Consider the following 136,784-nt stretch of genomic DNA (forward strand, 5'->3'; position numbering starts at 1 on the left):
GGAGTAACGCGCAGCAGAAGGTAAGTGGGGAAAGCCCCCTTGTGAGATAGGTGGGGCTGAGATGGTTCTGAGAGAACTGTGACTAGCCCAAGGTAACCCAACAGGAATGTAGGAGTGTGGAAATACATCTGGTTCACCAGATAAGCCTCAGCCACTCAGGTGGAGGAGTGGGGAATCAAACTCATTCCTTCAGGTTAGAATCCACTTCCTCTTAAACACTACACCATGCTGGGTCTCAGAGTTTATTTTATTTATTTACACTTTAGACTTTTATACCGCCATATCCCCGAAGGGCTCCGGGCGGTGGACAGCATACAATAAAAATACAGTCATAAGACAATCATAAAATAGCTAAAACCTATAAAAGCAGCGAGAGACTAACTATAATACTAATAATTATAAGTGTAAGTGGCGTCCGACGACCTATTATTAAATCCTCTCCCAAAGGGTTGGGCAACATCTGTTAGGTAAGTCTGGGCTGGCTTCTCTATTTACCTCCCTCCTTCCCCAGATCTGCTGCCTCTGCTAGGGAAACAGGAGCAAGGGAAATACCAACAATACTGGTCCTGAATTTCTGGGACCTGAAAAGAATTCCCCCCAAATCCTAAATTGGTAGCAACACTCCTGAAAGAACGAGGGAACACCAACCGTGGTTTGCCTGAAACCTGAATTCAAAATTAATGTGACAGTGTTTGAACTATATACCCTTATGCAATGGACTTCTGAGGCTGATGGCAACCAGGTTTGGCCCCATGTGATGGGGAAAATGCGGAGTATAAATGAATCACACAAACAAACAAAACATGTCAGTGCACATTTTCCTTAAAGGAAAAGACTGTTTCGCAATAGCCTAGTTGTCATGACCAAATAGGGAAGATTTAATTAATTTATTTAAATATTTATACTCTGCCTTTTTCTCTTGGCTTATGGAGGAGAATTTGAACTCTCTCCTTCCTGGTTCCCTTGGGTACAGACTGCATCTGTCCATCATCTAGGGAAAAGGGAGAGAGACCCTAGGAATCATAGGGGGGCTGATTCACATGTTCCAAAGACCTCTTCAGGGGGTTTCTGTTTCAAAGGTGCAGAGCCTTTACGGCCCTGGCCCCTGCCTGGTGGAACACTCTCCCCCCAGCTGTCCGGGCCCTGTGGGACCTTGGTGAGTTCCGCAGGGCCTGTAAGGCTGAGCTGTTCCACCGGGCCTTTGGTGAGGCTGGCGGTGGATCTACCGTCCCCCACTGAGGCTGCCAGTTTTCCATCTTGGCAGGGCCTTGATTCCATCTTGGGCCCTGCCTTTCCCCCTCCCAGCCTTTTTGATCGGGGACCTGTCTTTAATCTTGCTTGCTTTTAACTTTGTCATTTTAATTTTAAGAAACTGCTGCTGAGGAAATTTGTTTTAATGGGATTAGTTTTAGTTAAGTATTTTATGTGCTGTTATTGGAACAGCTGTACTGTGAGCCGCCTCGAGCCCTTTGGGGATGAGGCGGCCTATAAATCTAAATCTAAATCTAAATCTAACTCTAATAATAATAATAATAATAATAATAATAATAATAATAATAATAATAATAATAATAATAATAATAAATGCCAGATTAAATTTAGAACCACTGCAGGTAGATAGAAGGGGCTTTTTCCTGGGCCATTTTCAGAACCTGGCAGCCTTTTATGTGCTACATTGAGAAACTTATATGTAGAGAGAACTATGCTTACGTTTGCCCATCAAGGCAAATAGTGGTTTTTCCACCTGTAGACTGTGTGATACCCTATTCCCCCTCCATCTTATTTGCTATGATTATATTTTCTCACTTTTTTGTTACCCAAATTGGTAGGAAGTCTCTCCCTTTTAGTGAGGGGAATTATCAGGAGCAGACTCTTGGCTTTGCAAAAGGTCGGGCAAGCTCGGGATCTTGATTGCCTATGGATACGAGAGTCAGCCTTTTGCAAGAAACCCGCAGGAGAGCGAATAAAGTTTAACAGTTTTCATTTTAAGGATAATGGGGCCACACAAGCACACATGGGCCTGAGCCTAGGAGGCAGAAAACTCCAGAACATGTCTTTATAACATGTGAATCTGCCCCGTTTGTTGTGGGCTCGTGTACTCTCTGAGTAAGTCATGGGACAAATCTCTTGCTTTATGCTCTTGACTCAATGCTCTTGTTCATTCCTTCCCTTTCTCCCCTCATTCTGGAAAATTCAGCATCATCTCTTCAGTTCCCGTGGAAACATTTTGCGCTAGATATTGGCTCCATTGGAGTCACAAGATCCCCGGGACGCAATCTTTCCTATCCAGAAGTCCTAATGTCAGCTAAAATATTGACTTTGGAAGATGCCCGTGTGAGTTCATTTCACACCCGAATGGTTATCAGGGCTCTGAATTGGTCCTTTCATTCATGGGGCTGGTATATAACACCTGGCTCTTCCCTACCATCACAGGAAGATTAGCAGTTGAAGCACCGACGGCACCTGGGATCTCTCCGGCTGGACACGTAAGTGAGCTGCATAATTGTCCAGAGACAACGCTGGCACTATTAGACCCCTTGTTTGGTTCAAACCTGACCCCTGCCTCCCAGACTGGAGCATCTCCTCCACAGTTTACTGTAGTTTATTCAACTTGATATAGATCTTTCTGGGCTACTAATTCCGCTTCTCAAATGTAAGTATGCGAGTTGCTGTTAAGTCCTTGTGCTTTATAATGCTTTACTCAGTGTTGTGAGCTAAAAGCAGGACATAGGCCAGTGACGGTGAACCTTTTTGAGACCGAGTGCCCAAATTCAACCCAAACCCCACTTATTTATCACAAAGTGCCAACCCGGCAATTTAACCTGAATGCTGAGGTTTTAGTTTAGAATAACCGGTTGGCTTCCTCTTCCTCCGCCCCACCTGCTCGAGCAGGGGCCAGCCTGCTCAAGCCTCCTGCAAGTCCCACGCACACTGCTTTGTGCCTCTCTAGCATCTCTGCCTCCTCTGCACGCCCCCCCTCAGTCAGCAGCCACCCGGAGCACAGGCACCAGGCCCGCCAGCCAAGTCCTCCCTGCTCACCGCGGTGCACGCATGTCATGCTCGGTGGCCCAGGCCAGCCTTGGTGTGTGTGTGTGGGGATGATTTTCTGCCCCCCACATGACAAACTCTGTGTGCGCGTGCCCACAGAGAGGACTCTGAGTGCCACCTCTGGCACCCATTCCATAGGTTCGCCATCACTGACATAGGCAAATTCTGCACAGCATAAATATAACATGTTTGGGACGTTATAGAAAGATCTGTTTTGGGATTTTGTGTTCCCACAACACAAGCGTTGCCAGTCAAAACAAATATTTTCCCCCCACCTGCTGCACAGAGCTCTTGTCTGTTTAACAGTGGCGACTGCCATTTTGTGTGCGGCAGCAGATACTTTATGGAGATTCCTCACAGAGGTTTTATCTGCTTGAAGCTCATATCCATGCAATTTTGCTGTAAAAAGTAGATGAACAAAGTTCGTCTTGCCTAGTGACCCATGCATGGGCCATTTTTTCCTTTTTGTTTTGTTTTGTTTTGAGGGGGATGTCTGAAAAGCTATGGCGACACAAATATGCGCAACTCCAGCTTCATGAATCGTGTTTCCAGAGTTTCACAGACATCCCCTCAAAACAAAAATGGAAAAAAACGACATGTGCACCACCACCCCTTACTACAGCCCATTTTAGTGTATATTAAAATGGGCTTTAGTGATAGTAACCAATAATTAGCTAAGAAGAATGAATCAAACAGCCCATATTATTAATACAGTCCACATAATACAACACATTAATACAACCAAAACATGAACAAAAAAAGGGGGAAAGCAGGGGAAAAGGGAGGAACGTTGTGGAAAAGAAGGGGAGGGAGGAAAGGGATGGGAAAGAAAGAAGAGAAAGAAAGGAAGGAAGGGGAAAGAAGGTCAGCCATGTTGGACACTGTTGCTACCCTCAACTGTGGAGATTCCCCACAGAGGTTTTCTCTACTTGCAACTCATCCGTTTGCTATTTCCCTGTAAAAAGCAGTTGAATAAAGTTTGTCCTGCCTAGAAATTCTGTGCACATGTTGTTTTCCCTTTTTGTTTTGAGGGGAATGTCTGCAAAGCTACGGCAACACAAATATGCACATCCTGCACATCCTGCAGCTTCTTTAATTATGTTCCCAGAGTTCCAGACATTCGAACCCTTAGCCAGTTCGAACCCTTAGAAGTCAATGCATGGCAGCTGTGAAAAAGGCAAACTCTATGCTGGGGATCATTAGGAAAGGAATTGAGAATAAAACTGCAAGGATTGTCATGCCCTTATATAAAGCAGTGGTGCGACCGCACTTGGAGTACTGGGTTCAGTTCTGGTCGCCACATCTCAAAAATGATATTGAAGAGATAGAAAAAGTGCAGAGAAGGGCAAAGAGGATGATTGAGGGACTGGAGCACCTTCCTTATGAGGAGAGGCTGCAGCGTTTGGGACTCTTTAGTTTGGAGGAAGGCGTCTGAGGGGGGGATAGGATTGGAAGTCCTATAAGAAAAATTATGCCTGGGGTAGAAAATGTTGACAGAGAGAAATTTTCCTCTCTTTCTCACAATACTAGATCCAGGGGGCATCCATTGAAAATGCTGGGGGGAAGAATTAGGACTAATAAAAGGAAACACTTCTTCACGCAACGTGTGATTGGTGTTTGGAATATGCTGCCACAGGAGGTGGTGATGGCTACTAACCTGGATAGCTTTAAAAGGGGCTTGGACAGATTTATGGAGGAGAAGTCGATCTATGGCTACCAATCTTGATCCTCCTTGATCTCAGATTGCAAATGCTTTAGCAGACCAGGTGCTCGGGAGCAGCAGCAGCAGAAGGCCATTGCTTTCACATCCTGCATGTGAGCTCCCAAAGGTATCTGGGGGGCCACTGCAAGTAGCAGAGTGCTGGACTAGATGGACTTTGGTCTGATCCAGCAGGCTCGTTCTTATGTCCTTATGTAAATAAACACCCTCGTTGATTGTCCACCGCTCCAGAAAGTTGAAGGCCACATCCCAGCGACCATCATGCACCCCACCCTGCATGCTTTTGTTTCTTCCTGTTCAGATCCCTGTTTCGAATCTTCGCTCAGCGTGGTGAACTCGGCAAAGCATCATGGGGCTGGATCTCAAGACCCTACAGATGTGCTTCCTCTTCCTCTTCTGGGGCTGGGCGACCCTTTCACAGGGGACAAAACTTCCTGGGCCATGTGTGAGAATTTCGACTTGCACAGTCCTGGATGGTAAGTGGCTGGTGAAGGCCTGAGAAACACGTTCTCCGGTGGATTTGGGCCGCTACTAACAGGCTCAAACTCTGAATCTCCACTGACAACGAAGATTGCATTTATCCGGGTCGAATACAGGCGCATAGAGTAGACAGGGCTGGGAAATCCCCAAAGATGAGAGCGTGATGCCTGGGGCCGGAAGAGTTTTGAGAGCGGTGGAGCTCATTGGGAAGGTGATCTGTCCTGGCATGTCACATCCAGGGCAAAGGTCAGCTCCCCTATCTCTTCCTCTTGCTGTGAGGTCAAGGTCTCCCGCCAATGTTCACATTTTATGTTTATATTTCCCTCTTCACATCACTCTCCCCCACCTTTTCCTCCAATGGAGCAGCAGTGGCGTAGGAGGTTAAGAGCTCGTGTATCTAATCTGGAGGAACCGGGTTTGATTCCCAGCTCTGCCGCCTGAGCTGTGGAGGCTTATCTGGGGGATTCAGATTAGCCTGTGCACTCCCACACACGCCAGCTGGGTGACCTTGGGCTAGTCACAGCTTCTCGGAGCTCTCTCAGCCCCACCTACCTCACAGAGTGTTTGTTGTGAGGGGGGAAGGGCAAGGAGGTTGTCAGCCCCTTTGAGTCTCCTGCAGGAGAGAAAGGGGGGATATAAATCCAAACTCTTCTTCTTCTTCTTCCTTTGTCGGTTTCTTTTCGCATGTTTTCTGTATGTCACACTGACTCTTCAGTTCTAAATATTTGCAGTTATGACTTCCTGAGAGCCCTTCACAGTGGATTTTTAACCCAGAAGAAGAAGCAGGAGGAGGAGTTTGGATTTATACTCCACCTTTCTCTTCTGTAAGGAGACTCAAGGTGGCTTACAAGCTCCTTTCCCTTCCTCTCCTCACAACGGACACCTCATGAGGCAGGTGGGGCTGAGAGAGTTCAGAGAGAACTGGGACTAGCCCAAGGTTACTCAGCAGGAATGTAGGAGGGCGGAAACACATCTGGTTTATGCCTAATAAAGGTTCACTGTACTGTACTGTACACATCTGGTTCACCAGATAAGCCTCTGCCTCTCAGGTGGAGGAGGGGGGAATCAAACCCTGGGACACCAGAGTCATGATGCAGAGGCAGTCAATGGCAAACCACTTCTGAAAGTCTCTTGCCTTGAACCCTCAACAAAAGGTGTCAACATAAATCACACGTGACTTGATGGCAAAAAAAGAAAGAAGAGGTAACAGACCTCAGAGGGGTCTAATTCAGTGGTGGGATCCAAAAATTTTAGCAACAGGTTCCCATGGTGGTGGGATTCAAACTGTGGTGTAGCGCCAATGGGCTGGGTGGGGCATTCCGGGGGCGTGGCTGGGCATTCTGGGGCGGGGCATTCCTGGGCGGGGCTGTGGCAAGGATGCAGCCGCTGCGCTCCTTGGGCGGGAAACGAATGCACGCAGGCGCAGGCTGCCACGCACGCCGGTGCACCTCCTGCTAGACGGCTTCAAGTTCTGCGCGCTACTGCTGAGAGGAGGGGCGTAACTAAGGCAAAAATCATGTGGCAAAATCACCCATTAGTAACCCCTTCTCGGCAAACACAAATAATGAGTCACCTACTCTCGGGAACCTGTGAGAACCTGCCGGATCCCACCTCTGGTCCAATTCCGTAAATGCAACCTGTCAACGCAGCCGTTTTCTCCTGGGGAACTGATCCCGATATCTGGAGATCCGTTGTAATTTTAGGAGATCTCCAGGCCCCAACTGGGCACTGGCAACCGTATCTCAAGATGGCGCCAGCCAACAGCAGTCTCACGCCTCTCTCAACCCCCAGCCGGCTTCGGGCCTCCAGTGTCTTTTCAGCTACCTTGCTATGCAGTCCCTTTCTCAGTTCCCTACTCCTGCTCACGTGGGGACCCCAATCAAAAAGGGCACTGATGGGGATGCTCTAGGAATTTTTCTGCAAGGTCAGGACGTTTTTTCAGGTTTGCAGTTCAGAAAGCTCTGGTTCATTGGTTCAGACTCGGGATTTAAATATCCACAGATGAGCTCTTGTTAATAATTACCGATGCTGATCATGCAGATATAACTTTTCACTAAGAGATAAGGGCAGAGGTGGGATCCAGCAGGTTCTCACAGGTTCCCGAGAGTAGGTTACTCATTCTTTGTGTGTGCCGAGAGGGGGTTACTAATGGGTGATTTTGCCCCGTGATTTTGGCCTTAGTTACTCCCCTCCTCTCCGCAGTAGCGCACAGAACTTGAAGCAGTCTAGCAGGAGGTGCACCGGCGTGCGTGGCAGCCTGCGCCTGTGTGCATTCGTTTCCCGCCCAAGGAACGGTGCAGCAGCTGCATCCTTGTCACAGCCCTGCCCAGCAATGCCTCGCCCCCAGAATACCCGGCCATGACCCTGTCGTGCCTCGCCCAGCCCCATTGGCGCTACGCCACAGTTTGAATCCCACCACCATGGGAACCTGTTACTAAAAATTTTGGACCCCACCACTGGATAAGAGACAGACTATAAGCTCTCGACCGCTCTTTCCCCACAGCTGAAGCAAACTCTGCTACAGCCTTAAGCAACAGCTGAGAGATACGTAGACAATTCACTTTCCCAGTTTGAACAGGATTTAATGCCTGGATTTCTTTATGGTTAGCAAACGACACCCCGTGGGGCTTAGCAAGGCAGGCTGCCTCTGTATCTCTTCCTTGCCAAGGGGATCCAGAGGTTGGGTAAGATTTAGTTGGGTCGCGTAACATTGATGCTATTTAGGTCCTTCCTCTCTTGGGCTGTTCCACATAACAAGCTGCAATTGGTTACAACTCTATGGCACCAGGGGGATCATTTAAACTGATGGGATCTTACTGATGAATGGCATTTCATCGTATAAGCTGCTCTGAGCCTGTCTTTGAATGGGAAAGAACAGGTAACACATATCATTCTTCTTGCCCTGTTCACTGGTTGTACACCTGACCATCTGCCAGCCCTCTCCCAGAATTTGACCACTCCCAGGTTTTGACCACTGGGGTGTGATGCCAGACGCCCCTATTATTAATTATTAACTATTTATTGTAGGATGCTGCTGCTATAGTTTTAAGGTTTTGTATTTTTAACTGGGGTTATTCGGTTTGTTTTATTATGGTTGTTGTTGTTTTGTTGTACTCCGCCCTGAGCCCTTTGGGGGTAGGGCGGTTTATCAAATCGAATTAATAATAATAATAATAATAACAACAACCACAACAACCACAACAACCACAACAACCACAACAACCACAACAACCACAACAACCACAACAACCACAACAACCACAACCACAACCACAACAATAAATAAATAAATGAATAGATCAGATCAGATCAGAAGAGCCCTCCTGGACCAGCCTTCTGTCTCACATAGTGGCCAGTCAGTTTCCCTGGAGGGCCAACAATCAACGCTTTGATTCTATAATGCTATGATCTAACACCTTTGGGGAATGTCTTTCCAGTTGCCAAACAATCCATGTCGGAAAGCAACATCCTCGAACAATTGGCCGAGGCTGCCACAAAGAACCAAGGAGGTAACAAAGCGATCAAAGGCATCAAAGGGTGAGATGATTTTCTGGGGCAAGAGGGCTTGCAGGACCTCGATGGGAGTGGCCCTGTTGACCTTAAGAGCTGTAGATCCCACATAGAATGAAGAGGCCCCAAAGGTATTGAGAGAGTTGTCTTGGTTCATTCACCCAGTCTTTTCCAATCAACTGGAGGAGCAGGAGAGTGACCAGTCTCCAGATGGGGACTGGAGATCTCCCAGAACTTCAACTAATCTCCAGGCTATAGAAGTCAGTCCCTCTGGATAAAATGGTGACTTGAGCGGTGGAGCATTGTGCCCTCCTGAAGTCTCCTCCCTCCCCTTCTGAGGCTCCAGGAATTTCCTGGCCTGGAGTCGGCTGGCATCTTCCGGAAGCTGAGAGAGGGACTTCTAGAGTTGAGAGATTACCTCGCCTCCCTTCCCAAAGATCCTGACTAGTGGGTTCTGTGCTTTCTTGTAATATAAAGACCTGTCCTGATGGGGGCAAGACCTGGATTGAACTAGTTGGGGGTGAACAGGCTCTTCAAAGTTTTTTTTTGGGGGGGGGGGCAGCAGAGACCAGGTCAAGAACTAAGCAGCTTTGCATTTCCGGCAGTGAGGCCTGCAAAGATTGTCATGCCCTTATATAAAGCCGTGGTGCGACCGCACTCGGAGTACTGTGTTCAGTTCTGGTCGCCACATCTCAAAAAAGATATCGAAGAGATAGAAAAAGTGCAGAGAAGGGCAACGAGGATGATTGAGGGACTGGAGCACCTTCCTTATGAGGAGAGGCTGCAGCGTTTGGGGCTCTTTAGTTTGGAGAGGAGACGTCTGAGGGGGGATATGATTGAAGTCTATAAAATTATGCCTGGGGTAGAAAATGTTGACAGGGAGAAATTTTTCTCTCTTTCTCACAATACTAGAACCAGGGGGCATCCATCGAAAATGCTGGGGGGAAGAATTAGGACTAATAAAAGGAAACACTTCTTCATGCAACGTGTGATTGGTGTTTGGAATATGCTGCCACAGGAGGTGGTGATGGCCACTAACCTGGATAGCTTTAAAAGGGGCTTGGACAGATTTATGGAGGAGAAGTCGATTTATGGCTACCAATCTTGATCCTCTTTGATCTGAGATCGCAAATGCCTTAACAGACCAGGTGCTCAGGAGCAGCAGCCGCAGAAGGCCATTGCGTTCACCTCCTGCATGTGAGCTCCCAAAGGCACCTGGTGGGCCACTGTGAGTAGCAGAGTGTTGGACTAGATGGACTCTGGTCTGATCCAGCTGGCTTGTTCTTATGTTCTTATGTTCTTATGAGGCTGGTTCTCAGACCTGGGCGGCATCAATATAGGGCAACCCTACGTCTGGGGGAGCCATTGCTGCTGCCTGAGCCAAGCAGAATTTGTGCAAGGGTTGCCTGGCAACCAGCAGGAGTGTGAGGGTGGGGCAAGGATATGGGAAATGGCCAGCTGTGACAGCATGACATCACTGCCAAGAAAAAAAAATGGCAGTGATGTCCTGGCTGTCTAGGAATTGCCAAAAACCAGTGGCGTACCGCCCACTGGGCAAAGTGGGCAGTTGCCCAAGGTGCAGAAATTTTTCGTCATGTAGGGGCGCCTGATTTCTAAGCCCCGCCCACTCTGGCTAAGCCCTGCCCACTCTGTACAGTGGCCCACAAGCCACCAGAGGCAGAGCAGGAGGATGGGGAGCTCTGCCTCCAGTTAACTTGGGCTGCTGGGGCCGTCCGGGAAGGGTGAGTGCCGCAACCAAGCTGCTCCGCCCATGGGGGACATCAAAGTCAGGTTTTGCCCAGGGCTCCAGTTTGCCTAGGTACGCCACTGCCAATAACTCTGTGATTTTACCATTAAGTTTCTGGTAATTCCTAGAGAGGCACCATGTAACTTCTAGGTTTTTCCTGGAAGTGACCTTATGCTGTCAGCCTGCTGCTTCAAGTGGTGGGGTGGGGTAGATAGATAGACAGCTCTTATCTCATCTTCAGTAACTGAGTTATCTCATCTTCAGTAACATGGCAGCTGTGAAAAAGGCAAACTCTATGCTGGGGATCATTAGGAAAGGAGTTGATAATAAAAGCACAAGGATTGTCATGCCCTTATATAAAGCCGTGGTGCGACCGCACTTGGAGTACTGTGTCCAGTTCTGGTCGCCACATCTCAAAAAGGATATCGAAGAGATAGAAAAAGTGCAGAGAAGGGCAACAAGGTTGATTGAGGGACTGGAGCTTTAAAAGGGGCTTGGACAGATTGATGGAGGAGAAGTCGATTTATGGCTACCAACTTTGATCCTCTTTGATCTGAGATTGCAAATGCCTTAACAGTCCAGGTGCTCGGGAGCAACAGCCACAGAAGGCCATTGCTTTCACATCCTGCACATGAGCTCCCAAAGGCACCTGGTGGGCCACTGCGAGTAGCAGAGAGCTGGACTAGATGGACTCTGGTCTGATCCAGCAGGCTAGTTCTTGTGTTCTTATGTTCTTAGACTAGTGATCCAGCTGGCTTGTTCTTATGTTCTTATGTTCTTATGAGTGCATTGTCAGTTGTATTCAGTGAGAGGATTCAAAAAATTAACAACTGGTTGTTTACAAGCACCATTTTAACAACCAGTTCTGACGAAGTGGTGCGAACCTGCTGAATCCCACCACTGGTTGTACTAAATCATTTTGTCCAAATCCATGCACAAAGGCCTGAGGAAGTGGCGCTGCGCTCGTTGTGTTTTGGGATTCTGAAGGTTTAGTTTCCCTTTCTTGTGGTTGCTCAGTTCCTAGCCCTTCCCGTTTCTCCATGGGCAGGATGCGTTCCTTCCTTCAGCGTCAAATGTTTTTGTCTCACAGGCTGAAAGTGAAAGATATTCAACCTCCCAACATCACTATTGGATATATAGAAAAGAAGGGAATGTGCTTGTCAGTCGTTTCACAGATTACAATTGCTGGGAAAAGGTGAGTGACAATCTGCCTTTCAGTCAGGTGACGAGGGGGATGGGTAAACAGAGGAGTCCAAAGGATGCACTGGGCTCTTGGGCTTGCCAAGCTGCAGATATTGCACAGAGGCCTTCCGGAATGGCAACTGAGCTCCAGACTAGAAAGTTTCCCTGGAGAAAACAGCAGCTTCAAAGGGCAGTTTCCCTGGAGAAAACAGCAGCTTCAAAGGGCAGTTTCCCTGGAGAAAACAGCAGCTTCAAAGAGCAATTTCCCTGGAGAAAACAGCAGCTTCAAAGGGCAGACGGTACTGTACACTTCATCGTCCAGGTGAAATATCTCCTGAAGTTTCCCCCTCCTCAGACACGGCCCCCAAATGTCCTGGAACAGCAGAAAAGTTGGGGAAGTATTGCAGTTGCATCGACCACATGACAATGTTTCTGTGTGGATCTGATAGAGATGTCACAGCATTCTAGGATTCTGCAAAAACTCTGTGGTCAAATCATAGAGCTTCCACTAAATCCTAGAGTGGCGTGACATTGCTTCCGAATTCAGCCCAGAAATGCCATCACGGTGTTGATGTGCCAGCTGCCCTGATCAACTCCCTTTCAAAATCCTCCATCTTGCTTCACCATAGAGCCAAGTTGGAGAAGGGATGCCAGTCTCCAGGTGGGATTTGGGGGGGGGGGTCCCCCAGAATTCCAGCTCCTCTCCAGACAGCAGAGATCAATTCCCCGGGAGAAAATGGATGCTTTGGGTAGACAGATCGCCTCTATGGAATTGTTCCGCATTGAGTTCCCTGCCCTCCCCAGGCCCCACCCCCAAATCTCCCAACCTGGGGGCACCTGGTGTGAGTTACAGAATGCAAGTTGAGATATGAGTCCATTGCAGGGATTAAGGAACAGTGGGAGATAAAAGCTTTTTTTGACCCAGGACTTAATCTGAGCAATACATTCCGAGAATAGAGCGTGCCAGAAACTTGTTTCAGTTGAACAAGCCCCAGAAGAGGGGCTGGGGGACAGAGGCATATCTGATGAAAATGGTGCCCAGGGCCACCCGGCACTACAGCTCAACACGTTCCACCCACAGGGGCGTTCAGGGGCGGCCAGGGCTGGGCTCAAATGAACCAAGCTTTACACTGTCGGCTTTGTGCCTTTGAGCTGCGCTGTTCAGGGTTCATGCCGTTGAACATTGAATCCACCCAGTTTTCCACTGGGCGAAACCCACTCTAAACTCCACGGGGAGTTTGAGGGTGGTGCGTGAAGCTGTTCCCAGAGGCTGCAGGCGTGGGCTGGTGCCCTTGAGGAGGGGCACTTGTGGCACATGGCCTGCCTTGTCCCCCTTCAGATACGCCTCTGCTGGCCAACTGCATCTCCTTGTGGTCTAGATTTTCTGGAGGGGTGTCTGCATTTCCAGTGGCAAATTTCCCCATCTGTCTTCTCGTCTAATGCCGCACCAGTCTCTGACGGCTCCCTTGTCCTGAATTTATGCAGTTGCCTCATTACGGAGTGGCATCACTGTGGGGGCCACTGGAAGTCACCTTGAGCCAAGATAAATGGGACCCTCGTACCTTCGGGACCGCATTACCCCATATGTCCCAGCTCGGCCTCTGTGCTCAGCAGAGGCAAATCTACTGGAGGTCCCTGGCCCCTCGATGACGCGGCTGGCCTCCACTCAGACCAGGGCCTTTACGGCTCTGGTGCCGGCCTGGTGGAACACTCTCCCACCAGCTGACCAGGCCCTGCGGGACCTTGGGGAATTCCGCGGGGCCTGTAAGACCGAGTTGTTCCACTGGGCCTTTGGAGAGACCAGCCCCAGTGCACTCCCCTTGCTTTCTATGGGTCCCTAACATCGTCGGGACCCATTGTTCTCTCTTTATTTCTTTTTAGGAGGGTCATGTAAGGGTTTCGCGGGGTGCTGTTTTAGCTTAAAATTGCTGTTTATATTGTATTTATGTTTTTATATATGATGTTTGTATATATGATGTCTTTTTGTGCACCGCCCTGAGCCCTTCGGGGATAGGGCGGTATATTAAATCTAATCATAAATAAAATAAAATAAAATATATTAATTGATAAAATTCAGGTTTTTTTAAAAAATAATAATCTGGCTGCTACATCCAACTATCTTTTGTTTTGCGCAGCTTTATAGGTGGCACGATGGAAATCACTGTGCGTTCCAACATGACAACAGAAAACAAAATGATCATTGAGAATAAGAAATTGATGTTTAAAGTGGAACGTTGTACCGTACAACTGATTAGCTGTAAAACCAACCTTCCCAGCAGGTAAGCGCTGGATGGGGGCTGCCAATTCAAAGGAGCTTTGTATTAACTCTGGCTGCCAACAGGAACAGCTTCCTGCCCTCTGCTAAGTGGCAGCTCTTCAAATACTTCGAAAGAGCAATCATGCCCCCCCCACAACCTCCCCTTCTCACAGAATCATAGAGTTGGACCACCAGACCACCAGGGCCATCAAGTCCAACCCCCTGCAATGCAGGAACACACAATCAAAGCACTCCTGACAGATGGCCAACCAGCCTCTGGATTTCCTGAACCAAACATCACCAATCTTGAATTCTCATATCCGGAGAGTCTGCTGAAGCCGCCCTGCAAGTTTGGTGCCTCTACCTTGAAAGTTGCATCATCTAGAGACAGAAAACTTTTTTTTAAATTCCCTGTAGGTTCAATGGAGTCTATTTTGTCCCGCCACCCCCTCTCGGAAACCTGCCTATTTTGGGATTTCCTGAATTAGATATTTGAGTTTTTCAACTTTTTCAATACTTTGAAAGCCAGAAAATCTCGGAACCTAAATTTTACCATTTTTTGATATGCTGAATTTTCATTCCAGTCAAGAGCTACCCAGACACCACTGGTTCCAAAATCCAGCTTTAGTAACTGCTTGTGACGCTTAGATCTCCTGATCTTTGTATTGTTTGTCTTTCTTTTCTCCAGCATGCTTCCCAAGATAGTGAATAAATTTCTGAACTCTACCCTTCAGAAAGTGATGCCTGGCATGGTAAGTCTCATGGACTCGTCGGGGTGGGGTTTCCGGGCTGTGTGGCCGTGGTCTGGTGGATCTTGTTCCTAACATTGCACCTGCATCAGTGGCTGGCATCTTCAGAGGTGTATCACAGAGGGAAGTCATAAGAACATAAGAACAAGCCAGCTGGATCAGACCAAAGTCCATCTAGTCCAGCTCTCTGCTACTCGCAGTGGCCCACCAGGTGCCTTTGGGAGCTCACATGTAGGATGTGACATGGCCAATTGTGGCCTTCTCGCGGCTGTTGCTCCGATCACCCTGGTCTGTTAAGCCATTTGCAATCTCAGATCAAGGACGATCAAGATTGGTAGCCATAAATCGACTTCTCCTCCATAAATCTGTCCAAGCCCCTTTTAAAAGCTATCCAGGTTAGTGGCCATCACCACCTCCTGTGGCAGCATATTCCAAACACCAATCACACGTTGCGTGAAGAAGTGTTTCCTTTTATTAGTTCTAATTCTTCCCCCCAGCATTTTCAATGAATGCCCCCTGGTTCTAGTATTGTGAGAAAGAGAGGAAAATTTCTACCCCATGCATAATTTTGTAGACTTCAATCATATTCCCCCTCAGCCGCCTCCTCTCCAAACTAAAGAGTCCCAAACGCTGCAGCCTCTCCTCATCAGGAAGGTGCTCCAGTCCCTCAATCATCATCGTTGCCCTTCTCTGCACTTTTTCTATCTCCTCAATATCCTTTTTGAGATGCAGCGACCAGAACTGAACACAGTCCTCCAAGTGCGGTCGCACCACGGCTTTATATAAGGGCATGACAATCTTTGTAGTTTTATTATCAATTCCTTTTCTAATGATCCCCAGCATAGAGTTTGCCTTTTTCACAGCTGCCAGGCACTGAGTTGACATTCCCATGGAACTATCCACTAAGACGCCCAAATCCCTTTCCTGGTCTGTGACTGATAGCACTGACCCTTGTAGCGTGTATGTGAACGTCTGTTGCGCACATGGACTTGTTTGCACACCGGCAAAGGAAAGCCTGGGGGCTTACCAGCCCTCCTGATCTGGCCTTGTATTGCAACTAGTGGCATAGCTTTCACGGGGATGGGTGGGGACAAATGCCCCAGGCAGGCCACGTTCAGTCACATGGGGGGAATCAACCCCCCTTTTTTCTTGGCTGGGCCCGTCCCTGCTCACCAGGTGGAGGCGGCCGAGCAGGGCTGCTGCAGAGTGCCCCTTGGCCCAGCTCGGCCTGGTGGAGGTCGCAGCTGAGCATCCCTCGGCCCCGCCCCTTGGCTCCGCCTCAGGCTCCATTTTCCCCCTGCTATGCCTCTGATTGCAACCATGGGAAATCCAGCAATTGCAAACCCTGCCTTACAAGGGCCCCAGCCCCCGACCCCTTTCTGAAAAGTTGGGGGGGTGGGGATGGAAAGGAAGTACCAGCAGGCATCATGTTGGGGCAACTTGCATGAGCAGAATATGCTTCAAGACAGTGATGGGATCCAAAAATTTTAGTAACAGGTTTCCATGGTGGTGGGATTCAAACTGTGGCGTAGCGCCAATGGGGATGGGGCCCGAGGGAGAACTTGACGAGCCAGGCGTGGCCAACAGCAGCGGGCATTCGAGGAGAAGCAGGGGAACATTCCTGGGCGGGGCGCTGTGGCAGGAGACGCAGCTGCTCACAGGCTGGTCCTTAGGCGGGGAAGCGAGATACCGCGCCAGGCGCGGAATGGGCTGCCACGCACGCCGGTGCACCTCCTGCTAGACTGCTTCAAGTTCTGCGCGCTACTGCTGAGAGGAGGAGCGTAACTAGGGCAAAAATCACATGGCAAAATCACCCATTAGTAACCCCCTCTCGGCACACACAAATAATTAGTAACCTGCTCTCGGGAACCTGTGAGAACCTGCTGGATCCCACTTCTGCTTCAACACCCTCTTGGCCCTGAGAGCTTTGCTGTTCCGCTTCAGTTTCATTTTTTCTCCTTCCTCTTCCAGATGTGCCCGGCAGCTGAAAAAGTGGGTGATGCCATGAAGCAAAGAACAGATGAAATGTGGGGTATGTTGTGCCATTGTAATCCATTGTGTTCTGGTCCTTTGAGTTCATGTAAACAGGAGGAGGAATGCACTCTTTCCTGCAAAGAGTCTTGGCTGCAGATCTTGGGAAAAGCCTCAGATCCTGAGCATCTAATACAGTGGTGGTGAACCTTTTCAAGACCGAGTGCCCAAATTGCAACCCAAAACCCACTTATGTATCGCAAAGGGCCAACACGGCAATTTAACCTGAATACTGAGGTTTTAGTTTAGAAAAAAATTGGTTGGCTCCGAGGCGTGTGTTACTCGGGAGTAAGCTTGGTGGTAGTCGGTGGCTTGGCTTTGAAGCAACCGTGCAACTCTTCCAACGGATGAATCAAGACCCTAGGAGGGTTTGCTCAAAAGCAAGCCCCATTGCCAGCAACCGAGCTTACTCCCAGGTAAAGGATCGCGCTTTAGTTCTTTGCATGGAAATCAGTGGGGTTTAACAGCGTTTAGCAGGGTTACCTTCGGGGGTGGGCGGTTAATAATAATAATAATAATAATAATAATAATAATAATAATAATAAATACCTACACTGCTTCCCCAAAATGAGGTCTTAGGTTTAATGCTAATAATCAAGCCCAGTGGCCCAGGCCAGCCTGGATATGTGTGTGTGTGTGGGGGGGACTCTGTTTTCACGTGCCCACAGGGAGGGGCTCTGAGTGCCACCTCTGGCACTCGTGCCATAGGTTCACCACCACTGATCTAATAGATTAAAGGGAAGCTGAAAGTTCAGAGGCAGGACATGGCTGAATTTTGGTGCCAGGAGGCAGCATCAAGGGAGGCCTCAGCTCTACATTCAATTATTGGACCCAGGGACGTAGGTATAGATTTTTTATGGGGGGGTTCGGGGTGGGGCCACACCCCCACCCACCCCTAGCGCATGGCCACGCCTCCCCAAGCCCGCCCCTGGCCTAGCGCTTATAAAAGCAGCTCTCCGAGGTCGGGATGGCAGACTCCCCTGCCCTGCCCTGCCCTGCCCCTCCCCTCTGGGCAGAGGCATAGAGGGAAAATGGAGCCTGGTGCAAAATCTGAGTTTTGCGCCCCCCCCCCCCCGGCAGCTGCTGTGATGCTGGAATCCACCCCCAAACAGCATCACTTGCAATGGCAGTTCAACTAGAGAGCCCAAATGCTCCTTTTAAAGCCACCTTAAAGGGAGAATCTGGGGCCCCTAGTTAAACAACATTAGAAAGTGATGCTGTTTTGAAATGGATATCCACCCTGAAACAGCATCACTTTCAATGTAGGCGTAGTGGTTAAGAGCAGGTGCATTCTAATCTCACGGAGGAACCGGGTTTCCCTGCTCTGCCACTTGAACTGTGAACTTATCTGGGGAATTCAAGATTAGCCTGTGCACTCCCACACATGCCAGCTGGGTGACCTTGGGCTTCAGTCACAGCTTTTAGAGACTCTCTCAGCCCCACCCACCTCCCTACAGGGTGTTTGTTGTGAGGAGCAAGGGCAAGGGGTGTAAGCCCTTTGAGGAGTCTCCTACGGGAGAGAAAGGGAGGATATAAATCCAAATTCTTCTTCTTCTTCTAAACTGAGGACCTCAGATTCTCCCTTTGGAAATCCATGCCAAAGAGGGTGGATTTAAAGCGAGAATCTGGAAAAAATTTAGGGGTTGCCTGCTGTCAGGGAGTGCGAATTGTTAAGTTAGAAGCACCAAACATTCAGGGTATCTTTAGGAGACTCTCCTGATAATACATCCCAGGTTTGGTGAAGTTTGGTTCAGGGGGTCCAAAGTTATGGACCCTCAAAGGTGTAGCCCCCATCTTCTATTAGCTCCCATTGGAAACAATGGAAGATGGGGAACACCCCCTTTAAGTCCATAGCTTTGGACCCCCCTGAACAAAACCTCACCAAACCAGGGTAGTATCATCAGGAGAGTTCTAAGCACTAATCCCTGCTAGCCTAAACAATATTTCGCCCCCTGCGGGCTACAAAACCAAAAAGCACTAAAATGTTTTTAAAACCACTGTAAAACGGGTGGGTGGAGCTTCGGACATGAATGGGGGGGTTCAAACCCGAGAACCCCCCCCTTACCTACGTGCATGATTGGACCACCATAGAAACTGGTTGGCCACTGAGTGAGACAGGACGCTGGAGTAGGATCTAGTAGGGTTTTCCTTAGGCTCTTATGAAGGCCTCAGCCTTTATGCCCTGTTGCTGGACCTTCAGAAGAACTGGTTGGCCACTGAGAGAGACAGGACGCTGGAGTAGGATCCAGTAGGGTTTTTCTTAGGCTCTTATGAAGGCCTCAGCCTTTATGCCCTGTTGCTGGACCTTCAGAAGAACTGGTTGGCACTGAGAGAGACAGGACGCTGGAGTGGGATCTAGTAGAAGGGGTTTCTTGGGGGAAACCTTATAAAGACTCAGCATGCCCCCTGTTGCTGGACCTTCAGAAGAACTGATTGGCCACTGAGTGAGACAGGGCCTTTGGATCAGATGGAATCCTCTGTGGTCTGATCCGTTGAGGGTTCTTGAATTTTGAAGGCCTCAGGCTCCAAGGCCCTGTTGCTGGACCTTCAGAAGAACTGGTTGGCCACTGAGAGAGACAGGACGCTGGATCAGATGGAATCACTCTGGTCTGATCCGGTAGGGTTCTTCAATTTTTATGAAGGCCTCAGGCTCCAAGCCCTGTTGCTGGATCTTCAGAAGAACTGGTTGGCCACTGAGTGACACAGGATGCTGGACTAGATGGGCCCTCACTGGTTGTCAGTTTCAATGTTCAGACAATAACTCAGTTGATGGGTTCAAGGATTTTATTGAAGTCAGGAGAAAACAGTTCTGGCGAAAAGGCACCGAAGTAGTTGATAATATGTTGTAGCAAATCCCCACCCCCCACATGTGAGCTCCAAGCCCAGAAAAACAGATAGAGCAGTCCCTGCAAATGCAAAAGCTCTTCCCAGCAATCCCGCCCCCCTCCCAGCAACGGCATCCTGACATGGTCTGATCCAGCAGGGCTCTTCTGATGTTCTTATGAAGGCCCCGGTTTCTATGTACTGTTGTAGGACTTGCAGAGGAACTGGCTGGCCACTGAGTGAGAGACAGGATGCTGGACAAACTGACCACCGGTTGGGTCCAGCAGGACTCTTCAGATGTTCTTAAACTGCTTGTCTATTGGTCAGCAGCTACTAACATCTGAGCCAGTGGTGGGATTCATCAGGTTCGCACCACTTTGGCAGAACTGGTTGTTAAAATAGTGCTTGTAAACAAACCAGTGGTTAAATTATTTGAATCCCACCACCGGAACCGGTTGTTAAATTATTTGAATCGCACCACTTATCTGAGCACCTTGTAATAGAAAGCAGACCCAGCGCTGAGTGCTCTCGGCGCTGTAGCGCGTCTAAAGCAGACGTCTTAGGACAGACCACAGAGTGAATGTGGCACTCCAACCAGATTCCTTCAGGAAACCCAGAAGCTAAACATGAAAGCTATTGGGGGTTTTCCGGGCTGGGTGGCTGTGGTACGGTAGCTTTTGCTTCTAACTTTTCATCTGTGGTTAGCATCTTCCGAGGAATGTTGCAGTTATTGAATAAGATAAAACGAAACAAATGTCTATCTCACAACCGTCCGTTGATTCGAACTGTGAAAGTCTTCAACGATATGCGGAACGTGACGGAATTGCCTGATGTCTACAGCACTGATCACCTGCTCTGTGAAATGGCGAAAATAATGTCCTCTATCATTTTATAGCGGAACGCCAGTGTGGCAGTCTAGGAACGGTCCAATATTCCATTAATAGCAACCCCAAAATAACTTCAAATCACGCAATTATATGTTTTGAGGTAAGCTCCACTCTCTGGCTCTGTTTGGCTATGTGTGTGTGGTGGTAGTGACGAGATGCTTCTTAGAAGACTTTGTACCCTTTAGGCCCCAACTTTATTGAAGCTGCGGATACCCTTGGAGTTTTGACAACCGGGAGTAGACGACCTGGGGTATTTTTTTTAAGTTACAATCCTCAGGCAGGAAAATAAAAATAAAAATGGTGACCTGTCTTCAGATAAGCCTCTACAGAACGTTTCCGAACATCTAAAAATATGTGCATGCACAACTGTCATCTACATGTCAACATTCAAATCTCCCCATGAGTGACGGACTTTTTTCTAGTGAACCATTCCTACATTTCTATTGTGTGACCTTGAGCTGGTCCCAGTTCTCTCAGAGCTCTCTCAGCCCCACCTGCCTCACAAGGTGTCTGTTGTGGGGAGGGGAAGGGAAAGGAGCTTGTAAGCCCCCTTGAGACTCCTTGCAGGAGACGACAGCGGGGAATAAATCCAAACTTCTTCCTCTGATGAAGCTGTGAGACTGGCCCTTTCCCAACTTACCTTTATCTGAAGGTTTGATTGCGCTTTCAATTCCCAAAGCGCTGCTGAATTCACTGGCGTGCGCCCGGCTTCCGACCCAGCACGGCTCTGAGTAGAGGGTAATCAAAAGGCGCCATTTCAAAAGGCGCCAGGAATTCTACAGCAGCTGAGAGCGCGAGAGACGCAGCTTTGCTCGGAAATGCGTTCTGCGCTTACGCCCCTGAAGTGGGGAGTGCAGCTGGACCCCGCGCTACTTGAGGAGAGTAGCGCGGGGCTTAAGGTAAGTGGGGAAAGGGCTGTTGTCAGTCCACTGGATTAACAGAGATGGGCATTTATCTCTCTAATAGACCACAATCAACCACAAAATGTCTCAAAATATATTTAAGGCCTCGTGGTTATTTTTGGTAGATTTTGAGATACTTGACGTGTTTTTTTTAAGATAATGATGTATATTTCCTATTGAGATTTTTATGTACTGGTCTTTTAATTGATAAGAATTTATGTATGTATGTATGTATGTATGTATGTATGTATGTATGGATTGATTGATTGATTGATTGATTGATTGATTGATTGATTGATTGATTGATTGATTGATTGTTTGGACTTTTATACCGCCCCATCCCCAAAGGGCTCTGGGCGGTGTACAGTACAAATATAATATTAATATAGGTAAAACTATTAAAAACAGCGATAGCAACGATAACAATAATAGGGGCGTCCGACTAACCCCATTTAGCCCTTCTTCTTTTCTCTACATCTGAAACTGATAGATGAGGATTTTCTTCTTTGTCATCTTGGCCGAGAAGGGAGAGGCCATTTGCTTCCTCTCCTCCCTCAACCCCCAAACAGAGAACTTTCATATGTTCAAGCGGAGACGAAAGAACCTCAGGAGCAGAGAATGGGAGCGGACGGCTGCGGTTCTGTGCAGTTCATTTTGTGCCATACTACCCCAAAAACCCACAACACCCCAATACTATGTTGGCTGCAGAGGAAAGGAGCAATCTGTGCCCATGGCTGGCGTGGGTCGAGGCGACACTCCACACAGGAGCAGGAAATTAGCAGACCGGCTTCTTTCTCTTCCAGTGCAGGAAAAGTATAGGTAGCTCCCCAAAACTTTGGAGTCAGAGGGTCCCTGTGGAATTCTGCCACAGCACGGTGGGCACAGGCACAAAAGGACCGGCACAAAATGGCCGCTGTGGCTTATCTTCAGTCATGCAGTGACTGTGCTGTGGTTGGCCGCTGTTTTAGATATCTGCCCAGCCAGCTGTCCTGGGCAAAATCTCTTATTTGGCCCTCCTGGGATTCAAATTATGAATAAATAGCGTGCGCCCTTTAAGAGCCAGGTCGACTCAGACCAACTCTGTCCGTCATTTGTGCAAATGTGATACAATAAGGCAAGATGATGCAAAAATATGAGTTGATGGAGCACCGAGGAAGGCATACGAAAAGCTATATTTACGCGTGTAGCTTCTGCTGTAAAAAACTCTCCGATTTGGAGACAAGGCTCCTTTAATAGACTCCAGAGGGAGATTACATACAGACTCAGCTACGGATAAGAAGCATTAATATACATCTTAAGAAAGGAACTTTGGAAATACATCCATATTTAGAACTAATTGATTGGATGGTTATACACAAGGAGTAAAGAACAACATTGGAAATTGTATCCTTATATGACGGACAGAGTCGGTCTGAGTCGACCCGGCGCAAAGGAAGTTATCGCTGCGGCTCTTCAATCCTTAATAGAAGACAATATGTTACACGTTGGACCAGGATTTTGCATCAGTCAACTGTTGCACTCAGAGCTGGACTCTGGAATGTCTTCTGAAATCATGAGACACTTGCTTATATCTCCTCTTTCAGGCTGAGGTTAAGAAAGCCGACGGAGAAGAAATCGAAAGCCCCACTGGGTTAGTACCTTTGGCTCATTCAGATATGCCAGAACTGGGAGACAGGAACTCTGATTTCCTCCTTCCGGTAGGGTTCCTGGATTTGTTTATGGAGTTGTACAAAGCCTCTCTGAACCAAGATATTTCCAGTGACACGGTGAGTGACTGAAAGATTTTCCTACCAATGGCTGACTGTATATCAGCTTCCTTTTGTTGGGTAAATTCTATATGTAAATTAGCAGAGTAAGACAGAAGAGACAGATTCTCAGTTGATTTTATATAAACTAACTATAAGGGAGGGCTACATGGATAAAAATAAGAAATCCTTTCTTTCCTGTTACGTATATACATTGCTATACACCTGGTTAAATCTTGTCTATCTATTTTCTCCTCCTGTCCGCCTTCTGCTCAAACAAAGAAACATATGTCCTTTCCGCACCACAATGGTGTGGGGGTGCGTCAGCATAAACAATGCCGACACCCCCCCCGGGACTGTTTGCATGGACGGTTCCAGGAGGGCGGCAGGCGGCGGCACAGCCTTCGCACAGGCTGCGCCGTCGCCGATTGCCTACCTTGTCTTCTGGCTTCCAGCTTGTTGCAGAAGCCAGGGGACACGCCCCGGCAGCCTGGAACAATGGCTCTGGAGTCGCAGGCCAGGGGGGCATACTACTTCCAAGACAAGCCCCCCCATCCTATAATTAAGCATTTGATTTTCCCTACCACAATGTAGATCTTTACACATTTTCTCCAGTGAGATTTATTTTGTTAGTTTTAACTTAGTTTTCTAGCTTGTCAAAATCAACTTGTGTCCTGATTTTGTCTTCTACCATATTTTGCTACCCCTCCCAACTTAGTATCATCTGCAAATTCGATGAGCATCCCATTGGTTCCCTCATCCAAATAGTTTATAAAGACGTTGAATAATACAGGGCCCAGGAGAGATACCCAAGGCACTCCACTAGTCACTCCTCTCCTAGAGGAGAGTATAATAAAAGGAATAAATAATAAAAGGAAACACTAATAAATGGAAACACTTTTTCACACAACGTGTGATTGGTGTTTGGAATATGCTGCCACAGGAGGGGGTGATGGCCACTAACCTGGATAGCTTTAAAAGGGCTTGGACAGATTGATGGAGGAGAAGTCGATCTATGGCTACCAATCTTGATCCTCCTTGATTTGAGATTGCAAATGCCTTAGCAGACCAGGTGCTCAGGAGCAGCAGCAGCAGCAGAAGGCCATTGCTTTCACATCCTGCAGGTGAGCTCCCAAAGTCACCTGGTGGGCCACTGCGAGTAGCAGAATGCTGGACTAGATGGACTCTGGTCTGATCCAGCAGGCTAGTTCTTATGTTCTTATGTTCTTAAATTCTTAGGATAAGGGACCATTATCAGGCACTCTTTGACCATGTATAGATCCCCCCTAACACTAGTAGGATCCAAACCACATTTTACTAAAGTGTCAACAAGAATATCCTATGGAACCTTAATTCTTTCTTGTAACAGTCCTTCAGATAAAGCTTTATCCTAGTCACGGGACACCTCCCTTTAAATTTCTGGCAGAAAGTGGGGGAAGTCACCTGTGGCTCACTGGTAGAGCACCCACTTAGCATGCAGAGAGTTCTGGGTTCAGTCCTCGGCATCTCCAGTTAAAATGACCATTTAGTGGGTGATGTGAAAGACCTTTCTATTCCTGAGACCCTGAGGAGACCGATCTTGACGGGCTAATGCAGGGGTCTTCCAACTATGGCCCTCCAGATGTTCGTAGACTACAATTCCCATGAGCCCTACCACTTGGCCATGCTGGCAGGTGCTGATGGGAATTGTAGTCCATGAACATCTGGAGGGCCATGGTTTGAAGACCCCTGGGCTAATGTTTTGATTCGGTAGACATGGCAGCTTCGTGAGTGTCCACGTGTGGTTGGAGGTTCTCTAGGTATGCCACCTATCATGGAAGCAGATAGGATCTTTGCTGAAGGAACACGCAGAAGGCGTTGCAGCAGCTTAACCTGATGATTCAAAAGGCAGCTTTGGGCTTCTCATAGTGAGCTACACTTGGCCAGTGGAATATCTGGTCTTGTCCCACCACCCTGGCATGCTCCAGGTGATCTACGGGTTTAACTCAAAGATGATCTAAGAAGCTACATTTGGCCATCGAAATATCGAATATTGTCCTATCACCCTGCTCCAGTTCCAGATGAACTGAAGGGTAAATTTTAAATGTTTTCAATAAATGAATGTAGTTTGGAAAGGCAGCTCCATCTGCAGATGTTTCACGTGCACATTTCGACAGCATGATTCAATGAACAAGTTCATCTCCCCTCCGGTAACCAACCGGGGATGTTTCTTCTTCAACGTCTCTTTGTTGCTGAATTGATTCCAGATTGATTCTGAGCGAATCTGCAGAGAGGTAACAAAAAATCCTGAAGCTTTTTCATTTTTTTTCCCTGCAATTTTTTTAATTTTAACACATGATGTATTACATCATACCTTCGTGACTGTCTCACCCCATATGTCCCGAGTAGGCCTCTGCGGTCGGCAGAGGCAAATTTACTGGTGGCCCCTGGCCCCTCCATGATGCGGCTGGCCTCTACCCGGGCCAGGGCTTTTACGGCCCTGGCCCCTGCCTGGTGGAACACTCTTCCATCAGAGGTGCGGGCCCTCTTAGGGATCTTGGTGAATTCCGCAGGGCCTGTAAACCAGTTCTGTTCCACCGGGCCTTTGGTGAGGCCAGCCGCGGATTCCCCCTCTAGGATGCCCTTGTGTTGCGTGCCATCATTGGCACGCCTGATATACTATTTAATCAGTACTGTTCCCTCCCGGCCTTGGGATCGGGCGCCATATATTATTGCTGCTGCTGTGTTTTATGGTTATAAATTTGTAAATTGTTTTAAATTACCTTTGTTTTTATGTGTACAATGTTGTTTTTAGCCTGCTGTATTTAATGCTATTATGTATTGTTGTTGCAGGCCTGCTGTATACCGCCCAGAGCCCTTCGGGGATGGGCAGTTTAAAATCTAATAAACAAACAAACAAACAAACAAAAAGAAAGAAATGTCAGGGAAATAAACAATCCGTACATCAGACATCTTCCTTCTTAACATGAATTTTTCTTGCTGTCTTATTGGCAGATGGGCGGTGGTCCCGTGTTAAGTAGTGCTGCGATGAAAGAAAAAGTACCTTCGGTGAGTCCTTGGCTGTTATATCTCTGTTGGTCTTTGAGGGGCAGGAACTCAAGAAAAAGCAGTTTGCTGTCAGAGGCATGGTGAAGGGGGAGAAGGGGGCTCTTGCCCTGGGAACCAGGTGCCTGGGGACACCCTGGCCATGCCCCCCCTCACCTCCACAAAACCCTCATATACAGTGGTGGGATCCAAAAATTTTAATAACAGGTTCCCACGGTGGTGGGATTCAAACTGTGGCGTAGTGCCAATGGGGGCATGACGTGGGCGGGGCTGGGCATTCTGGCGGCGTGGCATTCCTGGGCGGGGCTGTGGCAAGGACACAGCCACTGCGCCGGTCCTTGGGTGGGAAATGAATACACACAGGCGCAGGCTGCCACGCATGCTGGTGCACCTCCTGCTAGACTGCTTCATGTTCTGCACGCTACTGCTGAGAAGAGGGGCGTAACTAAGGCAAAAACCACGTGGCAAAATCACCAATTAGTAACCCCTTCTCGGCACACACAAATAACTAGTAACCTACTCTCGGGAACCTGTGAGAACCTCCTGGATCCCACCTCTGCCCATATGGTGTCTTTAAAATGTGCCTAGCTTTTCTCCATCCAAGGTGTGCTGAGACCAGCAAGATACTGGGAGTGGGGACAAGATCAGCGAAGGAACGCTCATGTCTTGCCAGCTTCAGCTCACCTCAGATAGAAGGAGAGGAAGGCACATGTTGTTATTATTATTATTATTATTATTTTATTAGATTTTTAGACCGCCCCATCCCCGGAGGGCTCTGGGCGGTGTACAACATGTAGGCAATACAGTTGAATAACAATTAAAATAACATATAAAAACAGCAATAAAATCTCCTAGTATATTTATCAAATACAGACCTAAGTCAAAATTAAATTAAAATTCAAGATATAAATTAGTTAGTTGGCGTCTAGCGTCTCGATCAAATAAAATCCCTCCCTCCCTACGATAAAGGGAGGCATGGTGAGTCACAGTGATGGATTTGCGGCCCGGATGTTAGGGGCCGATATCGGGGGGCACTATTGGCGGCTGGATCCTCCGAAGGCCCGGCGGAACAGCTCCGTCTTGCAGGCCCCGCGGAACTCTGCAAGGTCCCGCAGGGCCCGGACAGCTGGAGGAAGAGCGTTCCACCAGGCCGGGGCCAGGGCTGTGAAGGACCTGGCCCGTGTGGAGGCCAGCCGCATTGTCGAGGGGCCAGGGACCACCAGTAAATTGGCCTCCGCCGATCGGAGAGGCCGCCTAGGGACATATGGGGTGACGCGGTCTCGAAGATACGATGGCCCCAGGCCGCGAATGGCCTTAAAGGTCAACACCAACACCTTGAAAATGATCCGGAACTCTACTGGAAGCCAATGCAGCTGCCGCATGTTAAAGGCATCATAGGGTTTTTTTGCGGGGGCAGAGGGGTAGGGGTCAACTGTGGGGGAATTCAGCTATTAACCAGCCATGGGAGGGGGCACAGCTGGGTGGGGGAGTGTGGTACCTGGGGCAAGCCCTGGGCACCGTCATTTAAAGTGACACCCCTGCTTGCAGTATAGAACAGCAACCTCTTCATCAGTGTGATAATTAAGTTTGAGCAAAACCCACAAAAATTCAGGACAAATCGGATTCAGTTTGGTTCGGCTGCCAAGTGGTTGGTATACTATAGTCGAATCAGCCAAATCCTCGATTCGGGTTTGTTTCAATTTTTTTTGCATTTTTAAAGGGGTTTTCCAGTTTTCAGCCTAAAGGAGGCGCATATTTTAAGCTAGTACCGCCAAAATTTCAGGGTATCTTGAGGAGACCATTCTGATGACACTACCCATGTTTAGTGAAGTTTGGTTCAGGGGGTCCACAGTTATGGACCCCCAAAGAGGGTGCCTCATTCTCCATTGTTTCCAATCGGAGCTAAAAGGAGATGGGGGCTGCCCGCTGCACCAAACTTCACCAAACCTTGGTGGCATCATCAGAAGGATCTTCTGAAAAAAGGAGGGTCTTCTAAAGGTACCCTGACATTTTGGTGCTGCTAGTTTAAAAATGCACCCCCTACAGGCACCCCCAGAATTTCCCAAGATTCTCTGCTCTGAACTAAATCTCCTTCCAATCCACGCCGATTCAGACAAACAAATCAAGGCTGCATTTCAACATTGTTTAAGGGGAGCCCGTGAGGCTCCCAACCCTCCCAAATCCATTTGAATGCCCGAATGCCCGGGCTGCAAACCTGGCAGCTGACCTACCTCGCAGGGCTGCTCGAGGATAAAATGGTGGACAGGAGATTGAAGTTACAGAATACATTAATTAAAAAATGATAAATGATGCTGAAGATTCAGGGGGCAGGGAAGTTTGGGGGAAAGCCTGACTTGTTGGGAAAAGTGGGTTATGAATGAATGAATGAATGAATGAATGAATGAATGAATGAATGGGGGGGGGGGGCAGGGGCCCGATCCTTCAAGGCGCTAAGGGCTTTGCTTCCCAAAGAGGTGTTGCCCTCACACTGCATTGATTTTATGTACATCAAATATTTCGGTCTTTCTGCTCTAAAATGCAAACAGAAGATTGACTTGGCTTGCTAAAGACCATTATTATTATTATTATTATTATTATTATTATTATTATTATTATTATTATTATTATTATTATACATAACAACGCAGCACAAGTGTCTGGAATTCATCTCTGAATATCGAGTCCTTCCCAAGGACCTAGGATATTAGAGGTCTTTGCGTAGAATGTGTGCAGTTCCTAGAAGTGCTGCTTTCTGCAGCAGGTGGACTGATGTTCTGTCCAAGTTTAGGCTTTCCAGATGTTTTTCAAGATTTCTTGGGATTCCTCCTAGAGCACCGACGACTAGTGGGATTACTGTTGTTCTTTTCTGCCACAATCGTTCAACTTCAATTTGTAGGTCCTTGTATTTTGTGATCTTTTCCAGCTCTTTGTCCTCTACCCTGCTGTCAACTGGCACAGCAACATCTATGATCCAAACATGTTTTTTCTCTACCACTGTTATGTCTGGGGTGTTGTGTGCCAGGTGTCTGTCTGTCTGTATTCTAAAGTCCCAGAGTATTTTTGCTTCTTCATTTTCTGTGGTCTTCTCTGGCTTGTGCTCGTACCAGGTCTTGCTACAGGGCAGGCCATACTTTTTGCAAAGGTTCCAGTGCACCATTGCTGCTAGCCTATTGTGACGTTCGAGATAGTCAGTTTGGGCTATTTTCTTACAACAGCAGATGATGATGTTGTTGTTGTTGTTGTTATTATTATTATTATTATTATTATTATTATTATTATTATTATTATTATTATTATTATTATTATTATTATTATTATTATTATTTATTTATTTATTTATTTATTTATTCGATTTGATAAATCGCCCTACCCCCGAAGGGCTCAGAAGAAGCTCCCAGCACTCAAGTTCTCAGTAAAATAAAAGCCATCATAGATACAATCAGCAACCTAAAGGAATCCTGAAAAGGCGTTTTGTAAAAGGAAGCCAAGAGGAGGGGATCATGGGAGGGCGAAGGAAGTCGATACACACCCATGGGTGGCCTTGGTAGTGAACTCTTTGTCCTCCTTCTTTTGCAGTGTGGAAGGCGTAGAACTGAAATATTCGGAAGTTGGCACCTTTGATGTAAGTTTGAGGTGGTCTCGAGGGATAAAATATAGCAAAAAGCGGAGGGTGGGGTCAAACTGATCCTCCTGGGGACCGGATGACCCATCTGGTGAGTATGGGCCCAGTCCTCCAGGATGTTTATTTATTATTTATTTATTTATCATATTTATATACCGCCCTCCCCTAAAGGCCCAGGGCGGTGTCCATCAGTCATAAAACAATTTAAAAACATATCATAATAATACATAAAATACTAAAACTTGCAGATGGCTTCAACCCCTCCCTCCCCCCTTTGTGTACCCACGGGAGGCCAGATGTTCTTTATGGCGAAGTTGACATCATCCCGGCTGGCCAAACGCTTGGCAGAACAGGTCCGTTTTACAGGCCCTGCGGAAACTCTGTAAGTCCTGCAGGGCCCTGATCTCACCTGGAAGCCTGTTCCACCAGGTAGGGGCCAGAGCCGTAAAAGCCCTGGCCCTAGTAGAGGCCAGCCGGATCGCCTTGGGGCCAGGGATCACCAGTAGGTCCACCTCCGATGAGTGGAGGGGCCTAGAAGGGCGATATAGGGAGAGACGGTCTTGTATTCAAGTTGAATATATGTTCCAAAAATAATGGTCCAAAGTACAATTCATGTGACTCGTTTAGATCTTCAGCTGCCAGTCGTGATGCCTTCTCCCTCTCCTCTCTTGCAGCCAGAGCGTCTGAACGACTTCCTCCTAGGTCTCTTGAAGGTGACTTCCGTCCCAGCCCTTCAAGGTAAGAAGCCTGAATGTGTAAGAGTTCTTGGTTTGCAAGCCCAGCCCAGGTGCTCCCTGTTTCCAAGAGCCACACTCAGTGAGAGCCCCCAAAGAAAGCATTGGAAGGGGGGGGAAAGCTTTCGACTGTGGCAAACCTTTTGGTCACCCATCCTGGTTTCAGCTCAGCCGTAAGCCCAGACCACACCTATGCATGCTTGGGCCAAGTTTAAAGATCTTGGTTCAGCCATTACACATCTGGATACCTCGGTCCAAAGTTCTGTGACTGGCCTTCCTAGCATAATTTTTGTGCCATTGTGAGGTTTGCAGTTTGGATCGGGACCACAGTGGAAGGAATGTTCAGGCTCCTGTTTATACTGTTTTTCTGTCTGGAGACATTCCAAATTTGCTGCGGTTACTCATAAGAACATAAGAACATAAGAACTTCTATTTTTAGTGCCTTCAAGTTGTTACAGTCCCTTAAATTCTCCACAAACAAAGGACCCTCTTCAGTAGGTCCTCAGTTTTCTGTTTGGCTCTCTTGTTAACATGCTAACAAAAACTTAATTTCTATTCTCTACTCTCTCTAAACAGTTCTTCAAACACTAAGTCTCTGACCTTGGCACAGGACCTTCCCTATTTTAAACCTGTCCTTCCTGGTTTAACTAGAGTAGCTTAGAAATGGTCCTCAGCCTGCAGAGAATGGAGCTACAACAGAACACCTGTTCCCTGGTTTGATTAGAGTAGCTTAGAAATGGCCCTCAGCCTGCAGAGAATGGAGCTACAACAGAACACCCATTCCCTCTGGCATTCAATTCCATTCGCTCCTCAAAACTTGCAGTGTTCTGGCTAAGGATGCTCTGCAGATCTCTCTAGCCAATCATGTGGAGTTCCTCGTTAACCCTTTGGGCTCTCAACATTCTGTTACCTAAAGGTGCCTAAGTGTCTCCATATGTCAAACCCACCTTCCACAGCAGCCATTTTTTTCAAATGGAGGAATCAATTCCAATAGTGGGAGGTCTCTAAGCACCACCTGAGAGCTCGCAACCCTAGCCTGAGGTGACACTAAGCAGGAACAGTTCTTACCGTGTCCAGTTTTCCATGTGTTTGCCGCCTGATGAGGATGAGGGCAGGTTGGGCTGTGACGGGTGGGAGGAAGCTATTAAGAACCCTTCCCCAGAGGAGGAAATTCAGAATAATGAAGAGGATAGACTCGGCAGCTGCCTGTTGTAGCAGCTGATACCTATGGACCACTTTCAAGTCAATGACAACGCTTTTCTTTTTGCCTGTTCCAGAGGCCATGAAAGATGGGATGCCTCTTCCAAGCATGATGGGCTCCAGCTATGCAGCACCTGCCATTGAAATTCTTCCGGTCAGTTGATGGAATCAAGCAAGCTTCCTTGCACTGGTGATCCACTGGGTGGGGATCAGAGAATGCTGGCCAAAGAGCAACAGGCTAGAGCCGGCCAGTTTACTTTCTCCCTGCCCCTGATGCTGAACGGTGTGGTCTAGTAGGACGTAAGTCCAAACAAAGAGCCTCAAAGTCAGGAGGACACAACAGTCCAAAGTGTGTAGTCCTAGAGAAATCCAGAATGAGTTCCCAGGTATATATTTGTTTTTATGGAATCACTGTCCACTTCTTCAGCATATACATTGCACTATGCCCTTCTTGTTTCTGGAACTATCACATGCATTTAGTAATGTGTTCCATATCAGCTGGGCCAAAATGCAGTCTCAGTGCTTGGGTACGGCTGTGAGTTTTCTCTTCCCATGTACGCTCCTGAGCTTTCAGTCTTGGGAAATACCTGGCTATTTGGGGGGTGGATCCTCAGGAGGACCAGGTTTGGGAAGGGGAGGGATTTCAGTGGTATATAATGCCACAGAATCCACCTTCCAAAGAAACCATTTTCTCCAGATGAACTGTTCTCTTTCTCCCGGAAATCACCGTAATTGCGGGAGAGCTCCAGCCACCCCCTGGAGGTTGGCACCCCAAGTTTGATGTAACAAGGCAAAGGGATCGTGAAGACATGATGGTGCACAGCACTCTTGGCTTGTTTGCAAGAGTCTCTGTATAGATATTTGTGCCTGATTCTCTAGGGCAGCTCCTGTGTCTCCAAATGTGAGGATCATCTTTGTAATGTCTCGTTCTCCCCAGAATGCTGTGCGAGCCATTGTGCACTGTGAAAGCGAGTGACCCTGCGGTGCAGTCCATTCTCCACCCCACTCTGCAGAAGCCGGAGGACCGTGCAAGGAAACAACAAGGCTAGAAACATGCCCTTCCCGTGCACCACCAGCTTCCTGGCTGAGGCCAGACCACCTGATCGAAACATCTGGACTCCTTGAGAAAAAAAAATGTGTACCAATGCAAATGCACCCCAGTTCCTGCTTCCGGGGGTGGGGGTGGGCATTGCTTGAAGGATCCTCCTTCTCTGTCACTCTCAGCTTTATACCTTTCCTCCAGACAAGCCTAGAATAGAGTTGCATGAGCTTCTTCAATAAAAGATTTTCATTTCCTTCCTTGCAACTTTTGGTTTACTTATTTTAAAACACATTTTTTATTTTTGTTACGACTTTTTAAACGCCACATAAAACCAAGATCTAAAATTTGACAATGCAATACGAATAGCAAAAAGGAGAAAAAGAAATAAAAAGAGACTTCCAGTTTCAAGTATAGTTATCTATAAAGTTCGCCACTTGCTCCTCTCTGTTAACAACCAAATAAAACATTACATTTTAAATGTTGTCCATCAAGAGATTCACACCTTCCTCCAATATAATTAATCCCTAATCATCTATTCATCAAAACCACAAATTATCAATTCATTTTCTTTCTGTCTTGCATAAAAAGTCCATCAAAGGATTCCAGTTATTGGTGAATTTAGATTATTTTCTCCCATCAACAAATTGATAATACAAAGTATGTTTTGCTATTTCTGCCAATTTTAACAGCTTCCCTATCTTCTGTAGTGCATATAGGTTAATTTTTCCACTTTTGCCCATAACCCTCTGCTGATGTCATATATAAAAACAAATATTTATTTCAAATTGTCCATAAATTCTAAAAAGTATACCTGGGTTTCATTTGAATTGCCATAATATGAATATTAGTCTTCACAATTCAGAAGATTGTATGGATAGTATGGATTTGCGTCCAAAAATCTTTTAGATGACAGACAGACAGACAGACAGACAGACAGACAGACAGACAGACAGACAGATATAGACAGACAGACAGACAGACAGACAGATATAGACAGACAGACAGACAGACAGATATAGACAGACAGACAGACAGACAGATATAGATAGATAGACAGACAGACAGACAGACAGATATAGATAGATAGACAGACAGACAGACAGATAGAGATAGATAGACAGACAGACAGACAGACAGACAGATAGATATAGACAGACAGACAGACAGACAGATATAGACAGACAGACAGACAGACAGATATAGACAGACAGACAGACAGATATAGACAGACAGACAGATATAGACAGACAGACAGACAGACAGACAGACAGACAGATATAGATAGATAGACAGACAGACAGACAGAGAGAGAGAGAGAGAGAGAGAGAGAGAGAGAGACAGAGAGAGAGAGAGAGAGAGAGAGAGAGAGAGAGAGAGAGAGAGAGAGAGAGAGAGATCTCTATCTGAGGGAAGAGGTGCCCAATGGGGGCGGGAACGGACGTGTCCCTTTGTCCTGAGTCACTGTCCCAATACCTGCCAAGTTGGCAGCATTTGTAAGACACCCCATGACCTTTTCCACAGGCTCACTTACGCTGGCTTCTTCTCACTCATTATGTGGCTGTGGATCTGTGCCTGGTGTGGATTAAAGGTCCTGATAACATGATACCCCTGGTTATCTCAGCGACTCCTGTCCCATTGTGTGCCTGGCACTTATTCCCCTGCTGGCACAGCAACCCGGCTGAGCTTTGGAGACTTCGTTACAGAGGCCGGGGTCAAGACAATGGGCATTTGAGTAAGCGCCTCGTCACCCAGGTGGATCTTGTGGCTAGCAGTGTTTGCCTGGGGGATCAGCTGTCCTTAAGTCCGACAGTCATCCGGGGCAATCTAATCCCCCAGGAACCGGCCTCCCCCTCAGAAGGAAGAGCCAAGTGTTCAGGAAGAAATTTCTCTCCAGGAATGTGCTGCATGGATGGGGCCTGCTGGGATTGGCAACCCTTTGAGCCAGAGTGGCAAATTAAATGCAATCCCAGTGAGTTAGGTTTGCCATCCTCCTTGGGTTGCCAAACTCCAGCTGGGACCTGGAGATCTTTCGTAATTACAACTGAACTCCGGATGACAGAGGTCGGCTCCGCTACAGGAAATTGATTCTTTGGGGTGGACTTTAGGACACTGTGCTCTATTGAAGCCCCTGTCCGCCCCAGACTCAATTCCCCCAACCTGCTGCTCTGGAGAATAGGACAAAAGGATATTGAAGAGATGGGAAAAGTGCAGAGAAGGGCAACGAGGATGATTGAGGGACTGGAGCACCTTCCCTATGAGGAGAGGCTGCAGCGTTTGGGACTCTTTAGTTTGGAGAGGAGGCGGCTGAGGGGGGATATGATTGAAGTCTACAAAATTATGCCTGGGGTAGAAAATGTTGACAGAGAGACATTTTTCTCTCTTTCTTACAATACTAGAACCAGGGGGCATTCATTGAAAATGCTGGGGGGGAAGAATTAGGACTGGTAAAAGGAAACACTTCTTCACGCAACGTGTGATTGGTGTTTGGAATATGCTGCCACTGGAGGTGGTGATGGCCATTCACCTGGATAGCTTTCAAAGGGGCTTGGACAGATTGATGGAGGAGAAGTCGATCTATGGCTACCAATCTTGATCCTCCTTGATCTCAGATTGCAAATGCCTTAGCAGACCAGATGCTCAGGAGCAGCAGCCGCAGAAGGCCATTGGTTTCACATCCTGCAGGTGAACTCCCAAAGGCACCTGGTGGGCCACTGCGAGTAGCAGAGTGCTGGACTAGATGGACTCTGGTCTGATCCAGCTGGCTTGTTCTTATGTTCTTATGACAAAAAGTAATGGGTTCAAGGTGCAGGAAAAGAGATTCTGCCTAAACGTTAGGATGAACTTCTTGCCCTTCAGGGCTGTTCAACAGTAGAATTCACTGCTTCAGAGAGTGGTGGAGTCTCCTTCTTTGGAAGTTTTTAAGCAGAGGCTGGATGACCATATGTCAGGAGTGCTTTGATTGTGCCTTCCTGCATGGCAGGTGGATTGGACTTGATGGCCCTTGGGGTCTCCTCCAATTTTATGATTCTGTGTCAAGAAGTGAGATCATTTCGCCAGCGATTTTGAGGTCTGGGTCTCATTTTAAGCCTGGATTCAGCCTGCAAGCTGGATGGCACCAGGAGAGGGGCCCTACAGTGGAGAATCCCCTGCCCCCCCCCCCAGCGAATGTCTGGCACCCCATCTCAAAGGGTACTACCTGAGCCCTGAAATGTGATAAATCAAAGAAGAAGAAGAAGAAGAAGAAGAAGAAGAAGAAGAAGAAGAAGAAGAAGAAGAGGAGGAGGAGGAGGAGGAGGAGGAGGAGGAGGAGGAGGAGTTTGGATTTATATCCCCCCTTTCTCTCCTGCAGCCTGCAGGAGACTCAAAGGGGCTTACAATCTCCTTGCCCTTCCCCCCTCACAACAAACACCCTGTGAGGTAGGTGGGGCTGAGAGAGCTCCGAGAAGCTGTGACTAGCCCCAGGTCACCCAGCTGGCATGTGTGGGAGTGTACAGGCTAATCTGAATTCCCCAGATAAGCTTCCACAGCTCAGGCGGCAGAGCGGGGAATCAAACTCGGTTCCTCCAGATTAGATACACGAGCTCTTAACCTCCTACGCCACTGCTGCTCCTGGATGAGAAGAGGATGCATGTTCTTCATGGTCTTCCAGAAAAGCTTACACAGTATTAGGAAGTCACTAGAAAGTTGAAATTTGGTACACCTGTAGCTCAAAATACCCCGATGAGTAGAACACTGGATAACACTCTCTCTAGTATCTGTGGGGTTGGGGTGGGGGTGGGGGTAGAATGGTCGAATGAAACTATTTAGGCACTTCGAGGTGATTTGGAGAGTTAGCATATGGCAGAATGTCAGGTCTTAAGACATTAAGTCAATAATCGGACTCTGGATGCTTGATCAGAAGTCTTCATTGAACACAGCTAGTGCCTGGCTTTTGCAAAGAGTTCCCGCCATAAAACTCCCTCCTTGTTTCCCATGGAATGTGAGAATACCACGACGGAAAAAAATATGTTTGGGAGTCGAGCATCTCAAGGACAGCACAGTGATAGTGTCCAGCCACCTGCTGCCTAGTTTAGCTACAGTTACAAGCATGGAGACTGGTGCAGAGGTGGGATCCAGCAGGTTCTCACAGGTTCCCGAGAGTAGGTTACTAATTATTTGTGTGTGCCGAGAGGGGGTGACTAATTGGTGATTTTGCCACGTGATTTTTGCCTGAGTTACGCCTTTCCTCTCAGCAGTAGCACGCAGAACTTGAAGCAGTCTAGCAGGAGGTGCACCGGCGTGCGTGGCAGCCTGCGCCTGCGTGCATTCGTTTCCCGCCCAAGGACCGGCGCAGCGGCTGTGTCCTTGCCACAGCCCTGCCCAGCAATGCCCTGCCCCCAAAATGCCCGGCTACTCCCCCGTCGTGCCCAGCCCCATTGGCGCTACACCACTGTTTGAATCGCACCACCATGGGAACCTGTTACTAATATTTTTGGATCCCACCACTGGACTGGTGGTGTTGGGGACTGATGGCCCTGTTTTCAAAGCAAGAGAGATTTGTGGGGTGGAGCCAGGCATTTCCCAACCCTGAGATGTGGGGGGAGTGCAACCTCAGGAGAGCAGGGTTTGGGGAGAGAAAGGACTTCAATGGGGCACAATGCCAATACACTCCACCTTCTAACGTGGCCGTTTTCTCCAGGTGAACTGATCTTTGTCTTGTCGAAGGCTTTCACGGCCAGATTCAACTGGTTCTGGTGGGTTTTCCGGGCTGTGTGGCAATGGTCTGGTGGATCTTGTTCCTAACGTTTCACCTGCATCTGTGGCTGGCATCTTCAGAGGTGTATCAGAGAGAAAAGACAGATACACCTCTGAAGATGCCAGCCACAGATTCAGGCGAAACGTTAGGAACAAGATCCACCAGACCACGGCCACACAGCCTGGAAAACCCACCAGAACTAGTTGATCTTTGACTCTTGGAGATCAGTGGTAATCCCGGATCTCCAGCCACTATCAGGAGGCTGGCAAGCATAGCTGGTGGAGGAGATTCAGCAGAATATAATATGATATACATCACCTTCCAAAACTGCCATTTCCTCCAGAGGAATTGCTTTCTGTAGTCTGGAGATCAGTTTAAAGGTTCACCTAGAGACTGGAAACCCTAGAATCATGGGTCCTGAATGCCAGATTGATGAAGAGCGAAGATTGAGGTGGAGCGAGGAAAGTGACTGGCCAACCCAGCATGTTCACTGAGAGAAAATCCCCTGCAACTATTTCTCAGTCTTGAGGAGAATCAGTTCTGGGTTTGTTAGACAGCTCCTGGAGTCCATGTACTGTGAGCACATAAGAACATCAGACCAGAGTCTATCTAGTCCAGCTCTCTGCTACTTGCAGTGACCCACCAGGTGCCTTTGGGGGCTCACATACAGGACGTGAACAGGATGTGAAAGCAATGGCCTTCTGCGGCTGCTGCTCCCGATCACCTGGTCTGTTAAGGCCTTTGCAATCTGAGATCAAGGAGGATCAAGATGGGTAGCCATAAATCAACTTCTCCTCCATAAATCTATCCAAGCCCCTTTGAAAGCTATCCAGGTGAGTGGCCATCACCACCTCCTGTGGCAGCATATTCCAAACACCAATCACGCGTGAAGAAATGCCTTGAGCTGTGCTTGCTGGCTTCATGGATCAGTTCCTGTAGTTTTTAAATTCCACTGACCTTTTCCAACCCCAAGTATGCTACCCACCCTGATAAGGATGACTGAGTTATTTCTTCAGAAGAATTAAAATAAGGGGGGGGGGGGAAGTATGTTGAAAGAAAGGGCTACCTGATTAGATATATCTCCATTTCTAATGTTATCTGGGATACATTTTTCAGTTGCCAAAGCTATCAAAGGGGATATCCAGTTACCAAGTCACTCATCAATGCAACTGAAGTGGCCTCATAAGAACATAAGAACATAAGAACAAGCCAGCTGGATCAGACCAGAGTCCATCTAGTCCAGCACTCTGCTACTCGCAGTGGCCCACCAGGTGCCTTTGGGAGCTCACAGGCAGGAGGTGAAAGCAATGGCCTTAAGAACATAAGAACTAGCCAGCTGGATCAGACCAGAGTCCATCTAGTCCAGCTCTCTGCTACTCGCAGTGGCCCACCAGGTGCCTTTGGGAGCTCACAGGCAGGAGGTGAAAGCAATGGCCTTCTGCGGCTGTTGCTCCCGATCAACTGGTCTGCTGAGGCATTTGCAATCTCAGATCCAGCAGTCTAGCAAAGGCAGTATTGGGCCATGGTGCACAGCACAAATAAGAGGTGTCATGGAAGATGCTATCGCTACTATAAAGGGAAGTCACATATGACTGTGAAAAGAGCCCCTAGAGGATGGGGCGGTATAAAAGTTTAATAAATAAATAAAATAAAATAAATAAATAAAAGCATCTTTGCCTTTTGATCTCCTGAAGGGAGGACAGGAAGCCATACAAAGGTGCCAGGATGAAACTTTGAAGGCCTAAGTTACCTCGTGGCCTGAACAGAGTTTTCCTGAGAAGGGGAAAACAAAGGGTTTTGAATTCCATCTTGAGACGTGGTCAGAGAAGCATCTCTGGGCCGTGGGTTCCCGGAATGGGGGCAAAGAACCAAAAGGAATGTAACCAGCTGAGCTATCTCTAAACGCATTTATGTTTTATTTCTTTGTTTTGAATTTTTACAAGAAATCCTTGAACAATCAGCTGGTCTGGAGTCATTAGGTGGGAAAAGGGACCCGAGACCGAGGTGGGATAAGAGTGGCTCTCCCAAGCTTAATCTCAGCCTCAGTCGTCATGTGGTGGCAGCGGTGGGATAAGAGTGGCTCTCCCAAGCTTAATCTCAGCCTCAGTCGTCATGTGGTGGCAGCGGTGGGATAAGAGTGGCTCTCCCAAGCTTAATCTCAGCCTCAGTCGTCATGTGGTGGCAGCGGTGGGATAAGAGTGGCTCTCCCAAGCTTAATCTCAGCCTCAGTCGTCATGTGGTGGCAGCGGTGGGATAAGAGTGGCTCTCCCAAGCTTAATCTCAGCCTCAGTCGTCATAGGAGGCCCTGGGAATGTCTTTTAAAAAGCCACCTCCTGATTTTTTGTTTGGACAGCATGGACAAAAAAGGCATCAGAGGAGAAAGATGCTCCCCACAGAGGCATATCAAGGGAAAATGTAGCCCGGTGCAAAATCTGAGTCCACCTCCCCCTGCATATGGGTGGCCACTCTCCCCCAGCACGACCAAACAACAAGTCAGTGTATGGACCCAGGGAGAAAGAGGAAGGGTGTGGGGGTGATTTTTCTGTCCCCATGTTACTAAATTGCTGCAACCCAAAGACATTTGACCCCATATGTACCCCTGGGTGGTACGCCCCTGGCTTCCCTCGATCACTTAAGCCTCTTGTTTGTTTCTTCCACCCCTGTTGCCCGACATGTTCTACTGCGGAGATTTTCCATGCGCACAGCTTTTTGACCCCAGACCAGTGGTGGCGAACCTATGGCACTCCAGATGTTCATGGACTCTCCATGAACCTATGGCACTCCAGCATGGCCAATTGGCAGGGACTGATGGGAATTGTAGTCCATGAACATCTGGAGTGCCATAGGTTCACCACCACTGCCCCAGACATTTGCTCTACAGGTTCTAATCTTGGGTGTCTTTCCAGCCCCAAAAGTACATGGTTGCACTCTGTTCATCCTACTGATTCCAGCAATATAGTGTTTCCCTTTTTTTAAAAAAATAATAAATTAAATGAGTTGTCTTTGAAGCTACACAGACATGTTGGTTAAGATTGATGGGGGGATGCTGCCAATTCAGGTGTAAAGGATTCAATAGTGTTGATGGTGAAGTAACCTTGAGTGCATTCCACAGCCCGGGCGATGGGCCAGATGCTTCGGCGGAGACTTTATCTCTGCGCGGGAGATGAAGCCTCTGTTCCCATGGGAAGCAGGAAGGGGGGATGGGGTGACTGGTATTATAACCTGTGCTTCTGGCGGGAAGTGTCATTCCTGCCACTGCGTGTACTTGAGCTTTCTAAGATGTCTTAATAAATGGACTTTTACTCCCAGAGCCTTTTATTTCTGCGTCTATGGAATTCCTTACATTGTGGCAGGAATCCTAATTCATCTATACTCCTGTGTAGTGGACCTCTTGTCTTGCGATGGAGAGGTTGAATTTTACTGCGGAAGGTGCGGTAGCCCCCAAAGAGGGCTCCGACCTTTCCCTTCTGGATCTGGAGGAACCAGCAGGAGAACGGGCCTCGCTGGTGGCTTCCTTTCCTCGTCCTCGTGATCAGCACGAGTCTTCCTTTTACTCCGCCATTGGAACAAAGGGACGTGTGACGACCTTGAAATTCGTTTGGGGCGCTGCTCTATGGATCGAGCGCCTGTGGATCGGATCTCTCACCCGTTTTCATGTGGATTACAACCTCCAGATGCAACCTGTCATGGAGGAGACGTGGCTTGACCACCTTTCATGCTTTGGCAACCCAGGAGTCCATTGAACGATTCCTGGACTTCGTCAGATTTTTTGGTGATGCTCCCAAAGAACCACACCGTGGCACAGCACTGGGGCCCGTCCAAAGGACGCACCGGGACTAAACCTGGAATTGGGAGGGTATCCGCGACCGGCCTTCCCAATCCGGACCCTGATCCTGGGCCATGCAACCGCATCTTCCTGAGGGTGCCTCGGGGAGCCACCGGTGGCTTTCGCGGTGGCTACGGTGTCTCCGATGCCTACCAGCCTTCCAGACGACGAGGGAGTCCGAAGAAAGCCTGCGTTCCCAGCCAGACCGGTTTCCTCTCCCATCGAGGGAGGGACTGGGATGAGGAAGTGGGACGCATCATGCGCGAAGCCCAAGCGACATGGAACCGTGCGAAACGCCAGTTATGGGAGGAGGAGCGAACTTTACATTTGCAGCAAGAGCGCGAAAACCTGCAGCGAGGGACCGGGAACAGCAGCGCCAAAGAAGTCCAGCTTCGAGGTTGGACCGTGCCAAAGACAGCCGCTCCAACGACAATATGCCCAGAATCGATCAGTTCCATGATAAAGTCCTGGAACAGTCCAGACTGGATTTACAACGGCAACGCTGAAGCTGCTTCAGGCTCTAAGCTTACGAAAGTGAGCTCACTGAAGCCCTTAAACGGGACCCGAACTGGCTAAATTGGAACGAGAAAAGGCTGCTTTGCATGCGCACCAGGATGCATTGGCTCGCAAGGAGAGGGATCTGGCTGCGTTGGAAAGGGAGCTAAGGAGGCAGCAGACCGGGAAGCCCCCAAGTTGGAGTCTATGCTGTTACTGATCATGTACGGCGCCAGGGGGGCCACGTACCTGGGTCCTGCCACCCAAAGCGCCAGCGTACCGCCAGCGCTGATTCCGACATCTCAGATACAACAGCTGCCTGCCCAACTCCACTCAACCCGCGCAACCACCTCCTCAGGCAGGCACCAAGAGCCGTCGAACGGGAATACTATCAAGCCCCTCGATACCAGCCTCGCTTTGATGGGACCGCTTCAAAACTTCCCTACTTCATCTTTACAACTCAATGCCCACTTGGAAGCACTATGATGATCTATATACCGGTCTGAACGCCGAAAAAATCACGGGACATCGGCTCGGAGAGTCCTGGATAAAGGGGCAGCAACCGACTGGTTCGTGACTGTTTTGGATTTACAAGGATGAGGGACTCTGCGCATGGCAGTGCCCGCATTCCTCCAGAAGCTTTAAGAGCGGCGCTTTCAAGATCCGGGCGCCGAGGAGATGAAGCTTTTCATCCGCACCATCAGAAACCATCCAGCAAGGCAACAGCCCGTTTGCAGAATTTGTCCGTGAATTTGCGTGCGCGCTGACTGCTTTCGACTTCCTCACTGAGTGGCCTGAACGCATGAAATGCGAATACTTCTCGGATGCTGTGGACAGCAAGCCACGTGAAAGCGGCAGGTTTCTAATTCGAGTTCCTCACTTACCATTGCGGATTGGATCCAGTTGGGGTCTTCAAGTGGCGTCTGCAGCTTGGAATACGCCGTCAAGGAGGTCACGCCCTAAAACCACTACTGTGTCCACCAAAGGTCAAGCCCAGCCAGCTCCTACCGAAACCACCTCCGACCGCCGCCGCCGGCTTTGCCAGGGTTGTGTGTCTTAATATAGCGGAGGGCCTGGTCATCTAGCATGTAACTGTCCCAAGAAGCAAAACCAAGCGACCCACAGCTCCGCGACTCCGTCTGCCAAACCACCACGCCCAAGGTCAGGGGCTGCCTCCCACTGGCTCATCCAAAGCGGTGGACCGGTGACCCAGAGGAGGGAAGCAGCTGTTTGCCTAATGCTTCAGCCCCCATGGACATGGGCCCGACTTCCTGACGCGGTGAAGGTGAAGGCAGCTCCCATTACTGTTCAAGCATTTCTGGCCAACCCCGCTAAACACACTCGCATTATAGCCTCGGCCCTGGCAGGATTCCGGCTTGCTCCCATCAAGCTTAATCGCGGCCCCAGGTGGCAGAGGAGCTGGAGTCTGGACCGAATTCCACTGGCTAAGCTTCCATACCATTATTCACCCAAATGGACCCGGGTAGCCCCCTGGCGGAAACGAAGGACCGGCCCAGATTCAAAACACAGCCGGTTCTCCTCCGTTGCGCCGACCATTGGGAGCAGAAAAATTAGATTTCATTTTGGCTTTCAGTAATGGCCAAACACTCCCATAGTTCTTTGGGCATGCCTTGGTTGTTGTTACATGAACCAAAATTCATTTGGAAAGACAAGGATCCTAGGAATTCGTGACCCTCCCTGCGGTGAACACACATGAATTGGGAAGAAAACCCAACGTCTCCTGACACACACCCCTCTCTGGCTTCCCTCAGTGATTGCTCCCGATTCTATTGGCATCCCACCTGCATTATTATCAAGATCTAGCCAGAGTTTTTCAGGAGCAGGAATGTGATCAGTTGCCACCCCACAGAGACACTGACTGTAAAATTGTCATACAACCAGGGGCGCTTAACTACCCAAGGGTAGAATCTTACCGCGATGAGTCCCAATGAGGAGAAGGAACTGCGTGCGGCTTCTTAGACAAGAACCTCGCTCATGAGTTTTATCACGGTATGGCTACCAAACACACCGCACGCTGCTCTCCGTTTTGTTTGTCAAAAGAAAGATGGGTCTTTAAGGCTTTGCACTTTTAGATTATCGAGGAGTCTCCAATCGCGGTTTCCCTGTCCAATAAATATCCTCTTTGCCTTTGATCAAGGACCTTTTTTAGGATGCACTCGGCAAAGGACGCATCTATTTTACTAAATTGGACTCTTGAGAGAAGCTTACTACAGAGTCAGGATTGCTGAAGGATATGAACACCTGACTGCGTTTAACACAAAAGTTTGGACAGTTTGAATACTTAATAATGCCATTCGGGTTAAAGTGGGGCCCCCGGAGCTTTCATGGCTCTTATTAATGAAGTTACCTCCTTATGATTTACTGTACAAAGGAGTTGTTGTATACTTAGATGACGTTTAATTTACTACTTAAACAATAGAAAGAGAGCATGAAATATTGGTTCGAGAGGTGGCTGACAACGCTTTGCTTCTGACAACTCTCTCTTTGCCAAACTCTCCAAATGCTGTTTTCATCAGACCTCCATTGACTATTTGGGTTACCGGATCTCGCCCGAGGGCTTAAAAAATGGATCCTGCTAAAATTGACGCAGTCCTCCAATGGCCTGCCCCCACCAACCGCAAAGAACTCCAGTCGTTTCTTGGTTTTGCTAATTTCTATCGTGATTTTATACCCCAATTTGCTGAACTGACTCTCCCTCTCACAGACCTCTCTACGCATCTTTAAGGGTAAGGGATCCACTGTCCGCCAAACCCGGGGCCCCCCTTTTCTGGTCTGAAAAAATGTCAAACAGCAACTTTGAACTACTACAAATCTGGCGTTTACCACCGAACCTATCTATCTAAAAGCACCCTGACCCGGATCTCCCGCGTTTGTGAAAGTTCACGTGGACTTACCGGACAAAGCACTTGGGGCAGCCCTGTTGCAGAAAAAAAATAAAGATGGTAGACTGGTTCCGTGTGCTTTATTTGTCAAAAAAAATTCTTCTGATTGCCGAGAGCTCAAGCTGGACTGTGGGTGACAAGGAGACTGCGGCCATCAAAGCAGCAGCATCCTCTCACTTGGCGCCACTGGCTGGAGGGGCTAAACATCCCTTTCAAGTTTGAATTCGGATCATAAAAAAACCTGGCAGCTCTTTCCACCCCCCCTCAAGATGTCCGCAAAAACAACTTCGTTGGGCCGACTTCTTTTCTCGCAATTTCTCTTTACAGTCCATTTTTTCCCTGGGAAAACCAACAAACTGGCTGACGCGCTCGGCGCCCTACCCGGGGAGGGTGCTGGAGCTGCCCCTCACGAGGACATTCCACGCACTGTTCTTTCCCCTCCCAGTTGGGGGGTTGGCTGTCACTCGATCTCAAACATCCACTATCTCCTCCGCCCCCCATTCCCAGTCTAGATCTCTCTCCTTTCCTCTCGCGAGAATTGGAGGAGAATGCACGAGCCTCCAGCGGCCGAAGGGGACTCCCAATTGCGTTTGGAGGGTAAGGTTTGGTAGAATGTTGATGCGATGCCTCCCCCCCCCTCCGCCAAAAGCAGGTTCTTGAAGCTTGCCACGATGCCCGTTCGGCTGGGCATTTCACCGGCTTTATGAAAACTCTACACTTGGCCCGCCCGTGGTTCTGGTGGCGGCGCAATGCGCAAAGACATTGAGGCATACATTAAAGGCTGCTTTCGGTTTGTGCAGAAGCCAAAACCATTCCGGGAAAGCTCCCATGGACTATTGCAAAGCCTCTCCCGGTAGCTTCCCGGCCTTGGGAAGTCATCTCCACGGATTTCATTACAGATTTGCCCCGAAAAGTCATGGCTAATACGGTTTTTTATGGGTGGTGGTGTAGACTTATTCTCTAAAAGCAAGCCCTCCATTTTATTCCATGTGCTTCCATCCCCTCCGGCTCCTAAGTTATAACGACTTGTTCATTCAACATGTTTACCGTCTCCATTCCGCCCCCGTTCATAGGAAATGGTCTCCAGACCGCGGCCCCCAGTTCATACTCCAGAAGTTCTGGAAAGCGCTTTTGGAAGGTTGTTGGGGTCCGCCCCGACAGTCAGCCGGCCTCTACCACACGCCTTCAAAGTGACGGCGAGACGGAGAGAACGAACAGAACCTTAAGAGGCAGTATTTCACGCTTGTTACACCAACTACCACCAAGACAATGGTGGTAGCGAGCTTTATTCCGTCATTCATGGAGTCTGCGCCTACAACAATCGCCGGTTCATAGTAGGGTACAAAGAAAACCCCCCCCTTTGAAATTGTGTCTGCAGTGCGCTCCTTCCCGGCCAAGTTGCCACAACGCTACCCGCAGCGGCCTTGGACCCACCACAATTTCAACGATGGATTTGATCCCTAGCTGAGTGATGGAAGTCGGTCCAGACCGCCTTTACAACAAGCAAAGGACTCCCAAAACTGCACTAGCCGGATAAACACCGCTCGGATTTCCCTCTGCGTGTGGGCTCCTGGGTGTATTTATCTACAAAAAACCTCAGAGACGCGTGCATAAATTTTCTAAACTTAAGTGCAAGAGATTTGTGGGATCCTTTCAACATTGACTAAAAGTGATTAATGATGTCACTGCCCGCTTCTTTAGGATTTTGCCTTAACTCTCTTAGTAACATCCATCCTGTCTTCCATTCCAGCTTTGCTCAAGGAGGCCTCACCGCTTCCGATGCCTGGCACGATAGCCAGCCGGAGAGGCCCCCCCACCGACTATTATTGATGGCCACAAGCACTACGGTAAATTGACGCTATCCTGGACTCTCGCTTTAATCGCAAACGCTGGCAATATTTAGATTTCTTGGGTGGGGATATTCCCTCTGGGTATAATCAATGGGTCTATTCCGAAAACATTGAAGCCCCCCACCCTTATTGCTGCTTTCCACCGCTTCTTTCCAAGACAAACCTGGGGAAGGGGTCTTCTTTAGGGGAGGCAGAGTGTAAAGGATTCAATAGTGTTGATGGTGAAGTAACCTTTGAGTGCATTCCACAGCCCGGCGATAATAGATGCTTCAAGCGGAGACTTTATCTCTGCGCTGGAGATGAAGCCTCTGTTCCCCATGTAAGCAGGAAGGGGGGGATGGGGTGATCGGTATTATAACCTGTGCTTCATGGCGGGAAGTGTCATTCCTGCTACCGGCGTGTACTTGAGCTTTCTAAGATGTCTTAATAAATGGACTTTTACTCCCAGAGCCTTTTATTTCTGCGTCTATGGAATTCCTTACATCAGGGCTGATATGGTATAGAGCACAGGTGTCAAACTCGCGGCCCTCCAGATGTTATGGACTTCAGTTCCCATCATCCCCTGCCAGCATGATGCAGGCAGGGATGATGGGAACTGTAGTCCATAACATCTGGAGGGCTGCGAAGCCTGACACCAGTATGGTGGGTAGTGAGGGCGGACCTTTGGCACTTCCAGCAGGACTTGGGCTACAATTCCTTATCAGCTCCTACCAGCATGGCCACTGGCCTTTGCTGGCAGAGGCTGGTGGGAATTGTAGTCCATAACATCTGGAGTGCCAAAGGTTCACCACCACGGGTATAGGGTTTTCAAGGCTAGAAATGAACAGAGGTGGTTTGCCATTGCCAACTTTCATGTCACATCCCTGGTATTTCTTGGTGGTCTCCCCTCCAAATACTAATCAGGACTGACCCGTCTTAGCTACCAAGATCTAACACCAGATAATAGTGTACCGGCGATCCAGGTCAGGGCAGGTGATGAACAGAGGTGGTTTGCCATTGCTTCCCTTGCATAGCAACCCTGGACTTCCTTGGTGGTCTCCCATTCAAGTACTAGCTACTACCAACCCTGCCTAGCTTCCAAGATCTGATGAGACTGGACTAGCCTGGGCTCTCCTGATCACATCCATCTAAACTTGGGTCCTGGAAGATCAGGAGTGATTGTCAAATGACAACAACATGACCATGAAATACATACAACTGCCAGGAACATGATCACCAATGACTACTTGAGGTTTCAAGAAGATATGTTTTTGATGACATCACTGGCCGACTTCCATGGGCCTGAAGCCAATGCCTGGTTCCCACCATCAGAAAAACCTGGGGCCAATATGGCCATGCTCTCTATCAGCATGCAATGGTCAAAGCAAATCCTTTCCCATCCTTCTGTCACTCATGATGAAGGATCCTGGCTTCTCCTGGGTGGGTAAGGTGATTGGTTGGCTCTGCTCTTTGGGAAATGGAACCCCAGTTGAAAGCTGGGTCAAGGACACCTGGCCAGTGATTAAGAAACCATTGCTCAACAATCAACCTGGCTTTTCAAATTCATGATTAAATATTTGCACTGGAAATAATCACAAACCTCTTGCTACTTTACACCCAAGCAAATATTCTGAGTTTTCTGCAAACAGACCATTTTCCTCATTCCTGACACAGATTTTAGATATATAAGGAACATCTGTGGAGAGGCAGAACCATCTTCCTTGGAGGACCGCCGGGGAAGTTCAGTACCTGAGAAAGGTAAGCAGAGTTTTAACTCCCCTGCGACTGAGACGGTGAAGTTATTCCCTCCAAATGAAGATTCAGGTTTGATCTGACATCTTGAGTCTGAAATTGCAAGCACTGAAATCTCAGTTCAGTTTTGTTCTATTTTTTTAATGAAAATATAATTTGCATTTATTTGGCTGTTGAGTGGTTAACCAATTCAGGTGGGCATGAACATTTAATTGTCTGGTCAGTTGGTTAGTCGCTGCTTACCTGGGGAGGGGATACAGTCCAGTCCAGCAGTCCAGCTGAGTAACTTAAGTGGCTTCTGAGCACTGGCTTGGATTGCAGACCATCCCAGGTTCAATTCCTGGCACCTGCAGTTAAAAGGATCAGGTAGTCAGTGATGTGAAAGGTCTCTCCCTGAGACTCTAAGAACATAAGAACATAAGAACAAGCCAGCTGGATCAGACCAGAGTCTATCTAGTCCAGCTCTCTGCTACTTGCAGTGGCCCACCAGGTGCCATTGGGAGCTCACATGCAGGATGTGAAAGCAATGGCCTTCTGCGGCTGTTGCTCCCAAGCACCTGGAATGTTAAGGCATTTGCAATCTCAGATCAAAGAGGATCAAGATTGGTAGCCATAAATCGACCTGGACAGCAGCTGCCAGTAAGAGCAGGAAATATTAACCTTGGACTTCCTTGGTGGTCTTCCATCCAAATTCTTGCCAGGGTCAACCCTACTTAGCTTCAGAGAACTGATGAGATGGGGCCAGATCAGATCACGTATGTGGCCTTTAAAAATTCATCTAGAAGGTTTACATTGCATTTCCAAAACTGAAGTTCTATACCTGACTTTAAAAATGGGGCATAAAACATGGTAAGATAAATAATGTTGACAAATGTTGGAGGCATATACTGTGAAGTATGAGGGTCATTGGTGCATCCCCCTATGTCAATTGCATTCCTTTCAATATTTTCCCACCTGAGCTGCCCTGATAGTTAGCTCTGGGTTGGGAAATTCCTTGAGATATGAGGCTGGAGTCTGAGGAAGACGGGGTTTGGGGAATGAAAACAAGCTCATCTGGGTACAATGACCTCCGAAGCAAATACGTTCTCCAGGGGAAACTGTCTCTGTCGTTCGGGGACTAGTTGTAATTCCTGATCTTTAGGCCACACTGGAAGGTCAGTAGCCCTAATGTGGATCCATAAGTGGATCCACTTGCCATAATATCAGAGCTGCTCTTGGTTGGGGACAATAGCATGAAAACTGGGCTCCAGACGTCAGTGTAGCTTTCCTTGTAATCTGCCAAACTGTATTTTGTTTCTCTCTGAGCATCCTTCAAGGTGAGGATGTGGCTTCCATATTGTTTCAGGTACAAGAATCGAAGATGCTAAGAGCTTGGATCCTCCTTCTCCTCTGGGGCCTCCTGCCTTTCTCTCAGGGCATTGTGGAAAATGTCCTTTCACTAGCCCAACTGGATAAGTCCGTCTTGGAAAATGGTGAGTTCCCTATTGTCTTCTAGATGCCAATTCAGAGAAGCTGGAAAGGGGAAGTCCACAGTGATTTTCCAAACCACAGATTATTCTGGAACATATGGAGCAGCAGGAACTGACAACTTGATGCTAGTAACAGATGTGACGTGGCGTCAGGGGTCACATTCTCATGGGCTGTGAACGCCCTCCCATGAGGAAACAGCACAGCCCCAAAATCCTCAGATGTTCATAGAGTCAGCCAAGAAAACGTGCTCCCCCCTGTATTTATCTCTCCCATTTCTCTCCCACTTGGCACGCTACCTGTATTGCTTAATAAACCCTGCTCAAAGGAGAGCCATAATGCTCGCCAGGTTTAATGTTATGCCTTCTGCCTTGTTACATGGCAGATTTAATAAGCAAGAAAAGGCTAAAAGATTGTGCCCATGTAACGATGTCATTTATTTCCTGTATTGTATATGCTTTTAAAAGATGTTCATAGATATCCCAGGATAGTGCCTGCAATTAGTGGCTGATTCCTGGATATTTGTGGGTGGAACCTAGCAAGGGCAGGGTTTGGGTGCAGCAAACAGCTCAGCAGGGATCCAAATGCTGTGGAGTCCATCTTCCAAGCAGTCATTTTCTCCAGGGGAACTGATTTCTGTGTCTGGAGTTGTAAATCTGGGAGAATGTTGGGTCCAAACCTGGAGGTGGGTACCCCTATCTTCAGTGGTTTATACCTGGCGTTTCTCAGATTTTTCATGGATTACAATCCTCATTCACCTTCGCCACCATGGCCAATTGGCCATGCTGACAGGGGCTGATGGGAATTGTAGTTCATGAGCATCTGGAGAGCCGCAGGTTGCAGACCCCTGGATGAACATATGTCTGGAGTCCTTTGACTGTGTGTTCCTGCATGGCAGGAGGTTGGACTTGATGGCCCTGCTGGTCTCTTCCAACTCTATGATCCTATGATTTTAAGCAGGGAGTGGAAGGGGTGCCTAACAAACTGACAGGGATGCACATTTGGATACTAACCAATAAAAATTAAAATGTCAGGGACATAATATTGGGTTTTAGCTCTGGCAGAACATCTGCTGGGCATGAAGAACCTCCCAGGTTCAAGCCCCGGCATCCTCAGTGAAATGCGTTCAGGTAGTAAGTGACGTGGAAGACTTCTGCCTGAGACCTTGGCCCCTTCCGCACACACAGAATAATGCACTTTCAATACCCTTTCAATGCGGAACGGCAAAATCCACTTGCAAACAATTGTGAAAGTGGATTGAAAGTGCATTATTCTGTGTGCGGAAGGGGCCCCTGGAGAGCTCCAATGGCCTGATGCAGTTGCTTCATAAATCTGTACATTCACATTATTGTTGGCAACAGACATAATAATGACATTAACCAATATTATTAAATCTAATGCAAATTAATCTGGTATTGTCGAAGGCTTTCACAGTTGGAATCATTAGGGTGCTGTAGAGCCTTCGGGTTGTATAGGCCGTGTTCTAGCAACATTCTCTCCACAGCGTTTGATACCATTTAGTGGTTGCCTAGAAAGAGAGCTCCAAGAGAGATCTGATAGTAGGAATGGAAAGCAAGTGGAGGTAGAGAGACTGTGAGGTCAAAGCAGAGGCCATCTGAATAGAGTAGCCTGGCATGTGAGTCACAGAGAAGTCTGTAGCACGGGAGTAACAATGAAAATAGCAAGATCCATTCACCTATTGACCTTCTATCTTCATTGTTACTCCCATGCTACAGACTTCTCTGTGACTCACATGCCAGGCTACTCTATTCAGAGGGCCTCACCTTTTGACCTCACAGTATATATACTCCACTTGCTTTCCACTCCTGCCATCAGATCCTCTGAAGATGCCAGCCACAGATGCAGGCGAAACGTCAGGAGAGAATGCTGCTAGAACACGGCCAGACAGCCCGGAAACCACACAGCAACCCAAATTAATCTTAATAACTTCATTGAAATCAAATGGAAATCAACAGAAAAAGGAGCCCAAAAATGAAACTGCTAGCACAAAATTGTGCACATTCCTACAAATTAGGAAGGAGTTGAGCCAATCACACTTATGGTATAAAGACCTGATAAGAAAGAAGAAGAGCGAGGCATGAAAGATAAGATTGCATTGAAATGCAACAGGTTTCTGTTTGCTGTGCTAAATGCTCCATCTCCTCTCTTTTCAGTTGCCTCAGACACGTTGGCCAAAGGAGACTTGCTTGGCGGAGGACTTGGGGGACTGCTTGGCGGAGGAGGTGGAGACCTTCTAGGAGGTCTAGTTGGAGGTGTTCTAGGAGGCCAAGGAGGACTGCTTGGTGGTGTCCTGGGAGGCCAAGGGGGAGGTCTGGTTGGAAGTGTTCTAGGAGGCCAAGGAGGACCACTTGATGGTGTCCTGGGAGGCCAAGGGGGAAATCTGGTTGGAGGTGTTCTAGGAGGCCAAGGAGGACCACTTGATGGTGTCCTGGGAGGCCAAGGGGGAGGTCTGGTTGGAGGTGTTCTTGGAGGCCAAGGAGGACCACTTGATGGTGTCCTGGGAGGCCAAGGGGGAGGTCTGGTTGGAGGTGTTCTTGGAGGCCAAGGAGGACCACTTGGTGGTGTCCTGGGAGGCCAAGGGGGAGATCTGGTTGGAGGTGTTCTTGGAGGCCAGGGAGGACCACTTGATGGTGTCCTAGGAGGCCAAGGGGGAGGTCTGGTTGGAGGTCTTGCAGGAGGCCAAGGAGGACTCCTTGATGGTGTCCTGGGAGGCCAAGGGGGAGGTCTGGTTGGAGGTGTCCTGGGAGGCCAAGGAGGCCTTCTAGGAGGCCAAGGAGGTCTGCTTGGTGGTCTCTTGGGAGGTTCAAGCGGTCTGGTTGGAGGCCTTCTTGGCGGACAAGGACCTGTAGGAGGCTTGACTGGAGGACACAACGGGGGACTGCTTGGAGGTCTTCTTGGGTGAGTTACCATTACTCGGAAAATCCATTTGCATGTTTATGCCCATAGCATAGAGGGTACATCTGCAGAAGTGGTGTTCCTGGGGGATGCTGGAATTCTTTGGATGTTGATCAGGAATTCTTCAATAAAATCAAAAGTGAGGCGGACAAGGTTCATTAGAAGGCAACTTGGCCTCTATTTCTGATTGGCCCCTGCAAGGTCCAACCTCAAGAGAGTTTGGTATGGGTTCCAGAAACACATGTTCTTAAGAACATGCTCTCCTGCACCTTCTACATGATGCAGATTGCAGAACTTCTGTAGCAGATTCTCAAAAGTTCCCGGAGAGGCAACTAAAAGTGGAAAATGTCCCAAAGGCCGCTCCTTTGAAATATATTCATCTTTAGTGGATGATAGCTTGATGTAGCTCTGACCTTCTCTCTGTCTGGCAGCGTGCTCAGATCCATGCACACTGAAAATTCCCCTTCCTGCATCTCCTGATACATCTCTTGTTATTTTATTTAAAACATTTACGTCTGTCCTCATCTCCTCAGACTGCTCTGACATGCAGAGAACAGTGAAAGAGAGGGATGGGGTGAATTTCTCAGGGAGACTGTTTGGTAGTTTGATGCACCTTGCTTGACACGCACATTCAGACTGCGAGCAGATTGTGTTCAAATTGCACCAAACAAAGCAAGCAACTGCCAAACAGGTTTGCAAACTGCCAGTTGCTTAGCAGATGACTCACAGCTGATTGGAGAATCAGCTGGGTGTTGGGTTTTGATCCACCCTTCCCAGCCTTGCCTGCCCCCAAATCCCTGGGAGCTTTTGAAGGTGAAGAATTGTGATGCCATGACACACAACACTTCCTGCTCCTCCTGCTTCTGTGCTGGGGAGCAGTCGGAGCCTCTTCTGCCAGGTATTTGGCCAGCCGGGATAACATTGGAAATCTGCTACAATAAACATCTGGCCTCCTGTGGGCGCAAGAGAGCGGGTGAGGGAGTATTTTTAATGCCATCTGAAAGTATGGAAATTATATATTTATGGTTCCTTTTTAGTGGGGATTGACTGTTTTAATTTAAATGTTATATATGATTGTTTTAAATGGTTTTATATTATTGTTGGACACCACCCTGAGCCCTCCAGGGGAGGGCGGTACACAAATCAAATTAAATTAAATTAAATTGAACTGAACTGAACTGAACCGAACCGAACCGAACTGAACCGAATCGCATAAATTAAATTAAATCAAATCAAATCAAATCAAATCAAATCAAATCAAATCAAATCAAATTCAAATCAAATCAAATCAAATCAAATCAAATCAAATCAAATCAAATCAAATCGGATCGGATCGGATCAGATTAGATTAGATTAAATCTAGTTAAATTTGATTGCATTAAATTACATTGGTAGCGAACAAACGAATGAATAAATGAATGAATAAATAAGTAAATAAATAAATAAATAAAATCTCAGGGGCAGGAGATCTGTGCCATAGCACCAGACGTAACCAATCCTTCCCTTCCTCCTCAGCAAAATATTTGCATGAATTGATGCAAAAGCACTTATTCCCCTTTCTCGCCCTGCCAGTTGGGTGGGGAGGGGGAACAGATGGATCGCATTTAATTTTTGCACTGCAAAAGGAGAGAAGAAAGAATTTATTCCTGCCCACAAGCCGGGTAGAGACAAATGCAACATTTTTAATCACAGCATTGGAAAAGGGGGAGGAAAAACAATCCCTTGTTCTCATTCTATTTCAGCCCCGGGTGACATTTCGTGAGGATAGGATGGTGGAGAAGGGAAGGGAAATCAGTTGACCATAATAATATTTTTCCTAAAGGGAAAAGTCCAAGACTCTCCTGCCTTTTCTCATAGGAATGTGTTGCCGATTTAATATACAGTGGAACCTCGGTTTTCATTGGTAATCCGTCTGAAAAGAATCGATGAAAACCGAAACCGATGAAAACCGAGGCAAATTTTTCCATAGGAATCAATGTAAATCGAATTGATCCGTTCTAGGCACTCCATAAAACATACCAAAAACACATTTTTGGGTGAACAAACATAGTGTTTAATGCTGAAAACAGGAACAAACAATAACACTAGGACCAGCTTCAGAGCCAGTGGACCAATATCGCACCAGAAAGCTGTCCAAAGAAGTCTGTTTCTGACGCCTCTTTAAGATTTGTCTGAAATGGGGCAAGACATTGTCATTAAACAAGTTGTAGACACGGCCTGCAACAGCTTTGTCCGGGTGATTTTTCTCCACAAGCCCCTGCCCCTTACTGCAAATCGATGAAAACCGAGGCAAATCGATGAAAACCGAGACAAATTTTTCATTGAAAAAATGGATGAAAACCGAAGGCAATGAAAACCGAGGTTCCACTGTATATTAGCAGAGCAGAATAGAAGAGACTGATTTACAGTTGCTTTTTATATAAGTGAGTTTGCTATCAGGGAAGGTTACATGGTATACTTTCCTATGTCGCTACACTTGGGCTGATTCCGCATGGGCCAAAAACAGTGGTGTGAAAACAGTATAAATCCTTTTACACCGTTTTAAAACCTTTTACCCCATTTTCACAGCGTTTTCACACTGCTGTTTTTGGCCCATGCGGAATCAGCCTTGGTTACATACAGCTACCTTGTGTGGTCACATCACGGCTTCTTGAATGGCCTCTGCTCAAACAAAGAAAACAGAGCTAACTTTATAACCTCTGACTAGATAACCACTGGCATGTCAGCAATGCTTAACCAGCTGACCAATAGCTAATCAATAAAACAGGTCATAAAACATTTGGGTGCTGTGTGGTTTCCGGGCTGTATGATCCTCTGAAGATGCCAGCCACAGATGCAGGCGAAACGTCAGGAGAGAATGCTGCTAGAACACGGCCATACAGCCCGGAAACCACACAGCACCCAAGTGATTCCGGCCGTGAAAGCCTTCGACAATAGGTCATAAAACAGTTTCCTCAGTGGTTTCCTCAGTGGTTTCCTCAGTGGTTTACATCCACACGGTTAACCTTTCAAGACTGAAGCGTGACAGACGCTTGCAAAAATACCAACAGAATGGTCCTCTTACCTGGAACCACCTTGCTTGCCCTCTTGAGTCCTTTTCCCAATTCTGTAATATGGGATACGTGCCCAATAAAGCAGTTATTAAAACAGGGAGGGAACATATCCCTTGAACAAAGAAATTTACAAAGGAAGACAAGAACAGCAGCAACAAAAACCCTTGTATTAAAAAAAAACTTTTTAACCAGGCGAGGCCAAAAATCACAAACATACCAAGTGATGACTGTGCAAATGAGAATCACAGTGCTTAGCATCTATATAGCATGACATTCTGCAGTTTTTGCAATACAATGTAGGTCAGCATGTGTGGACAGAAAAGTCGAGATCTGTCTGGCGTGGCCCACACAGTATCAAATGTGCAATGTAAATGTTTTCTGAGTAGCTTCTTGTCTGAAACTCCATTCCTGAAATGGTTTTCATGTCTGCCTTGGACGATCTTCTTCTTTCTCTCCCTGGCTCCAGCTTGAAGTTAGTTGACATCAGACTTCCTCAAATCTCTCTGAAACTCCGGAAAGGTGTCGGGATCGACCTGAACGTCTATACCAAAGTGGAGGTCAATATGTGAGTCGGCTTTCACAGGAGGAAGTCAAAGTGACTAGGCACTTCCTGTCTTGCCTCTTTCTTAAGCTTCTCAAATGTTATTAGAAGTGGGGTCTCCTCAGTGGTGGGATCCAAAAATTTTAGTAACAGGTTCCCATGGTGGTGGGATTCAAACTGTGGCGTAGCGCCAATGGGGCTGGGCGGGGCACGATGGGGGTGGGGGCGGGCATTCCGGGGGTGGGGCATTCCTGGGCGGGGCTGCGGCAAGGACGCAGCCGCTGCGCCGGTCCTTGGGCAGGAAACGAATGCATGCAGGCGCAGGCTGCCATGCACGCCGGTGCCCCTCCTGCTAGACTGCTTCAAGTTCTGCGCGCTACTGCTAAGGAGCGGAGGAGGGGCGTAACTAAGGCAAAAATCACGTGGCAAAGTCACCAATTAGTAAACCCCCCCCCCTCGGCACAGACAAATAATTAGTAACCTACTCTCGGGAACCTGTAAGAACCTGCTGGATCCCACCTCTGGGTTGACTCCCATCCTGGCTTGTGAAAACTTGCCGGGCGGAGCTACGACCCCATCTGTTGAGTATCATCAATGGTTCTCTTGAGCAAGGAACCTTCCCGGATGGGTTGAAGGAGGCAGTGGTCTACCCACTCTTAAAAAGACCATCGTTAGATCCAGGAGATCTGGCCAATTACCGCCCCGTTTCGAATCTTTCGTTTCTGGGGAAAGTAATTGAGAGAGTGGTGTTGGAGCAGCTTCAAGGTTTTCTGGATGACGCATCGGCTTTCGACCCCTTCCAGTCCGGCTTCCGTGCTGGGCATGGGACGGAGACTGTTCTCATCGCCGTCACAGATACACTCCGTATTCAGCTTGACCAAGGCAGATCGGAGCTGCTGGTGCTGTTAGATCTCACCGCAGCGTTTGATGTGGTCGACCACGATCTTTTGGCCCACCGCCTGGCCGCCTCCGGAGTGCGGGGCACTGTCCTTCAGTGGATAACCTCGTTTCTCCGGGGCCGGAATCAGCAAGTGAGGTGCGGGGACCAAGCCTCCCGGAAGTGCCCGCTTCAATGCGGTGTACCCCAGGGGGCACTACTGTCCCCGCTGTTATTTAACATCTACATGCGACCCCTTGCTCAGTTGGTACGGAGTTTTGGACTGATTTGCCATCAGTACGCTGATGACACACAGCTCATTCTGTTGATGGAGGGGGGAGCAGCCGCCGCCCCTGCAGCTCTACAGTACTGCTTGGAGGCGGTTGCTGGTTGGTTGCGACAGAGCAGGTTAAAACTGAACCCTTCGAAGACGGAGATCCTCTGGCTTGGCCGTGAGGGGGGGAGGTAACCCCAGTCAGCTGGTGTGTGGAGGGGGCCACATTGGCACCGGACCCTCCTGCGTTCTCAGAGCCTGGGGGTCCACCTGGATTTGTCTCTCTCTCTCTCACTGGAGCACCCAGGTGGGCTCCATACAAACTGGGCTGCTTTTTTTCCACCTCCGCCAGGTCCGTCGGCTGCCTGCCTGCCTCTCCAGAGCTATCTAGCCTCTGTGATCTATGCAACGGTCATCTCCAGACTAGACTATTGTAACTCGCTTCCACGCTTGGCCTTCCTTTTATGCGTTTGATCTGGTTCTACCAAGTAGCAGTACTGCCTTGCTTACAGGCAGTGCCTCCTGGGAAGTATCCAGCCTGTGCAGCTGCAGCTGTAATTGGCTTCCCAGTAGAGTTCCGGATCATCTTCAAGGTGTTGTTGTTGACCTTTAAGGCTACTCAAGTGCCTCAGGCCATATCAGATCTTCTCGGTGACCAGATCACCCCATACGCCCCTAGGCGGCCTCTCTGATCATGAGGCCAATTTACTGGTGGTCCTTGGCCCCTCGGCTGGGTCATGGGGTTGGTTTCTACTCGGGCCAGGGCCTTTACAGCCCTGGGCTCCCTGCCTGGTGGTCTTCTCCTCCCTCCAGCTGTCCGGTCTCCAAGTGGACCTTGGGGAGTTCCAGAGGGCCTGTGGGCAGACGGAGCTGTTCCTGGCCTTTGGAGGATCCAGAAGCCACCACAGTGCCCCGCTATTGGCCCTTAACATCTGGGCCGCTAATCCATCACTGAGACTCGCCATGCCTCCCTTCATCGTAGGGAGGGAGGGATTTTATATGAGTGGAACGCTGGACGGCAACCAACCTACATCTTGAATCTTAAATTAAATTTAAATCTGGGCTTATATTTGGTAAATGTATTAGGAGATTTTATTGCTGCTTTTAAATGTTATTTTAAATGTTATTTAATTGTATTTTACATGTTGTACACCGCCCAGAGCCCTTCGGGGATGGGGCGGTATAAAAATCTAATAATAATAATAATAATAATAATAATAATAATAATAATAATAATAATAATAATAATAATAATAATAATAATAATAATAATAATACAGACACCTGGCACACAACACCCCAGACATAACAGTGGTAGAGAAAAAACATGTTTGGATCATAGATGTTGCTGTGCCAGTTGACAGCAGGGTAGAGGACAAAGAGCTGGAAAAGATAACAAAATACAAGGACCTACAAATTGAAGTCGAACGACTGTGGCAAAAAAGAACAACAGTAATCCCACTAGTAGTCGGTGCTCTAGGAGGAATCCCAAGAAATCTTGAAAAACATCTGGAAAGCCTAAACTTAGACAGAACATCAGTCCACATGCTGCAGAAAGCAGCACTTCTAGGAACTGCACATATTCTACGCAAATACCTCTAATATCCTAGGTCCTTGGGAAGGACTCGATATTCAGAGATGAATTCCAGACACTTGTGCTGTGGTGTAATGTGTATAATAATAATAATAATAATAATAATAATAATAATAATAATAATAATAATAATAATCCCTATCACAATGGGGGGGAGGCAGTTTCCTTTGTCATTGGTCAAAAGATAATTTGAACAAGATTTAGTAGAGGCCCTTCATAAGTAAGAGTTTTCTTTATCCAAGGCACGAGGCAGACTGACACATCGGCAAGTCCCTTGGGCAGGCTAAAGATATTATTGTGGGCAAGTTACCTGCTTGTGTACATACAGAAGAAGAGGAGTTTGGATTTATATTCTGCCTTTCTTTCCTGAAGGAGAATCAAGGCAGCTTACAAACTTCTTTCCCTTCCTCTTCCCACAACAGACACCTTGTGAGGCAGGTGGGGCTGAAAGAGTTCGGAGAGAACTGTGATTGGCCCAAGGTCACTTAGCAGGCTTCACGTGGAGAAGCAGGGGGGATGAACACGGTTCTCCATGCCACATGAATATGTCACCACCTATTTATCAGCCACAAACCTGCTTTTGACCAATGGTGGATTCCACTTAGCATAAATAGAACATCTTTAAGATGTCATTAAAAAGATCCATTTGGGGACTGTGTGTTCCCATAGCACGGGAGAACACAAGCACTGCCAGCCAGAATGGATCTTTTCCCCACCGGCTGCATGGAGCTCTTGTCAGTTTTACAATGACGCTCACCATTCGGTGTCCGTCAGGAGATTCTCTGTGAAGATTCCCCATGGAGGTTTCCTCTTCTTGCAGTTCATCTGTGCATGGTTTCACTGTGAAAAGTAGATGAATAAAAGTTGTTTAGCTGAGTGATTCTGTGCATGTGTTGTTTTCCCTTTTTTATTTTGTTTTGAGGGGGCTGTCTGCGAAGCTATGGCAACACAAATATGTGCATATTGTAGCTTCACTAGTTGTGTCACCGTAAATTAGCAGACAGCTCCCTCAAAAAAACACACACAGGAAAAGCAACATGTGTGTGGGATTGCTAGGCTAAACAAACCATATTAAGAACATAAGAACAAGCCTGCTGGATCAGACCAGAGTGCATCTAGTCCAGCACTCTGCTACTCGCAGTAGCCCACCAGGTGCCTTTGGGAGCTCACATACAGGAGGTGAAAGCAATGGCCTTAAGAACATAAGAACTAGCCTGCTGGATCAGACCAGGGTCCATCTAGTCCAGCACTCTGCTACTCACAGCGGCCCACCAGGTGCCTTTGGGAGCTCACATGCAAGATGTGAAAGCAATGGCCTGCTGCTGCTGCTGCTCCTGAGCACCTGGTCTGCTAAGGCATTTGCAATCTGAGATCAAGGAGGATCAAGACTGGTAGCCATAGATTGACTGCTCCTCCATAAATCTGTCCAAGCCCCTTTTAAAGCTATCCAGGTGAGTGGCCATCACCACCTCCTGTGGCAGCACATTCCAAACACCAATCACACGTTGCATGAAGAAGTGTTTCCTTTGATTAGTCCTAATTCTTCCCCCCAGCATTTTCAATGGATGCCCCCTGGTTCTAGTATTGTGAGAAAGAGAGAAAAATTTCTCTCTGTCCACATTTTCTACCCCTTGCATAATTTTATAGACTTCAGTCCTATCCCCCCTCAGGCTACTCCTCTCCAAACTGAAGAGTCCCAAACGCTGCAGCCTCTCCTCATAGGGAAGGTGCTCCAGACCCTCAATCATCCTCGTTGCCCTTCTCGGCACTTTGTCTATCTCTTCGATATCCTTTTTGAAAATGGCGACCAGAACTTACCACAGGACTCCAAGTGCTGGGTTACAATTCATAAGTTCACTTTTTTCTCCCTAATTCTTTGTTCCAGGTCAGCTAAGCTCACATTGTTTGAATCTCTTGGTGGGGCGTGTAGTGAACATCACAGCCCAGACTCGGATGGTGCGAGACGCGTCAGGTGCCCCCAGGTTGGTCGTTCAGAACTGCAAGACCTTAATGAGCGGCGTAAAGCTCAAGTCTGAGTAAGTACCTCTACGTGCCAATGAAAGGGAATTCTTTGGGCACCGCTTCTTTCCCTCTGCTTCGTTGCCATCTCGCTAAAATTGACATCCTAAATCAGTGGGGGCGAACCTTTGGCACTCCAGATGTTATGGACTACAATTCCCATCAGCCCCTGCCAGCACGGCCAATTGGCATGGCCAATTATTAACAAAAATGGGTTCAAGGTAAACAAAGCGTAAGGCGCAGCACAGGGGGCTGATCTGTGTGCTGGGCAGCACGAGTGCTGTCCCCCAAACACCTAATTTTCTCTCAGCACGCCTGCCGATGAAAAATTATCACACGCTGGAGCAGCAGTGAGATTCCAGATGGGCGGTCGCCACTTCCTGAAGACTCTTAGCTGACAGGGGCGCAAGCCACGGAAGCCCACGTCTGGGCAGGTGACCCCTTGGCTTGCTCCACCCCAAACTTCATGAGGAGGTTCCAATAAAGCGGGTATTTTACCCGCTGACCCCAAGCTAGAGATCAGTCCTTTATGCTGAGTGCTCATAGGGCCCCTGCTGCTGTGTTTGGAGACATATTCTGCTGTGGTTCAAAGATATCCACCTGCGCTGGATAAATGCCTAGTGGTCCATTTTGCCCAGCACCCTGCTTCACGGGGATCAAAAAGATGGATCTGGAAGGCTTATAACAGTGATGGCGAACCTTTTTGAGACCGAGTGCCCAAATTGCAATCCAAACCCCACTTATTTATCACAAAGTGCCAGCCCGGCAATTTAACCTGAATGCTGAGGTTTTAGTTTAGAAAAAAACTGGTTGGCTCCCTCTTCCTCCACCCCACCCGCTCGAGCAGGGGCCAGCCTGCTCTAGCCTCCAGCAAGTCCCGCATCTAATGCAGCCTCTCTAGCATCTTTGCCTCCCAAGCGCCCCCCCCTCTGGAGGCAGCCACCCGGAGCACAGGCACCAGGCCCACCAGCGGAGTCCTCCCTGCTCACTGCGGTGTACGCATGTTGTGCTCAGTGACCCAGGTCAGTCTAGATGTGTGTGTGTGTGTGGGGGGTGATTTTCCACCCCCCCACATGATGAACTCTGTGTGTGCGTGCCCACAGAGAGGGCTCCAAGTGCCACCTCTGGCACCCGTGCCATAGGTTCGCCATCACTGGCCTATAAACAGGACAAAGAGGCCAAATGCGCTGTCCCCCAATGCCGTTGTAGGCGGGACCCCAGGAGAATGAGAGGCATGGACTTCAATTCCCATCAGCCCCTGCCAGCAATTGGCCATGCGGGCAAGGGCTGATGGGAATTGTAGTCCATAACATCTGGAGTGCCAAAGGTTCGTCATTACTGCAAATGGTTTCTCTGCAGCAACTGGGGCTGAGAGGGTTACTGCCCCGAAACACAAGGGGACATATCAAGCTGCTTTCTGCCACCATTCTAAGCATCATGCCCAACAACCAACTGTTAACCCTACTAGCACACTGAATCAAATTCAAAGACCTTTATTAGGCATCAAGAGAAAATACAGATAAAACTGTGCCGTAATATGATCCTGAGTTTGATGGCGTAAAACAACTGCTCATAGTTCATACAGTACAAACTTCAAGTGCCAGTAAATAAAAGGAGAATGAAACCGAGTTCAAAGAATATATAGCAGGAACTTGGCCACCATTTTCAGCTCACTGGAATCCTCATTGTTCAAGATAAGGTCTGACCTAAGGGCCATGGAGGGCACAAGTAAGTCGGTGTTGAAAAAAACAAGCTAGGTCTGAGATCTATAAATTTCGGGCAGACTAATAGAACATGCTCCAAAGATTCCTCAGAGGTTGAGCAATATGGACATGTACGCTTTTCCTGTGAGTGTGCCATGAATCTCTCCAGGGAGAAGGTAAGAGGGACCAAACTGAATCATTGCTGGGTGTCATGGCCATTTCTTTTCCTCTTTAGGTTATTAAAACCGCTGGATGGGGTTGTAGGCAATCTTTTGAACAATCTCCTCCCTGGAGTGGTGAGTACCTGACGAATATAATTAATCAGAAGGATTATAATTTCAACGGCCCCACCGTATCCATTGGTTAGGCTTGTCGGTTTTGGATTAGGAAATATTTGGAGATTTGGGGGCTGGAACCTGGAAAGAACAGGGGCTGGGGAGGAGCCTCAGCAGGGTATGATGCCATAGACCTCACCACCCAAAGCCAGGAGAACCAATTTTGGTCATCTGAAGATCACTTGTTACAGTTGGAGGGGTGGGGGGAGAATCTCCAGGCACAACCTGGAGCTTGGCAACCCGACCATTGCTCTCTGCCTGTGAATCAGACAATATTTTAGAGGGTCCCAAGGAGAGAGAATGTTAGAAGAGGTCAGATGCCATTAACATCAGCACATAAGAAAGAGCCTGCTGGATTAGACCAGAGTCCATCTAGTCCAGCTCTCTGCTACTCGCAGTGGCCCACCAGGTGCCTTTGGGAGCTCACATAAGAACATAAGAAAGAGCCTGCTGGATCAGACCAGAGTCCATCTAGTCCAGCTCTCTGCTACTCGCAGTGGCCCACCAGGTGCCTTTGGGAGCTCACCTGCAGGAGGTGAAAGCAATGGCCTTCTGCTGCTGCTGCTCCTGAGCTCCTGGTCTGCTAAGGCATTTGCACTAGGATACTTCTTCTGTGGAGGCATCCATCCAATGCTAGATATAGTCCTGTTGGTGGACTTTGGCAGCTATTCCACATAAGGAGGTCGATCTGAACAAAGGGCAAGCAGGAGGCAAAAATGGCCCTAGATAAGGATCTTACCCCCAATCGGCCCCATCTCTGTCCCAGGGTCACCATCTCCAGCATGGGAAATCCCTGGAAATGTATGGGTGGATCCCGAGGCTTCCAGATCTGGCTTGTGAAATACCTGGAGATTTGGGGGTAGAATCACAGAATCACAGAGTTGGAAGAGACCCCCCCAACGGCCATCAAGTCCAACCCCCCTGCCAGGCAGGAACACATAATCAAAGCACTCCTGACAGATGGCCACCCAGCCTCTCTTTCAAAACCTCCAAAGAAGGAGACTCCTCCACACATTATATTTGTGCTGTGCAGCCTCCACCAATGAGGATTTGAATGTAGCATCATCCCTTTTTAGAAAACGGACTTGAGTAAATGCACATTAGTAGAGACGGCTCAGGAGGTTCTAATCTTGTCAGGTCTCCAAAGCTAAGCAGAGTCAGGTCTGGTTAGCACTTGGATGGGAGACCACCAAAGAATAACAGAATCATAGTTGGAAGAGATCACCAGGGCCATCAAGCCCAGCCCCCTGCAATTCAGGAACACTAAGTCAAAGCACTCCCGACAGATGGCCATCCAGCCATCTTTTTAAACACCTCCAAAGAAGGAGACTCCACCACACTCCAAGGTAGAGCATTCCACTGTCGAACAGCCCTGACGGTCAGGAAGTTTTTCCTGATGTTTAAGTGGAATCTCTTTTCCTGCACCTTGAACCCATGACTCCTGGTCCTCGTCTCTGGAGCCGCAGAAAACAAGCTTGCTCCCTCACCAACCTGACATCCCTTCAAATATCTAAACATGACTATCTATCACCTCTTAACCTTCTCTTCACCAGACTAAGCATCCCCAGCTCCCTAAGTCTCTCCTCGTAGGGCATGGATTCCAGACCTTTGACCATTTGGGTCGCACTCCTCTGCACCTGTTCCAGCTGGTCAATATCCTTCTTGAATTGTGGTGCACAGAACTGCACACAATATTCTAAATGAAGTCCAACCTGAGGTACACTTTGAACCCATGACTCCTGGTCCTTGTCTCTGGAGCAGCAGAAAACAAGCTCGCTCCCTCACCAACCTGACATCCCTTCAGATATCTAAACATGGTAATCATGTCCCTCTTAACCTTCTCTTCACCAAACTAAACATACCCAGTTCTTTAAGACTCTCCTTGTAGGGCACAGTAGAATCTGGGGAGGCGGGGTTTGGGGAGGGGAGGAGCTTCCGGAGTTCACTGTCCAAAGAGGCCATTTTCTGCAACAGAACTAATCTTGGTCACCCAGCAGGAAGGTAGGAGTGGGGAAACAAACCTGGTTCACCAGATAAGACTCTGCTGCTCATGTGGAGAAGTAGGGAATCAAATCTGGTCCTGCAGATTAGAGTCCACGTTTGGGACTCTTTAGTTTGGAGAGGAGACGGCTGAGGGGGGATATGATTGAAGTCTATCAAATTATGCCTGGGGTAGAAAATGTGGACAGAGAGAAATTTTTCTCTCTTTCTCACAATACTAGAACCAGGGGGCATCCATTGAAAACGCTGGGGGGAATAATTAGGACTAATAAAAGGAAACACTTCTTCACGCAACATGTGATTGGTGTTTGGAATATGCTGCCACAGGAGGTGGTGATGGCCACTCACCTGGATAGCTTTAAAAGTGGCTTGGACAGATTTATGGAGGAGAAGTCGATCTCTGGCTACCAGTCTTGATCCTCCTTGATCTCAGATTGCAAATGCCTTAACAGACCAGGTGCTCGGGAGCAACAGCCGCAGAAGGCCATTGCTTTCACATCCTGCCTGTGAGCTCCCAAAGGCACCTGGTGGGCCACTGCGAGTAGCAGAGAGCTGGACTAGATGGGCTCTGGTCTGATCCAGCTGGCTTGTTCTTATGTTCTTACTATACCACCTTTACTCTTCTCCTGCCTCGAAAGCCCTTTGGTGTCACCATTCACTGGATGCGACTTGACAGCACACAATTATTGTCTATTAGAGCAACAGTAATGACATTTTCAAAAAGGCAAAGCTCACCTGGTATGATGTCTTCCACTGTTGATAGTTTTTCCTTTTTGGCATCATATGTAGATGAGCCCTGAGATGGGGGGCGGGGAGCTTATTTTACGCTTATGTATATCTCAGGCCCCTTCCGCGCACGCAAAATAATGCGTTTTCAAACCACTTTCACAACTGTTTGCAAGTGGATTTTGCCATTCCGCACAGCTTCAAAAAGCACTAAAAGCAGTTTGAAAGTGCATTATTCTGCATGTGCGGAAGGAGCCTTACCCCTCAGCCTCTGGCACACAGACCGCAGGGACTCTCATGGCACCAAGCAGCTCTTACTCCAGGGGCTTGGTCTAAACTTTCCCGTTTGCTTTGCAGCTCTGTCCAGTCATCGAACTTGTGGTGAATGTCTTGAACACGCTTTTGGGGACAATCAACAGTAAGTTTGAACCCGTGTGGGTTCTGAATAGGTTTAAGAGGTTTCCTGTGTGGTGTAGTGGTTAAGAGTGGTGGACTCTGATCTGGAGAACTGGGTTTGATTCCCCACTCCTCCACATGAGCAGCAGACTTGAATCTGGAGAGCTGGAGTTGTTTCCCTCCTCCTACACATGGAGTCGGCAGGTTGACCTTGGCCTAATCACAGTTCTCCACAAACACACACCCTACCTATCTGCATCCTACGAAGAACATCGGAAGAGCCCTGCTTGATCACTCCAGCAGTCCATGTAGTTAGAGCATCTTGCCAAACATAGTGGGCAACCAACAGAGCACAGAGGACAAGACCTTTATAAGAACATCAGAAACCCGCTGCTGGACCAGATCAGAGGTGGGATCCAGCAGGTTCTCACAGGTTCCCGAGAGTAGGTTACTCATTATGTGTGTGTGCCAAGAGGGGCTTACTAATGGGTGATTTTGCCCCGTGATTTTTGCCTTAGTTACTCCCCTCCTCTCAGCAGTAGCGCGCAGAACTGGGCCAGCCTGTGTGGAGGTGCACTGGAAGGGCATGTGGCAGCCTGGCGCCTGCGTGCATTCAAGCTCTCTGCTTCAAGGATCGCAGCGGCTGCGTCCTTGCCACAGCCCCACCCCCGGAATGCCCGGCCACGCCCCCGTTGTTTCCCGCCCAGCCCCATTGGCGCTACGCCACAGTTTGAATCCCACCACCACTGGATCCTGTTACTAAAATTTTTGGATCCCACCACTGGACCAGATCTGTGGTCCATCTAACCCAGCATCCTACCTCACACAATGGACAACCCCTTCTATCTGAAGGTCCCACCACAGGGCATAGAGGCTGAGGCCTTCCTCCAGTGTTGCCTCCTGGCACCAGGATTCAGAGGTTGACCTTTCCTGAATTTTAAGGTTTCCTTCAAAAGAACAGGGAGAGAAAGGAGAAGGATATCGCTGCGTGCCTTTGCTGCCAATTTTTAGTCCATGGCTTGGTTTCCTCTTATTCCCCGGCAGGCATTTGTCCGTTTGGAGTGCTAGGACAATTGCATTATACTCTGGCTGGCCTGCCTGTGTTCCAGGATCAACACATCCTTTTGAATCTGAACGTAAGTGACCAACTAATTTTCCTTGAAATCTTTAACTCTTAGGCCCTTTCCCCACTTACCTTAAGCCCCGCGCTACTCTCCTGAAGTAGCGGCCAGCGTCCATGTACTCCCCACCTCTAGGGTACGGTGAACGCAGTCAGCCTGGATCACAGCCTCTCTCGCGCTACCCCTCGGCGCTACAAGGTAATTCCTGGCATGCTAACAGCGCCTTTTGATGACCTCGCGCAGAGCGTGGGGTTGTGGGGAAGCCAGGGCGCATGCCAGGAATTGCGTGCGCTGTGAATTGCACGCAGCAACCCTCTGACAAGGGTAAATGGGGAAAGGGCCTTAGAGTTCCTCTACTCAATGAACTCATGTTTGAATCATTGATGAGCCAAGTTCCCTTCTTTTCCTCAGCTTCCTACTTGCCCACTGTCTCGCAAATGTGGGTAGGGCTACTAGACTTGGTGAGAGGTGACCGAGGGAAAATTTGGTATGCCACCAGAAATAATATCTTGGAGACCGTTCAGGTGGAGAATGGATACCAACAGTAGAAGAGTAGCACGGTTGGCTGGGAGAAGGGTCACACCACTCCCTGAAAAAGGCTACAGCTAGGGGTACCATCTCCAGGTTGGGAAATTCTGGGGGTTTGAAGGGTGGGCCCTAAGGAGGGCAGGGTTAGGGTAGAACTTCAGTGGGCCAGAATGCCATAAAGTCCACCAGAGCAGCCATTTTCTGCAGGGAAATTGATTTCTGTGGTCTCCATCTCAGTCTCTGCCTCTGCCCTTTGAATGTGTCTTCCAGCTAATGATCACCGATCTTGAAGGCAAGAAGACCATCAACCTTCCTCCAGTCCGGCTGCCCGTCCTGCCCGAGCCTGCAGCCGGGGACCACGTCTCCCAGTTGGTTCTGCCTGGTGAACTCATCTCCACTCTGATAGGGTCCCTGGGGTCGAAAGGGCTGCTCAACGCGGACATCACTCAACAAACGGTGAGTCCTGCTTCCGTCCCTGGACACCCCAGTCTTGCCAACCCCAGAAGGACTGAAGGTGAGAAGAACCAGCCCAGTAGAAGAGCATTTTGGTATTATTATTATTATTATTATTATTATTATTATTATTATTATTATTATTATTATTATTATTATTATTATTATTACTATTACTATTACTATTACTATTACTATTACTATTATTTATTTATTTATTTATTTATTTATTTATTTATTTATTTATTTAATTTGATATACTGCCCCATCCCCAAAGGGCTCTGGGCGGTGTCCAGCATAAAACCACATGAAATCATCGTAACCAAACATCCATAATTATAATAAAAACAGCAGTTGTTGTATCCTAAGATGGCATCCCACCTAAACCTAATCCTCCTAGAAGGAGGAGGGAGAGGTAGTGGGTCCTGATGGTATTAAGGACCCATAAATCCCAATAATGGGTCCCACTGATATTGGGGACCCCTAAACTGGGGGGGGGGGCACACTCAGCGGTACTACAACAGGACTAGAGAGAAGGCCAGTGAGAAAGGAGGAGATTCAGATTTCTTGACGAGTGAGTGACTGGTTCCACCCCTGATCGATTGGTTAAGTTCACTTTCCCGTGTGTGTTGTTTTTTCTAGCTCCGTGGAAATGTCCCAATGACGACGTCTGCTCTGCAGTCCTTGATTCCAGCGGTAAGGTGCTTTTATGGGGCATCACGCTTCTGGGGAACGCAAACTTTTTGTTATATAATTTTTCTGTGAGGATACTCCATGGTATCCATTAAGTCTTCTGCAACGAAAGAGGGTGAATTCTTCTCTTGCCATTTGGCAAAGGCAAAAATGGGGCCCTCTCAGTTTTTTAGGACTGGGAATGGGAACTCACAGTTTAGGGGAAGGGAACAGAACTGTCTCCCCGCCCCCCTTCAAAGGGGGATAGATGCACGAGTAGCCTCCTAGCTTCCAGGTCATTTTGGACTACTTGCCATAAAAGAGTGCTTCCTAACCTTCTTTTGCTTGTATACCCCTTAGCAACTGATTTCCCTAAAGCTGTATCCCCATTTTAGCAAACTCATTACATAGTTTTTTTTTCACATATTCCCAAATGCTTTGGGGAACACATTAAGTAATGCATACCCCAGGTTGGGAACCACTGCCATAAAATATGCTGATTGGTTGCCTGGATCTGTAGCTCAATTTTGATTGGCTGAAAAGTCCAAGTTGTCATAGTTGCTTTTGATAAAAAAGTACAGCGGAACCTCAGTGTTCGCCGGTAATCTGTCCGGCAACGGCCAGCAAACACTGAAAACAGCGTACTCCGAGGTACGCCATTTGTGCATGCGCAACGCTGTTTGCACATGCACAATGCAAACGGCACACTGGAGATAATTCAAAAGTTGCCTCAGAAGCCGATGGAAGCTGAGGCGACTGCCGATCTCCAAGGCAACGAAACGGCCGGGGGCGACCGGCAAAGACCGAAACCCACGATCTCCAAGGGCAACGTTCACCAAGGTACCACTGTCGTTTCCATTCAAGGCACTGAACTCTGGGTGGGAGGGAGGGGAGGCGGAGCTCCCCAGTCCTGCTTCTGGGAGCACAGTGGTATTTCTTCCCTGCCCTCTGGACACTCAGGGCCACCGTCCGGAGTGGGTGGGGCTATGACAGGCTTTCTTAATTCTGGAAGCAGTTGGCTGCCTCAGTGCTGGGCTTGCTGGGGCTTGCAAAATCAGTCTGTGTGGGGGGACATTTTGGCGCCCCCACGTGACTGCAATGGATGCGCCCAGGAACATGGGGTACCCTATGTCCCTAGGCAAATACACCACTGCCATTAAATACTCAGAACTTCAGCAGAGAGAGAGAGAGAGAGCACTCACAAACAATAATAGTCAATAGCAATTTTTGTTTGAACATTGGAAGGGGTTAGGGTGGGGTTGCATTTTTTTATTTTTTACAGATAGAAACTGATATAACAGAAAAAAAGAAAACAGAATCGAATCCTAGTTCCAGTTAATTCTAAAGACTGAAACAAAATTCTAAATATAACATTCTATGGAAACCAACAAATCATCAATATTAATGGCTATTCTTGCTGCACATCCTAATAATCCAAAAAATCGGTGAAAACATTGATTACTCTTAGAACTTGCACAGAAGGGCAACGAGGATGATTGAGGGACTGGAGCACCTTCCTTATGAGGAGAGGCTGCAGCGTTTGGGACTCTTTAGTTTGGAGAGGAGACGTCTGACGGGGGATATGATTGAAGTCTATAAAATTATGCATGGGGTAGAAAATGTCGACAGAGAGAAATGTTTCTCTCTTTCTCACAATACTAGAACCAGGGGGCATTCGTTGAAAATGCTGGGGGGAAATATTAGGACTAATAAAAGGAAACACTTCTTCACGCAACGTGTGATTGGTGTTTGGAATATGCTGCCACAGGAGGGGGTGATGGCCACTAACCTGGATAGCTTTAAAGGGGCTTGGACAGATTTATGGAGGAGAAGTCGATCTATGGTTCCCAATCTTGATCCTCCTTGATCTCAGATTGCAAATGCCTTAACAGTCCAGGTGATCGGGAGCAACAGCAGCAGGAGGCCCTTGCTTTCACATTCTGCCTGTGAGCTCCCAAAGGCACCTGGTGGGCCACTGCGAGTAGCAGAGTGCTGGACTAGATGGACTCTGGTCTGATCCAGCAGGCTCGTTCTTATGTTCTTATGTGAGCTCCCAAAGGCACCTGGTGGGCCACTGCGAGTAGCAGAGAGCTGGACTAGATGGACTCTGGTCTGATCCAGCAGGCTTGTTCTGATGTTCTTATGTTCTTAACTTTACTCACAAAATAAAAATTGTATTGGCAAATTATTAAGAACACTGAACAAGGTGAATGAGGCCGGGTTGGCCTTTTTCTGTTTCTACAAGCAATGTTCAAAAGCGTTCGTAAGCCCTTTTCCAGCTCTACCACTAAAGGTTGGCAGTTCTGGGTTGGGCAATACCAGATTTTGGTGGTGGATCCTGGGGTGAGAGGCTTTCAGGAAGGGAGGGAGATTTACTGGGTATACCACCATAGGCTCCAAAGGAGCCATTTTCTCAAGGGAAACAGATCTTGGTCACCTGGAGATCAATTGTAACCGTGAGAGACCCCCAGTTGCCTCCTGGAAGGTGGCAGCACTAGAAGTTCTTCACCAAGAAGCCGGTTCGTGGCCGTGTCTGGCACAAAGCCCAGTCCAGTTGAGGGGTGAGGTCGGTTAGAACTCGCATCAGGGCTGTTTGGGCGATGGCTTTGAAACATCAGCTGCCCTTAGGTATGCCAGTATAACCTCTATCTGTGGATTCTGTGGGGCAGAACTTGGAATGAGTTTGCAACAACAATTTTTTTTAAAAAACATGGTTTACTTTCTTAACATCAAACATCAACATTTAACATCACACTTCAAGGTCCTGTTCAGGTTGCATTTTCAAGTCCTTCTAGTTACAGTCTACTGATACTGCCAAGTCCAATTCTTCTTTGCAAGTGGGTTGGCTCCTGAAGACTCCAAGGGCTTGGTGAACAGGATTCAACATGATGAAGGTTTCCAGGAGAACTCTCACCCATTACAACCACAAAAAGAAACCCTTAACAAGGTGTTAAGGGCTTATACAAATCAAGGTCCAAGTCTGGTAGCCTTGTCTCCTCCAAAGAGCTCTGCAGCCTTCTGCTGCTTTGACTCTCCACCCCTTTCTGGGTCAACCCATTCTGAACATAGGGGTTACACCAGCCTTTAGGTAGGATTTGGGGAGCCCCAAAATGGCAGCTCATTTCCAGACTACAGAATTCAGTTCTCCTGGAGACAATGGATGCTCTGGAAGGTGGAAGGAGTGGCATTTTTATAACCCACCGAGACCCCCGACCTCCCCGAGCTGTAAGAGTCTTTGATGTGAGCCTCCTTGGAAGTGCAGACTGTGTAATTCACACTGCTCGTAAAGCCCTTATGGAATTGTCATGGCGTAGCAGAGGCGTAGGAGGTTAAGAGCTCGTGTATCTAATCTGGAGGAACCCGGTTTGATTCCCAGCTCTGCCGCTTGAGCTGTGGAGGCTTATCTGGGGAATTCAGATTAGCCTGTGCACTCCCACACACGCCAGCTGGGTGACCTTGGGCTAGTCACAGCTTCTCGGAGCTCTCTCAGCCCCACCCACCTCACAGGGTGTTTGTTGTGAGGGGGGAAGGGCAAGGAGATTGTAAACCCCTTTTGAGTTTCCTGCAGGAGAGAAAGGGGAGATAGAAATCCAAAGTCCTCCTCCTCCTCCTCCTCCTCCTCCTCCTCTTCTACTTCTTCTTCTTCTTCTTCTTCTTCTTCTTCTTCTTCTTCTTCTTCTTCTTCTTCTTCTTCTTCTTCTTCTTCTTCTTCTTCTTCTTCTTCTTGTCACTCTGGAAAAAGGGACTGTGCCATTGGAGGAGGAGCTAAGGACTTGTGAGCGGGTTGCTGGAAAAAACCTTGAATCAAAATGGGGACCTTTTGGTGACCAAAGTCTGAGAATCGGTGTGTTTTTGCTTCCCCCCCCCCTACAGATTTCTCTCTTAGGAGTCCCTTCGTTGCCTCTGGTGGTCCGAATTAGACTCAACGAACTCCCACGTGTGTCTCTGCAAAACGGAGAGGTGTTTGTGTCTCTCGCAACCTCGATCGAAGTGCTGGCTCACACGAGATTTGGATCCAAACAGCTTTTTGAGTTGGCTGCTGTAAGTAACATGATGAGGAAAGCAAGGCTGTGACCCAAAGTTCATTCAATGCATTTGTTTGTTACCTTCATTTGCAGCCCACCTTTTCACTGAGACCCGAGGCTGGTTGCAGAATACGAAAATCTGTTCTGCCAGGCAGCAAAAACTTTCAGTAAAGAAGGCAGAACGGGAAAACAATGGGGGAAAAACAGTGTGTGGCAAGGACCGTCAGCATTGGGCTGATAGGCATCAAGGCACCTGTGTGATATTTTTCCTGGTACCTGCCCAATGCTTTTAGAAAGTCGATGGGTTTGGGTCAGAGGTGGGATCCAGCAGGTTCTCACCAGTTCCCGAGAGTGGGTTACTGATTATTTGTGTGTGCCGAGAGGGGGTTCCTAATTGGGTCTGCTTTTTCGTTAGAAATTCCATTAGGTCCAACATTCATAAAGTCCTGTTGTTTCCTATGTGGCTGGTTAGCAAAGGTAGAAAACGGAATAATTCTCCCTGTTGGGCTGTTTTAAAAACATGTTTTAGAAATATGGTAAAGTGCCTTGTTTAAGGAAAGTCTCCTTCTTTTGATTTCTAGAAACAAAATTAAGTATTTGAAAGTATTAAGTATTTGACAGGCAGTCAATTAGAGGAGAAGTAGTTGTTTCTGTTGGCAGTAGACAATAGGACTTGCTATAATGAGTTTAAATTATGGACAGAAAGATTAGGAACTGGAAATTAGGAACTTTTTTACAGTAAGAGTTTTTTACAGTAACAGAGAAATTATTAATGCCCCGCCCCCGGAATGCCCGGCCACACCCCCATCGTCCCCCGCCTAGCCCCATTGGCGTTACGCCACTGTTTGAAGCCCACCACCATGGGAACCTGTTACTAAAATTTTTGGATCCCACCACTGGTTTGGGTGGGACTTTTATCCAGCAAGGCTTCTGGTGGGCCACACTTCAACGTAATAAATAATTGGTAATGGGTTTTTTTTAATCGTAATGTGGTTTGTATTTCACACTGTGGTCCCTTGCTTTTTTTCTTTGAAAGTAAGCTGTGGTAGTCATTTATGAGTGGCTCCATTTTCTCCGGCTGCCATTCTGCGGCAGCCATTTTGTTTCTGTGCTCACCAGGCCAAGTCAGAATGTGTCCACAGGCTCAAAAGGGTTGGAGATCCCTGGCCTCTGGCGATCAAAACTGCCAGAGCCATGCTATCCCATCATGAAGAAAGGGGGGTAAAAAGGTGGAGGACGTTGTAAAAGCAAGAGAGGTGACCTGTGCAAATCCTGCCCGTCACAGAAGACACCTCCTAAATTGTTTCATTATTTTACTTGATCATAATCGTTAATTGATCCTAAGGTTAGATAGGTTCACGTTGGCTGGAGCTCCAAGTTGGCCTTTCTTGACCAGCCCCAGCAAAATCATTGAACCATAGAGTTGGAAAGAACATCAGATTTGCAGAGGGCTGAATCTTCATCACAACTTCAATATCTGATGTGCCAGGAAGCTGTCTCTCTGTGCAAGATTTTGGAGAGCTCCAGCCAATCAGAGTAGAGAAGACTAAGCTAGATCAGGGGTCTGCAACCTGCGGCCCTCCAGATGTTGACGGACTACAATTCCCATTACACCAATTGGCCATGGTGGCAGCGGCTGATGGGAATGGTAGTCCATTAGCATCTGGAGAGCCGCAGGATGCAGACCCCTGAGCTAGATAGACCAGTGGTTCAGCTCTATCTAAGGTCGCTTCCTGTGGGAGGGACCAGTCTGATGGATGATGCTGTTGTGATTGCAGACGGTCGGCCTGAGTGGCAAAATCACACCTGGACTAGCAAAGCTGAGCATCACTTTGTCTCTGAAGAGGTAAGGGCACCCTTCCCTTTGGTCCTCCTTAATTATGAAGCTGGATAACTTCCTGTTTTTGTTTTGCTTCCTGCCAACATACCAATATACCCAAACTCCAGTCCTAAAAGCCTCACTGGTTTCCTTGCGATTGTGAAGATTGTTGAGGGATGCCCTGGGTTGGGGGAAGGTGCCTGAACAGGCAGTGTTGATTCTAGAGCATCACTTTCATATCCTCCTGGGGATATAAGGACATCAGAAGAGCCCTGCTGAATCAGACAAGTGAAGGCACATCTGGTCCGGCATCCTGTCTCACACAGTGGCCAACCAGTTCCTCTGGAGGGCCAACAACAGGGTATAGGGGCCAAGACCTCCGTAAGAACATCAGAAGGGCCCTGCTGGATCAGACCAGTGGTCCTTCTAGTCCAGCATCCTGTCTCATATCGTGGCCAGCCAGTTCCTCTGGAGGTCCAACAACAGGGCACAGGGATCAAGAACTTTATAAGAACATCAGAAGAACTCTGCTGGATCTGACCAGTGGACCTTCTAGTCCAGCATCCTGTCTCATACAGTGGCCAGCCAGTTCCTCTGGAGGGCCAACAACAGGGTATAGGGGCCAAGACCTCCATAAGAACATCAGAAGAACTCTGCTGGATCAGACCAGGGGTCCATGTGGTCCAGCATCCTGCCTCGCACAGTGACCAATCAGTTCTTCCAGAGGTCTGAACAGATCATAAAAGCCAAGACTTCGCCCTGAGGTTGCTTCCAGGCACTGGGATCCAGAGGGTGATGACACCTGAATGTGGAAGTTCTCTTTAGTCACCATGGCTAGTAGTCACTGATAGACCTCTCCTCCAGGTCTAACCCCCTTTTGAAGCTGTCTATGCCTGTGACCACCATATATCCTCTGGCAATGCACTCTACATTTTAATCGCTCACTGTGTGACCTACAGCAAACGCTGTAGGCAAAATGTGTTGGGGATAATTAGGAAAGGAATTGAGAATAAAACTGCAAAGATTGTCATGCCCTTATATAAAGCAGCAGTGAGTCGCTGTAATCAAGCAAGACTTGGAGAGCACTGTAAGCTCAGTTCTGGTTGCCACATCTCAAAAAGGATATCAAAGAGATAGAAAAAGTGCAGAGAAGGGCAACGAGGATGATTGAGGGACTGGAGCACCTTCCCTATGAGGAGAGGCTGCAGCGTTTGGGACTCTTTAGTTTAGAGAGGAGACGTCTGAGGGGAGATATGATTGAAGTCTATAAAATTCTGCATGGGGTAGAAAATGTTGACAGAGAGAAATTTTTCTCTCTTTCTCACAATACTAGAACCAGGGGGCATTCATTGAAAATGCTGGGGGGAAGAATTAGGACTAATAAAAGGAAACACTTCTTCACACAACGTGTGATTGGTGTTTGGAATATGCTGCCACAGGAGGGGGTGATGGCCACTAACCTGGGTAGCTTTCAAAGAGGGTGGGACAGATTTATGGAGGAGAAGTCAATTTATGGCTCCCAATCTTGATCCTCTTTGATCTGAGATTGCAAATGTCCAGGTGCTCGGGAGCAACAGCCCCAGAAGGCCATTGCTTTCACCTCCTGCATGTGAGCTCCCAAAGGCACCTGGTGGGCCACTGCGAGTAGCAGAGTGATGGACTAAATGGACTCTGCACCTAGAGCTGTCCGGCCCTCAACAAACTCCACCAAGATCCCAGGCAAACAGGCAGGCCTTGCATCCCCTCTGAAAGATCCCCAAGGAGGAGACCCATCGCACCTCTTCAAGGAACCCATTTCAGAGAGTTGGAGCCACAATAAAAAAGGCCCAGGGCTCTGGTCAATGCCAGATGGATCACCCTAAGTGGCAGGTTAGCCAAAAGATGGCTGGCTGATGACCCAAGTTGGGGCACAGGCAGAGGTGGGATCCAGCAGGTTCTCACCAGTACCCAAGAGTGGGTTCCTAATTATCTGTGTGTGCCGAGAGGGGGTTACTAATTGGGTCTGCTTTTCCGTTAGAAATTCCATTCGGTCCAAAAATCATCAAGTCCTGTTGTTTCCTATGTGGCTGGTTAGCGAAGGTAGAAAAACAGGATAATTCTCCCTGTTGGGCTGTTTTTAAAACATGTTTTAGAAATATGGTAAAGTTCCTTGTTTAAGGAAAGTATCCTTCTTTTGATTTCTAGAAACAAAATTAAGTATTTGAAAGCATTAAGTATTTGACTGGCAGTCAATTAGAGGAGAAGTAGTTGTTTCTGTTGGCAGTAGATAGGACTTGCTATAATGAGTTTAAATTACGGACAGAATGATACCAGCTGGAAATTAGGAACTTTTTTTTCAGTAAGAGTTTTTTTACAGTAACAGAGAAATTATTAATGCCCCGCCCCCGAAATTCCCGCCCCCGCCCCCGCCCCCGCCCCCATCGTGCCCCGCCCAGCCCCATTGGCGCTACGCCACTGTTTGAATCGCACCACCATGGGAACCTGTTACTAAAATTTTGGATTCCACCACTGGGTCTTGGGACTGGATCCATTGCCTTCAAGTGATGCTTTCGTTTTCTCTTTTCCACAGCCTTAACCTCAGAGTCGCCTCTTCAGTACTTGGCAGCATTAATGTAAGTTGTGACTTTCTGCCAATGGTGGTTGCTCTTCTTCACCCATCATGTGTGCAGAGTAGAATCTCCACCCAAGGAATCAGTCAGGAAGATTAAGGAAAGGGCTGGTGTTGTCAAACTCTGCCACCAAAGGGCTTTTCTTAATCCCTGGTGATGTAATAACTTACTTTGGGCTTTTTCGCACACACGGTTTGTTCTTGAATTAAGGCAATCCACATCAACATCCTGACCTTTTTGTTGCTGTTTCATTGCTCGAGATCATTCACACATCACTAAGTTGTTGTGGATGTTCTTGTTGCTTCAGAAATCCCTTGGTTTTGCATTGCCCTGGAATGCAGTACAAACGAGAGTTCCGATTGGCTGTTGTGCCGTCCAAGGGCGTGTTCCATGTGATGCTTGGCCACCGTCATCACGAGCTAACGAGTCAGCATGATTTCACTGTCTCAGTGTACCACTGCGTTGAGAACTTGCTATCTCGAGATATCGGGGCGGCATTGGAAACAATGCACTGCATGAGCAACCGCGAGGAGGGGCAGGAGGAGAGTGAGACAGAAACGAAACAGTGAAATGTGCGCACGCAATTGGCAAGCTCTACTGCATCCTGATTGGTTAGAGGAAATCGCATCACACAGTGGGCGTGATCCCTCACAGTCGCTTGTTCCAGCTGCATTTTGCACCTAGGCACCAGATTGTGGGGGGAATCCGTTTGTATCCAAGAAAGTTTGCACAGTAGCTTATCGAAAGCAACAGGAGAAAATGTCGAGAGAAACGAGCTGAAATGAAGCGTGGAGATTAGAGGTCGGGCCACGTGCGGCTCAAATTATTGATAACGAAAAAAAAGGCCAGAAACACCGTGGCTTGACCTCATATATTAAATCAAGAACAAACCGTGTGTGCGAAAAAGCCCCTTGTTGATCCACTGAACTGAATTAAATTTTACGTGAGATTCTTGCCACATGGACCGCTGTAGGAGAAGAATTGCTTTTTATACCCCACTTTCCTGGAACTATCTGGAACCTGTAAGGAGTCCCAGAGTGATTTCCAATTGCCTTCCCTTCCCTCCCCACAACAGAACCTTGTGAAGTAGGCAGGAATGAGAGTTCTGAGAAAACTGTAACTATTCCAAGGTCACCCATGTGGAGGAGCAGGGAATCGAACCCAGGTCGCAAGAACAGAACCCACCTCTCTTAAGCACTATGCCACGCTGGTGTAGGAAGATATCCCTGAATTTGCAAAAAGGGATTCGTTGACTTGGAGAACATTTCCATGGGATATAGAAGGCTTCATTATGTGTTACATAGATACAAATGTGAAAGCATTTCTGTATTCTGGTTCTGGTGGGTTTTCCGGGCTGTGTGGCCGTGGTCTGGTGGATTTTGTTCCTAACGTTTCGCCTGCATCCGTGGCTGGCATCTTCAGACGTGCTCTGAAGATGCCAGCCTATCACAGGAAGTGAGGAAACGCGTAGTGAACAAAATCCATTAGACCATCGCCAGGATATTGTGGAAAAAACCCAATTCCCAGAACCAATTGAATCTAGCCGTGAAAGCCTTCGACAAGACATTTCTGTATTCGTAACTCTCCGGTAAACTGGAGGCTAACTTTACTACAACTGGGAAGCAAACATGAAACCATCATTCAAAGACAGGCTGGTTTAATTGGACACGATGGTTCGACTCCAGTAGCACCTTAGAAACCAATCAGATTGTCAGCGTATGAACTTTCACGAGTCAAACCTTTGGCTCTTGAAAGCTCATGCACCGAAAATTTGATTGGTTTCTTAGGCGCTACTGGATTCAAAACAAGTTGTTCTATTGCAGACCAATATGGCTACCCTCTGGAACTATCTTCGTAGATGGTTAAGTCTGTCCTCAACATAGGAACACTGAAGATATATTTCAGTATTTGTGTGGGGTTTTATATTATATAATTTGTGGAATTCCCCAGCTTTCCTTAACTTAGACCTCCCAAACCTTCAAGTCTGAGCCCTTTGGGGGTAGGGCGGTCTATTAAATTCAATTAATTAGTTAATTAGCTAGTTAGCTAGTTAGCTAGTTAATTAAATAAATGATGATGATGATGATGATGATGATGATGATGATGATGATGATGATGATGATGATGATGATGATGATGATGATGATGATGATGATGATGATGATGATGATGATGATGGCAGCTTCCATCTTAATGCCTGACGGATGGAGAATATTTGGGAAAGCACTTGGAAAGAACCCCCAGAGAGTGTGCTTCCTTCTACCACCTGACAATCTAAACCAGTGGTGGTGAACCTTTGGCACTCCAGATGTTATGGACTACAATTCCCAGCATGGCCAATTGGCCAAAGGTTCACCATCACGGATCTAAACTCTCTGTCTCTTTTGCAGGTTGGTGTCCTTCAAGGCTGGATCACAAACTTGCTTGTCTCTGAATATCTGCCAATTCTCAATGGTACGGCTGCCATATCCTGCTGTGGCCGGAGTTCTGCATTTGGGTCACAACCCTATCAGGAAGCTAAGTGTATAGGCTTGCCAGAGCTGGGTTGGGAATATCTTGGAGATCTGGGGTGGAGCTTGGGAGGGGGGAGTTTGGGGAAGCGAGAGACCTCATGGGGGCATAATTGTAGAATTCCCCCTCCAAAACTGCCATGTTCTCCAGCAGAAGTGATCTCTATAGTCTGGAGATCAGTTGTGTCTCCAGGTGATCTCCAGGACCCGCCTGGAAGTTGGCAACTCTAAATAAATATTCCCCCCCCGCCCCGCCCCCCGGTTCTTTTTCAGGTGCGTTGGAGATCGGAATTCCTCTCCCTAAGCTGTTCAATTTGAACTTTGATGATGCTGCCGTCTCTGTTGTTCAAGTAAGAGCTAAGTCGATTCCAGCAAACCTTTGAGTAGATTTATGATGTTCCAGAATCCACCTGGGCAAGCTCAGAGCCAACCTCATTTTTCCATTTTCTAGGAGAAATTAATTCACTCCTATTTCCCAGAATTTCGTTTGGGCACATACTTATTGATTGAAATGTTTATATCCTGCCGCTGCAATAAATAGCACCAAAAACTCTTCTCAGGGGCTTTCCGCACTACAGAAGGGAGCTAAGGTTGACTCGGTTCCCTTCAGTGGAGGGCGATTCCAGGCTGTCCGCACACAGCAACTTCTAATGGCCCCCCTGGAACCGAGCTAAGTGGGTGGGATCATCTTGGTGCCTGTCTCGCTCCTCGATCGTGATTGGAACTTGTGTTACCATGGGAAACGGGAGCGTTTTTTTAAAGGAAAGTTGTTTAAGGAAAGTATCCTTCTTTTGATTTCTAGAAACAAAATTAAGTATTTGAAAGTATTAAAGTATTTGTAGGCAGTGGTTAAGAGGAGAAGTAGTTGTTTCTGTTGGCAGTAGACGATAGGACTTGCTAGAATGAGTTTAAATTATGGACAGAAAGATACCAGCTGGAAATTAGGAACTTTTTTTTTACAGTAAGAGTTTTTTACAGTAACAGAGAAATTATTAATGCCCCTACCAAATGTCTCGCTGCCATGCCCGATAAATTGCCCCACCCAGCCCCATTGGCGCTACGCCACTGTTTGAATCCCACCACCATGGGAACCTGTTACTGAAATTTTTGGATCCCACCACTGGCCACAGGGACTTATGGATGGAGATGGTCCTTGGAGATGGACCACACAGGGGATGAGGTGGAAGGGGGCGAGAAGGGGACCAGCTCTGTTTTGACTGTTGTGCTTCTTTGCTCCCTTACAGAACGCCCTTGTGGTCGGTACGACTCCGAAGCTGCACTAAAGGAATGCTCCCCTTTGCTGTGAAATACTGCAGAAGAATCCCGGCTTCCCACTTTTCCCCATGATACCGCTGTCTTGCAGTTCTCTTCGTGCACTTTGGCTGTGAAAGAAGGAACTTCAGCTTAGACCCTTTCTGCTTCTCAATGGGCTGCTGCCCAATCAAATGCGGCGCAGCAAATCCGCTCCAAGAACCACGCAGCTCTTGTGTACCAAATTCCAATAAAAGGCTGTCACTTGCCCGGCATCTGTTGGTGTGTTTCTGTCTGTTGTGGTGGCTTTGAAAGGGCCGAAAAGAGCGTCTTGTGAGGAATGAAGATAACCAGATACACATTTCCCAACCCAAACTGATAACCCTAGACCCGTGGTGGTGAACCTTTGGCACTCCAGATGTTATGGACTACAATTCCCATCAGCCCCTGCCAATTGGCCATGCTGTGAGGGCTGATGAAACCATGCAGTCCATAACCTCTAGAGAGTGCCAAGGTTCGCCATCACTGCCCTAGAACCATCTTGAAAGTGGCGTGGCCTGCAATGGGACATCGGGGACCGCACCAGCATAAGCTCCCATTGAGTCATGCGGGGGCCGGGTATTATGTGTGTGTGTCCATTTTGCCCTAGGAGCCATTTGTCCCCCTACGCCACTGCCTGTGGCTCTTCAGCTTATCTAGTCTTGCCAAGCAAGTCCCCTCCCCCGCCAGCTGACCGCCCAAACCCAGGATAGGCCTGCTTCCTGCTTGAGGTAGTTGGTAATTGTTGCAGTAACACCTGGGTAAAAATGCCAACATTTCTCTAAATTTTATTATTTCCACAGTCTTTTTACAACTAGATTTGAGCACAGCAGCATTTTAGAGGCCAACAAGATTTTCTAGGGCAGTGGTGGCGAACCTGTAGCGCAGAGGAGGTGGCCTTCAGAGCCCCTCTCTCTGTGGGCACTTTTCGCGCATCAGAGTTCACTGCATGTGGGAGGTGGAAAATCACACACACACCCCCGCACACACACATCTAGGCAGATCTGGGCATGATCCTTTACCTGGGAGTAGCTTCCAGTTGCTGGCAATGGGGCTTGCTTCTGAGTAAACCCTCCTATGATTGTGATTCACCCATTTGAAGCATTGTACGGTTGCTTGACTAAGCTTACTCCTGAGTAACGCACACCTCCGAGCCAACCGTTTTTTCTAAACTAAAACCCCAGTGTCCAGGTTAAATTGCCGTGTTGGCACTTTGTGATAAATAAGTGGGTTTTGGGTTACAAATTGGGCACTCGGTCTCAAAAAGGTTTACCATCACTGTTCTAGGGTATGAATTTTTGAGTTATCAAAGTTCCCATCATCTGATTCATCAGAGCTTTGATTCCTAAAAACTCATGACTTGAAAATCTTGCTGGTGTCTAAGGTCCTCCTGGGTTTGAATGTTGAACTTCTCCTGCAGGCCAAAATGGCTACCTCCTGAAAGAACCTTCTGACAATTTGGACAGAAGCCCATTATGCATGGAGTGCTTTCTGGGGTGTTCCTAGTCCCAAAGACCCTCCACAGAGGGGTCTCCTCACATGCCCCTGTTTAAACCTGAGGAGCTACCTCACGACTGCCTGCCCCCAAGTTGCTCAAAAGGAAAGATGGAAAGTCAAAAGGGAAGAGCGCTATTACCCTTTAAAGGTAATATCGATATTGATTGTAATCAATATTATGGAGGCAGCTTTTGTGGGTTTTGCATTTTAAGCCCCCTCCCTTAGCTCTCAGGGATCGACAGAAACCATAAGTACCGAAAATCCACGAAAGTGGCCTCCATAATGTTGATGTAATTGATATCGATATTACCTTTAAAGGGAATGGCAACTCAATGCCTGGCAGCTGTGAAAAAGGCAAACTCTATGCTGGGGATCATTAGGAAAGGAATTGAGAATAAAACAGCAAAAGATTGTCATGCCATATCTCAGCAGTGGTGCAACCGCTTGAATACTGTGAGGGGTGAACGAGGCTCTTCAAAAGTTTTTTTGAGGCGGGGCAGCAGAGACCAGGTCAAGAACTAAGCAGCTTTGCATTTCCGGCAGTGAGGCCTGCAAAGATTGTCATGCCCATATATAAAGCCGTGTAGATGCGACCGCACTTTCGGATTACTGTGTTCAGTTCTGGTGTAGCCACATCTCAAAAGATGCTCGAAGAGACCGAAAAAATTGCGAAGAAGGGCAACGGGGATGATTGAGGGACTGGAGCACCTTCGATGAGAGAAGGCTGCGTTTGGAGACTCTTTGGTTGGAGAGGAGACATCTGAGGGAGAATATGATGATCTGTAATGCCTGGGGTAGAAAAAAATGTTGACCCGAGAAATTTTTTCTCTCTTTCTCACAATACTAGACCCAGAGGCATCCATTGAAAATGCGGGGGGAAGAATTAGGACTAATCAAAGGAAACACTTCTTCACACAATGTGTGATTGGTGTTTGGAATATGCTGCCACAGGAGGTGGTGATTGCCACTAACCTGGATAGCTTTAAAAGAGGCTTGGACAGATTTATGGAGGAGAAGTTGATTAATGACTACCAATCTTGATCCTCCTTGATCTCAGATTGCAAATGCCTCAGCAGCAAAATGCCTTAGCAGACCAGGTGCTCGGGAGCAGCAGCAGCAGAAGGCCATTGCTTTCACCTCCTGCAGGTGAGCTCCCAAAGGCACCTGGTGGGCCACTGCGAGTAACAGAGAGCTGGACTAGATGGACTCTGGTCTGATCCAGCTGGCTTGTTCTTATGTTCTTATGTTCTTATAAAGGGCTTTTAAAAAGCAAACCAACCTTGTCCCTTGCTGTCCAGAGTCACCTGGATGGAGGGAAGTCCCACAGCATGAGGAAAACCTTGCTGCTTCCCTGCTCTTGCAAACTACAGGGCATCAGGGATCTCATAAGAACATAAGAACATAAGAACATAAGAACAAGTCAGCTGGATCAGACCAAAGTCCATCTAGTCCAGCTCTCTGCTACTCGCAGTATTTCAAACTGCTGCTGAAGGCTCATGTGAGATATTGAGCATAATGGCCTTCTCGCGACTTTGTTGCTCCTGATCACCCTGGTCTGTTAAAACGACTGCAATCTCCAGATCAGGAGGGTCAAGATTGGCCAGCCAGATCGACTTCTCCTCCATGAGATCTGTCAAGCCCGCGCAAAAACTCTCCGGGGTCAGTGGCCATCACCACCTGTGGCCTTTATCGTGCTGAAAGAAGTGTTTCGCTGTTAATCTAATTCTTCCCAGCATTTTCAATAATTTGGTTCTAATATTATTGAGAAAGAAGAACTGGTATCTGACCTACCTTATCATTATAGACTTCAATCATATCCCCTTAACATACTCCTCCAAACTAAAGAGTCCCAAAACTGCATCTAACTCAATCTAATCATCACTGTACTCATACTGCCTATCTCCTCAATATCTTTTGATCGTACGACCAAACTAATTTACAATATACTACTATAAAACGTATCTTTACGGTTAATATCAATTCCTTTTCTAATGATCCCTGGCATGAGTTGCCTTTTTTTCACAGCTGCGTATTGATTGACATTCCATGGAACTATCAACTAAGGCCTAAATCCCTTTTCCTGGTCTGTGACTGATAGCGCTTTGACCCCTGTGGCGTGTATGTGAAGTTTAGTTTTGCCCTATTATTGCATCACTTTACATTTTGCTACATTGAACTGCATTTGCCATTTCTGAGCCCACTCACCAAATTTATCAAAGGTCGGCAGATGTAGCGTCTTTAGTAGTTCTCACCACCCTGCATAATTTGGTATCATCTGCAGAAGCTTGGCCAACCGGCTACCCACCCTACTTCAGGACTGTTTGGGTGGTTAGGCACTGGTCCCAAAGCGGATCAGCAGGGGACACCACTCCCGACATCTTTCCGGTAGTAGGGAACTTCCCATTTACACCCTCTTTTGTTTCTGTTTCTCAACCAGTTTTTTTTAATCCATGGGAGGACTTCCTCTTATTCCTTCATTGCTGAGTTTTCTCAGCAGTCTCTGGTGAGGAACTTTGTCAAAAAGCACGGAAATCAAGTAGACAATGTCACGGTTCACCCCTGTCCACATGCCTGTTTACACCCTCAAAGAACTCTAGTAAGTTTGTAAGGCAAGTTTGCCTCTGCAAAAGCCATGCTGACTCTTTCTCAGCAGGTCTTGCTTTTCTACATGTTTTATAATGTTATCTTTAATGATAGATTCTACTAATTTACCAGAACAGATGTCAAACTGACTGGCCTGTAATTTCCGGGTCCCCTAGATCTTTCTTAAAGATTGGTGTGACATTGGCCATCTTCAGTCTTCAGGGATGGAGCCTGATTCGAGATAGGATTGCATATTAAAGTGAGAAGATCAGCAATTTCATGCTTGGCTCTTTAAGAACTCTTGGGTGAATGCAATCTGGGCAGGATTTGGTAGCATTTAGTTTATCAATGGCTGCCAGAACTTCTTCTTGTCTACCACTAACCGTAGCTAGTTCCTCGGATTAAGCCTCCTAAGAAGCTTGGTTCAGATTGGGAATGTTCTCACCTCCTCTTGGGTGAACAGATGCAAGGAATTCATTCAGCTTCTCTGCAATCTCCCCTGCCATCTTTTAGCACACCCTTTGTTCCTTTGTCATCTAAGGGCCCACCACCGCTTCCCTTGCTGGCTTCCTGCTTTTGATGTACTTGAATGTAATGCACTGCTGATCGCGCAGCACCGTGAAACGGCGTTGGGGCGCCAGCGGACTCTGGCCTTGCTGGTCGCCCCACTCCTCATCCCCCCATGAGTCACGGGTCATGGTGCCTGGCTCAATCACCCGAGGTAGCAGGGACAATGGTCTTGCCCCAGGTGAGGATTAGGCTCCAGGCAGCTTCATCCTCTCCGCACGTAGGCAGATGAGATCATGCATCACATGATGAACTCCCGCCCTCCCGCTCTGCCGGAACTCCCCGGTCCTCCTCTACACACCCCCCAATAGGATAACAATAAAGGTGCCAGGAACGGCAGGCGGAGATTAAAGCTAGGAACGGACCTCGGTCTCCGCTGCTGGCGATCTCAGATGTTATCTCCGGCGTCTCGTCTGGTTCTGCAGCTGACCGCGTGGAGTGCGACTACAAGCTGGTGCGAAACCGGGGAATCCTCGAACCTCCACCCTGCTCCATTAGCCTGGGAAGGGCGGCGATGCAGAAGTCGCTGGATGTCGGCATCCAGGACCACCCGTTCCGGTATGTCGCCTGTCCTCTGGATGGTAGCATCAGAACCGCGTCCTAGGACACTCTCTGTCGATGGAACACCGGTGATATGGGAGCTTACCAAAGCGGGGCTTATGACAAACGTTGGCGAACTGGTGATTAGAAATGCGGCGAGGTCCCGTAAAGAGATAGCAAATTGGTTGGCGAGGAGATTGAGCTCTGGTGTCCGCCAATTTGCGCAGAGGGGACGGTGAATCTTAGGACTGGGAAAACGCCGAGGCGCACTCTTAAGCGCAGGCCTGCAGCGCCGATCGCCGGCTGCTACTGGCGATGGAGGCAATGTTTTGTAAGCATCGGCCTCTGAATATGGCTCCACTTTGTAGGCGCCCTCCTTCGATCTTTCACCTTCAATTTCAACCGAATTTTCTCATCGCACTATTGAACCTGTCCTCCTTCTGCCCCTGGCTCCATTCACCCAATTCAAATACTCAGCGGCTCGAGCGCCCCTCCCTACTCCTTCATTTTTCCGAAGCCACTGCACCTCCGTCAGCGCCCGCGTAGCCAAGCGGGTTTCAAGCTTTCATAGAGCATTATTAGCCCGCGATCTGCGGAGAAAAAACCCTGACGGAAGGCGTGCGAGATTCTTGCATTGTGCCCGATCCACTTCACAGATGCTGAGGGGAGGTGGCGTCATTATTGAGTTATGATTACGCCCTTTAAGCTATAACATCACTCACTGGCTCCGCCAAAGCAATGCGGGCGTAGAGTCACCTAGCCCCTCGTGAGAGGCATGCTGGAGGCCATCGCGGGAACCACCTAATGGTTCCAGGCGGGCTGGGAAGACCACCTTTACCGCTGCTCCTGAGCCCTCGCGCGAATTTTGTAGTCTGGGAAAGTGAAGTTCGCCAGCATTTCAACAGGCAGCCACCTCTGGCGGCCTACCGCCCACGGCGCGAAACTTCAAACCCGGGCTTTAAGCCAGCACCGCGGTCGATTCGCGAGGAGGGCGCACCCTTGCCGGTAAGCCTCTGGAGACGTGCCTATAAGGCATTTTGTTAAGTCCCCAGCGCCCGGCCAGCCAACCCAGAGTTTCTCCTCCATCCGGCAAAACCCCAAGAGGCCTATGCGAGAGTTTGTGGAACCCAGGCTCAGGGAGGCGCTCAGAGGAGGCAGGTAGATGGCGAGGCCCAAAGCAGGCTCCTCATCGCCTCGCCAAGGAGAGCGCCTCGCGAGGTGCAGAGGCGATCCGCGGGCCTGGGCAAAATCCTGAACTGGCCCGACATGCTTAAGGCTTGCCGGGACCTCCGGATCCTCCAGCCCCACCAAGCTAGCCTCCTCCGCGCTGCTCTCCACCGTGGAGGCAGTCTCAGGATGACTGCTTTAACTCGCGGCAGATCGGGACACTTCGAGAAGGAGTGTAGGCAGCGGTGGGGGGCCTACAACCCCGATGGAGGAGGTCCTCCCAGGAGAGAAGGCCACCAAAACCGGTGCCCGCGTTGCCAGAAAGGCTTCCGCTGGAGCTTGACTGCCCGTCGGAGCTCCGCCAGGCGTCTCCCCAACCAGGACCAAGGAGGAGTACTGAGCAGACTGGCCAAACACCAAGGCCCTGCCAAAACCACGCCCTCTCGTGGCATCTGCGGCTGCATGCACCCAGCCCATCTCGCTTTAAGTTCCCCCACGGGGTTCTTGTCGCTAACCCAGTCACGATGAGCCCATCCTACCGGGACTATTGGGCTAGCGTGCTGCCCGAATCTACCCTTGAACGAGGACTGTTCATCGTCCCAGTGTCGACTCACGCACCAAGGACATCCATCTCCAGGTCTGGACAAACATCCACGAGGAGTTGCCGGAGCCAGCTGAAAGCTCAGCGATCCTCTTATCGCTGCCGCTGCGACCAATAAAGACTCGAGGCCCCAGCAGCCAACATGGGCAGCCTACACCACCGTGCGATTGTGGAGGCGCTTCTCGGGAGCTCCGCCCATACCTGGAGCTTCGCCATGTAGAAGGATGTAAGTTCAAGGGCCTGAGTGGACACCGGCTGATGTTACCGTCATCAGAGCAGCCGAGTGGCCCGACCAGTGAAGCGACCGAGCTTTGCCCGCACATCTGGGGTGGGGGAACGAAGCAGCGAGGCAGACATCCGCCTGTCCGCGGTCAACAGCCCAGGGGCACCGGCGACGCTCACAGTCGCCCATGCGTTTTAGACATCCATGTCAATCTCTGCAGGGGAAGGGACCTCATGAGTCGGGTTAAGCGACTCTGGTCTGGGATGGAGGTAAAACGTCACAGATCACTGATCCCCAATGTTCTGCCTTCAAAGACTGCGCTAATTTCCGTGAAACTGTCTCCCTCTCCTCCTCTTCTCCTTCTGTTTTGAGCCAGTGGTAGGAGGGCCAGTGGCTGACTGGCCCTCCCTGGATTAAGGAAAATCTGAGCCGATCCTGATACGCCTTTTATGCAGGACAGGCCCAGTTTAAAGGGAGCTGCGCCATTATGCGCTATGCAACCACGTTTGGGTTATGGCTGCCAAGCCTGGCAACTTTATCAATACGCGTTAAAGGCCAGGCGGCTCAGCGGCTTCGCCCTTAAGGCGTCTCGTGACGGTAATCCCAAAGATAATTGGTCAAAATTTAGCACCATCCAGCTTCACCATTAGCCACCAAGGTCCGCGGTAGAAGTGCAACTCCTGCCAAAGAACCCCCTCCTTTTTTTTCCTTTGTGTGTCGCGAGGAATTTTACTCATTGCCTGATGCTTCCTCCCGGATGCACCATCCCCCCCCCCAAAAGGTGCTCCCAAAGCCCCCCCTTTTTGTGTTGCTGATTAAGCATGCATACCCACAATCCCCAGGACCGCCTGCTCCTCGCCGAGGCACCGGACCCTACCGCCTTAGCGCACCCTGATGGCGCTCTGAAGCCAATTCCACCAGGGTGCATGCACCTCCTGCCCTCCCTGTCAAACAACTAAAAGAAGAGGGTAGGCGGCCCCGAATTGCATCAAAGCAACCTTCGACTTGCAAACAAGCCTTCTTGTATTAAATTGTACTAAACTCGTCCGATCTCCAGCCATCCGCTTTGAGCCTGGGGCGGGACCAGCCCCATAACCTGGGGAAAAGGGGGGTGTGTTTCAGTCCACCTCTTCCTACAGGTCCCTATTGGACTCCGACTTCGCATGCATGACGGGCTAGCCCGCGGAATGAATGGCCAGGAAAGGCTCGCCCCATCCGGAGATGGAACACATCTCTCCTGAGGATTCGCCCATGCCGATCTCAACAAGGCAATCGCCGTCATGCCAAGCCCAAAGACCGGGCTGACCTGGGGAGGCGTCAAAGCGACCACCAACCAAGCCACAGAGCTGCTGCGTATTTAGAACCGCGAGACACCCGGAGAACCTCTGTGCGCAGCTCTCCTTCGCGATCATTACCGCCAACTTTCGGCGACCACCATCGCTGCCTGCTCTACTGCGCACCTCCTGCCCGATGGCGTCGTACCCTGGCAGAGCTTTCACCAGACCAGCATCTGGGAGCAGTTTTGCTGCGCTGTAGCGTCTCATCCTTCTGCCTGGGCCGAATTGCCTAGAAGTCGGGGAGCCTGCTAAGCTCCTGCCTGCTCCCGTCTGCAAAGCGCCGGAGGAACTTCCCTAGCGGAGTCTGGGCTTCATTGCCCTTCATGAATGCCTCTTCCATCAGGGTACTCTATGGCTTGACTGGGGACCTGTCATTCAGCTTCCTCGGCGGCGCTCTCTCTCTTGTCACCAAGACTGTAAGCGCTAACCACCGAATCCTAACACCTCGCCCGCATCACCGAGGCAGCCAATAGCGAAGGAACGACCGAGGGCCATTCATCGGTACCGACCAGGTGGAACTGCGCACCACGGGAGGACATCCCCATGTTGGGAACATCCTGCTCCCCAGGGGCTGGTTCTGGACCTGCGAGGAGAAAACGTTAATTACATTCCTTGACTCTCTGCGGGACTCTTTGTTTACCTCAATTAAGCCTCACCATCGTTCTACCCCAGGCTCCACCCGGGGCCGGGCGCCCGCCCGCCCGCCCGGCTCTGGCTCTACCTTTAGACCCCTCGCAACCGGACGTGGCGTGTCGTATCTCGAGCAGGATTAGATCTCCCTGCATAACTTCCTGGTGGGAGTCCCGGACTTCGCTTCCTACAATGCTTTAAGACTATTGGCGGCTGGCCTGTTACCGCTCGCGAAGTCCATCAACTCCACCTCCACGCTCTGGGCCCTGGCCTCCGAGGCAACAGGAACTTTCGATCAAAGCTGACCCTGAACAATCGTGCGCTATTGATTACTTGTTGTTGTTACACCACCAAAGGGTTGTGAGAATGTAGCCGCATAATAATGTTGTTTTAATCTTTCTGATAATAATTCCCCAGTTGATCCACATAAAAGTCGCGTGAGCTGCAAGAGGTTGTATCTAATCCTGAAGTATGATGTTTTTTGCCCCATTGGTGGTCAGCCCTCTGGAGCTGGCTGCTGGGGAAGGATGGTTGAAAATGCTATTGTACAGCTTTGCATTGGTTTAATTATTGGCATGCCTGGATTATGGGATCTTGTTTCAAATTTCAATGGCGTGTCTAATATTGCCTGTAACATGTGTAAGCAAGCCCCTCGAATTTTCCCTTACCCGCCAGCCAAGTTCTAATGTTACACAAGCTTAAAGCTTGGTCAGCTTCGACCCAGGCGGCCGAGACAACCAGCGTCCTTTCGTCGCCCTAAGTAGCGTTTATTTGACCCCTTTTTTTCCTAAAATGTAAAAGGAGGAATGATAGTAATGCACTGCTGATCAAGCAGCACCGTGGTAGAAACGTTAGGGGCATTAGCCGGACCTCGCGACTTGCCTTGCTGAGTCGCCAGCTACCCCACTCCTCATCCCCATGAGTCCGCGGGTCATGGTAAAGCGAACATGCCTGGCTCAATCACGAGGCGGTAGGGGCGAGGACAATGGTCTTGCCCCAGGTGAGGATTGAAGCTCCAGGCAGCGTCTCGCGGCTCCTCTCCATACGTAGCCAGATGAGATCATGCATCACATGATGATCTCCCGACCTCCCGCTCTCCCGGAACTCCCCGGTCCTCCCTCCTACTGCAGCCCCAATAGGATAACAATAAAAGGTGCCAGGAACCGGCCAGGCCGGAGATTAAGCTAGGAACCACCGGACCTCCGGTCTCCAGCTGCTTTGGCGATCTCCACCAGATGTTATCTCGGCGTCTAAGTCTGCGTTCTTCGGCTGACGGCGTGAATTGACTACATGAAGAACTGTTTGTTGCTGGTCTTGATGTTCGCAGCCATGCGTTCCTCATAATCCTTTTTTGCCTCCCTTACAACTAACTTGCTTCTCTTTTGCCACCGTTTGTGTTCCCTCTCATATTCTTCATCAGCCAAACTGGATACATTTCACAAAGACATTTTCTTTTTTTCTGATAATTTCCTCAACCTCTCTTGTTAACCATGGTGGCTTTTCTTTTGGACTGGGTGTGCCTTTTCTAACCTGTGGAACACATTCCAGCTGACATTTTATTACTGTGTTTTAAATAACCTCCAAGCATCTGGACAGTTTGACTCTCTTGATTTTCCTTTCAGCTTCCTCTTTATCCCCCTCATCTTTGAGAAATTTCCCTTTCTGAAGGCCGAATGTAACTACATTAGTAGTTGCCACTTGTTCGCATGCTGAGATACTGAATCTGACAGCATTGTGGTCGCTGTTCCCTATCGGCTCAACAACACTGACTTCCTGCACCAGGTCCTGGGTCCCACATAGAATTAGATCTAGGATCACCTCTCCCCTGGTTGGTTCCACAACCATCTGCTCTAAGCCACAGTCATTTAGCATATCCAGGAATGCTCTCTCCTTACTATGACCTGAACATGCATTTTTCCAGTTTCTATGGGGATAGTTAAAATCACCCATTACCATGACATTTTTGTTTTTGTTGGCCTCTCTAATGTACTAATGTAGTTACATCTCTGACAACACAGCTCTAATGGCGTCAGTACGAGAATCTCTGCCTTGCAGGAACCATACACTCACTGTGGGGTAGAACGCCAGTGCATAATCAGCCACTGTTTTTCAAATTCCTTTTTTTTTTTGGTCAGGTGATTTCTGATGTAACTCAGAAAAACACCCTAAAGGATATATGGAAGTTTGGGAGCTTAAAGGACGGGGCATTTTTATGCTCCGTACTTCTGGAGGATGGATATGTTATTTATGGCTTGTATCCAGCTTGGTGAGCAGCAGTGGCATAGGAGGTTAAGAGCTCATGTATCTAATCTAGAGGAACTGGGTTTGATTCCCCGCTCTGCCACCTGAGCTGTGGAGGGTTATCTGGGGAATTCAATTAGCCTGTGCACTCCCACACACGCCAGCTGGGTGACCTTGGGCTAGTCACAGCTTCTCGGAGCTCTCTCAGCCCCACCCACCTCACAGGGTGTTTGTTGTGAGGGAAGAAGGGCAAGGAGATTGTCAGCCCCTTTGAGTCTCCTTACAGGAGAGAAAAGGGGGATATAAATCCAAACTCTTCTTCTTCTTCTTCTGGTGAAAGAGAAGCGACGAAACAGAAGTGCCTCTTTAAAAAAATCACACAATAATCCACAAAACCATCTTCTGGCTACCTTTGGCACTCCAGATGTCATGGAGTACAATTCCCATCAGCCCCTGCCAGCATGGCCAATTGGCCGGCAGGGGCTGATGGGAATTGTAGTCCATAACATCTGGAGTGCCAAAGGTTCACCACCACGGGGCTAGATGAAAGCAACCTTTCTGCAAGTCAGGTGTTCGCATTCTCGCAATTAATGTCAGCACTTCCTGGTCCTCCTGTACATTTTTCCTGGAGGAATTTCTACTGGAGAGGAATTATATAATTTGTCTCCTTTGGCCAGAAGAAAGTGAGCTGATGAGTTTTGGAGTGGATTTCATTTGGAAAGGTACCTGCCCCCGATTGTGTAACCCTTGTGTAACGCTTGTTCGTGCCAGGAAATAATCACACATTTTATCTCGCTGTGGGTATTAACTGTTCAGCATACTCGGACAAAGGCCTTCTTGTGATGCGGGGACCATTTTATCGGTGAGGTGACATTCATCGTAGCATTCCACCGAGGTAGATCTTTCAAGCGACCAAAATCCAAAGGCGTCAACATTGAGGCAACCGTGTTGACGCCAGTCAGACGGATGAACACAACAGAGCTCTCCCGGATTACCCTCAGGAACAGCCGATCCATTAAAAGACAGGAAATCCCTGTAACATAAGACTTCCAAACTGCCTAGGTTGGATGTCACAGCCTCGAGAAAATATTTCCTGGTTTTGAGGATACATCAAGTTTATCTCCAATGGTTTTCTGCCAGGGGGAAGCTGGTTTCTGTTGACTCCACTCGTCATTTCGTATCCCCCATATTATTCCCGGAGCAGGAGGGGGTTTCCGGGAGAGGCTCTGACAGGGTCATGGAGTCGGAAGAGATCTTGCAGGCCACCTAGAATGAATTGGTGCTGAATAATAATAATAATAATAATAATAATAATAATAATAATAATAATAATAATAGTAGTAGTAGTAGTAGTAGTAGTAGTAGTAGTAGTAGTAGTAGTAGTAGTAGTAGTAGTTGTTGTTATATTTATAAGCTGCCTCACCCCCGAAGGGCTCGAATGCAGAGCATCTAACACTAGAGTGCCCTGACCAGAGGCGTAGCGGGGCAAAATGGCGCCCAAGAAAACACCTGCTCCAGGCACCCCCCTGCACTTCCTTGTGACCCACTTACCTGAGCCAGCAGTGGACTTGAGCTGCCTGGCAAGACGTGATAGGGCAGGACTGAGGGGCACCTGGTGGCGGCCTCTACCAGGGCTGGAGGGGCTGGGCCAGGCCAAGGGGTGCCCAGTGGCAAAGCAGCCTTGCGGGGTGGGGCCAAGGAGACGGGGGTGGGGGCAATTCTCCACCCCCCCACTTGAACCCACTTGGCATGTGTAACCTCTATCTGTGGGTTCTGTGGGGCAGAACTTGGAATGAGTTTGCAACAACAAATTTTAAAAACAAAATGGTTTACTTTCTTAACATATAACATCAAACATCAACATTTAACATCACACTTCAAGGTCCTGTTCAGGTTGCATTTTCAAGTCCTTCTAGTTACAGAATGGTCTACTGATACTGCCAAGTCCAATTCTTCTTTGCAAGTGGGTTGGCTCCTGAAGACTCCAAGGGCTTGGTGAACAGGATTCAACATGATGAAGGTTTCCAGGAGAACTCTCACCCATTACAACCACAAAAAGAAACCCTGAAACAATAAACTCCAACATTTACAACATAGCAAAAATAAACAACTACCTTCCCTGTAGTTCCCAACAATATTGCAGTTACCTTAACAAGGTGTTCAGGGCTTATACAAACCAAGGCTCGAGTCTGGTAGCCTCGTCTCCTCCAAACTACATGAGCGCTGCAGCCTTCTACTGCTTTGAGTCTCCACCCCTTTCTGGGTCAACCCATTCTGGGCATGGGGGTTACAGAGGCTGACCAGAATTTGTCTTGCTCAGCTGCACGTGTGGGGCCTCCATTGTCCTCAGCTGAACAGCCTCCCATCTGGGCTCCATTTCAGATGCCAAAAACTGCATCATTGAGTGACTGGATATTGTACTATGGTGATCAATAATGGCTGGACTGTTTGTGCCGGTCTTGACTGTTGGTCATTCTCTTTCTGGGAAGAGATGCCTTTCCATTACGGCAGACTGCAAAAGAGGCAAAACACAGCGGAGAGAGATGACCCAGACCTGCGTGTCTGCCGGCAACAAAAGACGCTCAGAGTCGCTTCATAGTTTCTAGCTGATAAGAGGAGTCTTTAATAGTTACTGTCAGGTCTATGATGTATTCAATGGCAGACTCTGGATTTCATCAGAAGCCTTTATTGGAATGAACACTGAACCTCTGGCTTTTGCCAAGCCATTTCTGACCCTCCCCCCCCCCAAATGCCCACGGCTTTATTACCTCTGTTGTTCACTCCCTCTCCAGCCCCCAACTACGCAAAGTACAAGCGGGAAAAGTAGAGGACAGTGAAAGTCCATTCCCAAGGTCTAGGGAAAGATAGAGAGTTGAGCGGGGTGTGCAAGAATGGGGGAGAGTGGAGGAGATGCCGTTAAACCCCCCCAGAACAGCCGTTTTCTCCAGGTGAAACGATCTCTCTTGTCTGGAGTTCAGTCGCGATCCCAGGAGACCTAACTGGGCTACGCCTTCCCCTTCTCCCGCAGCCTCCTCGGGTTGCTCGACGTCTCAGTGGAAGTGAACATCACCGCAATTGTCCGGCTGACGATGGATGGCACCGGCTACCCCAAACTGGTGATCGATCACTGTGACGGCCTCCTGGGTGGTGTGAAAATCAGGCTGCTCAGAGGGTGAGTGTCTCCCAGCAGAGTTTTATATAGATGGACCAGGGGAACCTGAGCCCCAGTCCCTAAAGCGCTAGGGCACACTGGGCTGGCTTGGGCAAGTCGGGAGCAGCAGCAGCCGCAGAAGGCCCTTGCTTTCACCTCCTGCACGTGAGCTCCCAAAGGCACCTGGTGGGCCACTGCGAGTAGCAGAGTGCTGGACGAGATGGACTCTGGTCTGATCCAGCAGGTTCGTTCTTATGTTCTTAAGTATTTTTAGTCTCTGTCTCTTTGTCTGAAAAATAGTCCTACAGTCGGTCTGTTCTGCCAGCAAACGATAGCCCTGGTTAGAGCAGTGGTTCTTAACCTGTGGGTTGTGACCAGAGGTGGGATCCAGCAGGTTCTCAGAGGTTCCCAAAAGTAGGTTACTAGTTATTTGTGTGTGCCGAGAGGGGGCTACTAATTGGTGATTTTGCCACATGATTTTTGCCTTAGTTACGCCCCTCCTCTCAGCAGTAGCGCGCAGAACTTGAAGCAGTCTAGCAGGAGGTGCACCAGCGTGTGTGGCAGCCTGCGCCTGCGTGCATTGGTTTCCCGCCCAAGGACCGGCGCAGCGGCTGCGTCCTTGCCACAGCCCCGCCCAGGAATGCCCGGCCACGCCCCCATCGTGCCCCGCCCAGCCTCATTGGCGCTACGCCACAGTTTGAATCCCACCACCATGGGGACCTGTTACTAAAAAATTTGGATCCCACCACTGGCCTACTTGGAGGTTGACAGCCCTTGGAACTGGAGATTGGGTAACTAAAGTCCCCAACGGGGTGCCTGTGAGTACCAAGGCACTCGCCAATGCATTCCCAAGTGCCCGTTAAATGTGTTTTTGCAGAGTGGCCGCGCCAGCTTCTGAACGGCCATTTGAGATTTAATTGGCTGTGCAGATTTTTTAAAAATGTTGCGTCGGCAGCAGCTTCTTCCACCTCCTGCAGCTATTATTTTGTGGCAGCCGTTCTGTGGCTGGGCCCACTGCACCGTGTCAGAATCCAAAAGTGCCCCAAAACTCAAAAAGGTAGAGACCTGGAACATAATCATTGTGTCTGCTTGCAAACATCCCTAGCGTTTGGAACTCCCAGCCTCTAAATCTCTCTCTTTAGCATTCTTAAATTTAAGCCTAAAGGAAAGTCAGGATGTAAATGCTTTAATAAATAAAAAAATATTGACAAAGACATAAATTGTTTTGACTTCCCTCTCCAGCCTGCTCCCAATTGTGGATAATTTATTGGCCCGTGTTCTTAACAGACTTCTTCCAGAACTGGTACGTGTTGAGACTTGGCAGGATCCAGTTCACTAGTGTGTGTAGGTGACACCAGGATGTGCGTATGAGCCCCTTATAAATCCTAAATGACTGGTCATCAAAGTCATAGAGCTGGGAGGGATCCCAGAGGTCATCTAGCCCAACCCCCTACTCAGGGCATGATATGCAACTGCAGCAATTGTGGCCAATTCATGTCTAGCTTCTGTGTAAAGATTTTAAGAGACGCTGACTGGGGTGTCTGTTAGAATAACCTTTTATGTTTTATATTATACAAGGAAGGTGTCTGCCACTGCTGACAGTTGGGGTTATCTGCGGGGGGGGGGTGTGCATTTGGCAGTGGCGTAGTGGCTAAAAGCAGTAGCTAAGAGCAGGTGCACTCTGATCTGGAGGAACCGGGTTTGATTCCCAGCTCTGCCGCTTGAGTTGTGGAGGCTTATCTGGGGAATTCAGAGTAGCCTGTGCACTCCCACACACGCCAGCTGGACGACCTTGGGCTAGTCACAGCTTCTCGGAGCTCTCTCAGCCCCACCTACCTCACAGGGTGTTTGTTGTGAGGGGGGAAGCGCAAGGAGATTGTCAGCCCCTTTGAGTCTCCTGCAGGAGAGAAAGGGGGGATATAAATCCAAACTCTTTTTCTTCTTCTTCTGAATCGCCACCCCCTCCCTGAATATCTTATCCGTATTTTCTGAGGAGGTTTGCACCTGAAAAAAAGGTGACAATTTGAAGGGATCTGAAAAGCAGATCCCAAATCAGGCTGGACTGTTCCGGTATGATTTGGGTTGCCTCATGCCAGCGCTGCTTACTCCCAGCTCTATGTGGAGCTCAGAGGTGGGTAAAGATTTAATAGACCCAATTTTAAAAAAAACCCCAGGGATTCAGCTTTTGGGGGATTGTTTTGAACATTCCCAGGACTATCACACCCAAACCTAAAAAATACTGGGAAAGGGCGCACGATCCTGGTGGCCACAGAATCCACTGTGCTAAAAGGCGCAGGTGAATTACCACAAGGCGGAGTTGCTGATCGGGGTGGGGGTTGAACGGGCCCAGCTGGCACTGCCCAGACAAGGGCGGAACTGGAAAGGGAGCCACTGTGGGAAGGGGCAGCGTCACCGGAAGAAAGGAGGAGTGAGCCGAGGCTTTAAAGGGGCTTGCCCTCCTTTGTTCAGGCCATGTGCTCGCCGGCCGACGATCTGCCCACCCACCTCACCCTGCTTTGATATGTTAATGCATGCTGTTCTGTCATAGCCTAGTTCGCAGTGGTTTGGCGCATGGGTATTGATCTGGAAGGGCAAGGGGAAGGGGGCTAGGGAGCCGCGCCTTCCCCTTGGGAACGGCAACAGCGACAAGAGGCGACCGCCCTGTCAAACCGGGCCGAAAGGGGGAACATCTCTGGCCAGGAGCGGCCGCCTGGCAGAGCCCCACAGTAGATCGAAGCTCGGGACCGGGCACCCGCCCTGCTGAGCTGTAGCACGTACCCCCATGACCAGACCCAGACCCATGCTTAGCCTCACGCTTCTGCTCAATGAAATGGCTATGGCCAATTTATTACCCCAGCAATGGTGTGGTGTGTATCATTATGGAGGGGCCTCGCACAAGAAGTGATCCACCCTTGGGCAGCAAAAGGAAAGGGACTGTGACTCAGTGGGACGCAGCCTCTCTTTGTCTGTTGTTTCCTACGGAAGTCTCATTGGAAGGACGATTTTTTCCTCCTCAGCTTTGCCCTGTCATCGACGTGGTCCTGGGCCTTGTGAATGAAGAGCTGGGACTCGTCAACTGTAAGCGCTCCGTCTGTTTTGCTTGATCCCTGTGTAACCTCTGTCTGTGGGTTCTGTGGGGCAGAACTTGGAATGAGTTTGCAACAACAAATTTTTAAAACAAAATGGTTTACTTTCTTAACATATAAAATCAAAAATCAACATTTAACATCACACTTCAAGGTCCTGTTCAGGTTGCATTTTCAAGTCCTTATATTTGCAGTCTACTGATACTGCCAAGTCCAATTCTTCTTTGCAAATGGGTTGGCTCCTGAAGACTCCAAGGGCTTGATGGACAGGATTCAACATGATGAAGGTTTCCAGGAGAACTCTCCCCCATTACAACCACAAAGAAACCCTGAAACAATAAACTCCAACATTTACAACATAGCAAAAATAAACAACTACCTTCCCAGTAGTTCCCAACAATATTGCAGTTACCTTAACAAGGTGTTCAGGGCTTATACAAATCAAGGTCCGAGTCTGGTAGCCTTGTCCCCTCCAACTACATGAGGTCTGCTGCAGCCTCTTGCTGCTTTGAGTCTCCATCTCTTTCTGGGTCAACCCATTCTGAGCATGGGGGTTACACCCGCAGTAGCCTTCGTATGCCCTGTCAACCCCCTCTGGCAGGATCAATCCAAAACTATATGTAACAAAAGCAGAAGGCGCTTCTGACACCTCAGGGGCCAAATCTGCCCTCCGAGTCAGAACCCATGAGAGAGATTTTATCAGCAAAGAACCTTGGGAAAAACACCATAGCTGAAAGCCACATTTCCACAGCCAGCGCCCAGTTTAGGCCCTTTCTGTGCGAACCTATTTAAAACAGTGGGGTGCTGTGTGGTTTCCGGGCTGTCTGGCCGTGTTCTAGCAGCATTCTCTCCTGACGTTTCGCCTGCATCTGTGGCTGGCATCTTCAGAGGATCTGATAGTAGGAATGGAAAGCAAGTGGAGTATATATACTGTGAGGTCAAAAGGTGAGGCCATCTGAATAGAAGTAGCCTGGCAGATGAGTCACAAAGAAGTCGGTAGCATGGGAGTAATAATGAAGCTAGCAAGGTCAATAGATGAATGCATCTGAATAGAAGTATCCTGGTCTTTGTTCCCTTTGGTTGCTCTTGTCCATAGTTGCCCTGTGTTTGTGTGGAGCTGATCAGTCCCTGTCTTGATTCTAGAGGTTTTTCAACACTGGCAGCCAAATTCTGTTCTATTTAAAACATTTCGAAGCAGGAAATAAAACGTTTCCTCCACGGAGTTCCACATTGTTTCTACCCCAAAAATATTTTATTTGCAGCCTCAAAACATTTTAAATGAGTGTCATTTTTAAACGATTCTTTGGTGGAACATCTTCAATTGCCTTGCTGCTGCCGCCACCGGCTTCATTGGTGTGGGGTGATTCTGCTAGGGGGGGCAGTAGTGTTGTTGTGTTACCCCTAGGACATGCTCACGGTACCCCAGGGTACCGCGGAACCCCGGTTGGGAATTGCCTAACGTCTTGTTGTTGTTTGTCTGTACAGCTCTGGTCCCTCTGGGTATCTTGGGAAGTATCCAGTACACAGTTTCCAGCCTCCCGCTGGTCACGGGACATTTCTTGGAAATCGATTTAAATGTAAGTCCAGGTTCTTGCCTTTCCGCAGGAATGAAATTATGAATCTAGCCGCTTCAGTTGTGTTCATTTCGTCTGGGTCACCGCTGGCTATCACAAGCAGGACACCAAGAAAGAATTATTGTGAGTGTCAGCAGGTCTGAGCTATCTTCCCCCATGGCTATAGGGAAGCACTTTAAATCTCGTTTTTCTAGACGCGGGGAGGGAATTTAAATGGGAGCTCAGTTGTTCTTTGTCTGGGTGGAGTGTCAAGATAAGGGAACAAGGCTGGAAGAAAGATGTTTAGGGTGGATAGGGCAGGCAATCACTATCTGTGCTGTATTAAACCTCACTACTTTACCAGCAGCGGAGGGGAGGGGCTGCTGCCATAGGTGACGCTGTGATGTCACTTCTGAGAGTAAACTCAAAAGTAATGTCAGTCCACTCTAGCAGTTGCTGGAAACTCTATGTTAACTCTGTAGTGTTTTGAGCAATTCCTAGAAGGGTGGGGGCAGACATATCTCTCTGGAAGGAATGTCAAGCTCTTGAGCTGGAAACTTCTTTGTTTATTTTTCGCCTGCCACTGCTCAGAATGGTGATAGGAAATGGGAATTAGGGGACTGGAGTGCTGATAGGCTGGGCAGATTTTAAAAACAACAACAATTTCAACAACTTTGATTTTAGCTCCCGCCACAGCACAAGAATCTTTACTGTGTGTATGTACTCTACCCTGGATTAAGTTTTTTAGCACTATCTATATTTTGTTATGACATCTCTTATTTTTACATTGTTATTTTATGTTGTATATGGTACTTAAAAAAATTGTCCTGTATAAGTGTTGTGAGCCTCTCCAAGCTCGCTTTGGTGGGAGACAGTGGGGTGTTAAATAGCAGTGACATCAAGAAAGTGACCATAATCAACATAGCAATATCTGGTGACAGCAGGGTTGTTGAAAAAGAACACGAGAAGGTCACTAAATACCACAATTTGGAAACTGAGGTTCAGCGACTATGGCACAAACCAGCTGAGGTCATCCCAGTGGTAATGGGCTGGGCGCCATTCTGAAAACACTAGGGTGACACATGAAACATCTCCAAATTGACAAAATTAACATCTGTCAGATTCAGAAGGCAGCCCTGTTGGGATCTGCACGAATACTACGCCGATACATTACAACTTCCTAGGCCTCTGGGTGAGGCTCGAATTGTAATGAAGGCCAACAACCAGCTAAAGAACTAGTAGCTATGATATTAAACAAAATAACAACAACAATGCTAATAGTGATAATAGTGATAATAATGATGATAATGATAATGATAATGATGATGATGATGATGATGATGATGATAATAATAATAATGATACCACAAATTTAGATAATATTTATCGAATGATAATGACATTAATGATTACGATTTTTATTTATTAGATAAATTGACATACAATGATGACTACATGATGATGATGATGATGATGATGATGATGATGATAATGATATTAATGGCTAATATGTAATAATAATAATAATGATAATGATAATGATGATGACTATGATGATGATGATGATGATGATGATGATGACGATGATAATAATAATAATAATAATAATAATAATAATAATAATAATAATAATAATAATAATAATAATAATAATAATAATAATAATAATAATAATAGTGCTGATTGGGGGAGATGGATTTGATCTCACCTGGACCAAACTTATCTCTATGGTAATTTATAACGTCTCCTTTGGTATATTTGAAAACTATGTTGCCACCTTGAGTAAGTAAGTTAATGGACTTTGGAATTGCTAAGTTTATAAATCTGTGGCAATTGAATTTTTAAAATATTGTATACTGGTTTTATATTGAGCAATTATTATGTTATTAATTACCCAGAGCCTGTAAGGAGAGGCGTGGAATAGAAATCTAATGAAATGAATGAAATGAAACTAAATATGCAAGAAAATGCTTTAAAGCCATACGCACATCTTACAAGGCATCGTGTTAAACACAACTCTTGCCTGAAAACCGAATTGTTATCAGTTACACATGAACTGTATTAGAGCCTGTATTAATTGATATTTAACGGATTTTAATCTGATATATGTGCTCTATTTTATATGTTGTTCACCGCCCTGAGCCCTCCGGGGGAGGGCGGTATATAAACCTAATCAATCAATCAATAAATAAATAAACTCACCCCTTGACATCCTGTTATTCTGTCAGAATTCCAAAGGTGACCACAGGGTCAAAATGGTCCTGGGATTACCCAGATCCCCTGCCCCAAACTTTAATCCCCCCCCCAGTAGAGGGGTAGGATGCATAGGTGGAAATCCTTGCTGGGAATTTCTCATTATCTCCCCCTCTTTTCCTTGTAGACCATAGTGGGGCAGTTGGCTAGCCCCCTCATTGACTACCCACTGGGAAAACCAGAAGCTGTGCCCTTGCCACCGAGAAGGCCAGCTCCTCCAAGGGGGCCAGCTCCGCCAAGGGGGCCAGCTCCTCCGATGCCCCCGATGCCTCCCATGGCTGATACATCCAATTCCCAGCTGGGGCTCTCGGTGAACTTCCTCAGCTCGGTGATGGCTGTCCTGCAGAAACAGGGGGCTCTAGACATAGACATCTCTGATGGCATGGTGAGTGGCAAAGTCCACGCTGTGGGCAGGACCTCTGAAGTTAGTATGGGAGGAAGGACAGACGTGGGAAAATAGGGCAAGGTAGAACTTGGCACAACAGCACCCTCAGTTTGATGATGAAGTCGATCCTTGGGTTTAACAGCTCAATTGTGGTAAATCCTGGTATAGATTAAGCTGAGATGGAGCTTTTGGCAGGGAAGGGGCCCTGACTCAGTGGCACAGCATCTCCTGGGCATTTAGAAGGTTCCCGGTTCGATCCTTGGCATCTCCAGTTGAAAAGGCCAGGTAGTAGATGACGGAAAAGACCTCTGCCTGAAACCCCGAAGAGACACAGTCAGTCTGAGTAGACAGTACAGGCTTTGATCTGAGATTACAAATGGTCCTCAGATCAAAGAGGATCCTTTGATCCTCTTTGATCTGAGATTACAAATGCCTTAACAGACTGGGAGCAACAGCCGCAGAAGGCCATTGCTTTCACCTCCTGCACGTGAGCTCCCAAAGGCACCTGGTGGGCCACTGCGAGTAGCAGAGAGCTGGACTAGATGGACTCTGGTCTGATCCAGCTGGCGTGTTCTTATGTTCTTGTGTTCTTTGATGGGCCAATGGTCTGATTTAATCTAAGACAACCCCAAGTGTTCATGTGAGAGAATTTTGGGCTTGTGCTCTTCTAAAACACCCCCTGCTGAAATTAAACTGAAGAACAACAAACCGCGGGTTAGGTTTCTCCTGAACATCATTGGCGTGTTCCAAGAAATGGCTATTTCTTTCTTCTTCAGCTCTTCTTCTTTGGGGAGGGGTTTTGGCTCAGTGGTGGAGCATCTCCTTGGCACGCAGAAGGTACCAGGTTCAATCCTTGGCTTCTCCAGTTGATGGCCGAGGCTGTGAAAGATCTCTACCTGAGACTGCGGAGAGCCACTGCCAGTCCAAGCAGGCAATACTGACCTTGATAGACCAAGGGTTGCTTGGACAGATTTATGGAGAAGTCGATTTATGGCCACCAATCTTGATCCTCCTTGATCTTAGATTGCCTTAGCAGACCAGGTGCTCAGGAGCAGCAGCAGCAGCAGAAGGCCCTTGCTTTCACATCCTGCATGTGAGCGCCCAAAGGCACCTGGTGGGCCACTGCGAGTAGCAGAGAGCTGGACTAGATGGACTCTGGTCTGATCCAGCTGGCTTGTTCTTATGTTCTTATGTCTTCATGTGTTCTTGTTCTTCACCAGTTCCCTGAACTTCCTCCCTTGACAACTTCAACCCTCGGGGCTTTGATTCCAGCGGTGAGTCTGCTCAGTTTGGGAAGCATGTGAACTTTGCCAGGAATGGCCTGGAGCTCAAGAATCCAGACAGCCTGAGCAGAAGGTGTTTCAGAGCAATTAAGATCTCTTGAGGTTTGTGAGCCTGTAGAAGTCACCTGTCCCGGTCCAAGTGAAAAAGGGAGTCAAACAAGGCTGTGTACTAGCCCCCTTATTATTTAACATCTTCTTACATGACCTCCCCCTAGCCCTGGCCCGAGTGGATGGGCACAGCCCTAAGATCGGCCCAAAGCATGTCCCTCTCCTGTTATTTGCGGACGATGCAGCCCTATTGTCCCTTTCTCGTGTGGCTCTAACAAGACTCCTGCATGGATTCATTGACTTTTGCGAGACAAATGATCTGCAGGTGAATTATGACAAAACTAAAGATCCTGGTTTTTGGAAAAAGCAGTAAAAACAAGTCTGGAAGATGAAGGGCCACTACATGGAGCAAGTTAAAAATTTCAAATATCTAGGACTCTGGTTTAGCAATAACTTGTCGTGGTCCACTCATCAAAAATATATATTGGCTCAGGCTCAGTCAAACGCAAATGCCACTAGGAGGTTCTATCATTCTAGGGGCAACCAATATATTCCCCCAGCCCTGCAAGTTTTCAAAGCAAGGGCGAGAGCTCAACTGCTTTATGGAGTGCCCACCTGCAGACAAGATGAGGCCTGGGTTCCAAAATGGAGCCTGTAGCCCTTGGCACGACCCATCTAGCACGGCCAAGCATAGCCGGCCACCCACATCGGCCCAACATCTTACGTTCCATGCCTTCCTTCTGGGTGACCCACAGGTGTTCCAGATGTTCCCAGAGCCACGGGCTCTCGTTCTCAAGGTGGCCGTTCCCGATGTCCCCACGGTGAAGCTGCAGAAAGATAAGGGCCTCATTCATCTCAAGGCGACCGCCGAAGTGTTGGCATCCAAGCCGAATGACGCTTACCAGTCCCTCTGTACTCTAAACATTGTGAGTTTCTGCGGAACACCCGGGGGGGGGGCATAAGAAATGAAGTTGACTTGCCCCAGGGCTGAAAGTACTTTGCATTTGAGCAGTTGTATAGCTACAATGGCGCGCGCCATTGTCATCATGTGGGGGGTGGAAAATTGCTCCCCACTCCCCTCCTCCCACCCCCAAAGTCTGGCAGAAGACTGGGCTGCTTTTTCAGCCGACTGCTCTTTGCAGCTGGCTGAATTTATTTATTTATTTGTTTGTTTGTTTGTTTGTTTATATATATTTGTAGACCGCCCCATCCCCAAGGGGCTCTGGGCGGTGCACAACAGTGTCAATATATATACAAGGTATAACAAGGATCACAATAGTGACCACATTTACTAAAATCCATTAAAATCCATTAAAACAGCGGTCAAAACAATAATAACAGGCGTCCCATAACCCAGTTCATTAAAAACCTCCCCAAAAAGAGGGAACGGCCGGACTCCTCCCTAGGAGTTGTAAAAATAAGGAAGCAAAGGGGGGCGCCCTACTCAGCGACTGGACACTCCAAAGGCCCGGCGGAACAACTCAGTCTTGCAGGCCCTGCGGAATTCATTAAGGTCCCGCAGGGCCTGGACAGCTGGAGGAAGAGTGTTCCACCAGGCCGGGGCCAGGGCCATAAAGGTCCTGGCCCGTGTGGAGGCCAGCCGCATCATTGAGGGGCCAGGGATCACCAGCAAAATGGCCTTTGCCGAGCGCAGAGGCCGAGTAGGGGCATATGGGGTAATGCAGTCTCTAAGGTACGAGGGTCCCAGGCCGCGTAAGGCCTTAAAGGTCAAAACCCACACCTTGAAGATGACTCGGAATTCCACTGGGAGCCAATTAAGGTAAGTGGGAGGGTGTGGGGGGGCGGGTCCCTGCAGGGGTGGGGGCTGTGGGGGGCACAGGGGGCAGGGCCCACAGAAGGGGGTGGCCCAGGTGCCATTTTGCCCTGGGGGCCATTTCCCCTCCCCATGCCTCTGCATTGGAGAGATGCTGCAGGGAGGTGGTTAAGGGATTGATCTGACCTGGCCTTGAACCAGGTTACATATGTTTCCACTTTGCCTTTCCAGGACACTTCTTTGCTGGCCAAGTTTTCTGTCGAAGACAACAAATTGAAGATCAACGTCAAGCTGGACAAGTGAGTATTTCCTGCCCACACCTTGATGCAAATTCCCATCCTTCGCGTCACACGTTGACCAGGGGAAAGTCAGAGCTTGCCAAAAGTGTGAAGGAAGGGAATGCCACGAGGACCCCTTAAGGGGTTACCAACTCTGAGTTGGGAAGTTTCTGGAGATTTGGAGTGGAGCCAGGGGTGGGGGAGGGTTTTAGGGAGGGAAGGACCTTAGGGATAGATCCTGGGGAAAGTAGGGATTGAGGTACCAGAACCTCAACGGGGTGTAATGCAACAGGCTCTACCCTCCAAAGCTATGGTTTTCTCCAGGGGAACTGAGCTCTGTAGTCTGGAGATCCATTCTGATTCTGGGAGATCTCCAGGCCCTACCTGGAGCTTGGCAATGGCAGGTGGTGGAGACAGAAGTCTTGTTTATGTGTATGTGTGTGGGGGGGTGTGGGGGTGTTATTATTGTATCCTTATTTTTTGTTATTTGTTTCTTTCTCTGTGCTGCTTATATAGTTGTATGGGGTTAATGGGTAAACTGCTGCTTGTTTTATCTACTGCTGCATTTTGACAGTTTTCGGTGGTGTTTGAAGTTTTATTTGTTTGTTTATTGGTTCAATTTGCTGCCATTTAACCCCCCCCCCCCCCAGGGCTGAGGGCAGCTTTCAACATTCCATAATAGATACGGTTTTAGGCTGCTATTGACTGCGGTTTCTTAATGCTCCAATTTTTGCAGTTTGCTCAGGATACTTTGGTAAAAGGCTGGAAAATAAATATAGTAAATAACGAATGAACGAACTGTGTATGTTGGTGGTAGACGAGTACAGTATAGCTATAATTATGGGCAGCGATGATCAGCAGTTGGGTCGTGGATTATCTGACTCTTCTTTTGTTTCCACAGAGCTCACATTACCTTGGGGTCTTCGTCCATTGGGAAAATTGATGTAAGAATGCAGATTTGGGGATAAGTAGTCAATGTCTCTGTTCTGAATTTCCTGCCCGGACTTCTTTCTGTATCTCGTTAATTATGATTTAACCATGAAAGTTTTCAAGAATAATTCTAGAATTGATTATAGTTTATTTTTGCTGTTATAACCATGAAAGTATTCCAGAAATAACAAGGGGGTAGTGCAATATATATGCTGGAGAGTGGAGAGTTATTCCATGAAAGCAAGTACATGCCTTGCAGGGGGTTGGACTTGATGGTCCTTGGAGTTTCTCCAACAATATGATTCTGTGATTCTACCTGGGAACCAGAGGTGGGATCCAGCAGGTTCTCACAGGTTCCCGAGAGTAGGTTACTAATTCTTTGTGTGTGCCGAGAGGGGGTTACTAATGGGTGATTTTGCCACGTGATTTTTGCCTTAGTTACGCCCCTCCTCTCAGCAGCAGCGCGCAGAACTTGAAGCAGTCTAGCAGGAGGTGCACCGGCGTTTCCTGCCCAAGGACCGGTGTAGCGGCTGCGTCCTTGCCACAGCCCCGCCCAGGAATGCCCTGCCCCCGGAATGCCCAGCCACGCCCCCATCATGCCCCGCCCAGCCCCATTGGCGCTACGCTACAGTTTGAATCCCACCACCATGGGAACCTGTTACTAAAATTTTTGGATCCCACCACTGCTGGGAACTCATTCTGATTTGGATTTTCCTAACAGTGTGCATATACATCACGGGGAGGTGAACCTCGCTGGGTTCTCTGATGAGTGTCATCTGCCTTTATTTATGATTTCCAATATTTTTATGCTGCCTTGCCCGAGTCCTGTTTGAGGAGGCCTACATGTGAAAAACACCATACACTCAGTATCCGTTATCAGTTAAAAACACCATTATATTTCCAGACATAAGTGTATCTCATTCACACGTTTTTAGATGTTGCTTCTTAGCTATGTGACATCTGCTCCCCACCAAAGAAATTCTACCTTTGGACTTCAGAGGAATGCTTCATTTGTGTCAGTCACTGATCCTGCCAGATTTATTTTTTTGGCAGGCAAATGGAGCAGGGTTCCCCAAACGCAGTGTCTGTGTTCACCGTGGGTGCCTGTTGACATCTTTCCAGACGCCTGCTGAGTATTTTTTAGAAAATGGGCACAGTCAGGTGGAACTCTTTGGATTGGCCACTGGAGATGTGTTTGGCTGTACAGATTTTTATAAACAAAAGCGGGGCCCGGCCACGCGTTGCTGTGGCTTATTGTGGTGAAATGGGAAAGGAACAGTAGCAGCAAATCAATGGCAGAGGCCAGCAGTACATGCTCATGCCAACACGCAGCCTGATACTGTGCGATGTCAGTGATGTGTGTGCCCGCATTCCTTGGGGGAGGGGGGAATGGAAAGGCACCCCTCCCACACATCTAGGCTGGCTGGTCATGATCCTTTACCTGGGAGTAAGTTTGGTTGGTGGCAAGGGGTGTCGCTTCTGAGGAAACCCTCTGAGGGGCGCAATGCAGCCATTCAAAGTATGTCATGGTTGCTGTACTGAGCTTACTCCTGAGTAATGTGTGCCTGGTTTTCTTAACTGTAACTGCAGTATTCAGGGAATCTAGGCTGGCTGGCCCCTCCCTCCCGTCCCTTGCATGTCGCCCCTCACTCTCTTCCCTCCCTCACTTCTCTTCCCTTGCATGCCACACCTCCCTCCCTCCCCCTCCCTTCCCTTTCCCTCCACTAGGGTGGGTGGGTCATATCAAGATGCTGGCCCCCCTCCCTCCCCTCCCTTGCATGCCACCCCTCACTCTCTGCCCTCTTTCACTTCTCTTCCCTTGCATGCCTCCCCCTCCATCCCTTTCCTCTCTTCCCTCTCCCTCATGTGTATGTGCTTCACTTCCACTCGAGTGACTGCCTGTGTACTGTTTCCACTGCTCCTATCTGGCCATCTGAGTGAACATTCTAAGGGTGACAGTTACCCACAGGCAGCTGCATGTCCTTCACCATGGAGCGCCAGGAAAAAGGCATTTTACCTGGGCCAGGTGTGAAATTTCAGGTATGTGAACATCTAAAAACACTCTCACCTGGCTGACTATAGTGGCTGGGAATTTTCAGAGGAATTGGCCCAGCCGTTACTGAGTTATACCGTCATCAACAAAAACACTGTTAGCTTTTTATATATATAGATTACTGTGGCAGCAACTGCCACCAAAGCACAAAGCTCTTCCCTATCTAGCTAAAGGTAAGCTGCCGCAGCCAATTCATGACTGGCTCCGCCTCTTGCAGCAGACATTTTGTCAGCCATTTTGTGGGTGCGCCCAGGGTGCGGTGTCAGAATTTCAAAGGTGCCCTCAGGCTCAAAAAGACCACCTGTGGTTGCAACTAAAATATCTATGCCCATCTTGGAACCACGTCTGATCTATTAAGAAAAGTTCGCAGAAGTTTTAAAATTTCTACCTGAGTCCAAGGGAGAGGAGACCTTTCTGGATTCTAGGAACTGCTTGCAGCAAACAACAATTCTTGGAGTTCAGTTCAAGTTCAAGAATTCAGAGCCCAGGGGGTCTATTGATCAGAGAGATCGAAAGTGTGCCAACTCTGAAATGCAGACATTGTATAATCCAGGCACCCTGGGATGGGGGTGGTCTACAAGAATATATTGCTTCTGACTAAGACGGGGATGTTCAACAGCTTCTCTTTGATGCAGGTTTCGCTCCTGGAAGGACTGGTCGGCAGGATATTTGATGTCGCGTTCCTTCCAGCGATGAACAGTAAGGAGGACATTCGGGCCACTTCAGTTTAAAGTTCAGCCACAGAAGGCTCCACCCGGATGCCCCAGGGGTGGAAATTGCACGGGTGTGGCAAAGACAAGACAATTGAGAGGGCCACCGTTTGCAATTCATGGAACAAAAGGCTCTCATTTGCAACTTCTGAAAAAATGTTGCAGGTCAAATGGGAAGGAAATATTTAAAGCCCTAGGAGCAGAGGTGGGATCCAGCAGGTTCTCACAGGTTCCCGAGAGTAGGTTACTGATTATCTGTGTGTGCCGAGAGGGGGTTACTAATGGGTGATTTTGCCACGTGATTTTGGCCTTAGTTACGCCCCTCCTTCCAGCAGTAGCGCGCAGAACTTGGAGCAGTCTAGCAGGAGGTGCACCGGCGTGCGTGGCAGCCTGCGCCTGAGTGCATTCGTTTCCCGCCCAAGGACCGGCGCAGCGGCTGCATCCTTGCCACAGCCCCGCCCAGGAATGCCCCACCCAGGAATGCCCAGCCACGCCCTCGGAATGCCCCGCCCAGCCCCATTGGCGCTACGCCACAGTTTGAATCCCACCACCATGGGAACCTGTTACTAAAATTTTTGGATCCCACCACTGCCTAGGGGAGTTCCCCCCCCCCTCTCTCTCACACACACACCACCCCAACCCATCCCATCCCATAAATCACAGGTTCCAACATGACATCTGCAGAGACTGTGGTGCCTGCCAACACATTTACTGGTAACCACCAAAATATTTTAGGAAATGGTAGGGAGCAGGTGGCGCACAGGTTAAAAGGGGTGGCCAGGTTAGATGCCTGCAAAATAAAGGCAGATGCTTCCAGTTGTGGGTTTCTTTGACAGCTCAATATGCACACTTATTTTCTGTGTTGCAAGAAAACATTTTCAAGCAATGTGTTCAGTTTAAAAGGCCCCTTGTTAAATGGCACTTATGCCTGACATGTTGAAAATCGCTAGTCGAGTTATATGTCACCTCGCTCCTTGACATTTTGTGGTTGGCTCTACCTACTGTAGGGGCTGTTTTGGCTCCACTCCATCACCCTGCGTCAGAATCCCAAAGGTGTCTGTAAACTAAGGTGACCATATGGTCACCTTTGTGAACCAGGATGGGGGGTAGGCGGCCGTGTGCTTTCCAGCGGCGCGTAAGCGATGCGCGCAGCCACAGGGAGCTTCACTGCCTTCTGGGGCGTTTCCGCCCTGTCACAGAGGAAAGCGGCTAAGCCCCAGAAACATGACAGATGCGTCGCGAGGAGGCTGCCGCGACTGTCTTTAACCCAGAAGGCAGTGCGGCAGCCTCCCCAAAATCAGGACAATTGAAATAACCCGCGGGACGCGGGACAAATTGTTTGAAGGCGGGACTGTCCCACCAAAAGTGGGACGTCTGGTCAGCCTGCTGTAAATCTTTGCTGGAGCCAAACATCAGGCCCTGTTTCCTGGTCTGCTTGAGGTGAAAAGACACACACACACACACACACACACACACACACACACACACACACACACACACAGAGGGTCTGCCCTTGTCTGGAAATCTGAGAGAGTTCCTTGTTTTCGCTTGCAGGTGTGTTAGGAGGGGGCGTCCCTCTCCCCAAACTACTGGACATCGACTTCAATAATGCTGACATCGATGTCATTGAAGTAAGTGGTCCCATCCTAATAAGGTTGCCAACTCTGCCACCAGAAATTCCTGGAGACCTGGGGGGTGGGCGCTGTTTTAGGAGGGGAGAGTTTGGGGGGGGGTGCTCAGCAGGTCTGTGATGCCAGTACCCTCCAATGTGGTGGCTTTCTCCAGGGTAACTGATCTTTGGAGTCTGGAGATCAATTGCAATTCCAGGGGTTCTCCAGGCCCCACCTGGAGGGTGGCAACCCTGCAACCCAAACGGGCATGGCCTCATTGTCCTATTACATTTGAGATACCTTTGGACTGTCTTAGGCTTAACTTCCTGGATGCTGCAGTCAGTGGGCCTTTCCCCACTTACCTTAAGCCCCGCGCTACTTGAGGAGAGTAGCCCGGGGTCCCCCGGCACTCCCCACGACATGGGCGGCGACAGCGCAGCTGCCCCAACACTGCCACTGTCGCGCCTCCCACGCATGTGGCATCCCAGGCGCTCTTCTTAAGGGCGCCTTTTGATCCCGGGCGCGCGCCTGGGATGCCGTGCGCTGAGAGCAGCGCGCGGCATAGCGGGGATGGAAGAAAGTGGGGAAAGGCCCAGTAATGCAGTAATGCAGGTTCACATATCCAGACTGAAGAAGTAATGCCGTTCACCCCTTTCAGGTTCAGAAGATATTTTTCCTCTGAGCCAAATTGGCCAGGGATCCTGGTTTCCCTCTCCCCCGCATCTTCTGGGTTTAGAGAAGGGGTCACTCTGTGTGTGTGTGTGTGTGTGTGTGTGTGTGTGTGTGTGAGAGAGAGAGAGAGAGAGAGAGAGAGAGAGAGAGAGAGAGAGAGAGAGAGAGAGAGAGAGAGAGAGCATGTGTGTGTATTTGTGAATTTTTTGTCGAAGGCTTTCACAGCCGGAATCACTGGGGTGCTGTGTGGTTTCCTGGCTTTATGGCCATGTTCTAGCAGCATTCTCTCCTGACGTTTCGCCTGCATCTGTGGCTGGCATCTTCAGAGGATCTTCAGAGGATCTGTGGCTGGCATCTTCAGATCCTCTGAAGATGCCAGCCACAGATGCAGGCGAAACGTCAGGAGAGAATGCTATTTGTGAATTGTCCGCATTTTGTTTAGGGTTGGGCTAGATGACCCCTGGTTCTTTTCAGTGCCATGTTTCTACTAATTGCTACAGAAAACCTGCAGATGTCTGCTCCTCCCATTCTCAATGCCCATCACCCACTCTAAGCAGTAGCAGGAGAAAAACATTTAAAAGCTGCAATGCTGGTTGTAGCATGGTGCAATTCTAGGTTTTACCATAGAGTTTCTGGTGATTCCTAGAGCTACCCATTGTCACTTCCATTTTTTATCCCAGTACCTGGAATCCCTACCCACACCCCGTATCCCTTATGAGATGTTGCTACTCAAACCTGAGTCCTTCTGAATTGGCTCCTTTTTAGGCTTGGAGATTTGGGTGCAACAAATACCAGATTCAGCCGGAATCTGGGCAAAATCGGGCATGTTCGAATGAAAATCGGCTGAATGTGTCCTGCCCAAATATGAACGAATCCAAATGTTCAAGCTTTTTTGGGTATTTGTTAGTGTTTTTTTGCGTTTTGGTCTGTAGGGGGACCATTTTTAAAGCTAGCAGCACCAACATTTCAGGGTATCATTTGGAGGCTGTCCTGATGATACCATCCAAGTTTGGTGAGATTTGGTTCAGAAGATCCATAGGTATGGAACCCCAAAAGGGGTGCCCCATCCTTGTTTGTTTCCAATGGGAGCTAACAGGAAATGAGGGTACTCCTTTAAGGGTCCATAACTTTGCCCCCCCCGAACCAAACTTCACTAAACTCAGGTGGCATCATCAGGAGAGTCTCCGGATGATACCCTGATATGTTGGTGTCGCTAGCTTTAAAAATGTGCCCCCCTGCAGGGCAAAACGTGAAAAACACCCAAAACACCAAAAAAAAATCAGACGGACCCGAATTTTTCAGGTGCACCTGAATATTCGGGTATATCTGAATATGTTATTTGTTTTATTCGGGCATACAGATAATGTTATGCCTGAATAAATCCGAATCTGAATTTCTAGGGTATTGACCAAGCCTACTTCTTTTCGGTGTTCTTGGGTGGCTCTAAGTCTTAGTAGGATAGGACAGGGCAGAGAAGAGAAGGGTCTGGAAGCAGGTGTCCAGTAACAGGAGAAGGAGGAAGGAGCTGGTGACATAGGGCCATTAACAGTTTTCTAGAGCCCTCTGTACTTGTTTGTACAATGGGCTTTACTGCTAGTTTTGTATAAAAGAGGAGGGCCTGCGGCTCAGTGGTCGAGCATCTGCTTGGCGCACAGAAGGTCCCGAGGATCTCCAGTTGAAAGGACCAGGTGAAGGGAAAGACCTCCACCTGAGACGCTGGAGAGATGCTGCCACTCTGAGTAGGCAAGACTCAACCAGATGGACCGAGGGTCAGATTCCGCATGAAGGAGCTTCATGGGTTCCAAAACTGACATAAGAACATAAGAACAAGCCAGCTGGATCAGACCAGAGTCCATCTAGCCCAGCTCTCTGCTACTCGCAGTGGCCCACCAGGTGCCTTTGGGAGCTCACCTGCAGGAGGTGAAAGCAAGGGCCTTCTGCTGCTGCTGCTGCTCCTGAGCACCTGGTCTGCTAAGGCATTTGCACTCTCAGATCAAGGAGGATCAAGATAGGTAGCCATAGATCGACTTCTCATAAATCTGTCCAAGCCCCTTTTAAAGCTATCCAGGTTAGTGGCCATCACCCCCTCCTGTGGCAGCATATTCCAAACACCAACCACACGTTGCGTGAAGAAATGTTTCCTTTTATTAGTCCTAATTCTTCCCCCCAGCATTTTCAATGGATGCCCCCTGGTTCTAGTATTGTGAGAAAGAGAGAAAAATTTCTCTCAGTCAACATTTTCTACCCCATGCATAATTTTATAGACTTCAATCATATCCCCCCTCAGACGTCTCTTCTCCAAACTAAAGAGTCCAAACGCTGCAGCCTCTCCTCATAAGGAAGGTGCTCCAGTCCCTCAATCATCCTCGTTGCCCTTATAAGAACATAAGAACAAACAAAAGTGAATCATGGTACAGAATCCACTGGGGGGATCCTATGCAAGGATGAAGGCCAAAAAAAAGGGTCCGGAGATGGCTGTGGGGAAATCTCTGTGCTGTTTTTATCCATCAGGACCTGCTCGTGTTGTCTGCATGAGGTGAGCTGAGGTGCCAAAAAAGCCGGATGGAAAGGTCTGTTCCCGAGAGGGGTGGAGCGTCGCTCTTCCTCCTTACCCAATCGGTTTCCACGAGGCTTTGATCATCCCGCCCACGCAGCCCTGCTTCCCAGGACAGGTGGTTTCAAAGCTGTGTTTGCCTTCGTACAGGAAGGATCCCCGTTCGGTTTCTGTGTGCAGCTCCGCCATGTTTGAGCGTCTGCGCACCTCCGTGTATATTTTGTGCATCTCTCTTTACTGACTTTCAATAAAAGTTTCTGCTTCGGAGCGACCGCGTCTCTTGGATTCCCCATGTGCCGCTGCAGCTAAAAAGGCAAAAATATATATATATATATATATATATATATATATATATATATATATATATATATATATATATATATATATATAAATAAATCTCCATCTGGCAGTTATGAGAGGATGACTAGATTAATTATCTCTAGCGAGGAGGCAATTAGCAGGTTGATCAGAGCTTTTAATGGAGCCCAAGGGTGGAGATATAAATTGGAGCGACACACTTCCTTTGTCAGGCTTTAGGGATCCCCATTGACTTCGTAGGAAGAAAGAGAATAATTTATTGCAGGACTCTCCTTCCTGCCAGGCAAAGATGGGGACGTTTCTCAAGTACCGAGGCTCAGAGATAATTTAGCTGTCACGGAAAGGACCTGAATATGTGGAGTAACGATAGGGAAACTCACCCCAGCTTGTTTTGCAATGGGCTTCTTATTTCTGAGCTTTCTTGGAGAAGAGGGACCGACTCCGTTTCTGGCTGCCGCTTGATGCAAAAATGTGGAGAGAAAATGTGTTGTTACCTTCCCTCGACTTTCTTTATTGTTACTTCGGCTTCCTCTGAAGCAAACGGGGAAGGGAGATTACAGACAACCTTTCAAAGGAGGCGGAGGGAAAGGGGCAGTGGTGGGATCCAAAAATGTTAGTAACAGGTTCCCATGGTGGTGGGATTCAAACTGTGGCGTAGCACCAATGGGGCTGGGCGGGGCACGGCGGGGGCATGGCCGGGCATTCCAGGGGCGGGTTGTTCCTGGGCGGGGCTGTGGCAAGGACGCAGCCGCTGCGCCGGTCCTTGGGCGGGAAACGAAAGCACGCAGGCGCAGGCTGCCACGCACGCCGGTGCACCTCCTGCTAGACTGCTTCAAGTTCTGCTCGCTACTGCTGAGAGGAGGGGCGTAACTAAGGCAAAAATCACGTGGCAAAATCCCCAATTAGTAATTCAAATTACTAATAGAGAATCATACTTAGCTAGCACATCGGAGAAACCGGGCACTCCCATCACTGCAGACTTATGCGAGCTTCCTGAGAGGGAGATCCTGCCGGCTTGGTGTAGTGGGGATTCTTCCTCCACTTTGCGCAGGAATTTAACCTGGGGGGAAGGGAAGGGACAGCTGGGCAAACCCTTCAACTGAACCCCAAGGCAACATCTGCCAAAGGTGCTGTCTTGCAAACAGTCCTGCAGGAGTCTACCGCATACCATGTAGCTGTGGACAAGTCTACATAGGAACCACCAAACGCAGCGCTCAGACACGAATTAAAGAACACGAAAGGCACTGCAGACTATTTCAGCCAGAAAAATCAGCAATAGCAGAACACTTGATAAACCAACCTGGACACAGAATATTATTTGAAAACACAGAAATTCTGGACCACTCTGACAACCACTTCGTCAGACTACACAGAGAAGCCATTGAAATTCACAAGCACATGGAAAATTTCAACAGGAAGGAAGAAACCATTAAAATGAACAGAATTTGGCGGCCAGTGTTGAAAAACTCTAGAATCAAGACAGTGACTGATCAGCTCCACACAAACACAGGACAACTATAGACTATAGCACTCAAAGGAAACAAAGACCAGGATACTTCTATTCAGATCCATTCACCTATTGACCTTGCTATCTTCATGGTTACTCCCATGCTACAGACTTCTCTGTGACTCACATGCCAGGCTACTCTACTCAGATGGTCTCACCTTTTGACCTCACGGTATATATACTCCACTTGCTTTCCATTCCTACCATCAGATTCTCTGAAGATGCCAGCCACAGATGCAGGCGAAACGTCAGGAGAGAATGCTGCTAGAACACGGCCATACAGCCCGGAAACCACACAGCACCCAAGTGATTCCGGCCGTGAAAGCCTTCGACAATACATTAGGCAAATGGTTCTTTCTTACACCCTGGACATTTTACAGGTATATATACTCCACCTGCTTTACTACCGCCAGATCCTCTGAAGATGCCAGCCACAGGTGCAGGCGAAACGTCAGGAGAAAATGCTACTGGAACACGGCCATACAGCCCGGAAACCACACAGCACCCCAGTGATTCCGACCAGTAGCGCGCAGAACTTGAAGCAGACTAGCAGGAGGTGCACCGGCGTGCATGGCAGCCTGCGCCTGCGTGCATTTGTTTCCCGCCCAAGGACCGGCGCAGCGGCTGCGTCCTTGCCACAGCCCCGCCCAGGAATGCCCCGCCCCCAGAATGCCCGGCCATGCCCCGTCGTGCCCCGCCCAGCCCCATTGGTGCTACGCCACAGTTTGAATCCCACCACCATGGGAACCTGTTACTAAAATTTTTGGATCCCACCACTGGATGATACCAGCGCTCATGGTGTAGTGGTTAAAAAAAGCGGTGGACTCCAGTCTGGTGAGCTGGGTTTGATTCCACACTCCTCCATATGAAGCCTGCGTGGTGACCTGCATCGTAACCAGTCACAGTCCTCTCCTAACTCTCTCAGCTCCACCGGTGCCACACAAGATGCCTGTTGTGGGGAGGGGAAGGAGTTTGTAATCTGCTTTGAGAATTTTTATGGCTGAGAAAAGCAGGGTATAAATCTACACTCTTCTTCGAAGACACCGAATTTCCCAGCATGTGCAAAAATCACCCATAGCGAGAGTGTGTGCCTTTTGTCTTCATTGTCCCGAACCTCCTTCTAGGGTGACGGCTTGTTCACTGTGGTGAATTGCTCTTGAAATCTTTCAATATGCTGAGCATGTCTTGCTGCTCCAGACCTTATTTATTTTGACTTTGCCTCTTTCTCTCCAGATTTAGCATCCCGTTTAGGGGGGAGGGGAGGGAAGGGTGAGCCATCAAAGACTTTCCCCTTTAGAAAGGCCCTTCTTGTAAGATTTGCTGCTGCTGATGGCGTGGGAAATTAATAATGCTAGAAAAAATTGGAGGCAGGAAAAAAACAGAGGAGGATGGATTGACTTCGTGAAGGAAGTTGCGGCCTTCAGTTTGTAAGACCTAAACAAGGCTGTTACTGATTGGTCATTAATTCAAAAGTCAAAAGTGGCTGGACACCAAGTCTCTCTCTCTCTCTCTCTCTCTCTCTCTCTCTCACACACACACACACACACACACACACACACACACACACACACACACACACACACACACACACACACACACACACACACACACACACACACACACACACACACACACACACACACAGAGGAAAGTCTGAAGACAAACCTGACTTAATAATGCTAAATAGCTGCTTCTGCTGCTGCTGCCCCCAATTTCAGCTTTTACTAATCAACATTCTCCGGGTTTGATTCCCGACTCCTCCATCTGAATGGCAGAGGCTTATCTGGTGATCCAGACATGTTTCCACACTCTTACATTCCTGCTGAGTGACCTTGGGCCGGTCACAGTTCTCTCAGGACTCTCTCAGCCCCACCTACCTCACAAAGTGTCTGTTGTAGGGAGAGAAAGGGAAAAGAGCTTGTAAGCTACCTTGAGTCTTCTTGCAGGAGAGAAAGGGGGATATAAATCGAATTCTCCTTCTTCTTCTTCTTCTTCTTCTTCTTCTTCTTCTTCATCATCATCATCATCATCATCACCATCTTCTTCTTCTTCTTCTTCTTCTTCTTCTTCTTCTTCTTCTTCTTCTTCTTCTTTTTCTTCTTCTTCTTCTTCTTCTTCTTCTTCTTCTTCTTTTGATAATTTGTATGGGTCAAATCCAGAGGTGGGATCCAGCAGGTTCTCACAGGTTCCCGAGAGTAGGTTACTAATGATTTGTGTGTGCTGAGAGCGGGTTACTAATGGGTGATTTTGCCATGTGATTTTTGCCTTAGTTAACGCCCCTCCTCTCAGCAGTAGCGCGCAGAACTGGAAGCAGTCTAGCGGGAGGTGCCCTGGCGTGCGTGGCAGCCTTCTCCTGCGTGCATTTGTTTCCTGCCCAAGGACCGGCACAGTGGCTGCGTCCTTGCCACAGCCCCGCCCAGGAATGCCCCGCCCCTGGAATGCCTGGCCACGCCCCCATCGTGCCCCGCCCAGCCCCATTGACGCTACGCCAGTTTGAATCCCACCACCATGGGAACCCATTACTAAAATTTTTGGATCCCGCCACTGGTCAAGTCTGCTTCAAAGGTTCAGAGGTTGGTGTCCAAAATCTGGTGCAAAGCCGCTTGGGTGACCCCCAAGTTGGTCTACTCATTTGGATAACTTGGGAGATCAGATTGAGATTTGAATTGCCAGACGTGGTCCCTGCCTGTCCGCCCACCCTGCAGAGAGAAATGGAGGGCATCGCTGCAGATGCAGAAGTGGGCAACTCGAGTTGCAAGTCCCATCGATTGGTTTAGTGGCCCTCCGTCTCTCTCCTTTGCCGATGTGGTGGATTCCTGCAGAGCTGGGCTGGTATTTAATGAGCCGAGCCCCTAAATCATTTCCATTCTTTCTAAGAGAAGAGTCTTTATTGCAGCTTTGGGCGGCGGCTGCCCTCGTAAAAACCCGCCAGCCATCGCAGATCATATTGAGGCTAATTATGCCCGCTGAGCAAGAGGCTGCAAAGGGGGGTCACGATTCGTGTCTGGAATGGAACGTTCTGTTTTTGAGCCCCCTCCCAAACAGGGGCATACTTACCAAAGTGGTGCCCAGGGCAAGCACTGGAATTGCCCCCTCCCCCGAATCTGATAGACCTTTCCCACCCTGGAAGACCAGGGGAGGGGCATGGGGGCTATTCTCCACCCCATGTGACCAGTTGGCATGCGCCTGGGGCCATGTGACCCTACATGTCCCCATGAGCGCTCCCCCTGCTGTTACCGGCCTCTCTGCTGCTTTCTCTCCATTTCTCTTGTTCTCCGGGGGAGGGCGGTATAAAAATGCAACAATAAAAAAAAAAAGCATAGAAATACAAAGCCAGAAGGTATTGCAAGGATCATCTAGTCCATGCATTTGCATAATGCAGGAAATTCACAACTACTTCCCTCTCTCCCTCGGTGACCCCTAATCTGTGCTCCAAAGATAGGCTGGCCAGACATCCCGCTTTTGGTGGGACAGTCCTGCCTTAAAACAATTTGTCCTGCGTCCCGCGGGTTTTTTGAAGTGTCCCGATTTTTGGAAGGCTGCCACACTGCCTTCTGGGGCGCAAGGCAGTGCGGCAGCCTCCTGTGCACGCGGCCGCAGGAGCACGGCCTTCTGGGGCGCTCCCGTTTCCCGCCCTGGTCACCTTATCCAAAGAAGGCAAGAAACTCTTCAGGAATCCTGGCCAATCTGACTGATACACGTTACTCTGGGCATGTAAGAAAGGCCCACGAGAGCCGAGTGTTGGCTAATCCCTCCCTGCCCCCCTCCCTCTCATGATCTGCCTTTGAACCACCTTTGCTCTGTATGAAAACCTGATTATGTGAACTCACACATAATCAGGTTTTCATACAGAGCAAAGGTGGTTTATTTCATTCCACTTCTGCCCCCCCCCCCTTTGCAAATCACCCATTTCCATTTGTTTCTTTCTTGGCCCTTTAACATGCCATTTATTGAAGCAAACGGAAGTAGAACCAAGTCCTACCTTCAGCGGTATATTTTCATCTGATGTTGTTAATTGTCACTCAGGCCCTTTCCACCCAGCAAACGTATAATGGGTTGCAGTCAGGATAAAGGAACCTGTTTTCCTGTTTTCGTGTTCACGTGCATCCGTGCAGGCAGCGATGGACGACCACGGAAACAATCCGGGTTGCTGTTGCGCCTTTGCATGGAGACACGTCTATTTTTTAAAAATTACTTCCCGCCCACGCGTAGCTCTGCAGGCATGCACAAAGGAACCCCCCCCCAGCCATGCCAATGTCCCACGATATGAACATCTGCACCTGCGTAACTACACAGATGTAAGCCACGAAATTTTTTAAAAAGGAAAACAGCGGCGAAGGCCCCCTGCTTGTGAGCGGCTGCCACCTGGGATTTTTGAAAATACACGCTTGTTTAGTGATTTAAAAAAACAGTTTTGGGGAAAATAATGTTGGGCAGGCTCGTTCGATGGGCAGGATTTGTGCTAAGTCCGCCCGCAAAAAATGGGTTTTACCGCTGTGCTATAGAGAGTGTCTTAACTCTACTGCATCTGTGTATGGTTCTCCAGTTGCACTCTGCTACTCACAGTGGCCCACCAGGTGCCTTTGGGAGCTCACATGCAGGAAGTGAAAGTTCTCCAGTTGCACAGTGGCAGATAGGAAGGCGCTCCAAAGGGTGATCACTACCGCCCAGAGGATTATCGGGTGCCCTCTCCCCTCCTTGGAAGAACTCTATAATTCCCGAAGCCTAAAGAAAGCCCAAAATGTATTGTCGAAGGCTTTCACGGCCGGAATCACTTGGGTGCTATGTGGTTTCCGGACTCAACTCACTTCATTGAAAAAATCAGCAAACTCAAACTCAACCCCAATGACAAACTGATCAGTTTTGATGTGGTGTCCCTATTCACCAAGGTCCCCATAGCAGACACCATGACACTCATTAACCAGAAATTCCCAAAAGACATCACAGCCCTGTTTCAACATTGTCTCACTACCAGCTACTTCCAGTGGGATAATGAATACTATGAACAGAAAGATGGGGTAGCCATGGGTAGCCCTCTTAGCCCTGTAATAGCTAATTTTTATATGGAACATTTTGAGGAACAAGCCCTGAAAACAGCACCAAAAAAGCCCACCATATGGTTCCGTTATGTGGATGACACATTCACCATTTGGAGCCACGGAGAAGAAGAACTAAACAAGTTCCTGGACCATATCAACAAGATCCACCCAAACATCCAATTTACTATGGAGAAAGAAAATGAAGGAAAACTACCATTTTTAGATGTTTTAGTCATCCGCCAACCAAACCAGCAATTGGGACACACAGTATACAGAAAACCTACTCACACAGACAGATATCTACACAAAAACTCCAATCACCATCCACGGCAAAAAAGGAGCACCATAAAAACTTTGGTACATCGCGCAAACAGAATCTGTGAACCTCACCTCCTACGAGATGAATTGAATCACCTAAACAGGGCTCTACAGGCTAATGGTTACTCTAATACAGAAATCAGAAGGGCTGCAAGACCAAGATCAAGCCACATGAACAAAGATAAAGAGCCATCTAGAGGGAAAGTGTTCTTACCATACATCAAGGGAACCACGGATCGCATAGGAAAACTGATGAAGAAGCACAACCTACAAACAATCTACAGACCCACTAAGAAAATTCAACAGATGCTACGTTCAGCAAAGGATAAGAGGGATCCTTTAGCTACTGCAGGAGTCTATCGCATACCATGCAGCTGTGGACAAGTCTACATAGGAACCACCAAACGCAGCGCACAGACACGTTTCAAAGAACACTAAAGGCACTGCAGACTATTTCAGCCAGAAGAATCAGCAATATCAGAACACATGATAAACCAACCTGGACATAGAATATTATTTGAAAAAACAGAAATTCTGGACCACTCTGAAAGCCACTACGTCAGACTACACAGAGAAACAATTGAAATCCATAAGCACATGGACAATTTTAACAGGAAGGAAGAAACTCTGAAAATGAACAGAACTTGGCTGCCAGTGTTGAAAAATACTAGGGTCAAGACTGTGTCAAACCAGCTCCACACAAACACAGGATGACCATAGACAAAAGAAACAAAGGCCAGGATACTTCTATTCAGATGCTTCCACCAGTGACCTTGCTATCTACAGGGTTACTCCCAGGCTATAGTCTTCATTGTTACTCATACTTCTATTCAGATGCCCTCAACTATTGACCTGGTTGCCGCCTTTGTTACTCACAGACAAGGTTTCTCCACCCACCCTGGACACTCCAACAGATGTATACTCCACTTGCTTTCCCAACATCAGATCCTCTGAAGATGCCAGCCACAGATGCAGGCGAAACGTCAGGAGAGAATGCTGCTAGAACACGGCCAGACAGCCCGGAAACCACACAGCACCCAAAGCCCAAAATATTCTGAGAGACCCGTCTCATCCGGCACACTCTCTTTTTGAACTGTGACCATCCGGCAGACGAGACAGGTCTATCAAAACTAGGAGAAAGAGGCTTAGAGACAGCTTCTACTCTAGAGCTGTGGCGATGCTGAACTCCGGGGCTTCGTGTTGATGTGTTTGGGGCTGTGTAGGGATGGGTGGAGGAAGGGGAAAGGGAGGATGGGGTATGAGTCTGGAATTGTGTGCATGAGGAATGCTGCTGTAAATTTCATTGTGCGTGCACAATGACAATAAATGCTTATGCTTATGCTTAAAGCATCCTACGCCAGTGTTCATTAGCCTGTGCAAGAAGGGCCTCAGAGAAGAAGTAGCTACAATTTCACCACCAACGTGGAGAAACCATACAAGGATGTTTTGAGCCAACCAGAGTGGTTGTGACATTCAGTAAGCCTCTGAGTCAAGATTTGGCATTGAAATTACAAACCGTGAGAGGCTAGAATTGCAAGATAAGAACATAAGAACATAAGAACTAGCCTGCTGGATCAGACCAGAGTCCATCTAGTCCAGCTCTCTGCTACTCGCAATGGCCCACCAGGTGCCTTTGGGAGCTCACATGCAGGAAGTGAAAGCAATGGCCTTCTGCAGCTGCTGCTCCTGAGCACCTGGTCTGCTAAGGCATTTGCAATCTGAGATCAAGGAGGATCAAGATTGGTAGCCATAGATCGACTTCTCCTCCATAAATCTGTCCAAGCCCTTTTTAAAGCTATCCAGGTTAGTGGCCATCACCACCTCCTGTGGCAGCATATTCCAAACACCAATCACAGGTTGTGTGAAGAAGATGGACACACCACCCCTTCAAGAACATTTGGGAAGCTCCCTTCTGATTTTCTCTGAGGATTTTTAAATACTCATCTGCCCTGCAGACCAGAAGCCGGATAAATCCTCCCAGCACCACTCCAATTTCTTTTCCAACAGGAGAGAAAATACACAGGAAAATTCGACAATACACAGGAGAGAAAATCGTTTAGTCAGCATCAGACAATCCTGGCATCCCCACTATCAACCACTGGGTGGCGCTCTGGCACCACAATTTCCCTTCTGTTCAGTTGCTTTGGCTCAGGATTTTCATTTCTTTCTTTCTTTTTTTTTTCAAAACTGTGAATTAACTTTGTTCTTTTTAAAACATGCATGGTTGAATAGATGCTCAAGCCCTATGGGAACTGCGATAAGAATTTGCATCTTTAAGCTGTTTAATTAAATCAATTGTCTGCTAAAACAAAATTGGGTTATGACTTTGTTCAACTCAGTAAACACAGGCCTTATAATGCTGCTTATTGCAACGAACCAAAATATTGTGCGTGCGCACATGCACACACACACACACACACACAGTGCAGGCATCCATATCAGATGGATTTTTTTTGGGGGGGGGAGGATGTTTTAGACCACCGTGTCTTTATAGTTTGGAAACCTATACATACAAAAGGAACTGAGAATCTGTCTCTTCTCTTCTACTTTGCTAAGTATGTGATTGGGGTGTCTCGCTAGAATCAGCTCCCTGCATTTATATATTTCATTCATTTATTGAATTAAAGTTTCAACTCTAAGAACATAAGAACTAGCCTGCTGGATCAGACCAGAGTCCATCTAGTCCAGCTCTCTGCTACTCGCAGTGGCCCACCAGGTGCCTTTGGGAGCTCACCTGCAGGAGGTGAAAGCAATGGCCTTCTGCTGCTGCTGCTGCTCCTGAACTGAGTGAGAAGAAGAAGAAGAAGAAGAAGAAGAAGAAGAAGAAGAAGAAGAAGAAGAAGAAGAAGAAGAAGAAGAAGAAGAAGAAGAAGGTGTCTTACAAGCTCCTTTCCCTTCCTCTCCCCACAACAGACACCTTGTGAGGTGGGTGGGGCTGAGAGAGTTCTGAGAGAACTGTGATGAGCCCAAGGTCACCCAGTAGGAATGTAGGAGTGCAGAAACACATCTGGTTCACCAGATAAACCTCCCCCACTCAGGTGGAGGAGTGGGGAATCAAATCCAGTTCTCCAGATTAGAATCCACCTGCTCTTAACCACTATACCATGCTGGCTCTCCAAGCAGAGGCGTAGCACCAACGGGGCAGGGTGGGGCATGACGCCCCAGGGGGAACTGTAACAGAGGTATGGCCAGGCTGTGGCGGGGGCGTGATGTGGGTGTGGGCTGCGGGGGCATTCTGTGCCGGGGCAGGTGGTGCCCCAGGCGGAGTTTTCCCTCGTTCCGCCTCTGTCTCCAAGAGAAATCCAAGTGAAATGCCTGTTTATTTGGAGAGTCCTGAATGTTTAATCCCACAAATGTGACTGTGTGGTTCAGCCGGTTCGCACCACTTCGGCAGAACTGATTGTTAAAATGGTGCTTGTAAACAACCAGTTGTTAAATTATTTGAATCCCACCACTGGTGCCATGTTATAAAGCTATGCCCCTGCTTGTGAGGCAAATAGGGCTGAGAGAGTTCAGAGAAAACTGCGACCAGGCCACATCTCTGCAATAACCAGACTCTTGGATTCAGATACTGATTTATTGACAAGAACATTGCACACAGATTACAAGCAAGTCTTGTGGAACTGAGTTCCACTGTACAACTTTTGGTTACTATCCCTTCCCCCAAAACTCCTCCTCGACATCCAAGTGGGGTGAAATCACTGGAAATGTTCCCAGGCTGTGTATGGTCTTCAAGGTCAAAAGAAAGAGAAGGGCCAGGTGCTGACTGTCTAAAGCAAAGGTCCAGAAACATGGAGGAGATTGGGGGCAGGGTGAGCCAGCTGGCCCATCTCCCAAACTCTACATGGAGATCAGGGGCTGAAAAAATGGCCCCAGTTTTGCTGCTGTGGTGTTTTCACGGCAGTGGAAGCACACAGAGGAAAGTGGAGTCACAGAGGGGCATTTCAAAAGAGACTCCAATTTGGTGGTTTTTTGAAAGCCCCGGGGAAAAGGGGAAATGGTGGTGCAAAGCAGGGGCAGACCCAGCGCAGCTTCGAGGACCGTGAAGAATTCCAGACTGTTCATGGCATTACTCTGGCAGACTAGAGCTCTGATTTAAGCTGTCCTTTCGGCCAGCATTAGTCCCACAGAGGCCCACAGAGGCTTTTCAGTGGCAGGGCGGGTTTCCCACTTTTTGACCCTCCCCACACCACCAGGAAGCCCTTATGGGGGCCACGGAGTGGGGCAGGACCCAGCTCTTGGAAAAGACTGAAAGCGTTCTCAAAACTTGAAAAAATCAACACACGCCATTTCTTCTAGTGCTGATTGAATTATGGATCTTTTAAAAATTTAAATGAAACTAGTGGGCCCAGCCACGCATTGCTGTGGCTGAGTCTGATGAAGTGGAAAAGAAAGAAAAGGGGAAGCGAACATGTGTCATTGCACAATGTTTGCAAGGGAGGGGAGAGGCCAGGGGCCCCTCACTCCCCATCCCTCTCTCCCGTTCCCTTGCATGGCAACCCAGGGGGTCCCTCCCTAACGTTCCCCTTCCTCTGCTAGGGTGGGTGGGCCATGTCCAGGTGGGCTGGTCCTGTCCCTTTCACTCCCTTCCCTTGCAGGCGAATTATCTAGCGTAAAACACGCTGGGAGGCATGATCTACGTTGTGTTCAAATTTCAGAGCGTTTGGTCCCGCAAACCCCCGGACCCTGCCTCACCTTCCCCTTCCTCTGCTAGGGTGGGTGGGCCATGTGCAGATAGCCCACCCCATCCCTTTCACTCCATAAGGCAGTGGTTTTCAAGGAAGGCATGGTTGGTTCCCTTGTATCAGAGGGTGTTGCTTTGATGGCCAGCAGATGGCACTGTTGCGGAACAGAACTGTGGTTCCAAGTGTCGCATGTGGTTCCAAGTGTCACAGGTGTAGCATGTACACAATAACTGGCACAGTTGTGACATGTACACAACAGGAGATGAGGAAACAGTATGGAAACCTGGCTGCACGTGAATGCGACGTTGTGTGAAAATTTTAAAGCAATCGGTCCAGTAGTTTGGGAGATTATCTGTCAGCAGAAAAACGAACTGATAGATTTTTATATATATAGATAGATGTCGTCGAGAACCTTTGTATAAAATGTTTACCTAGTAATCTACATTTTGGTATATGACCTTAAAAGTGACTTACTTACTACTTACTACAGTAGTGGTTCTGGGCCCTTCTCGCTGTGCCAGGCAGCCTCTTGTGGGGGGGGGGGGAGAGATTGGCAGGAAGTCCAGTCTGGAGAGGATGCAGGGCTGACATCTTTGTGCAGTTACTGGACTCCATCCAAAGAAAGTTCAGCAATTACCAGATCAATATTTAATTTGCAACATTTTACTGAATTATGTGGGGAGCTCTCTTGCTCCTGGAAGGGGAAAACAGCCTAGAAATTTAGACTCTTTTGGGCTAACCTTGGGCTGTCACCGTTAGCTGACAGCCGAAATTGACCCTAACATTTAAAAACAGGAATGTAATTTACGGTGCACAGGTGTGATTTTTCTGATTCAATCAATATGGTTGGAATTCCCAAAAACTGTGTATATATTCCCGGGGCACAACTTGCCTATTATAAAGGTGACCTTTTTAAAAAAAGCAAATGGAGAAGTAAATGGAGTGTTGTGTGATTACCTTGGAAACGTACTAATTTCCGTTCCTGGCTCCTGCATTGAAATTCCCAAGCCGTAAGGCAAGATTGTGCATGTATTAAAAAAGTAAGCAGTTTAAAAATCTCAGGAAAGAGCCACGTTTGTCTAAAGTATTCACAGATGGTGCTTGTAAGGAGTGAGCCAATTACAAGCCGAGCTGGAGCTAGGTCAGCCATATCAAATATATATATTTCAGCTCCAGTTAGGACTTTCCCTGGTTGAAAGGATAGAGTCTTAAAAACAGGGCTATGCCAAGACAAAGAGGCAGGTCATAACAACTCTTCATGGAATTTCTAAGCTAACTTCCTCCTGTTAAATGTAGACTGCTCTGTATTTGGAAAGTACTAAATAAAGATATGCATTGTTGAAGGCTTTCACGGCCGGACTCAACTGGTTGTGGTGGGTTTTCGGGGCTGTGTGGCCGTGGTCTGGTGGATTTTGTTCCTAACATTTCGCCTGCATCTGTGGCTGGCATCTTCAGAGGTGTATCACAGAGAGAAGTCTGTTACACACTATGTCTAGTGAGAAGGGAATGTTTTAGTGGGGTATAAATTGATTGGTTCCCCACCCGAGGACATGACAATTTATATCCCACTAAAACATTCCCTTCTCACTGGACACAGTGTGTAACAGACTTCCACCTGTGATACAGAAGAAGAAGAAGAGTTTGGATTTATATCCCCCCTTTCTCTCCTGCAGGAGGCTCAAAGGGGCTTACAATCTCCTTGCCCTTCCCCCCTCACAACAAACGCCCTGTGAGGTGGGTGGGGCTGAGAGAGCTCCGAAGAACTGTGACTAGCCCAAGGTCACCCAGCTGGCGTGTGTGGGAGTGCACAGGCTAATCTGAATTCCCCAGATAAGCCTCCACAGCTCAGGCGGCAGAGCTGGGAATCAAACCCCGTTCCTCCAGATTAGATACACAAGCTCTTAACCTCCTACGCCACTGCTGCTCACAGATACACCTCTGAAGATGCCAGCCACAGATGCAGGCGAAACGTTAGGAACAAGATGCACTAGACCACAGCCACACAGCCCGGAAAACCCACAATGACCAGTTAAATAAAGATAGTCTACAATGAACTCATTCCTGTAATAAACACTTTCGCAAACTCACCCATGTTAAAGTGCAGGTGTAAGATACTTTTGCACCTGAATTTTAAGGTGGTCCCTTTGAATGGTTGCTTTCTGATAAATACATACGCCTGGATTCCCTGCAGATGTGAATAATCAAATTTCAGCAAAGAATTCCCTTTGCTCAAAGTAACAGTTTTAGAGATGCACAAGTTGGTTACACTGGAATAAAATTAAGACCTTTATCCTACTGAAAATTCTCAGGGGAGATTCTCAATATGGGAACATGGATGGATCACAGGCGAAATACAGTAAGTGTAGGACAGTGATGGCGAACCTTTTCAAGACCGAGTGCCCAAATTGCAACCCAAACCCCACTTATTTATCGCAAAGTGCCAGCCCGGCAATTTAACCTGAATACTGAGGTTTTAGTTTAGATAAAACGGTTGGCTCTGAGGCGTGCGTTACTTGGGAGTAAGCTTGGTGGTAGTTGGTGGCTTTGCTTTGAAGCAACTGTGCAACGCTTCGATCGGGTGAATCACGACCCTAGGAGGGTTTGCTCAGAAGCAAGCCCCATTGCCAGCAACTGAGCTTACTCCCAGGTAAAGGATCGCGCTTTAGTTCTTCACATGAAAATCAGTGGGGTTTAACAGTGCTTAACAGGGTTACCTACACTGTTTCCCCAAAACTAGGTCTTAGGTTTAATGCTAATAATCGAGCCCAGCGGCCCAGGCCACCCTAGATGTGTGTGTGGGGTGGTGGTGGGAGCAACTCTGTTTGCGCGTGCCCACAGAGAGGGCTCTGAGTGCCACCTCTGGCACCCGTGCCATAGGTTCGCCACCACTGGTGTAGGACATTATATAAACCCTTTGGGGAAGGGACTTGGCACAGGCCCCGTTCCTAAATGAGTTTGACCCGTTTTATTCCCCTCCACCTGGGTTTTTCGAAAAACACTAACCCAGCTATCCTTTTGCACAATCTGGGGTTGGAGTTGTGTAGTAATGCACCGCTGACCCAGCAGCACCGTAGTAGAACGCTTGGCATGCCGGCGGACCTACGGCCTTCTGGTCGCACCGCACCCCCACTCCTCATCCCCCTATGAGTCACGGGTCGTGAACTGTCTGGCTCAGTCACCGGGCGCAGGGACAATGGTCTTGCCCCCAGGTGAGGATTAGGCTCAGACGCTTACGCTCCTCTCCGCACGTAGCCAGGTGAGATCATGCATCACATGATTATCTCCCGACCTCCCGCTCTCCCGGAACCCCCTCCGTCCCTCCCTCCTACACGCCCCCGATAGAATGACAATAAAAGGTGCCAGGAACCAGCACGCGGGAGACTCGCTGGGAACACGGAGCTCCGCGCTCCCGCTGCTGGTGATCTCCACCAGATGTTATCTCCGCGTCTCGTCTCGTTCTTACGCTGACCACGTGGGTCGACTACAAGCTGGTGCCGAAACCCGGGAATCCTCGAACCTCCACCCTGCTCACCGTCGCCTGGGAAAGGGCCGCGATACCGAAGTCCGCTGGATCGGCGCATCCAGGGACCACCGTTGCATCGCTTCGTCCTCTGATCGGCGCATCCAGAGACACGCCGCCCTAGGACACTCTCTCGTCCGACGGAACACCGGTGAGTATGGGGAGCTTGCAAAAGCAGGGCTTATGACAAGCACGCTTGACGCAACTGAAAGCGTTAGCGAAATGCGGCAGGGTCCCCATAAAGAGAAGGGAGCTGCGCAAATTGGTTGAGGAGATTGAAGCTCAGTGTCCATGGTACCCAGAGGGGACATTGAATCTTAAGGACTGGGAAAACATCGGGCGGACTCTTCGCACAGAGCCTCGCGCGCCGATGTCACTGCTACTGACGTGGAGACAATGTTATGTCGCCATCAGCCTGCAGAGACCTATGGCTCCCCTTGCTGTAGGCGCCCTCCTTTCGATCTTTTCACCTTCAATTTCAACCCCGGAATTTTCTCTATCCACTAAATTGGACGCCTGTCCTCCTTCTGCCCCCCTCGCTCCTTCGCCCATTTCAAACTCTCCCGCGGCTCAGCCGCCCCCTCCCCTTGCTCCGCCTTCATTTTCTGAAGCCACTGCACCTCCGTCAGCGCCACGTAATGGCGCTGAAGTTTCAAAACTTTCGCGAGAGCGTATTAGCCACGATCTGCAGAAGAAAGAAACCCTGACGGAAGACGATGCCGATATTCTTGCATTGTGCCCCGTCCATTTCACAGATACCGAAGGGGAGGGTGGCGTTATTCGGCGGGTCGTCGAGTACCGCCCTCTAAGCTATAACATCCTCACTGAGCTCAAAGCGATGCGAGACGTAGGGAAATCACTAGCCCCTACGTGAGAGAGGCATGCTTGAGGCAATCGCGAGGAATCACCTAATGGTTCCGGACGACTGGAAAACCACCTTTCGCATGCTCCTGAGCCCTGCACAATTTGTGATCTGGGAAAGCGAGTTCCGCCAGCAATGCATCAGCAGGAGCCGCCTCCGGCGGCGCCTACACAGCCGCCTTCAGCTTTACGGTTTCGATGCTTTCGCCAACCCCCCAACGATCAGATTGTCCTGCCTGAGGCCACCCTTACGGTCGCCTCTGAGTGCGCCTATAAGGCATTCATCAAGGTCCCCAATTCTGGCCAGCCCACACAGAGCTTCTCCGCCATACGGCAAAAGCCCCAAGAGCCTTATGCCGAATTTGTGAACAGGCTCCAGGAAGCACTCAAGAGGCAGGTAGATAGCGAAGAGGCCCAAAACGAGGCTCCTCATGCGCCTCGCTAAAGAGAACGCATCCACGAGTGCCGCAGCGCAATCACGGGCCTGGGCAAAGATCCTGAACTGGCCGACATGCTCAAGGCTTGCCAGGACATCGGATCTTCCGCCCACCAAGCTAGCCTCCTCGCCGCAGCACTCTCCACCAGCGGGAGGCAGCCTCTAGATGACTGCTTTAACCGCGGCAGGCCGGACACTTCCGAAGGGAGTGTAGGCAGCTCGGTGGGGGGGTCTACAACCCGATGGAGGAGGGTCCTCCCCAAGAGGAGAAGGCCGCCCAAGACCCGGTGCCCACGATGCCAGAGAGGCTTCCATTGGAGAAGCGACTGCCCGTCGGGAAACTCCCGCCCGGGCATCTCCCCAGCCCAGGACCAAGGAGGAGAATATTAGAACAGACCCAGACACCAAGGCTCCACGCCCAAACCGCCCCCCACCCGTGGCATCTCGCTCACGGGCACCCAGCCGATGTCCTTCAAGTCCCCCACGAGGTCCTTGTCGCCCCAACCCAGTATGGCGACCCCATCCCTACCGGGACTATTGGGCTGGTGCTGCCTAAGGCCTCTGCCGCTGAGCAGGGAGTGTTCATCATTCCCGGAGTAATCGACTCCACGCACCAGGGACCCATCCATCTCCAAATCTGGACGAACATCCCGCAGGAGTTGCCCACCGGGACCAGCTGCGCACAGCTGATCCTCCTGCCCCATGCGCTGCCCGCTGCCGACCCAATAAAGGCGACAAGCCCCGGCAGCCAACATGGCGCAGCCAGCACCACCATCGCAGCGGTGGAGACACCCATCGGAAGCTCCCGCCCATACCTGGAGCTCGCTATAGAGGGATGCATGTTTAAGGGCCTGGTGGACACCGGCGCTGATGTGACCGTCATCAGGGCAGCCGAGTGGCCTGACCAGTGGCCGACCGAGGCTTGCCCGCACATCTGGGGGGGTGGGGGGGAAACAAACCGCGAGACGGAGCGTCCGCCCGCTCACGGTCCACAGCCCAGGACTGGAGCGACAACTCACGGTACGTCCCATCATCTTGGACATCCATGTTAATCTCTGGGGAAGAGATCTCATGAGCCAGGTCAAAACGACCTTAGTCTGGGATGGATAAAGCCATCACAGATCATTGATCCCAACTGTGCCTTCCGAAATTTACTCTCTAATTTCCGTAAGGAAACTGTTTCCCTCTCCCCTCCTCTTCTCCTTCTGTTTTTCGACCAGCAAATTGATTACTTATTGCTATTACATCACCAAGGTTGTGAGAATGTACATAATATGTGTTGTTTTAATCTTTCTGATAACTCCCAATTGATTCATATGAAAGTGCGTGAATTGCAAAAAATTGTATCCAGTTTAAAGTATGATGTATTGCCCAACTGGTGGTCAGCCCTCTGGAGCTGGCTGCCGGGAGGATGGTTGAGTGCTATCATACAGCTCTGTATTGGTTTGATTGTATGCCTCATCGTCGGGTCTTGTATCGTTCAATGTGTATCTAATATTGCCTGTAACCTGTGTAAAAAGCCCCTCGACTTTCCCCTGCCCCGCAATCAAGTTCTAATGTTGCACAAGCAGCTCGGTCAACTCGACCAAACAGCGGAGGAGACAAGCGTCCCCCTGAGTCGGCGCCTTGGATTTCGGCCTCCGTTCTAAAAGGGAAAAGAGGAGGGGATGTAGTAATGCACCGCTGACCCAGCAGCACCGTAGTAGAACGCTTGGCATGCCGGCGGACCTACGGCCTTCTGGTCGCACGGCACGCCCACTGCTTATCCCGCTATGAGTCACGGGTCGTGGAGTATCTGGCGCGGTCACCGGGCGCGGGAACAATGGTCTTGCCCCCCAGGTGAGGATTAGCCTCAGACGCTTACGCTGCTGTCCGCGCGGAGCCAGGTGAGATCATGCATCACATGATGATCTCCCGACCTCCCACTCTCCCGGAACCCCCTCCGTCCCTCCCTCCTACACGCCCCCGATAGAATGACAATAAAAGGTGCCAGGAACCAGCACGCGGGAGACTCGCTGGGAACACGGAGCTCCACGCTCCCGCTGCTGGTGATCTCCACCAGATGTTATCTCCGCGTCTCGTCTCGTTCTTACGCTGACCACGTGGGTCGACTACAGAGTTGCTTTCGCACAAACGGCCGGGCAGGAGGTGTTTTATTTCCCTCCCTTCCTCTGCACTGTCCACAGTCAGGGGGAATCTACTTGCCACAGCAATATGTTCATTATTGCCCTGCAGTTCATGAGATTAGCATCCGCCGCTCTGAACCACTAGCCGGGGTGGTGTAGGAGAGCCAGTGCAGTGTAGTGGTTAAGAGCAGGTGGACTGTAATCTGGAGAAATGTGTTTGATTCCTCGCTTCTCTTATCTCTTATTCCCCACAGATTCTTATCTGGTGAACTGGATTAATTTCCCTGCTCCTCCACATGAAGCCTGCCGGGCAGTGGTGGGATCCAAAAATTTTAGTAACAGGTTCCCATGGTGGTGGGATTCAAACAGTGGCGTAGCACCAATGGGGCTGGGCAGGGCACGACGGGGGCGTGGCCGGGCATTCCGGGGGCGGGGCATTAACAATTTCTCTGTTACTGTAAAAAACTCTTACTGTAAAGAAAAGTTCCTAATTTCCAGCTGGTATCTTTCTGTCCATAGTTTAAACTCATTATAGCAAGTCCTATCGTCTGCTGCCAACAGAAACAACTACTTCTCCTCTAATTGACTGCTTGTCAAATACTTAATACTTTCAAATACTTAATTTTGTTTCTAGAAATCAAAAGAAATATACTTTCCTTAAACAAGGAACTTGACCATATATACTAAAACATGTTTTTAAAACAGCCCAACAACAGGGAGAATTATCCCGTTTTCTACCTTTGCTAACCAGCCACATGGGAAACAACAGGACTTTATGATGTTTGGACCTAATGGGATTTCTAACGGAAAAGCAGACCCAATTAGTGACCCCCTCTCGGCACACACAAATAATTAGTAACCCACTCTCGGGGACTGGTGAGAACCTGCTCGATCCCACCTCTGCTGCCGGGTGACCCTGAGTTTATCACAGTTCTCTCTGAACTCTCTCAGATCCACCTGCTTCACCAGGAGTTTGTTGTGGGAAGAAAAAGGGGAAAGGAATTTGTAAGCCCTTTGAGTCTCCTTACAGCAGAGAAGGAGGGTTTATAAATCCACACTTTTCTTTCTTTCTTTCTTCTACACCACACTGGGCCAAACAGCCCCTGTTGGAAGGTGGACTTTATGGCATAAAGTTTGCCAAGTTTCTGCTAGAGCAGGAATCTCCCAGGATTATAATTGACCTCTACAGAGAGGAATCATGGAATCACAAAATTGGAAGAGACCCCAAGGGCCATCCAGTCCAACCCCCTGCAATGCAGGAACACACAATCAAAGCCCTCCTGACATATGTTCAGTGGTGGGATCCAAAAATTTTAGTAACAGGTTCCCATGGTGGTGGGATTCAAACTGTGGCGTAGCGCCAATGGGGCTGGGCAGGGCACGACGGGGGCGTGACCAGGCATTCTGGGGGCGGGGCATTCCTGGGCGGGGCTGTGGCAAGGACGCAGCCGCTGCGCCGGTCCTTGGGCGGGAAATGAATGCACGCAGGCGCAGGCTGCCACGCACGCCGGTGCACCTCCTGCTAGACTGCTTCAAGTTCTGCGCGCTACTGCTGAGAGGAGGGGCGTAACTAAGGCAAAAATCACGTGGCAAAATCACCAATTAGTAACCCCCCTCTTGGCACACACAAATACTTAGTAACCTACTCTCGAGAACCTGTGAGAACCTGCTGGATCCCACCTCTGCATATGTTCATCCAGCCTCTCTTTAAAAAGCTCCAAAGACAGAGACTCCACCACACTCCGAGGCAGTGAATTCCACTCTTGAACAGCCCTGACTGTCAGGAAGTTTTTCCTGATATTTAGGTGGAATCTCTTTTCCTTCACCTTGAACCCATTGTAGGCAGGAGAACTAAAAATCCCATTTTTGGCCTAACTATGCATCACGAAAGAGGGGCAGTAAGATGCTAAAAGGTCATGGTATACATTAATAAAATAGAAGAGATATTTATTACATAATTTAGAGTTATAGGTTAAGATTTCTTATTCAGAACTATTAAGAATTGATTGGTTTTTGGAAAAGAAGAAGAAGAAGAAGAGTTTGGATTTATATCCCCCCTTTCTCTCCTGCAGGACACTCAAAGGGGCTTACAATCTCCTTGCCCTTCCCCTCTCACAACAAACACCTGGGAGGTGGGTGGGGCTGAGAGAGCTCCGAGAAGCTGTGACTAGCCCAAGGTCACCCAGCTGGTGTGTGTGGGAGTGCGCAGGCTAATCTGAATTCCCCAGATAAGTCTCCACAGCTCAGGCGGCAGAGCGGGGAATCAAACCCGGTTCCTCCAGATTAGATACACGAGCTCTTAACCTCCTACGCCACTGCTGCTTATTTGTACTTTTGGTTCATGTACTTTGGTTCACTCAAACCCAGAAGGAGGCCCCAACTGCACAAAAGCATTTCTCCTACAGATGGCCAGTCGGAAAGATAAGAGAACAGGATAAATCATGTTAGAGGAATTTTATGGGTCAGACAAAACCCCTTTGCAAGCAAATCCTTTCACACCGTTTCAAGCCCCAGGAAAAGTGACAGAACAAACAGATAACATTTGAGGCTCATGGAAAGTAACCAGACAAAGAGGCCCAAGAGTCAGGAGAAGAAAACAACAAGATATTGCCGTCCGAGGATGGGACTGATCTTGCTCCATGATATCCCCACCTTTTCCCCTAAAAAAACTGCTCAACGTACGTAGCTGTGGGGTAAAATTTGGCCACAGCCAAACTGTCTATCAACACATATGCAATTACGACGCGTAAGGCGCAGGATTTGAACTCTGGGCAGCCTGACTGCTGCCCCCATTGAGCCCTTTCCTCCAACCTGCCTGTTGGAGGAAGATGTCACCTTTTAACTCAGCAGGGCGGGGCGACCACTTGCTGTGTCTTCTGCTAGACTCAGCTGGGCAGAGCAGTGGCGTACCTAGGCAAACTGGAGCCCTGGGCAAAACCTGAGTTCGATGCCCCCCCAACAACAGCAACAACCTTTATTAGGCATTGAAAGAATAAAAGGGGGAAAAAAAAAGAAAACAAGCATTGGCAGGAAGGGGGGGGGATTTAAAAGGAGA

At 48.6% G+C, this 136,784-nt stretch overlaps 3 protein-coding genes and 1 long non-coding RNA gene across 8 annotated transcripts; all 4 read left to right on the plus strand.

The window, feature by feature from the left end:
- Window positions 1-2,418: 2,418 nt before the first annotated feature.
- On the plus strand, window positions 2,419-27,711 carry LOC125433445 (BPI fold-containing family B member 6-like). Its single transcript, XM_048497954.1, has 12 exons — window positions 2,419-2,486; window positions 5,070-5,244; window positions 8,686-8,785; window positions 11,596-11,700; window positions 13,823-13,966; window positions 14,633-14,696; window positions 16,665-16,725; window positions 20,443-20,534; window positions 22,920-23,102; window positions 26,076-26,129; window positions 26,174-26,247; window positions 27,675-27,711. Exons 2-12 carry the CDS (start codon window positions 5,118-5,120, stop codon window positions 27,709-27,711), a joined length of 1,041 nt encoding a protein of 346 aa, XP_048353911.1. The 5' UTR covers window positions 2,419-2,486; window positions 5,070-5,117.
- Window positions 27,712-29,698: 1,987 nt separating this feature from the next.
- Window positions 29,699-32,988, plus strand: LOC125433903. The gene is made up of 4 exons (XR_007244679.1): window positions 29,699-29,748; window positions 30,423-30,486; window positions 31,760-31,836; window positions 32,620-32,988. It is a non-coding gene; the product is annotated as an uncharacterized LOC125433903 (long non-coding RNA).
- Window positions 32,989-48,153: 15,165 nt separating this feature from the next.
- Window positions 48,154-81,429, plus strand: LOC125433716 (BPI fold-containing family B member 3-like). Of its 5 annotated transcripts, XM_048498466.1 has the most exons (14): window positions 56,167-56,265; window positions 57,594-57,600; window positions 60,882-61,022; window positions 62,944-63,004; window positions 66,128-66,188; window positions 67,211-67,302; window positions 68,086-68,271; window positions 68,911-68,964; window positions 72,814-72,981; window positions 74,744-74,811; window positions 77,354-77,396; window positions 79,784-79,847; window positions 80,177-80,253; window positions 81,148-81,429. In XM_048498466.1, exons 3-14 carry the CDS (start codon window positions 60,940-60,942, stop codon window positions 81,184-81,186), a joined length of 996 nt encoding a protein of 331 aa, XP_048354423.1. In that variant the 5' UTR covers window positions 56,167-56,265; window positions 57,594-57,600; window positions 60,882-60,939; the 3' UTR covers window positions 81,187-81,429. The 5 variants fall into 5 exon arrangements, 1 of the variants encoding a protein (XP_048354423.1); XR_007244653.1 differs by lacking the exons at window positions 68,086-68,271; window positions 68,911-68,964; window positions 72,814-72,981; ... (3 more) ...; window positions 80,177-80,253; window positions 81,148-81,429 and adding exons at window positions 48,154-48,270; window positions 49,610-49,736; window positions 51,906-52,418; window positions 52,476-52,650 and having other exon boundaries at window positions 67,211-67,231; XR_007244655.1 differs by lacking the exons at window positions 68,086-68,271; window positions 68,911-68,964; window positions 72,814-72,981; ... (3 more) ...; window positions 80,177-80,253; window positions 81,148-81,429 and adding exons at window positions 48,154-48,270; window positions 49,610-49,736; window positions 51,906-52,406; window positions 52,476-52,650 and having other exon boundaries at window positions 67,211-67,231.
- Window positions 81,430-95,578: 14,149 nt separating this feature from the next.
- On the plus strand, window positions 95,579-115,186 carry LOC125433446 (BPI fold-containing family B member 4-like; the record flags this gene model as incomplete). The annotated part of the gene is made up of 12 exons (XM_048497955.1): window positions 95,579-95,751; window positions 96,973-97,033; window positions 98,748-98,808; window positions 100,302-100,393; window positions 102,750-103,007; window positions 104,228-104,281; window positions 105,094-105,264; window positions 106,344-106,411; window positions 107,292-107,334; window positions 110,009-110,072; window positions 111,638-111,714; window positions 114,877-115,186. Coding segments are annotated over 12 exons (1,146 nt in total), but the record flags the coding sequence as incomplete, so codon positions are not given.
- Window positions 115,187-136,784: the final 21,598 nt, after the last annotated feature.

This window comes from Sphaerodactylus townsendi, linkage group LG05, assembly GCF_021028975.2.
Source record: "Sphaerodactylus townsendi isolate TG3544 linkage group LG05, MPM_Stown_v2.3, whole genome shotgun sequence".
NCBI lineage: Eukaryota > Metazoa > Chordata > Lepidosauria > Squamata > Sphaerodactylidae > Sphaerodactylus > Sphaerodactylus townsendi.

What these genes read in the sequence shown, in the direction of transcription:
- LOC125433445 (XM_048497954.1), top strand. Translation starts at nt 5,118, where the DNA reads ATGGGGCTGGATCTCAAGACCCTACAGATGTGCTTCCTCTTCCTCTTC. An exon ending in ATTACAATTGCTGGGAAAAG is followed by an intron (nt 11,701 to 13,822) that starts GTGAGTGACAAT and finishes TGTTTTGCGCAG; the next exon opens with CTTTATAGGTGGCACGATGG. An exon ending in AAGATATTTCCAGTGACACG is followed by an intron (nt 23,103 to 26,075) that starts GTGAGTGACTGA and finishes TCTTATTGGCAG; the next exon opens with ATGGGCGGTGGTCCCGTGTT.
- LOC125433716 (XM_048498466.1), top strand. Translation starts at nt 60,940, where the DNA reads ATGGTGCGAGACGCGTCAGGTGCCCCCAGGTTGGTCGTTCAGAACTGC. An exon ending in AGCTTTTTGAGTTGGCTGCT is followed by an intron (nt 72,982 to 74,743) that starts GTAAGTAACATG and finishes TTGTGATTGCAG; the next exon opens with ACGGTCGGCCTGAGTGGCAA. An exon ending in CTGCCGTCTCTGTTGTTCAA is followed by an intron (nt 80,254 to 81,147) that starts GTAAGAGCTAAG and finishes GCTCCCTTACAG; the next exon opens with AACGCCCTTGTGGTCGGTAC.